The sequence below is a fragment of the Corvus cornix genome, chromosome 8 (assembly GCF_000738735.6).
Source record: "Corvus cornix cornix isolate S_Up_H32 chromosome 8, ASM73873v5, whole genome shotgun sequence".
Classification (NCBI taxonomy): Eukaryota; Metazoa; Chordata; class Aves; order Passeriformes; family Corvidae; genus Corvus; species Corvus cornix.
Window position 1 is genome coordinate 12,192,471 of NC_046338.1, and position 105,083 is coordinate 12,297,553.

At 39.9% G+C, this 105,083-nt stretch overlaps 1 protein-coding gene across 1 annotated transcript; it reads right to left on the reverse strand.

Annotated features, from left to right (window-relative positions):
* Positions 1-29,306: 29,306 nt before the first annotated feature.
* LOC104695292 (vitellogenin-1-like) lies at positions 29,307-73,735 on the reverse strand. Its single transcript, XM_010409008.4, has 36 exons — positions 73,696-73,735; positions 73,369-73,389; positions 72,992-73,143; positions 70,301-70,552; positions 67,984-68,145; positions 67,145-67,296; positions 64,297-64,447; positions 64,041-64,198; positions 63,776-63,941; positions 62,561-62,683; positions 60,786-61,004; positions 58,508-58,725; positions 58,330-58,427; positions 53,874-53,998; positions 53,686-53,787; positions 53,484-53,603; positions 53,043-53,232; positions 52,861-52,954; positions 52,563-52,748; positions 46,182-46,326; positions 44,431-44,650; positions 43,367-43,536; positions 42,301-42,724; positions 41,837-42,096; positions 41,698-41,754; positions 40,662-40,862; positions 39,436-39,642; positions 38,127-38,269; positions 37,467-37,605; positions 36,146-36,281; positions 35,255-35,441; positions 34,755-34,852; positions 34,081-34,175; positions 33,816-33,975; positions 32,468-32,629; positions 29,307-29,498 (listed from the first exon to the last, which is right to left on the reverse strand). The coding sequence occupies exons 1-36, from the start codon at positions 73,733-73,735 to the stop codon at positions 29,380-29,382; spliced, it is 5,652 nt and encodes a 1,883-aa protein (XP_010407310.3). The 3' UTR covers positions 29,307-29,379.
* Between the last annotated feature and the right edge of the window lie 31,348 nt (positions 73,736-105,083).

Sequence of the window (105,083 nt, forward strand, 5' to 3'; positions counted from 1 at the left end):
CAGTAGTTACGCTGTGGGCTGTGTGCCCATGTGGAGGTTGAAGTGGGGAGTGACAGCGTGTGCTCGTGACTGTGCTGGGGCCAGGATGTTGGGACAGCACAGCCACAAACTTGGCCTGACTGGCCCCAGAGCGTGTGAATTAATCTGACAGATTCAGGAATTTTGCTTTTTCTTCTGCTAACAGAAGGTAGCAGGGAGAAATAGACTATACATATATATAAATGAAGTGAAACTAGAATATTGCAAGCTATGCATGATGAATAAGACAAGCATATTGTGTACCACGGCACAGACAATATACCATGAGGGCCATCTTGTGGTCAGAGACAGTTTATTCTCTGTGAGCACAGCAAAAAAAAAAAAATTCCCAGAAATTTTTTTATGTACCTGAAGATACTGTCAGCTACATTGTAATTCTTAGAACCTCAGAATGGTTTGGGTTGGAAGGGACCTTAAAGGTCACATAGCTCCGACCTCCCTGCCATGGAAAGGGACACCTTCTACTAGACCAGGTTACTCAAAACCCCATCCAACCTGGCCTTGAACTCTTCCAGGGATAGGGCATCAAAGTTTCTCTGGGTAAACAATTCCAGTGCCTCAACACCCTCACAGTAACAAATTCCTTTCTAATCTCTAAACCTACTATTTCAGTTTAAAGCCATTCCCCTTTGTTCCATCACTACAGGCCCTCGTGAAAAGTCTCTTTTCAGCTCTCTTGTAGCCTCCTTTATGAACTGGAAACTGATATTAAGGTCTCTTCAGTGCTTTTTTATTTTCTCCAGGCTGAACAACCACAACTCTCTCCTGTTTTCTTAGGAGAGGTACTTTGGGGACTCCTCTGGACTCACTCCAGCAAGCCCCTGTGCTTATGCTGGGGCCCCAGAGCTGGGGCTCCAGGTGGGGTCTCACAAGGGCAGGGTAGAGAGGTAGAATCCGCTCCCTCAGCCTGCTGCCCGCGCTGCCTTTGATGCAGCTCAGGACACAGTTGGCTTTCTGGGCTGCAAATGCACATTGATGGATCATGTTGAGCTTCTCATCCACCAACAACCCCAAGTTCCTCTCCCAAGGCTGCACTTGATCCATTGTCTGCCCCACCTGTGTTTGGGCTTGGGATTGCCCTGACCCAGATGCATCACCTTGCACTTGGCCTTGCTCAGCTTCTTTGAAGGTTACACAGACCCACCTCTCCAGCTTGTCAAGGTCACTCTGGATGGCATCCCTTTCCTCCAGAGGGTCAAAATTAGAAATTGATTGTGATATGCTGTAACAGATAGAGCTACTCTGCTGCTGGTCATTAATTGGATCATTAATACTCAAGTGACAGCACGATTAGCTGTGATCCCATGCCAGTAAACAAAATAAGATGTTCCACGTGCTGGGAAGGCTGTTGTAGATTAGTAACTAGATTCAGAGTTTTCCCTTGATGAATATTTTATAACTATTTGCTTTGGAAATTTCTTTCATCCTCTAAATTGTATAAAAGCTTTTTGAAATCCACGGATTAAATACCATCACAGTGCTAGAGTTAAGAATGCTATTATTTGTTGTCAAATAACAGTTCAAACCGAGAACCAACATCCTTTGCATGGTTGTCACAATGAACCCAGTCTGTGTGAGATGGAGTTCTCAGCTGCACACCTCTTTATTTCTGTATCCCTGTGTTCTTGATGAAAGACTAAAAATGATGAATTAAAAGGAAGACTGTCCATTCAAATTAAATGTATTATCCAACACAGACACGGGCAGTTGAATACGATCTTCTCTGTATCACCTGATCTATTCAGAATGACTCCATTTCCTTTTTTTGTGTGCTTCCCAGTAAATCCAGATGTCTCCCAAAGAACCCAGGAACTTTACTGCTTTCCTAATGGGAACCGTCTGCCAATGGTGCTGGACAGGCACAGCTTTGCTTATTTTATGTGGGACTATGATCCATGGTCAATTAACCAGGCTTTTTTGGTTCTAGAAGAGGTGTGTTTACAAAATACCAGCCCCACCATCTGGTACCATTGGCTGCAGGTCTGCTGTAGATCACTTACAGTGAACAAATATTTTTCTCATTTGTCAGTCAGCCTTTGTCCACACACAACTGACTTTTCTAATAACATTAAGTGTTCCTTATTGTACTGTTTAACTGCTGCTTATGGATTATTTAATTCTTTTAATGGCTCTGCAATGGTTCATTTGCTTCCTAAAATTATTCTTTAAAGTACTTGTGCAGATGGGGAAAGACAAGGTTGATTCCTCCTGCAAGGAGCTGCTGATAGATTCAGAGATGCTGGCTGCTGAGCACTGCTGTAAATATTCACTATCTCAGCTCTGCAGGCTTAGCCTCTTTGTAGAGTGTTTGGGAATATCTGATAGTGCAGAGTATAAAAGCAGAACAGGGGAGAGCTGCCTTCAACTTCCAAATGAAAATGACTGATTATAAAATCTGTATTTTAATGGCATTGTCTCTCCCACGAACATTTGGAAGTTAAGTCAGCAAAGTCCCAAACAGATTTTATGGACCAGGCACATCCATGGGTTGTACAGGCACGTGTCACTCACTGGTAGTGTGGGTACCAGCTCCCAGAGTCACAGTTTTATAGCTCTCTGCCCACCTTCTCAGGTGAGCTGCCTGCTCTGGAGAGAGGCTGTCTGCACTAGGCATGAACCAGACCAGGAGAGACCTCACCTGGGATAAGCTTTCAGCAAAGCAGCCTTTCAGTCAATGCTCAGCTGGCCTTGTATCATGGTGTGATAACACAGCCTGGCTCCTGGACACCTGCTCAGAGGAATGACCATCACCTTTCCTGGAGGGGAAATGAGAGCAGCATCGGTTAGAATGGTACACGTGTCCCCTGGAGGGGATGTCCCTTCTCCCTTTCCAGCTCTTTCTGTGCAGCGCTGCAGCTCTGGTGCTTTCACAGTGCCCTCTGCTGCAGGCTCTTGATTCGAATCACAGCAGAGCCCTCGGTCTGCTCTGCATCAGCTGGGAAAGTAGGTACTGCTCAGGGAGCCAGACCACAGCACTGAAGTGTGTCCATGTGCAAAGAAATCCCTGACACAGTAGAGGGATTGTGAGCTGAGTGAGTTGTGGCATTAAAATGTATTTAAGAATTTGTATTTTTTAAGAAGCCAGAAGGATTTCTTGCATCTACCTGTCAGAGTACAGAATTACACAAGTATAGAATACTTAATAGAGATATTGTGATTTTTCTTGTAATGCTGAATCACTGAGGCCCTCAGAGATGGAGTACAGAGCCGTGTAGAAAGTGCACTGGATATATGTATATAATTTGTGTACACAGCACACTTTCTTATGTTTTTGAATGGTCTGGTAAGGAATTAAAATAAAGAAAAGGAACCCTTAAGAAATTCAGATTAGAACTGTTTCAAATAAATAAAAATTTTCTTCAGATGAAAGAGCAAATATTTAGATAGATATGCATATATGCAAAGTTGATCGATTTCTTTCTTTACCCCTGTAACAATCAAGATCCTTCAACTGCAAGACACCTGGGTCCAAACTCGCTTGGGACTCTGTCAGCACAGGTGTATGTGAGGACTTGAGGGGGCATTTTGACACATTTCTGCAGCTTTTGGAAGGGAAAAGGTACTTGACTCTGAGGTAAATTTGTGCAGCTTGGCTTCATGACTTTTTTTAAGCTAGTTGAAGTTTTCCCCAGAAGATGGAGAAACCCGATTTCAGTTTTCTCAGGGAAATTGTGCAGAGGAATGAGGAATCAATGACCCTGCTTAGGGCAGCAGCCACCTCTGAAACCCTTTGGGTATGGGGGGAGCTTGTTGTGAATGGACTGTGCTGCTGGGTTTTGTGTCTTGGCCAGGAGAGAGTCAAGGCAAGAGTCTGAGTCCCCTTTCTCACCATACCAACAGGATTGTTTACTCCCTTCTGCTTTTTCATTGCACTGGAAGGATGGCAGAATGTAAGTACTTCATTTCATTTCCATTCCTGAGAGCATTTGTAGTAAGTGGTGAGCACACAAAATTATAGCTCTGTAGTGGGTGAGAAAGCTCCTTGCTGCAATCAAAGTGAGACAGACTCTTGACAGCAGACTTTGGTGCTGTGAAGAACAGAATAAATGAGACATGTCAGGAATTATTCTGATGACATATCTAAAGCTTTAGGACAATCTTGCCAGACCTCAGAGCAGATGTTTACCCTCCCATCTTCTTATGATATTGCCACTTGTTAATAAAATGTCCCCACTTAAAGAAAATATGGGGTTTTTCCCATCTGGGACTGTGCTAAATGCTGTGTCCTGTGCTGAGACGTTTCAGAGTGTTTGGTCTGTTCTTTGGGGGCATTGTAGTTGCATTGCCTGCCTCCTTCTAGGGAATAATTGCCCTTTTGCAAAAAAATACAGTCAAACATCTATGTACTATTATATACTACGCTCTCTAACAAAAGTCTCAGTATATTTTCATATCAATAGCAAAGACAATGAGCACTGACATGTTCCTTAGTATTAAAATGTTAGCAAAGATAGGAAAAATTAACACAGTCCAATTCATGAATGAGGCCTCATCAAATTAATTGCTGAAATCTGGTTAATACTCATTGATATTTTTGACTGTGCCACAGCTGTCTCTTATTTTACATAAGGATATTGCTCAGAAGGTGTTAATGCAATTAATTAATTATTAATAGTTACTTTTACAAAAGCAGACCATAATGTTATTTATTACAAAATAACATACGGGCAAGCAAATCAGTGTTAGCAGTGTATATCTGTAGCTAGTGTTTTATATTGATTTACTTTTAGCTCTCCGGAACTCAAGAATATTCATGTGTAAAACACACTCTTGATATTTTAATTAATTAGTTTATCTAAACCAGTGATAGAAAGTGGAACCCATGGCATTGGTGCTGTCTAGTTTATTATTATCCTGCTACCTTTTTGGCAAGCAATACACAAATTTCACGCTGCAATAACTCCCCTTAGATTAGCTAAGGAGAAGGAGGAAGGGAAAAGAGAAAGGATATAGAATGAGTGCTATTTTTGCAACTTGTGTTCACTTTTTTGTCCCCTGTGACAGTATAGGTTTGATGTAACATTTAAATACAAGCAAAGCAAAGTCACTGATACAATTTCTTTCTTGTGCCATGATCTATTTAGGCTGAATTCTGTTGACAGCTGAGTAACACTGTTACCTGCCAGTATGATTACAGCAGTGTCCGCCTTCATTTTCAAATCCAATTCGCATTTAATAAAATGAAAGATGAAAGCAACCTGGCTGAAAGTGCATCATCAGCACCAGCTTGCTGAATAATGGATTTGAAAGACTGGAAAGAAGTCACCAAACTAGGTACAACATTGGAGTGAATCTAGGTCAGAGAAACTTCAGCATGACTTATTGCAAGCCCATGACATAAATCATGCAGGAGAGGCCAGAGAAGATCAGATACTGAGCTTATTTATTGTAGAAGAGATTGGCATTAATGAGCTGGAGGAGCAGAATGCATCCATCTGGGATCAAAATACCAGCATGTCCTTCAAGGGGATGGTGACTATCCAGAAAACACTATGGCCAACATGTCCAGAAAGATCCTGTGCTCCAAACTGTAGGAGCTGGGGTGGCTTGGACGGTCGGTGACGAGAGATCTCTATAGTCAGATCTTGGAACATGCGGTTTATTGCAAAGGGCGTGGGTATAGGGGCACTGCTTAGAGCTGCAGCTGGCAGCTCTGAGCAGGCCCAAGAGAGCAAGAGAGTAAGCGGGTAAGTAAAGAGAGAGAGAGAGCGAGAGGAATGAGAGTGAAGAAGTGAGAGAGAGTGTAGTAAGAGTGGAATGGTGAAGTCTTGGTTACAATACAATAAATCATCTTCTGTACTGAATATTCTAATTGTCACTAACCAATCTAATACAAGATACAAATCCTATAGCATTTACATACAGCCTATAAGAGTTCTTATATTACCATAGAGTGTTACATCTTAACTTCTAGAAACTACTCTTTGGACCCCTTCTGCTGAGCTAGTAAGGTCTGCTCTGACCCTTGGACCTGCCTGCAAGCAGAGGGTATTGTTCAATCAAGAGGGGATTACCTTCAGTCGGCCATACCATTGTTTTCCAGTTGTTCAGTAACTAAGATTTGGTATTTCAAAAGTGGCTTTCATTTCGATGTCGCCTGTAGTTTTCATATTCCCAAAATCTTTTGTCAGGCAATCATATTTATAAGGCTTTCCTGTTTCATCTTCCCCAACACAAACCATGGGAGAGTTTCCTGCTGTCTGCAGTGTCATCCCAAGGTACCCATTGCTCCTCCTGTGCAGCACCAGGGAGCACACATGGGAGCTGGAGGTGGTCAGGCTGTGACCGCAGGGGCTCAGCCGCTGCCCTGGCAAGGTCAGCAAGCCTGGCTGGGGGCTGAATGCTGCAGCTGCTGCTGGTTTTATGGCTTGGCTTTTCTGGGTTCAGCTGGCATTACCCGCTCTATCCTGGCTCTGACAGAATTTCTGTGGTGCTGCAGTGGCTGTGAGGGTGGTGGGGGGAAGCCTGTGGTAGTGTTACAGATTATGGTGAACCAAAAATCAACCCTTTGTGAAAAGTCCTGGGTATCTCATACTGTGATTCTTCTTTTTGGGCACAGGCAGGGACAACGTTTCAGCTTTGGTTCATGTGGGTTGAATTATTGCTGTTTGCTGCCTTTCAGCAGAGAGGATTGAAAGTTTGTGGGTTTTGGACTAGCTTTGATTAAGGCCTTTTTTCTCCTCTGGGGGATAAATATTTAGTGCTCAGTTGGATAGGGACGTTTTCCAGTGCAGTTTTGTTTTCAGCATGATTTCTGTTTTCCCTTCCATTTCTAAATCACAAAATTTTGCAACAATGATTCTGGATGCAAAAGAATGGAAGTAATTGGTTTGTGGGGGATTGGATATCATGACAATGTGCATATGTTATTTTCTTTCCTTTATCTGCTTTACTTGTAAGGCCTGTTACCTAACTGTCATTTTCCTGGCTGGATTTCCTGTTTTGTGTTCTTGTGCCAGAGTATTTATTTCTCTTTTGTCTGCACCCAGTACTTGTAAGTGTCTTAATTGTGTTTTTTCTTGACATGCTCCTGTGATGCTTTATTTCATAAAAGAGTACACCTGGCAGGGAAGCCTTGTTTAGCCCATCAGTTCTCAAAAGTGTTTATAGAATAAAAAAAACTTCCTGATGTTTCTGAAGGCGTAAATATGTTCAGCCACACCTAATATTCACAATTGTAAGTTATTTTAGTGGTATTTTTTTTCAGAAAATGATAATTATACAACAGTAATTTCTTTCAAGTTTTACTATCACATGTATTGCAAGGCATGGGGGAAACATTGGTTTCAAAAATTTATATATCTTAAAAGGGCTATGACTTTGGGTATTACTGCTAGCACAGTCTCTTATAATGCTTGTCATTTTAATAGACTTTTAAAAGTTAAGCTGTATAAAACATGCTTCTGAAGCGAGGAAAGAGGAATATACCTAACCAGTGAAGATGGGCAGAAAATCTGCATAAATCTTACTGGGGGAGGTGATGTAACTGGAACCAGGATGTCAAAACTTTCAAGGGCCTGACAGCTATCAGCAGGACCTTAAGTGAGGGGAAGCTTTTGTTCAGTAGAGCCGATGAACAGCTCACTGATGTTAATAGGACACTTTTCATGTAGTTTGGATTTTTGGACTTTGAATCAGGTCTAACATTCTCATTGAAAGTGTGATATTGCAATCCTTCTGTTGTCATAAGAATGACACCTTCTTCAGAGGAGATTATTTTCTTTTGGAAAGGGAGGGATCCATGAAGGAAATAATTGATAGTCTTAAATCCTGTACTTTGGAAATTCAGGTTGTCTTTGTAATCCTCACAGAATGAGAAAAATTACTAGCAACTTCACAATACTTAGAGCAGACCTGATAAAGGAGTAATTATTTTACAGAAGAGCACATTCTTTATTGCAAAGATGAGCATTTAATTCTATCTATACACAGCTTTGCAATAAAGGTAATAATTTCCACCAGAACATGTATGATTAACTGAGCAACTTGGTATAGAGTTGTCAATCTTGAATGTTCTGGTAGCAAGGAAAGAACAAGGACACCTTGTCTGTGATTATTGTTATTGGGGTGGGGGTGGACAGAAAGATCTCACAAATACTGTCTCAACTCACCTTAGGTGTATCATTTAGATCCACAAAAGAGAATGGGGGATAAGGGGAATAAAGACGCTAAAATGACTGCCTGCTTGCTGCTGAACAAAGCATTCCCTAGGAAAAATCAGACTTGAAGTAGAAGCATAAGATGGAGGAAATGCATGATCTGTGCCCGAGGAGAATAATATGGAAGTAGAGAGAGAAGAATTAGTACAACTTAAAGTTCAGGAGAATAACATTATCTAAAATTACAGTGCCTTGAAGGCAATAAAGATATTTTAATATCTTTATATTCCCCATTTTTAATCTGTGGGATTTTTTTTTAATTAGTAAGAATTGAAGAAGTGAAGTTCTAATTAATTTTTTTAAATATGCAGGAAATTATATTGTTCTTTCTAATAGTACATATGGTGGATTAGTAACTTAAAAAAAAGATTTTATTTTTTGCTTAAAATGATAATTGCATCAGTGGTTCATAGTCTATTAATAGCAATGTAACTTTTATGTGCTTAGGTTAAAAGACATGCTCCAAACCAGAAAAAAAGCGTTAGAGATGTGAGGTACAATGTTGCTGGCAAAATACTTAAATGGAGCACGGTGGAAGTGAAAACAAAGTTTGAGGAACAAACATTTGAACTTTACAATTTGTATCAATGATTTGTCTCTGGAGAGCTGTGGGTCACAGGAACTTCTGTACCTGTTCAAACCACAGACCTGGGAACATCGGGAGGTGACCACTGCAGTGCTTCAGGGCAAGCAGCATTTGTGTGCCCAGCACTGCACCCACCACCACACTACAGAAGAGAAAGGAACCTCATTTTCTCATCCCTTAGATTTTGCAGGAGTTCTGATGAGCTTTTGCCTGTATGTTGTGTAAGCAGTGGAACTATCTGCAGTATCTCAGTTTGTTGATATCCTGTGGCATTGAATTCCCTGAATTCCATAGAATACATTTGCATGAATTTTTGGCTTCTAACTTTCCTGTTATTTCTCACTTTGAACATTAGTTTGGGAAGACAAAGGACTGTGATCTCTGTTTTCTGAGCCCTGTTGCAGCAAGAGTTGTTTTCTGGGAACAAGGCACCTGCAGAGGACAGGGACAAGAATGTATTTGTTGTTGAGCACACAACTGTAGCAAAACACGGTTTTGCTGCGAGCACTTTGAATTTGCCCATTTGTTGATCTGCTATGCTGTCCCCTTTGCTGGGAGAGATGGATGGGGCTCTCCATCCTCCTGAGGGTCTCTAGACTTTTGAGGTGTTAGTACTTTGCTACCTATGCTTACATAGCTACTTACTTGTAAGTGAGGTGTTGATGAACATGTAAAGGGACTTTCTGTGTTCTATATATATCGAGGAAGAAGATGTTTCTTAGTGTCAGGTGTTCTTATGTAAGGTTTTCTTATACAACCTGAGAACATTTGCTGTGGTGCATGTTTTATTACAAAATGACTTTACAGATAATACTGATCTCTATTTAAATAGCATTGTGCCAGCAAAAGAGTCAGTACAAATGTTGTCACCCTCTTCTGTTTCTAAAGCCTACATATACTGTGAAGGGAGATCCTCATTAGGTTTGAGCTACTGGAACAAAATATTGCCTGCCTGGACCGGGCTGTATGTAAACACATTGTCACCCAGCTACCAAACTGAGGAACCAGGTTAACGAATCTTCTTTCTTTGCAGCTGGTAACAGTGAAAGCTATCTCATTTTGGCATCCTGCTATTCATTCTGTTGTTTTCTGCCCCTTCAAGCTGCTGGTGTTTTCATTTCTGTGTTGAAACTTACAGACCATGGGGATGTCCAGGACAGAGCCCAACCCTCACTGACTCACTCCTGCTCACTGAAAGACGTAGATAAATGCTATAGAGCTGTGGATTTGAGGTTTAAGGAAATCCAAGCCTCCACAGTGAAAAAAGTACCCTGTAACAAAAAATATTAACCGCAAATTGCTTCAGAGTCCAAAGCTGCAGACCAGACTGAGAGTATTCATTCTTAGCTGCGTACATTTTTTTCAACACAGAGATGAAAGAAACCAAGTGGCATCCAGAGGAACTTCACAATCCTCTTTATAAAGGGGACTGCAAGGTATGTGTGAGAGGAAAGGCAAGGGAGTCTCAGCAAACCTGATGTCTTTAAAAATGAAATGGATGAGCCATGTCTACATAGATATTATATAGATGTGGAAAGAGTTGCATTTAAATTTCATACTGGTTAAATGCTGTTATAAATACAAAAGAATGGGCTATGAACCCTTGACTTCCATTGGTTCAGAATCTATTTATGTGTTTTAGTGTATATATATACATAGAATTGGTGACTGGGGCCTTAATATTACTGCTAGACATTTTCAGCCATCTCAGGGAGGGCTTTTCTGCATCCCATTCTCTGATCAGCTAAAATCTTAGTGGAAATCCCATCCTTTCTCCAGTGATAGTTTTAAGAAGGCATGCGACATAACGAAACTGGTATCTCACGGTTTGTGCAGAGTGGAAGAAGACACCTCTTTAGAAGCAAATACTGCATGAAGAAATATAATTTTCCAAAGAAATAGCCCCTATAAGGAACATTTTCAAGAAACACACAGTGAGGTCTATCACTGAATAGCTGAACCCAACGCTTGTATTTATGAAATCATGCTTTATCTGTGAGAACCAGAGTGATGTGTTTCAGACAGAGAGCAGCCACAAATCTCCGTGGGGAACACTAGTGAGTGTGTAACCCCAGCCCTTTCTCTCTGTCTGCAGGCTAGGGGACACACTTTCAAGCAACAGTACCACAAGAAATTAAAACATTCCCTTGACATCAGAGACAATAATTCAGTCTTTGTTTCCAGATGAAAGCACAGACACTTGCTCGCCACTGTGACAGAAGTAATTTCAAAACAACAAGTGTTAGGGAGCACTCCGTGGGCTACGATGAACTACAGGTTTATTACCTTTTATATCTTTTGTATCATTTTTATTCTGCCTGGATTTAGGTTACTCAGGGAATCTTGGAAAGATTATTTTAAATTATCTGGGTCTGAGAGGAGATAACGTTGTACGTATTTGAGACAAAACATCCTGCCACATGAAGATTTATTTTTTAGCATCTTTATCAAAATTTTGGTTTACTTAGAGGTAGATGACTCAAAGACAACTTTTGATAACACAGAATAATAGATATGAAAACAGCCTGAACCACTGATCAGGACTTAGCAGTCTGGGCTATTCATACCTGGGCAAAAAAGGACAATAACCTTGTTTGCTGGCTGTTTCCTCATCTGGCTGAACAGCGAAGATTTATTTGGCAAAGCTGTCAGTATGGAGAAGGGCAAAGGGCAAAAGCAGGGTGTGATAGAAAAATAATTCAAACAAGAAAACTTACAGCTGGTTTGAGCTGGGTCAACCCATATTCTAGTTTTTGACACCCATGCACAAAGAGGAAAATGCAAGTTGGCTAGAAAAATGCACAGATAAAATTGATGTGCTCCCTAGGGGCTGCAGCTTGCTGAAATTCCAGATCTCAAGAGCTTTTTGTAGACCATAAAAATGTCAGCACAACAGTCTGCTGCATGATCAGTCTTTATAGAAACTGTTATTTAAAATATGTCTATAAAAAGTTTATAAGTAATGCAAAATATTAGCGAGGACATGGATATGATTTTACTTGTTCAGGACTGACTAGTCTAGCACTTTTTGATGCCTTTGTTATACTTAATAGATACAGAAAAAGTCATTCCAAAGATGACAAAGTCCTTGAGACTAGATAAAGATTTGTCTTCTTGTGTTTCTTTTCCTTTATCTTAAAAATGGAGATAAAACAGTTTCCTTTACTCTTGTGTGCCTTGTTTATTCCAACCCTGGGCCTTGAATTTCAAGGACCATAATTTCTGTTCAGGCATCTCTCTGACCTCAGTAGCCCTGACCTCAGGCTGGTGTTTCGAAGCACTGCAGTTAAAACTATAACAATATTAATATTATCAGTAATAGGCAAGGCATCTGAAATGGGAAATATATCTGGAAATACTTTTTTTCACTTTCCCTTTCAAGAGAAAAGAAGTATTTCTAAATTACTGGAATGTAATTTTTTATCTCTTCTTAATAAGAGCAGTGTCCATGGTTACCTCGCTGCTGTCAGTCATGCCAAGTGTTGTTATCAAGGTACAGGCATGCATAATAAAAGTGATGGTGTTTATAGTTGTTTTATTGGTAAAAATTATATTCCAGCTGAAAGGTTTGCTGAAGATGAAATGGAGTTTCACTTTGCATTAAACAGGAAAGAGTGCAAAGGAAAAATAGCCTATTAAAGACAATGCACTGTATGCAGGATTATAAATTTGACCCTCATTTTGGAAATGAATCTCTAATCTTGCTGTGCAAGCAACACATGCTGCGCAATAATAGCACAGCCATAACATCAGGTTTAAAAAACTGCACATTCAGTGTGACAGACTTCTTTGGAAATGACCTAAATCTGGTGGAATGTGAGTCAAAGGCAGGCTAACTTAAAAAACTCTGGTGATCCACTTTGAATGTTTCACTGCTCTGTCTCCTGACAAGTGTCTGACATGGACACAAATTGCATGGCAGATAGTCCTTGCAGCAGCTACTCTTGACTGTGGCTGGGAAAGTGGCTTCTCTTGGGAACTAACTAAAGTACATTCATGTTCTCCTAGGAGGTCGTTTAGTTGTCTTTGATACTTGAATTTTAGTTGCTTGTCCATTCCTATGAAATCCAAGTGCCTTGAAGGCTGAGTGCCTCTATGCCCAAACTGCTTCAGTTAGATGGGATATTGCAGAGTGAAACTGGGGGCTAATTCTCTAAGGACATACAAGAGTTCTTATGCTTGCAGTCGAGACATGTAACTCTTGATTGTCCTGATACCCCACAGGATCAGTAGGGCTTAAGGGTGGAATTCTTGGAAGCTGGTGTACTCAGAGCCACTTCAGTAGGCCAGGAGGAAATCTCCTTTCCCCCACATAGGCACTTTGAGTGAGAGGCGGAAATCTTTGTACACCACAACCTCCACCCAGGGAGGAGGACGAATGAAGCAGTGCCTCATGCTCCCTGATCTTGGGATGCTGACCTGGAAATGCAGCTGTCCAGAAAATCTCATCCCCATTTTAGGGAGGGTAAGATGTGTTAGCAAAGATAAGGGCAGGTGAGTTATAACATATTATTCCTTGTCAAATCATTTTTACTCTAAAATACTCAAGGATATTTATTCTAAAATCCTTTAGGTTATTCATTCCTGGATAGGGGATTATCAATTTTGCTTTCCTTTTACTGCAACCTAATTAAATATTACTTGAAATGGGGGGTATGATGCCCCAATTAAATGGATGACTGCTGTAACAATAGAACATTTTTTAAATTTAATGGCAAGGATTCCTGTTCCAGGTGCTGGCAGTACCATGGATACCAAGGATATGTACTGTCCCCAAAAGGAATGCCTAACGATAGTGAGGCTGCAGTAGTTACATTAATGTTACTATTACACATAACTTCTCTCTGACCCAGGAAATATAATAGCTTGTACCAAACTACTTCAGTGGAAGAGAAGAAAATACATCTGCACTGTGCCATGGAGGGGCAATGCAGAGACATTCAAGCTGCTGCAGAACTGAAATAATATAATTGCACTAGCACGTTGCAAATAAGGTCTGCCAAGAGGATTGGCATCATTATCTAACCTAGTGATTATGGAACTTGGCCAAGAGTGAGGTATTCCTGGTCCCAGTCTCTATGTCCTTGATTATTTCTGGCTTGTATCTGTTTTTTAATCCAGATGCCATCTAATGTTAGATATTTGAACATCCGAGGGAGCAGAAACTGGGTCCCAGGTCTCTTATACTCAAATCCAGGTTTGTCCTTCTTTGCAGGCTCTGCATTTTCCCCCAGGAAGTAGAAGCAGTAGTTTCAGCTCTCCTCAGCAGGGAAAAGCCTGGAATTCAGGTCTACCACTTCCTGAGCAAACACTCTATTCGGGTATTATGTAAAAGGCCATGTCTGTGAATAAAAACTTGGTATACATTAAGATTGCTCAAAGCATACCAAATAAATCAGGCTCTTCAGGAGGGACAGCTAGTTTGTAAATCCCAAGCAGCCTTTGTTGACAGAGAAGTGCTTAGATTGTCAGCTCAGCTTGGATTTTTCAGAAATCTAGTGCAAAATCCCTTTGTGTCTTCAGTTTTCATTACCCCGTGAGCTGTGAGGCGGAGTATTCGTGTTTGGCATTCAGGATGAGGTTCTTTGCCTGTCCTGTGCACCTATAGCAGCTGCACCCAGGGCCCCTTTCCTGTAAAAGGATTTGTGGCCAAAGAGCAGCAGTGCAGTGAGAGCAGGAGCAGTGCTAGACTGTTAGAGGGCACAAGCCTGGCAGAGGACAGCACCCAGTGAATCAAAATTCAGAACAGGAGACTGGTGAATGTATCAAGACGGAAAGCACAAACAGATTCCCAGTCTGCTGACATGTTCAAAAGCTGCTTCTAAAAAAAAAAAAAAAAGGAGAAAAAAGGTTATAGCTAGAACAAAGAGGTTAATTTTGAAAGAACTGTATAAGCCCAAATTTTAATTCAGTTGTGAAAGGAAACAGCCTTTTAATACACACTTGGGCAGTTAACGTCTCACCCTTGTTAGTTTCCTGAAAAGTGATGCTTATTGCTTACACACTAAGAGTGACTGTCCAGAGGCTGTGGCCCATACCTAAACAGCCAGATAATAACAAGCAACAGCAAGTTCTTTTATGCAGCTATGCTGCACTTGGCTAACTGCTCCCGATGTCCTGGGAAATGATGTCTAATGCCAACAACATTTGTGTCTTGGTTCTTGTCTCAGACATGTGGAATTAGAAAGCCTGATATGTCTGTCCTGGGTACTCAGAAACTTCTTACTACTCTGGCATCTTTTTCCAGACAGTATTAATTCTGCAACTGAGTTACACAATGGTTTACACATACTAAATCTATTAATGTGTTCATAGCATGAGGATTGCCAGGCCTTATTTACATATGTGGTTTATAAAACCTGAACATGATTTCCTGAATGCGTGCCAATGCCCTGTATCGTCTCCTGATATGCTCTGAAAACCAACCTCCTAATGACTTTTAGCCTATTCCTGAGGCTGCTTACGTTATTGTAAAGTTGTTGAGTTACCTCTAACAGAGCCAGCAGCTCACTACTGAGATTTCATTCCCTTGTGAGATGGTAAAGCAACTCTTTTTCTCAGCTGCATTAGTTGTCTCACTGCAGATAACTCAGCCCAGATTTGCATAGGTGTTGGATGTCACAGCTGCATGTCCCAGTGGCAGCAAAAGGCACCCAGGAGTGCTCAGTGCTTGCTGAAAAATGACACTATTCGGATTTCAAATTTACCACTGCAAATTAGAGGAGTGGAAAGTATGAGGCAATGAAGGATAGGATTTATATGCATTCTCCTGATTCCAGTATACTGGTGTGACTACTAAATATATTTTGAGATCCCCTGAGTCTTAGTGAGAATGTAATATTTTTTTTGTTTTAACAAGGAAAGGAAGAAAATGATGGATGAAATTGGATGTCACAAATTTTATTTAAACACGCTGTCATTGATTTGCATTTTATTTCTTGGTCCAACTGCAGTAGGAAAAGGCTGCTTTTTCAGCTCTCCAAGTTCTATGATTACAAGAGAACCCCCTAAAGAGCTGATAAAACAAATGTGACAACTCAAGATAAATAATTGCTCCTGGCTAATTGTTTCCAAACTACAGATGCAGTCATATAGTCAAAAATCATCATTTCATGGAACATGGCCAGTTCATGGAACATCTGTTTCATATAGAAATGCTGTGATTCATTTTGTATTCCTGTCCATTATGTGCTCTTGGTGAATTTAGTGCAATTACGTGTAGAAAAAGGTTATTGCTTTTTTTGAGGAAGGCACTGTAAGCTGCCATTTTTCAGTGCTGTATTTCTGTGCTGTATTATTCCTCCCTACAAAAAGCAGACAGAAAGGTGTGTCAGAAAGACATTATCTTCAAAAACACATGAAAGGTGTCAGTCTGATTTCAACACAGTTTTGCGCAATTTATGATTGTTTTCTGTCACATTAACTGTTAACTCTCCTGTTTGGTAAAGACACATGTTGATAGTTAAAAACTTCAAACAAGAAATGGCAGGATTTTCTGAAAAAAATTGCTTGTGAGAAATTTTGCTGGGCTGTTCCTTCTAGTGCAACAAATAAACTGCCGTACCAATAGAAGAGATTCTGCCCAAATTTGGCTCTCCACCCACAGGAATGGATGTGGAACTGAAGCCGCAGTGATCCTGTCTGTTAATTTTTCTGGGTGTTTGCTCTGCTATCTCACTTCCTTTCCTATAAAATGGGATATTAATCCTTCTTTCGTTCAGAGAATTAGTTGGGTTTTTGCAGTCCTTTAGTACTATTAATGTAGGATTTCCTATGCAGTTTAACTCATCTCTCCCTCTTTGCACAGACACTCCTCACTACACCAGGAACCTTTCTTTACAGAGTCAGATTTGCTGTTTTTCATTAGGAGCTGATGAATGTAAAGCTGAGATTTTCCCTGAGAATCTGGAAGCGAAGCTGAAATCACTTCAGTGAGAAGTTAGCTGGCATGGTGAGTTTTATATCCCTAAATTAGCACTGGAGAGAAGGGGAAAACTTAAGAAGTAATTTCACAGTAAAGCTTCAGTGTGCTGGTGAGTAGGAAAATAAAGTATTCTTCATCCATGAATCATGCTCACTCCTGGGGAGGAGAGATAGATACTTATTGCTCTTGCCATTTACCCTCTAGCCAGCTGTCTGAAGAAGAGTCATGCACCTATAGCCACATGTTGAAAATATCTTCTCTGCTCTCTCAAGTTGTTATAATGGTTAGAACAGAGAGGAATTGTGAAGGACTTTCATTATTCTCCCCATTTAATTTTGCAGGATGCCCTTTGGTGCTTTGGCTCTGTGGTACAGCAGAGTCATTCTGATTGATGTATACATCTGGTGGACACCAAAATAAGGCTACCATTACTAAGAAATACTGACTTTGATGTCATGAATTACAAAAAGAAGAAAGAAAGCAGTAAGACCATTTTGAAAACATGAAGTAGCAATGCTTACTAATTTAGCAGATATAGCTCAGAAGAAGAACACCTAAAAGCAAATAACCCCCCTCTAAAGTATGGGACTGTAGTGCTAGCAAGCACCAGTTCAGTCTTATCTCCTATGGATACAGTTGCATGCAACAGCAGGAGTGTTATTTTCTCCCTGCATGATACAAGTCACTTCCACAGGAGACAATATGCAATCCTAAGAGCTAAGTGCTAGGTGTTTCATATTTGCTGAATCTCTTGCTTTGAGTCATTGATTTCTTCACATCGAATCTCATCTCTGGCCCAGTTAGTGAGCCATTAAGTGAGGAGTCTACTGTGTTGATGAAATAATAATTCTGTTTACAGAGCGCCTTCTCACCAAGGCACTGTAGGTGCAGCACAGTGGCTGCTTAATTCACACTCTTTTAATAATTAAAGCTTTTCTAACTAATGCCTTTGTGAAAAACTGAATTCTTGTGTGATCTTCAACCAGAAGCAATTGCTGAGAGGCTTCCTGGGGAGCAGTTCCTAGAAGGTTGCCCATTTGTTTGGTGCCAGAGCATGCTTTCCTTTAGAATGAGGAAAACATTTCCTTCTTTTGATGAAGGTGCTCAGACCACATACTCAAGCACATCAGCTGAGAAGGACAATGCAGTTGTACTCTATTTCTGCCATACTTTTGTCTCATTAGTGATCATCACCATACTCTGAATACATAAGTCATGTGACAATTCAAAGTCTTTTCTCACCTTCTAAAAAATTAAGATATGCTGAAATGATGCATATTCCTTAAAGAATAAATTGTCTTCTGGTAGCAGAGAAAAAGACAAGCTTAGGAAAAGTAAAGGCTAGCATGTCTTGCTGCATCCAGCCCAATCAAGAATGGCAGGAATTTACCCATCCAGCTGAGGATTTCCCTAGAATGAACAAAATCTTGTTAATATGTTTTTGGACAATCACATTCTAAAAAACTCCCTCTACTTTTTTCTTTTTTTTTTTTTTTTTTTTTTTAATTCTCATGTATAATTAAGGAAAGAAGGAAAAAGGGAGTGAGGTGTGCTGGCTCTTAGATGATGTACTGTCTCATTGCCTAACATCTGCACACTGCTGGCTTAAATATGAGCATTCCCTCATGTTCCACTTAAGATTCATTAGGGGTCCTTGCAAAACGTGTCTAGAGCTTTTCTTTCTTGGGCCACCAAAACACATTTTGTATGCTGGGTGAATCTAATCCAGGAGAGTGTTAGTTACCAAGGCAAAGATTTTGCTTGAACCTGAAGGGCTTGTGTCTTCTCTTTTTCCCTTCTGTGTACATTCATGAAGTTTTTGTAAAAAGACACATTAGGGCTCGGTACATACCTTGTGTGGGTGTAAAAATGACACACAAAAAGAAGGATGTAAATGATCACTTGTCATAATCCTAAAGTGCCCTCATTAGTGCTTTGCATCTCTAGACCTGCTCTTGGGCTAATACTGGGTGATTAATTAGTTGTAGTGGCTGGATACAGCTCTGGAGTGACGGTCTACAGGGGGATAGCTGAGAAACCAGCTGTGAAACATGGTGTCTCTCACATCTGGCTGCCATGACTGTCCTTGTAGCACAGTTTAGACTTCAGGTCACATTACTGCTTGCTTTTGAACAGGAAGAAAACCTAGCAGGGAGCAGATGATAGTCCATGTTGGCAGGAATGAATCAATTTGCTTCTTACACTTGTGTGAACACTGGCTTCAGGAAGCAGTGTCTGTTCCCACTGCTGTGGCATGTCCTTGGTGGCCATGTCAGGGGACCACTGACATACTCAACAGGTTACGCTCATCAAGCTGAAATACTTTGAAAGTGCCCAGCTTTTATTTTTAATACTCTCGCATTTCTGTGCCTATGTTTGGAGGGAGGGCTAAGGGACGGTGCAGAGAGAATAATTTCAATTCTCATTGCATTATCCCAAACAATTTCTCTGAAGGTTATTGGCTGCTGTAGTAGGTGAATAGTTCTGGTGGCATTAACCCACCTGAGAGCAGCCTGTTTCCTGAAAGCTGCCATGTGTCCTGGTGTCTGGGTGCTGACAAAGGGCTGGAGCTTACGTGGGTAGGGTCTCCAGACCCCCAGGAAAGGGGTGGCGGTTGAGAGCAAATGTCATCAGCCAAACTGCATCCAAGTGGCACCATTGCTGGTGTGAAGGCAAGGGAGCAGCTAACACAGTCTCCTCAAACAGTGCCTTTGAAAATATTTTCCTAAGATTTTTACTTTGCTTTTGCCACAAAAAGAACAGCTAGAAGATAGTTTGAGAGCTCTTTAAGATAAGTCCTTTTGTGCCTTTCCTGCAGATGCAGGTAATTGCAGAGAGATTTGGGATCTGTCTAAGTCAGATCCTGCCCATTAAAAAATATATCTCAGTGTTGGATTTGACATACAGTGTTGACATCCTTCTTTCTATAGTAAGTCAGATGATATGTTTAGCAGACAGCTACTTTGACAACTTTCCTTCTGAGAAGCTGGAGGAAAATGCTGAAAATTTCTGTTGCTTTTGACATTTTATGTGCTTCCAGGGCTAATCTTTGTAAAATTCTGATGTTGGTGGGTCACTTACTGGTACCAGAGGCAAATGCAACTCCAGAGCTTGAATCTCATTGTAGTTAGGGAGCTGGACCTCCTGTTAACAAAAAATATTGCCTTGCTTGCATTAAAGGGAAAACAGAGTCACCAGCTTCTGAACTTTGATACCAATTCTGCAGGATCTTTCTAAACCTATAATTTCTTTCCATTAGAAAAATCACCTGCACAAATCTTTCAAGAAATTATCAAACAAATACTGCTTCCTCTTCATAGTTTAAATTACATCTTGAATGATTCCCTACACAGTGTTCTTTACTTTCTTCCTTTCACTTTGCTGCACCAGAAACTACCCTCTGTATCTCTAATAGTTGAATAGCTAAATGCCCATATTATGTGATAATGAATAACTCCACATACAGACCCTGAAGCCATTATGAAGAGTTATTGAACAAGACTTGAGCTGCCTATGTGCTCATTCAGAATGAGATAAAAGCCAGACAAGTGCCTTGTAGAGTGAGTCAGTCTGGATGTCTCATTGTATCACCCCTTACATTAATAGGAAACACTTAGAATGGGATCTCAACAATTTTCTGGAAGGTTTCTGACTAGTTACTGTGACTATATTTTTTCAGAATAATTATCTTCCATAGGATGTACAATATCTAGTTTGTTTTCATTTGCATTGGTTTGAAGAACATTAATACATATACCACATTTTTACTTGAGTATTTGAGGAGAGTGTTTTGCTTGCTTGCAGTTATAAAATTTTTTAGGGACACATGTAATGAAGTGTCAATGTGTTTTGGGAGAGTTCCAACCATGAATATTTTTAGCGTGTCTTACATCAGCATCTCTGGTAGAAGATACCATCACTGTATCTTTTCTGAAGGTACAGGTAGGCAAAATTAGCCATAATGAAAACTGATTATATATTAATGTACAGGGATTAATTTTGTTAAATGCTTGGTTTGCCCTCTAGTGGCAGTGAGTTTGCAGCTGATGGACCCCCAGGAAGCAGCCAAGAGGAGCTCAGAATATCACTAATGGATTTTATTTAACTCTGTTGTTTGTTTTATGGTTCTGTCTATTTATCAGCCTCTACTGTGAGCATATAACTGTATAGAGAAGGCTTCCTCTCACCTAGAGGTCAGGGTGAAGTGTGAGTAAACCTATTTCCTGCTGCTCCATTCCCTCAAGGGTAAAACCGTAGAGGAGATCACCGAATCGCTTATCTAGAAGGTAAATGCAGCAGCAGCTGGTAGGAGCAGAGGGGGCTGCTGTTTGGTTTCCTGAGGGTTTGCTGTAGGAATCGGTTCAGCTTGTTGAGACGCACTTGATTTTGTAGTGCTTTCCTGACAACCCTACTTAAAAACTAACAAGGGAAAAACAAACCCTGCAAATAGCATAATGCAGAATTCGGGCAAAGAGAAGAACTTAAAGTGGGAAAGGTCTTTTCATATGAATGAAATCTTCTGGGGAGGGAAGAGGGTGATGAAACCTAGTAGCTGTGAAATTGCTGTGTTGATCACCAAGCAAGAAAACCACTTGGTTTGTCATTCAGAAAAATTATTGCAGTTTTCAGTCTTGAGACATTAGTATAGTAAGGCAGACTATGCCACACATTTTATTCCTCACATACTGCTTTAAAATATCTAGCAACATTTTTGCAGCAGAAGAAACTTTTTCTCCTTTTTTCCTTGAGTGCATATTGATGTGGAGGTAAACAGCAAGGCTCATGTTTTCAGTGTTAGTGCAACTGTAGAGGAAATGGTTGACATTTAAGGATGATGTAATGAGGAAATTACCAGGTATCTTCCTGAGGGGGCTGACTCTGGGTGATCCCACTCCATCTGTATTCCAGACACCCATGACTCAGGGCCATTGGTTCTTAAAAAGCACTATTTATTACTGCCTTGATTGCCTTAGGATGAAGTGCTTGTAGAGCAGTGGAAGTGTAATGAGAGCCTTATTGGATGAGAGACTTCCCAAGCTAAAATATGAGTTTTGGCAGCTTGGCTAAACAAATACGTTTCCAGCTAGCAGTTGTGAAAATCTCACACTGTCTACAGCCCAGAGGTTATGCAAATGTAAGCTGTTGTGGCACTGCTTGCTTCTTCTGCTCCATATGGAGCTGCAGTTAAAAGGGGACTTGATGACTGGAACAATGGTGAAGGGATGGCACAATTACAGGAAATATTTCTATTGCTCTTATGGGGCCATTCAGGCATAGAGTCCCGATCATCTAATCTCAAAAAAAATCAGGTGCATATATAAATAATTAAAAAACTTATTTTAAAATGAAACTTTTAAGGAGGAACAAGCTCAGGAGGAGCAAAACTTACACATTTCAACTACTCTTCAGCACCACGCTGAAAACATGAGGCAGGTGAGTGAAGGTGACATTCAAATGTTTGTACCATAAAGGATTTACCCTTAGAATTGATAATAGAAGCTGTGAAAGCAATGAGAAATCCTCCTTAATTATTTTTATATTTATATTGACATGATATAGAGCCGTACTCTAGTCTGAGCTATGATTCTGCTCGGCCAGGACAGGGTTCTCTCTGTAGATGCTTGTTCATGTAAAGCTGCAGATTTGGTAGAACACAGAGCACAGAGCTTTGCCTGTGCCTATAACCTAAACCATGACCTTTAATTCAGCCAGTCTGTGCCTACTCATTAAGAGAAAGCTGAATTGCCAAACATTGTGCAAAAATTTAGTGCTTTGAGTGCTTCAGATCCTTTGAGAAATGTAAATGAAATAACTTCATCTCAGCACCCTTGAAAAGTTCCTCTGTCCCCTGCCTGAGTGAAGAAGGTGAGGCAGAGAGCAGCCTGCAGGTGCTGCAGAAAGAATCCTCTTCCCAGGGCAGTTTGGGGCTGTCACATTGCGCCTCGCTCTGTGCAGGAGGGGGACATCGGCATCCCAGCATTTCTCATGAGTGGAGCAATCCATTTTGTCGATCTACCAGCTGGCCAAAGGATGGGGGCAGTGCCAGGTTCCCTGTCTGCCTGGTGCTAACCAGCTGGCCCTGGGCATGCTTAGGAGCCTGCAGAGCCAAGCTGAAGGCAGGAGGCAGCGCGGGGGAGTTGGCTGGTAGCTGGACTTGGAGTTGGCAAGCTTACCCGGCCCAGGGAGCAGTGTAATCCGTATGGCTGCAGCTGGGGATCTGAGGACTTGGCAAAGGGGGCAACCTGCCTGCCAGATTTATTTTGGTCTGTCAGGCAAGGTCACCAATTAATTCCTCTGGAGCATTTCATTTTGGTTGCATTAGGATTTTCCAATGTGAAGCTGTAGTGTTGTAGAGATTGATGCCTAGCTTCACAGAGGAAAGAAAAAGACTTAGGTCCGATGCAGGTGCTTATACTCAAGACTGAAATCCTTAATACTCCCTTCTATACCTTTAAATAGCAAATTCTTTTAGTGCCTAACTTTCACAAGCTGTAGAGCTCTCCAGCACCCTAAAAAGGAGCCTTGCCTCTGCTCAGAAATGGTGGAAAATCTGCAGGGCTCAGCCCCTTCTCACATGTAAGACATGAAAAGGACCACACAACTTGCTCTTCTCTCTGTACCCCTTAATTTCTACCAGTAAACCCCTCTAAAGCAGAGCACCTGTGATTATGCTTATTCAGTGTTCCTGCCTATTTTCATTCAATGATTTAACAGGTTGAACAATCATCCGAGATGTGAGCCTCCTTCCCTGGCCCACCATCCCCCGGCTCTGTTTCAGAATGGGCAATGTAGGTGCCAAAACCTGGAAGGTGATGTCAGGTATGGAAACCTGTTCCCAGGGAGCCCAGGACCCTGTGAAATGGGATGTGTATGACAACACCTTCAGCATTTCCTACTGAAGTCTTGGTAGGTGTCAGGCTGGAGGGGAAGGTACCTTGGATCCCACCTTAAGTGCTTAACTGTCCTTAATAACAGAATTCAGTACATTGCTCTGGGGACAACCCTGAGCTCTGGCTTCAGACACATGAAAATCGGGTCTCGTAATACAGTGACTCCCAGTGCCAGAGACAGTGGTGACTCATGGTGTAGATCAAAAGGAAGTGGTGGTATTTCTCAAAGGTGAAACGACGTTCAGAGGTACTGATGTATCTGCATTGAGTCTGCAGTAATGTAGGCAGGTCAATGTCATGGTGAGACAAGCATTTGTCTGCCAGTTCTAGCCCCAGCCTGAGCCTCTGTTAATCTCTCATGCCCATAGTGAATCTAATCTGTATATCATCCCTCAAATCATGAACAGATCTTGAATATTAATAGTTTTGTTTTGACCACAGAAGCAGGAATCTGAGTAGAATTCTAGCATGTTAGCTTATTCAGCTCAAATTCTTGGCTCTGTTTCTTTTGCTGTAATTATCTTTTTTATCAGCTGGCAAAAACAAAGCATCAAAGCAGCTCTAATTAGAGTAAATTCTCAACCATATAAGAGGCAGATATGACCATGGTTACACAAGGCATTTAAAGATTGTTTCATATAATGTGTATAAGGAATGTTGAGTTGCTTCTACTTGTGAAAGTTAAAAAGATACATGGAGGAAATAATGCAAAAAAAAAAAAATGGAGATAAGTTTGAGAGGAGCTAGTTACAACATTTAATGTGTTTCTCACCATTTACTCTGTTTTGAAATTAATTTCATTCCCAAGAAGATTATAAGAGTCATGCAAATGTCCTGACACTTTAGTATGAAAAGATCATTTTTCCAAGTGAAACAAAACAGACGTGGCAAAAGCCTGAGGATTATTATTTCAGCACCCTAGTTTAGCACTATGGCTGTTATAGTGACCCTTGCAGAGTTTATGAAGGACTTGGGGTTTGATGGTGCAAGTATCCAATTAGTATTTTTCTCCAAAGCACTCTCAAAAAGACCAAATACATCAAAGATGGTGGAGAATATGGCTTTTCAGTAAGAGGACCCAAATATACTTGGGTTAGCTGCTACTGTAAAGATTTTGAGTTAATTTTGCCTATGGTATGCAGATGGCAATTGGTGTCATCCACAGTAATCCACAGAAATTTTGGATGTTCAAACTTGGGTGTTCTGGGGCCTGAACTCCAACCTTGCATTACATCAACATCACCTTTACAACAACTACTGTGTCACAAGTGCCCTTGACTCAGCCTGTTTGTGATCACAGATCAGTGGAAGACACTGCAGAAAGAAAGTCCAGAGAGGAGAGGGAGCAAGTCTGTAAAGCTCCAAAATCTTCAGCTCATTGATATTTTAACCTGGGGTACATTGTGAATTCTGAAGATGCCTGAACAGATGGGGCACTGTGCACAGCTGTAGCACTGCCTGCTCTCCCAGGAGCAGGGTGAGGGTGTGTTGAGGTGCCTGCTTTTGTCCTGACCAGACCAGTGGACACATAAATAGGGAAGGAAAACTGGGATGGCAGGAAGAAACAGGCTACAGATAATGAAGGGAAAGCTCTGTGTCAGATCTGTTGATATAGATAATTAATTCCTGCTGCCCAAACCCCATCTGAAAGGCAACTTAATAATGTTAGTACAGAAGCGTTTGCTGTGAATTACAGCTAGAGTGAGCTGCAAGCAAAAAAGAGTGATAACCAGATTTTTTTGTACATTAAGCATTTTCAGGTACCAAAATAACAACTTTCTCATATTGATTCAGGATGAACTGTAAGTACTATTTTTGAAAAGCTCTGGATTTTCTTAGTAAACTGTTCTTCCAGTACTGCTTGCAGTATAATTATCGCCTAGCCAGCAATAACAGAAATAAGAATGTCTTCTGCAATGTCTTTTTCCTCTGGGGACAATGTGAAATGGTATTCAGAATGGTACCAAACTGTTATGTACTTGCAGGAAAAAAAACACATAGCAATCAAGTGTGGAGATTAGAAGGAAAAACACCCCACCCCAAAGCTTGATTGGACTTTATGTAAAACTACCTGGAATGTATCAAACCTATAAATAAACCTAAAGGAAAAAGGTTTAAACCATTGTAACTAAATAAAAGCGCCAGTAGATGGCATGAGAGACCTTGAGATTCGACATAAAGCTCAGCTGGCCACTAATAGCTACTCACTTCTGCAACCTTCTGAGCTATCTCTGGTTTTAGCCCTAACTATCGTATTTGCTAGATTCCTGAGGTTTCTTATTCATCAGCTGCACTTAGATCCACACAGTACATTTATTTTTAGGGACAACTAAAGTTCATTTAATAACTCCTTCAAACATGCTGAGTAAAAGCCTAGCTCTGTTGAGTTTAACCATTGGCTTCAGTGGGGTTAGAATTGTAGATGCTATTTTTTTTTAATGCTCACACTGCGGAGCTGGTATTTCATTTCCAGGAGGGGTCTGGTATTAGTGGTTTTGTCCTTTCCTATCACACTGCAGCTCCTTTCTCTGGAGCAGAATGATCATGCTTTCCTGAGAGTCACTGTGTCTTTTAAAATTAGTGAATCAAAAGAGCCAGGTCTGATGGACAAAAGGTTTGTTTTCTTTGTCTAGGATACAAAAGGCTGTCTCTCCAATAGCCTTTTGCCTATCTCTCTGTAATAGCACCATCCAATTCTAGGCTTTTATGAATAATCCACTAAGGTTTAACCAAAGCTGACCGTGAACAAATTAAGAATATTGTTTTGATTTTTTCCAAATGTATATTTATTTTACAGTTGGATGAATCTGAAAATGAAAACCTTCAACTTAGCAATAAAATATACTCATGTGGTTAGGAGATCTAGTGGAAAAATTTACTTTTCATTTCTAGAATCACTGAAGAACTTGCAAAAGACATATGGGACTATAAATTCATAAGCATTTCTGACTCCATCAAGTAGGTAAGTAGTCATATCTTTCTGATGTAGAAAATGAGACACAGAAGTCCCCAGGCTCATGCAAAACCACATTACAGAGCTGCAAGGGCAGGATTAGGACACAAGCCTGGCTTGTGCTTAGGTCTGCATCTTTTTTCTGACACTTTTATTTAAACAATACTAGAGTACCATAATTGCAAGATTATATTACTTGGTCACTGCAGTGAAGTCCAGAATTCATTAATACATATCATTGAGAAGCACTAGGAATGAAAAGCAGAATGCATAAAAGCTCAGTCCATGTAGTACACATTTTAATACTCAGTTGGGTACATAGCTTTGGTTTGCTTTATAAGATAGGACAGGCATGATTTCCAAATGAGATTTAAGTCTGGACTGCAGATATTCTCCCAGATGGATTGGAAATGTCTGTGTGGTGCATTAGAAATTCCAGAAGGGCTTTTTCACACTTGTACTGCTAATGTTCTTAATTCCTTTGGCAAAATGAGCTGGTTCTAAGTCTTTTGCTTTGCTGTGCTCACTGCCAACCTCAGGCTTTACCAACGTTCATTACGTTGTGATTTTACAGCTGCAGTGAAGCCTTTCAGTCAGTCAAAGGCATTCAGCTGTCTCAGCAAGAGGGCACTAACGAACAGGAGCTGGAGAGAAAGGAAAGCTACCCCTACAAAATGGAAATAACGAGAGCTGTGTCCCACCTGTGCCCTGTGCAGACCAGAGAAAGGTCTGTGCCTGTGACTGCTCTCCTCCTGGCTGAGCCTGCACGGCAGCTCAGGCTGCAGTGCTGGTGGGGTGATGGTGGGGGAATTCCCTGCCCTGTGAGCAGAATTTCTTCTCTTAAAGATGGCTCTTTGCTGTTACTAAATTCCTGTTCTAGTAGTTGAGCATGAAACTTCATTTTTCTTCTCTCCCTACTACCTTTGTCTTATCTGAAGTGGTTGACTGGCAAAAGTTTCTCTTTTGTAAACAAACGGATTAAAGAGAAAGGTGTTGGATTAAAGATGACAGTCTGATCCTATGAAAGTCAATGTCAAATCTCCCATAAGCCACAGTGAAAACAATACCAGGAAGAAAAGACTAGTATGAGTTTAAAGGAAAGCGGAATGCAATATTCTTCATCTCCCCTTGTGTTTGAGGCTATCTGTTTTGCAGTCTGGCACTTCTGATGAGCTAGTAAAACACAGCTTTTGTACAGGGAATTTGTGAATGCTTTATAACAAATAAAAGCACAGGGCAAGAATTCATGTTACTGGACTTAGTTTAAAGATACATGCATGAAAAAAGCTATTGAATACAGTGCTGGCTATTTGCATATATTTTCAAATACAATATATAGACTAAATTAAGGCTGGGGCAAGAGAAAGAGGCAGGTAACCACCTTTTGCCTTTTGTAGGTTATCCTCAGGAGAAAGGTTTGGGGCAGAGGCAAATGCGCTTGCCCCAGGGTGTGCACCAGCCATCTGGTTTGAACAAACTTGTAATAGCTTACTTCTGGAAGTAATGATATTGTGGCTGTACATGGAGAAAAACCGGGCCTTTTCTGACTTGAAGTTGGTGGCAAGCTGCAACTCGAGAGAGAGTAAAAGGAGTACCACCATACATTACTCATGTTTCTGCTCTTAAAAGAACAGCACTGTGAAATGTTATGCTGTAATTGTTCAACTATTTAGTCTTCAATCATCTTTCTGATAGATCAGTTTTTAGTTAGAAAGAAATTTATTTTCTTTAATGACAGTTTCCTGCCAGGGTTTGGGTTCAGCTGTACCTTGCCCATGCTAAGGCTTCTCTTGGAAGAGTGTGCTGGCTGCTATTGCCTGTTATGGAAAACATACCATGGTTTGGTGCAAGGCTGATTTGCGACACAGGGTGAAGAGATATTGTGCCATTGCTCGGGGTTTGAAGGTGCCACCTATTCCTAGTCCCCTGGGGTGGGAGGGAATTACCTTTCTGCACAGTGAAAGCTAGCAGATTGACTCTTTACAGGTTAAACACAGTCTGACTGTCCTGCTTGTATTTTATTTTAGCTTTATGATGCTATTGATCTTACATATCTTTCTATATATTGCTTTTTGGAGTATTTGGAATGCTACTTGATGCATTATTGTTCCCTGAAGTTTTTGAAGCCATCATTTTCATAAATATACAATAGGAGATGGTAAAGCAAAAAAAAAGTTCCTATTCACACTTTCAGTTAGTTCATGAAGCAACAGCACATCCATTGAAATTTAAATGAAAATGGGGACTGTGTCACACACTATAGCTCTCTGGAAAGCTACAGTGGGAGTCTAGCAGTCCAATTCATTCCTTTGTAGAATGTACTAAGGCTAATGGTCTTGCTGGGAGTAAAATATACTTTTTTGCAGAACGGTGCCAGGAACAGACGTTGCTCTTTACCAGAAAACATAAAAGAAAACAAATGCTTACTGTGTCTTTAGTATGCTAAATATGAAATTCTTTGCACAATGGAATGTTAGCAGTAGCCATAATCATGTTTTCCTTTCATCACCTAGTGAATGTAATTTTAAGAGAGGACTGCTGTAATTATATCACAGATAAAAGGGAGCAGAATTTCTGTATAATATTAGAGTTGGCCTGATTGTTTTGTTGATAGGGAAAAATAAAGAGAGACCACATGAATACTTATTTAATGAACATATTTATTAAGCAGTGCAGACTGTACATAATGCATTTGACTTTGCAATAGGCTTATTCTCTTCAAGCACCTTTCTTAATATTTTACTACAGCTATTATGTTCCCTTCTTATCTGTCCAGCTATTCAATTATTTGTGTGGTATGTCTATAGCACAACGCCAAAGAGTTTAGCTTAACTACAGCCGCCAGTGCAGGTACAATCAATGTCAGCATCCACAGACTCCACAACATCCTCAAATGCAGATTTCTTATCGCTGCTTTTCTGCCATTCCAACAGGCTTACAGCAGTTTCTGTCAGAGGAGTGAAGCCATTGTTAACTAACATCAAGCAAATTAACACATTTCAAAAAATACAGTTTTGATGGCTGTCAACTCCCTCATCAAGTAAAGAATGAAATCCTGCCCTCACAACTGACATCTAACTGACTCATTGACTTGGAACAAGATTTTCATCCATGATATAATTACTGTAATACTTCCCTAAAACCAAAATGAATTACATTTCATGAAGCACAAAGACAACAGGAGGCTGTGAAAGTGCTGGAGGTAGCCCCTGTCAATGTAAGACCACCACGTACCAATCCACATCAGCAATCGCTTTTTATGTTATTGCTGCATATCACCAGGTATTTCAGCTGACTATTTGTCGAAGTTCACTTCTGAAGGGTAAGCCCTTTGGAGAATTTTCAGAGGTTCATAAGCTTCTAATTAAAGTTTTCCATATACTGTGAAATCTGGCAGAGCATTGTCAGTTGCAGTATTAACCTTACCACACTGCTTTATCAACAGCAGCTTGAACAAGCCATATCCCTTAATGCTCAAATAATCTAAATGGAATAATGATATTCATCCTCCCAATAAATATTCCTAGCTAGTTGGAGGTTTATCATTGCATCTGAAAGAATATTAGGACATCCATTTAGATTAAGTTTGTATAATGAGAGTGCATAAGCTTTCATAATTTTACTTCCATTTGTTTTATTCCTTAGTTGGACAGTACATTTATAACATGCCATCTCTCATCACAGGGAAATATGGAGACTGCTGTATGAGTTCAGGTTGTATCAGTCACTTATCTTCTGAAAGGTTAACACTCTCCTTGGCTAAATTACTGTCCAACATTAAGCACGGGTTTTGAATAATAAAATGGATAATAAATATTTCCCAGAAAGATGCTGGAGATGCTTTTAAAATATATATATTATATTTTCAGCCTGTGAGATGAGAAATGCTATAAAATGTCTGAATTCTGTTTTTGATATACATTATGTCTCTTTCTCTTGGGCACACTGTGGGTCTCAGCACATTCATATCCATGTAGAAACAGTTTCCTCACAAACTGGATCATGGCTAAGTAGCTGTGATCCCCATGGATAGGCCTTGTGGCATGTTTGAAATATAAACCAATATGTGGACTTAAACTTGGAGTGATGCCTGCCTCAGTCAAGTTCCTAAGGCTACAGTCTTGCTGATTTGAGTACAACAGGAGAAATTCTGCATCCTTGTAGCTCATTTTATCCTTTCTCTGCTGGTGGCAGTGATGGGGTGCTTCTATTTTGAAACATCAAACTATCATGTCTGAGTTCTCATATAAAGAGCAGAGAAAAATTCTTTGTCCAGTGTATGTATGTTCCTAGAGTGAGAAAGATGAGGACTTCTACTGCTTCTACTGCTTCTCCAAATCATCAGGCAAAGACAGAACAGTTTTTAAGTGCTGGCCTTGTATTTCTATTGATCCTTAGCCTAAGAAAAAGCAATCGATTTACCAAGCTAAAGAACAATAAATGGCATCCTTCTTCTTCCTTCTTTCCCTTCTCCTCTTTTTCTATCTCCTCCTCAGGATAAAGAGACAAATAAATAAATAAATAAGCCCTTGATTAGAAGTGTTGATAGCAGACTTCCCAGTCTCTGCTTTGGTAAATGAACCAGAGAAGCCTGCAGTTCCTCTAAAAGCAGCACTGGCTGCAACAACTAACATCTTTTTTTCTGATTTTCCTCTTTTCTCAAACAGTTTTGTGAGAGAATGAGACAGCTTTATTATAGCCTAATATTCTGAGGCAGTGAGTGGTCTAGGGTTATGACACTTCAGAGATACAGACTGGGATACACAATAGAAATCTGTGAAACATGGATATAACAAGATTTTGGAAGGGTTTTTTTTGTTGAGGGTGGGTTTTTCTATTCATGAAAGAATGCATCTATTCTCATTTCAGGGAGCCATCAGAAAACTATTAACACTATCACTGTGCTACTTGTTGAATAGGCTGTTGCAGATGACTATTATAGAGAGATTCTCTCTGCTTTTATGGCTGCTGATTCAGCACATTGCAGGTATTAATAACACAAGCAAAGTGCAAAGTTCTACACAGATGTTTAAATTCAGACATAAAATACCCTGTCCTCTCCAGTACTACTCAACAGAGGGGTGCATTGGCTCCAGCGAAACTACACTGGATTATCCCAACTAACAATGGATTTCGCCAACAATGGTTAACAGAGAAGAAACCACTTTGCTAGATACTTCCTAATGGCAGGTTTTCTCTAAGCTATATAGGTATTTAATTGAAAGATTTGGAAAGAATGCACCAGAAATATCTGTAGGTTCCAGGCTGGATTCTCCTTCCATGATTATATAACTTCAGTGTGAACCTGTGTTAGACAGTGCCTCATATCCTGATATAAATGAAAGGAGAAAAAGGCCTGTGGTGTTTTTTTTTTTTTTTTAAAGGTATGAGAATGTGTGTATAAAGTACCTTAAAATACAAACCATTTTTTAGAACAAGCTAGAGAAACTTCCAGCAATGTGTTTTTGCTGATGTATTGCACAGTGGCATAGCATGGCAGTCCAATCACAGCAGTCATGTCACACTACTTGACTGACTTTGGATTGCTTTGCTTGCCCTGGTCTACACAAAATTGCAGGCTGTAATGTGCATAAAAGGACTCAGTGTTGCTTATCTCAACTTTATGGAGGTCCTGAAGACATGACAAATTTTATTTTGTGATTTTATTGATCGCTGCTGCCCCTTCTACCAGCTCAAGTGTTTTTCTCAGATGATGCTACCTGCCATCACCTAACCCAGCTTTTAGCTGGCCAGCACTGTCAGCAGTTATAGCAAATACTAATGGGATTAAAAACAGCAGCTTGGAGAGGAGCTGGAGCAATACAGGTCTGTGCATGGCTGTGCTGTGTTTTGTTCTTTTGAGTGCTCTGACAGCTCCTGCAGTACGTGACATGCAGAGGGAGAAAAATACCATACCTTTTGGGAAGCAGTGGAAGCCAACCTTTACTGAAGCTTTTTCGATTGGAGTACAGTCTTTTATACATTTCAGTACTGGGTCAACAGAGTAGCACGTGGATTCCTCACCATCAATAGTGGGATTTCGATTCAGCTTCACATAGCTGCGCTGCAGCTTGCACCCTAAGAGGAAAAGGAAAGGTAGTTAAAATTGTAGAAATAAATCCCAATCGATCCTTGCAATAATAAAGGTCCATATTTTCTCCTCAGCTTTTATTAAAACACAGGTATCTGACAAACCATTTTCACAGTAGTGAGGTTATCAAGATAGGACAATAATAAGTTGAGGAAAGAGTCTGAAAGGGGAGCTATTTTTAAAATCTAATTGCACAATATAACCCAAATGGAATCATGTATACTCAGTTTTTTAGAACTACATAATACACAGAAAATAACCTCTCATGTCTGAAAGCTATTAAGAATAGATACTGCAAGCACAATGGCTACTTCATTGCATTAGGAAAAATGTCAACCGTAGTGAATGGATTAAAAAAAATGCAGCATTTATATAATAACATCAAGAATAATTTTTGTATTGGATGATTTTTATAATGCTGCAATTATCTCACTAGAAAGGTATAATGTAACTTAACAGGATTCAGCTATGACTGTTTCCTGACACACAGATAAGTACAATTCTGCTGCCACTGAAGTCAAGGAGAAAGCAACCATTAACTTCAATAAAATTATTTCAGGTCCAAGGTAAATGGAGACCTACCAAACAAAACTGTATTGATCTCATGGGAGTCTAACATTGTTTTTCCATCTACATTTGAGATGAAGCTCTTTACTGAAGGAGTAGTTCTAAATATTTTCCTGAGATTTTGTTCTGCACCACATTTCCTCATGTGGTGCAGAACAAAAGTGAAAATTTTTGTGCTTTGGAAATTTACAGTAATGTATGATCTGACATTGCATTCATAGTTTGCAACTTGTGTGGTTAAATTAAGTCTGCAGGCAACAGCTGAAACAGTTTTGATAAAGTGGTGAAAATTGTACTTTTTTTCAGTGGGAGCAGGATTAGGGTTGATTTTGCCTCTCAAGAAAAAAGCTACTCAGTGTAAGAAATAAAAATAAAGTATTTAACATTGAATTGCACAAGAGACAAAGACTTTTGCTGGAGTATATATTCACAAGCTGTGTTTTAAACAGTCAGTGGTTAATAAAGCTAAAATGGATACATATTGCTATTGAAATTTCTAAGTAAAAGATATCTGCTCCTTAAAAAAACCCCTATTTTCTAGCTTTCAGCAGAGGAAAAGTGAAATTATAATCTATCCAAGCATGAAGTTTTTCCAGATACACTCACCACCAGAACAGGTTTCTTCTAGCAGTACCCACGAATGAACAAATGCAGAACAGCTGTGTGCCAGCCTATGGTTTGGCATGAGGAGTTCATTGGCCTTTTCCCTGTCATTATTACCACAAACTCCGCAGGTCTTTCCTCTCATCCATGAAGCAACAGTAACCTGCAAAATAGCACATCTTTTTCATGAATGCTGTAGTGCTGGCCTATCACACTGGCAAGGTACTAGGCAGAAAGAAAGTGGTAACCTTGAAAGTGAGTGCAGTACCTTAAGATTTACACCATCAAAAGTCACCTTCTTCAGTCCCAGTGCTGGAACTTCCACAGTAACGGTTGCTCCATTTTTATAAATTTTAACATTGTCTGTAAAAAGATGGTGAAACATACAGTGATCATCTTAAATTAATGGAGAACTGTGTAGCACAAAAGTCACCACAAAGTGTTTTCCTTCACAATGATCATTTTGCTGCTACAGTTAAATATATATATATATAAATGGAGAGGAAAACCAAAAATAGAAGAAATAACATATTTTCAAATATATTCTACTGCTGTTACCTATAGTTGGAACTGACTTCTGTATCCAGTGTGCTAAATTTTGAAATGATGATGACAATGGTGGTGCTCCAGCTAAATGTCTGAACCAAAGCATCTCTCTGTGACTAAACATGAACATTTTTTCTGAACAATCACCAGCCGGGGTATATGATAAGAAAGGGCTTTATTTATTCACCTGTCACTTATGCTGGAGGAAGGTAAGAGTGTATATACCACAGGAAACATGAACGTAAGTCAATACAAATCTTAAGAATGTAGTCTTTAGTTTTTCTTCGAATTAATTCCAATTGTGTTTTCTTTACACTGAGATTTTTCTGTGAAATTTATAAAAACTTGATATTTAGTTCCCAGGTCAGTCCTGGAAAACTGGGTATCACAGCTTACCTTTTTCATACTCAGAACCTCCACTGTATGATAGAACTCGTTCTTCATTGCATGCCACAAGGAGAGATGAATTTGAGGCAGGACAAATTGTGATGTTCCTTCAGAAAAAGCAAAAATCAAAGAGGTTAAATTAGTGGTTAATTTAAAATGTGAAAAGTACAGATATTTGTGACTATCTGAATTTTGAATGGAAGAACAAGCAGTTTTCTTTCCGAAGTGCAAAATTCATTGGTACTTTGGGCTTTAATATTCAACCTTTTAAAAAAAGACAGCAGGGGGACTTAGTGAGCAAGTTATCAGATATTGGTGGCTGTGGAATTCAAGACAAGAGCAACTACACCAAAGAGCCTCAGATGAGGATCCCTTCTGGAAATTCTGTCTTTCCCCAGATGTCTCATTGAAAATCAGCTTCACCTTGGAACTAGAAATCTCCCACTCCCAGACTAACTCCCTGAAACTTTATACCTCATTTCTGAGCCCTCAGTATAAACCACACTTACGCTGATGTTGTATTTATGTGAACCTCTCTTGAGAAAGACTGAGGATCAACCTTTCTTGTAGTAATGATGAATTTTGGGTGTTCAGTACAGTCTTGAACCACCACCAGGTTACAGCTTTTATTGAAAGAATATGAATGGCTCACATGATCAAATGTTTTGAAATCTCTCTCCCTGATTTCACAAGTAGCTGCAAAACAAAACCAGAAAAGAAATGGCAGATATGGCCACTGTTTATGCTGCTGTGAACTATTGAAAGACATCCCTATGAGGCTGAACTAGCCAGCAAACAGGAAGGAAACTTCCTCACCTTCTTGGCAGAAGCCAGAGTCTGCAAGGACGTGAGACCACTACAAAATAACTACCTGCCATAGGCTATACTAGTATTGATTTTGATTATGTGCCAAATGCAAAACTCCATCTAACAGGGACTAAAATGTACGAAATTCTTGAGAAACTGGAAGCCATAGCAAACTGTGATAAAAACTCCCCATTTCCCACAGGAGTGTAGGCACCAACCAGGTAAGACTCACACGGCTGCCTCCTTTTCGAATAAAATCAACTGGGCAGAAAACTACAGGGACTCTCCTGTACCCATCATCTCATGCCTCTCAATGCAGAGTTGGCACCTTCTCAGGAGGGGCAAAAAACAACCTATAGTCCTTGAAGACAGGAGTGACTTCCAAACTCTGAATGTTTACGGCAGTTTGAAGTCTCTTCATTCACCTGCCAGAAAACCTGCTTCTCCATGAGGGAATGCACTGCTGAAAGCAGGGCTAGAGATGCTATGCTTCCCTAAAAGACCATCACAAGAAAAGGCAAGGCCCAGCCATGGCAGAGTATGGATCTACACACATTGCTTATTCATGAGACAAACATATAAGTAACATTTACATTGATCTTCTTGTGCTATTTGTGAAGCTATTTCAGGAAATAAATTCCAGGCAGTGATATCTCGAGCCTCGTAAGCTGAAGATGGGCCTAAGGGCAGAGTGAATGGCAATCGGAATCCCTGACAATAAAGTGTTACCTGAAAAAGCAGAAATGAAAATACATTAAGATAAATTGAACCATATGCTCAAGATATGACTGCAAAAAAGCAGTCTTTTTTTCTTTTCTTGAAAAAAAAAAAAAAATTCTTGAAGATGTATTTCTATGATTGCAGTTGTGTTAGTCTCTGCAGAATGCAACCAAACCTTCACCTTTTGTGAGGAATCATTATCATCTCTTCTAGTCATACTTCCTGACTTTTTGAGAAATTGTTAAGAACATTGAAGAGTAACTGATGGAGATGAGTTTAAGTGATATTTGAGTGACTTAAAAAATAAGGTAATAAGTTGAATAACTGAGATGATGGATGTGTTTGGAAAAATGAATATCATCGATTAAGGGCTGAAAACCAGCATGTTCAGCACTGGGGTAAGATCCTTCACTGTAGCTACAAATTATATTTGCCAAGAGAATCAAATGAATGCCTAATGTGCCTACCTCTTCATTATCACACATTAAAGATCCTGCAATACTGAAGCACCATGGAGGGTTAAAGACACACTAATTTCTGTGTGTGAATAGCTAGCTGTTATTAATTTACCAGAGATCCATAGGGGAAATTTTTCAAAGAAGTGCAGAGGGATTTGGTGGAGAAAGACCAATTAATCAGTGGGAGTCTTCAGACCCCGCCTGTGCAAGCTGCTCTGAGAGGGTGGGTAAATACTCCAGTTTGGTTAGGGCAGATTTGTATTTGTGGCTTTCTCAGACCAGTCACATCAGGCATGGTTACTGCAAATGTGGGACTGGAGTGCCAACACACACAGATGCTGTTTGTGGGTGCAGCAGAGTGTAAAGTGTTCTCAAGGCCCCCACCATCTGCTCTGAGACCCTCATTCAAGAACTAGTCACGCTGGGTAAAATGCATACAGGTGTGAATACAGAGCAGTCATACTTGAGACAATTTGGGCCTCACTGCTGTTCTCAGAACGCAAATAAAGTATTTGACTACAGAGTCTGATTTTCAGCTCACTACTACACTGGACCAAAGCAGCACAAAATCAAGAGAACTGTTGTATGTATTTCAACACCCACCTAATGTATTCAGGTATATAGCAGCTTCTCTAAAAGGGAGTATTTTGCTTTTTGTTTCTTTACATTAAGTGTCAAAACATTCTAAGTTGAAAATCATTCAAGGTAAGAATAGGAAAATATAAATTTAAGGTACCTCAGGAGCTTTAATTACTGTATCAATTGTTCGTGGAGATGTTGCAGCTGCTCTTACTACAAATTCATGAGATGGATTTCTCTGATGTATTTCTGAGAAGCCCAACACGAGTGCTGCACCAGGAACGTATTGCATGAATCTAGAGATAAACAAGATGTGACAAACTCAAGTACATGAACAAAAGCACACATGGGATGGTAAGAACTACTGACAGATCTGAAAAATCAGGAAAAAATGGAAGAACTGAAAAGTCAAGGAAATAATACTTTGGGTCAAATTAAGTGGTTGATTTTATCCAGAAGAAATACATTGGTTTTATTTTGCCTGTTTAAAATGGTTATTTTTTGAGATTGAATAGAAGAACTTTTTAAAACAAAAAGGCATTTTGAACTGAAATATGAAATGATTAAATAAGGAAAATGAAATCAAGCATACTAAGCTTTTAAATATTTGGAGGCTATCATTTAATATAACATGTGGACAAAGTAGAACACATTCATAAAAGACTTGTGTGCCACTGAACTTGTGGTTTCCATCCAAACACTGCCTGGACAAGTACGTTTGGGTTAAGAAATTTCATCCCATTCTTTCAGTGTTTTTTCAAATGCCAAATACAGTAAAAAAGTAAAATAAACACTTATGAAAGAATGAATTACATACACTGAGCTTGTCTTTTTTATCCAGGATGGAAGCTTTTCCCATTGCACCTTCAGCTGTGCAGCTGGCTTCCTTGCCAGTTGTCCTGTAGTAGCCACGGCTGCTATCCTGTAATCCCGGCACTCCTTGCCCCACCTCAGTCTGGCCTTTATAAACAGGGAAACAGTCAGCCAAATTTCAGAAAAGAATCCCAGAACAAACATTGACCATTTCAAACCACAAAATTTTCTTCCACCAATTTGTGCATTGATGCTTAATATTTCCAATCTTTCTTTTGCTCAAAACAGGCTGACAGAGAAATTTTGACTTCTTCATGCAAAATCTGAGGCATAGTAGGAAAAAGGTTTTGTGGTCTGTGCAGAAGTACATGTACATGTTCCTGTCTCAAAACAGCCACTGAAACATGCTGAGATTTCCTTAGATGTGGTAACTTCTTAATCAATATGTACTTTTTCCTAGAAGAGGGCTGCACTAAAATTTCTCTTCACCTTCCCCAAGACCTCCTGAATTGAGCCCACCGCACTTTCTTCAATACTGAATATCATGCTGAATTTGTTAATTACAGCTGCAAAGAGCAAAGGTTTGTAAATTTCTGCACAAAGATCTCTTACTCTAAAAGGGTCATGGGAAACACAGGGATATGCAAAAAAAGGAAAGACCTGTTCCTTCATTTGTGATGCTCTCTCAGGCATCAACCCACTATCCAGCTTTGCTTTTTCCATCTTTTCATAGAAATCCTAAGAAATACAACACTGTAAATGCATTTGCATTATGAGTCTTTTGAAATCACAGTATAGTCTGACTTGGAAGGGACTGAGAAGGATCATAAAACTCCATCCAGAAGGAGTTAAACTACTAAGTGAACGGCCCATACAGGGATCAAATCCAGGGTCCTTGTTATTAATACCATGCTCTAACCAACTGAGCTAATCCAGGGGTCAATAAATTATATACAGAAAAACAGGCAGATTCCTGGACAAGAAAACTCATAGTAGAGCAAATAATAAATAGTGGTGAAGAAGTCAATTTTTCAAATATTTTTATGCTTCTACTGGTTATATTTTGATTTATCTTGAAAATCAATATTTTTTGCCAGATTTTAAAGTGTCTGAGTAAATTTTTTTTACTCTTAATCTATTTCTAATTCAAAAGAATGGTGAAAGCGAGGAACATTTTCTGAAACTTCACCAACTTTGTGAAACATTTAAAAATAAGTATGCCTTTCCTGTTTAATACTCCTAATCAGCAGGTTCTCTGTGCTTACTCTGGGCTTTGTAGATGTCTTTCTGTGCAAAGCTGCCTGTGCACTTACCTGTGCTTTCAGAGGCAGTATCACAGCATCAGCACACGCTTTCCAATTGGTTTCAGCCAGCTGAACCACAACTAGTTGCACATCAACTTTGGCAGCATCAGAACGAACATATGCTGTAGCTTGATAACCTTGATTTCTGTTGTCACTCCTTACTGCCTGTGCCACAATCGTAATGCCGGGTGGAATTACATCTCCCAGGAAGCTGCGCTGAAAAACAGCCCCCAACCATCTGTGCTTAAGTATTTCTGTGTATTCACTGGAGAGCCTGCAGTCCAGTTAATGTGTGCTGATCGCAGGCAGCAGCCCTTGTCCTTCATCAGTTTAGTTTGCAGCACATATTTCCATATCCCCAACAGTTAAGGATAAATATGGTTGGAAACTTAATTATTTAAAGATATGATTATTTTGATGAGGGATTCAAGACTCTTCTAAGCTATCTTTATGCATAGTAAGATTTTGTTCATTATTCTAATGTTTCAAATAGCTGCCTACAGTGTCTACTAGAGACATTCAGAGCAGTATACACATTCACAGCTTATTTTACTATACTACAGTTTCTTCAAGCCAATCAAATATTTTGAAATCCTTCTTAGTACCAGAATTCCCCTAGACATTGCCTGCATTTGCAGAGCTATTTGTTCTATTATTGTGTAGATACCTTTATGCAGTACAATTATAGAATACTAAGTGCATAATTGTCTTGGGGTGACAAAAGGTAAAGATGATCTGTGCATAATGGGCCTTCACATTTACCAACCAGTAATGTCCATGGAAAATCTGATTTTAGTTATACTCTGCATGCACTCATGACCCCCAATCTACATTTAGAAATAATTAGGCAGACTTATTTATTTCCTCCTCCTTTTTACCTAAAGTAACTGATTTTGCATTCTGGGCTTTCATGGGAAAAAGAACATTCTTTTCCCTCACAGCTACATTCCCTTCAACTTTTATAATTTCCAAATCCAGGCTTTCACATACTGCAAACACCTTCAGAAATGAAGGAAAAGAAACCAGCAAACAAAAACCTGAACACAAGGGAACTTGAAAATTTTTTTGGGGGGAGAGGAAATATCTCAATGAACTTCGACTTTCAATTTACAGACTTGACTTAGGCTCCCTCCTGAGCCTAACCCCCTCAGCTGGTTAGTGCCAGCACATCTACAGCTCCCGCTCAGCAGCCAGCTAAGCCTGGCTACTCTTGGCTACCACACACAGAGCTGTACCTCGTGTGTCAGGCTGGAGCCATGTCTGTGGTGGTGGATGCTGACTCTTTTGCTCCTCCTCGAGTTGTGGGCAGAATTTTCTCCATGATGGTAGCTGCTGCTGCTACTGCTGCTGCTACTGCTACTGCTGCTGTTTCTCTGGCTGCTTCCTGACTCAGAGGAAGATGATGATGAACTGCTTGATCCTTTATGATCTGGATGCTATGAAATAAAAATAGGTTAAAAATGTATGAGATGGCCTCTAGTTTTACAGTGTAACTATCAAAATCAGAGATGTCAGCCTCCCTTTATAGGTGACAGACATATCTAGAGTGTTACTTTTATTTTCATATATAGACATGAAATATGTTGGCTTGGAATGTGCCTCGGATCCACCTCGACATTTCTGCTGAAAGAAAGACTGCATAGACACTGATTGCAGACGGCAACATCACACTGTTCAGGTCTAATGCTAGGGACAATGAAAAGTGGCATTCAATAAGTGGTCAAATATATCCATACCCAGAAAAAAAAGAGACTACAATTTATGAAAAACACTATAAATCATCATCTTCCTCTTTCACAAGCAGGATATGTAATAGATGTAACAGGTAACACCTACAAAAGCCACTCCATTATCACCCTTCTAATATATGCTGAAAATAACTTGTGCCATAATGCATACTGAACCTGGTTTCTGAAAAAAATCCATGTAATGATTTTGCCATGGTTGCCTAAGAACTGTGGACATAACTGTTTGCATTGGAAGGTCCAGCTGTTTTATCATTTCCCCATCGTCTTTGTTAACCTAGCTTTGGCTGCATTGAACTTTTGTGTGTCCTGACCCAAAGTTGAGGATTGCAAGTGCTGCAACACCAAAAAAATGTAGTGTAATAGCATTTTAGTAATAAATCTGCTTTTTTTGTTCATCATCAATATTGTTATTGGTCATTATGGAGTGGTCAAGGGAAATGGCCCAAACAAAGCCCTTCAGCAACAGGCTTGATCACATCAACTGTAGCTACCATGGCAATGTGCACTTGAATTAGGCACCTACCCAATGGATGTGAGCAGACCTGAAGCGGAGACTGTAGACTTTTGGAAGGTGAATGTCCTGCAAAATTCCAAAGGAAGTTATTACCTACAGCTCAGTCAAGATCACCTCCTAGTAGAAGTCAAAGTATTAGACATTTTACCCATTCTGTAGAAATGTCCTGACCGCTGCCACTGTTCACTTGGGACTTGATGTGTTTTGTCTCAGCTCGTTTGTCAGATTTGCTGTGACGATGGGAAGCACCAGAGCTTTCGCTGCTGCTGCTCCTGCTGCTACTCTGTGTTTTAGGCTTCTGCTCACGGACACTTCTCTCTCCTTCAGCAGCACTGGTAAGTGGAAATGATGTGGTCTTGGACTGCTTCTTAGCTTTATGCTTTATACCAGATGCTTTGCTGCTGCTACCTGCACTGCCTCTAGTACTGCCTTTGCTGCTGCTATTACTGCTGCTGCTGCTGCCCTGGCTGCTGTCACTCCTGCTTCTGCTGCTCCTACTGCTGCTATGCTTGCTGCTGCTATTCTTACTACTACTGCTTTTGCTACTGCTACTACTACTGCTTTTGCTACTGCTACTACTACTGCTCTTACTGCTACTACTGCTGCTCTTACTGCTACTACTGCTGCTCTTACTACTACTGCTGCTGCTCTTACTGTTACTACTACTGCTCTTACTACTACTACTGCTGCTCTTGCTGCTACTACTGCTGCCCTTGCTGCTACTACTGCTGCCCTTGCTGCTACTACTACCACTACTACTGCCACTGCTACTACTACTACTATCACTACTACTGCCACTGCTACTGCTTTTGCTGCTGCTACTGCTGCTACTACCACTACTGCTGCTACTGCCACTGTCCCCAAAAGGGTAGAACTTCTTTTCTTTGGCTTTGGACTGCCCTGTTTTCAGATTTATCTGGGTGCCTCCCTGTGATGCTCTGTCATCAGAGTCGCTGCTGGAGGGGCTGCTCTTTGTACTCTCGGCACTTCCACTAGCGCTGCTGGCACTGGACGAGCTTCTGTATTTTCTTGTCCTCTAGTCAAGGGTAACATTGGAAAAACAAAATTATTTTCTTGTGTTCCTGCAGAACGGCATAAGTAAAATCAGATGCAGACACCTCTGAATCTCTGCTGCCTTAGAAGACAAGGTGTATGCTTGATAATCTTCTTGCAACACATCACAATCACTCAAAGGCAATTTCATAATAATGTGTTAAACCCACACATAAGCAGACCAATACCCCAAACACTTTTGTGCAAAGAAGCACATGCAGCAGTTGTTGACTGCACAAGTACATGTAACTGGTATCAGTAATGACAATGTTGTAGCTGTCACTGTCTCAGGGCAGGTTGTATAGCTGGTGTCAGAGCATTTTGCTGCAGCTGCAGTAGCTGGAAATAACAGACTACTTTTTGGCCACACAACAGCTATTTAATCTCTTACAAGAGATTTTCAGAAAAGCATGCAAAACCAACCTGCTCTTTCTAATGTCTTTCACTTGCAGAAAGGATGAGTGCAAACAAAAGACCTGCAGAAAGACTTGTGTGCCCAAAACCCTGTCTTTATTTTCCATTTTGGCATAATACCTAAACAAAGGAAGCTACTTAGTAAAAGAAATATAAATAAACTTTGTGTAATGTCTCCCACAAATCCAGAAGTGGAATTTTGCAGCAGTACCTGATCATCAGTGTCACCAAGGATTTTCTTCACTTTTTTAATTGCTTCTTTTCTGGAAGATGCTTGTGTCTCTGGATCTTCAAATGTTACTAGACGTACCATTTTTGTAGGAGCTTGGTCTCCTGCTTGAATTGTGACTTGTATTTTTTCAACAGGTGCCTCTGTGTAAACTGAAATTGCATGACAATTAATATTACTGTTACTATTAGCAACTGAATGAGAGAATAAGCCAATTTTACCAGCATTTATTTAGCCATTTTTTCCTCAAATATAAGTGTTCAATGATTATTATTGGTATTGAGCAACTTTGTTATAAAATTTTCTCTAATAGCTAAAGCACATACTGACAACCAAATTTTAAAATATTACCATGATACTGGATTCTTTTCAAATCAATAAACAGAATAATCTTGCAGATTTAAGTTGACCGAATTGGATTGCTTAAAGAGATAAACCATGGGTTAGAGAAGTAAACGTCAGAGAGGAATTGAGGCTCAACACTTGAGCTCTAAAGAATGGCCCAATGGTTAGGCCGTTAGTTTGATACTTAGGAGACCCAGATTCAGTGGCCTGCTGTGCTTTTATTTCTTATGATCTTGGATTAAGACATTAAGGACTAGATCCTGGCAGGGTTAATCCATAATTCCCTTTTAGAGTCTGGGTTTTAGAATGTAGCTACAGGACACTGCATCAGATCTGTTGCCCATGTCCAATTGCTTCATGCTTGCATCCCAAATCCGATGATTCAGGATGCATCAGACACACTCTGCAGGCACAGATCAGCTCTGCTTGACGCTGGCCATGCTGAGCGACATTGCTGGGAGAGCTGGGAAATTGCTGCTCAGGCAAGTGGGGGAGAAATGGATTTCTGCTGTGAACATAGTCTGTTGGCCAATACTGGCAGGCCTGGTACTTCCAATGGTAGATTTAGTGGTACTTAAGATGCAAAAAAATACATATGTATATATACATCTATATCTATCTATCTATATATATCTGTGTGTATATACACATGCTTCTACCACCCACACATTATTTTCTTTTTTGTGCCCAGTTGTATTTACCTGGCTTGAAGCTCACTTTCAGGGCATGCTCTCCAACTAGGTAATAAAGAGGCACATTTTTGATAAATGCTGCGTGTACACTTTTCTTCTCAATGCACACTTGAATTCCAAATGTACTTGCATTGAAGCACACGGACTGAACAAATGGCTCTTTTCGGGAAGAAGAGTGTCCAGAAGAAAAAAGATTTCCTGATGACACATCTGCTGCAGACTGTCTGTCCTGTTAGGTAGCACATATGTCAAGTTAACTCAGACAACAGTGAGAGGAATACCTGGATGTTATGCATCATATTTTGGTAATCATTATATGTATTCTGCAGGGGGAATTAACCAGTTTATTGGAGATAGCAAGGCCATGACATAGGACAATTTGGTTTTAAATTGGACAAAATTATCATCTGAATGGGTCGATTAGACTACCTACTGTAAAAAGAGCTTCAGGCTATAAGAATGGAAAATTATATCACAAATTAATTCTAAATATTTAATTTTGTTTTCCTGGAATACTAGACAGTGTTAACATGTTCTTGAAAAAACTGAGTGTGCTTTAGACTGACTGAAGTCTTTCTTTTGATTTTTAATGTGTCAGACAACTTTCGACTACATCCACAAAAATTCTGACTCAGATGAGGTCTGACATGAATGTGATACTGTATCAATTAAACGGTCAAAACATATCATATATTAAAACTTTCCTCTAAAAACTATGTAATTTACATGTACTAAGCAATGCTTGCAGAAGAACAAATTGAAATTAATTAAAATCGGAATCAAATCCCTGAAATGAAAACTATGATTTCCTGAAGCAATGAAGCAAATACCTAAAGACACATAATCATAAGCTTTCATTTCACATGTAATTCAGGTTTGCAATTAATTTTTTATGCAGTTTATAATGTCTCACAAGATTCCAGCCTTGCATGAGCCCTACCAAAACCCCTGTAATTTCTAGTGATATTGGGAATTCTCCACTCAGTGCCATTTTTCAGTTGCTGTTCATTTAAGAATAACTGCGGAGTGCCGAGTTTTCAGGAAGGGCAGCACAGAGACACAAAGCAGGAGAAAGCTTGTTCCAGGATATTGGAAACTGCTATCACTGATAGCACATTTGTCTATTGACTTCTTCATAGGAAAGTGCTGCTCTTGTCCTCTGTGCATCTCTTATTTTATCTGAAAACCCTTCAGAGTTGCAGGACGACAACAAAACCAGAACAAGACAGTGTATTCCTCGCTTCTGTCAGTCTTTCACTGAACGAATGGTCACACGACGCCTTCACAACGCTGCCCATCTTAGAAAGCCTATCCTAGCTTTTATGGAAACCTCGCTCAGGAAGTTGTGACACAAACTGCAATCTGTCCTTGAATCAGGATACTTATAAGCATTAAATTCAGCTGTACAAGTTGAGCAGTGGAGCATCTTGTGGAACATTTGTGACTGTTGCAGGAATGTGATACTTGCATAATGGTTGCAAAGTCCTTTAAAGATTGTGAGCCTGTAGATGGCAGTGCAAAATTAATTACCAAAGAAAATACTTTTGCTCTAGAAAAAGTGTTGCAAGTCTGATGTATTACACTCCAGATTTTAAAATAATGTCACTATAGGGCTATTTGTGTTATTAGATTGAACTTGACTTATTTTGAGTGAAGCAGCATTGGTCAGAGATGAATTGTGCCCTTTCCCAAAGAGAAAAGAAATGGTTCCCTCCTGTTTAAAAGCCCAAAAAAGAGTAGTCAAACACTACATCAGTTACCCTGATGTTATCAGTCTCGTCTGATGCAGAATCTGAATTGAAGGACGTCTTCATTATGTCGGGCACTGCTTCAGGTAAAAGAACTGCAGTCATCTTACTAGCAGTCAAATCCCCAATATTTCGTGTAACAGCAAATGTCTTAGACCTGCAGAATAAACATTAGAGGAAACGTGTTGATAAAGCACTGCTGAGGAAAAGACCTGAATAATGCCTTGTAGCCTGCACTCAGCACAAAGTATCATACCTTGCAAATTGCATTACAGATATTTACAGCATCCTTCCTGTTAGCTGTGGTTTCAAGGACTGCTAAGAGTAAATAAAGACCCAGACCAATCTCAGGGGCAGATAGCTCAGTTAGGCTTTTAGAACCATGCGTACAGGTTAAAAACATTGCAGTTGGTCAGATCTTCATACCCTAATTCCATGAAAAGCAGCACACTTAGAAGCCTGGCTATGGATTACATTATTAAATTTTTGAGTCTCCTATTTTGATCTCCTGGACTTTTAAATTTTTAAACTCATCTTCTGTGTGTTCGCTGCACTAGCCTTAGTTCTAATTTAACATTATATTTGGAAAAATACTACTGTAACTTCAAAAACAGTCTGGGGACTGGTGGCTACTCAAAGCTGTTTCCTGTACAATTTTTATTGAAGAAAGGAGCATGAAATCATTAAGTGTCTCCAGCTTGATTTAAATTCACTGGTACTCATGGCTTGGCCATGACTTGGCAAGACATCATGGAGAGTTGTGCAGGAAGGTTAAAGAGCCTATTTTATGTAAATACATTCAGTACATTGTTTCCAGTGTTGTAAACTCCAATTGTATTAGTCAGGATCCAGGATAAGTGATAAAAAGTGCAGCATGAGACTGAAGCTCTCACAGCAAAATATCCTGAGCCCCTGGCTTCATACCCACATTCTTCATGGAACTTGTTCCAGTGCTGTGAACTATGAGTTTTGTTTTGGGACAGAGAAACATCTCGAATGCTGTGTGCTTTTGAGAGACGAAAGCCTATTTCTCTCAGCTATTAACACTGTGCTAGCTCTATCTTATTAGCCATTTATCAGTTAACATCCATCTCGAAATTCCCCATGTGCTCTTTCTCAAGGATGAAGCTGATCTCTTTGCCCTGGGGCTTTTGTGGTCTGCCAATGGAGGTGGCTGCTGTGACAGTGAATGGAAAGATGGTCTCAAAATGGTCTCTATTTTAATACGGTCCACACTGTACTAGCCTGAGCAATTCCGATCTAACCTATTTGAAAGATGAATTTGTATTCATTTGATAGCCCTCTCTTCCTCTTGAAGGCTCCTACCGTGCTGTGTGCAGTGTAAAGCACACAATTGCTCTTCATGTGGAACACCTCAATAAAACGTGTGTCACCTGTGGGCTTTGTTTTCTTTTCCATCTCTCTCTTTTTTTAGATAAGGACATGACAGCAACGCTCCATGCTGGGTGATAGGAGAACCTTGAAGAATGGAATCTGAAATAAAATATTCTCCCTAACAAGCTGAGGGATAAAAGAAAATACAAATCAACTTGCATTTCAGGTGGTTCATCTGGGTAAAGAGACAAAAAGGGAAATGGTTTTATTTTAATACCATTCAATAATTCAAATGACCACTGAACTGTGGGCTGGATCCCCAAGCAGAAAGCCCTGGGGTTTCTCTTCCAATTTTTTTTAGTATTTTTATGCCAATAGTCTACTCCTGCCACCTAATGAAAGTGGAGGATCGATTCCTCCCTGTTGAGCACAGAGAGCCGACAAATGTAGCTGCATCACAGGTGACACATGTCAGAATCACACGGAACAGTAAAAATAGGCTACAAGTGCCTGCTCTGGTGCTTTAACAAGAAAAAACAGTCACAAAGAAGGCCTAAAGCTATGGTATGAAAGAATCTGTTCTCTCTGATCCCGCACAAGGGAGAAAAAATAAAAAGAAGATTTTCCAATATGTATTAGTGCATTTTTTGGATGAGAGAAGAAGCTGTGCTATAATATAAGCCAAACTCACTGCAGGGGTAAGGGACAAGCAACTCAGCTACGTTGGACCCACTGATGTTTCAGAGAGTGTGGCCTTACATGCATCCCTAACATGGGGACAGAAGAGTTCAAATGTCTGTTTAATACAAAAAAAAATCAACAAAAAACTATTTTCCCAGGTTTTAAAACACAGCATGACATCACATCTAAATAAGTGAGATGCAAGAGAAAATCAGCCAGCCAGATCTTTAGCTCTCTTTCTGCTGTGGTGAAACAAAACCTTCTGCCTTTCCTACGCATCTTCCTTCCAACTTTAGTGCAAAGGTGTTACAAAAACAGAGACTTGGAGGCCCAGGTGTTTCCCTTTTCTGCCCCCCAAACACACCTTGCTGCCTCACAAGATCACAATGTACACTGCCTCTTCTGCATTTTCTGCTACACGTGGTGTAAACATGTTGGACAAAGAATTTTCTAATTTCCTGGTTCATCTTATTTATAAGATGCCTATGTGAAGCAATTTCTGGTTATCCTACAGTTAAAACAAGCAAAAAACCTTATGATACAAGCTCTATTCAAGATTATGTATATACTTCCATAGTCTGTCATTATGAATATGTGCATATGTCATTATGAATACTAGCAAAGTGCATTCTTTCTCCATATTTATACTTTAATCACAAAGCTCTAATTTCCCCTGAAATTTATTTGATTTTTACTTTTTGTAAATTTTGTTTAAAAGTATGTTGAAGTAACCATCTGTAATATACTAAATAATTATGTTAAAAGAGTCTTAAAAATAACCATTATTTTTAATTAAATTTAACTTTGATAGGATTGAATTGAAACACATGCTATATATTCTCTCCATAGTACGATTAATTACTTTGCTCTGATTTTTCTACAGAGAGAGTTGAGCCCATAATGTGCTGATTTGTCTTGGGAATGCAATCTCTCTATCACCAAAGTTTTCTTTTTTTTTCCTTTTGAGTCTGTGATTACTTACCTGAATTTCTCTTTGGCTCTTGAAAATTTATATAAATCCCACTGCTGTGACAGGTTATAACCTGTATGGTTTGTAGGATATAAATGAACTTAATGCTATTGAAAACTGTTTGCTTCCTGTGTCTGAATGTGAGAGATGATGGGGAAAATAATATCATATCCTACCTAGCTTTAATGACATGGGACTGTAGAAGGTAACCCGCTGACCATCAAGACAGTGCCCAATACTAAAGTATTGTGAACAGAGCTCACAAACACATGAAAGATCAATAGCTTTCTAGAACTATTTCTTTAAATAGTGAATTTAAAGCTAACAAGGGAAAGTGTCACAATATCTCTAAAACATTGACTTCAATTGGATCTTTATTATTTGTTAGATCTACGCAAAAGGAAGAAAAAGACTATGTTACACTAAAATTTTTAACCCACTCTATACAGCATATCCCTCTCTCTCTCTCTATATCTCCTTTCTCTCTACCGTGCCTTCACACCTTTAAGATTTTACTTTGCTTGGTCTTTGACCTCCTCAGTGATGTGCTTTGATGTTACATTCTCTAGTTATTGCTTTGCCTTCACTTGCACTCATTGCTGTTTCATTGCTCTGTGTGGTTTCCACTGGCCATTTGTTTTGTAACAGTGAATGGGAATGCTTTTTGGAGAGAAATTGATGGTGCTAGAAGTCATCTAGGGAGTATTAGCTTTCTCATATACTTGGCATTATGGAGCTATTTCCAAGTGACTACTTCACTTTATAAATGGTAATGCTGCAGGGTCTAGAGCAGGGCTTGTGCTGGAACTCATGGGCTTTTCTGCTGTAATAGCTTGTTTCTGATACTGACTTGCTTTCTGCTTTATGGCAATGCATTTAACCCTTTTTTGTGTCTCATTTGATCTCCCCTTAAGTCAAAGGAGGAAAATATTTTTTATTTGTTTGCAGGGAAGATCCTCCTTCGAATATTTCTAGCTCTGCTTGAGGCTCTAAACTCCCTATCAGTATTCAATATTCTCATTTCAGTTCAGTGTCCTTATTGAGTTCATTAATATCTGCCTCACCCTCTCTAACAGTGAGAACTAGTGAGAGTTGGTGCCTGCTGTCCCTGATGACCTTAGAAGCAGACTGTCCTGGCCTCCATAAGAAACTGAACCAAAAAACCCATGCAGCTAACTTTTGATCTCTGAAATGCTGAGACACTCCCTACTCTGCACGGAGAGGACCTGATTACAATCACACTTGACAGAGTGGAGGAATTGTCTAGGGAGGAGGATGAGATGTCAAATGCACGTCAAATGGTCTGTGACTATCAAAGGGCAAGGGAAAATAATGATTAGCCTAACTGGTGGCTAAATTGAGGAGACCTGCAGAGCATCTCTGGGCCAGCAGCCATGAATGCTAATTGCAGATGGATCAAGCAACTGAGCTCTTTTGTTACAGCTGTATTCCTAGAGTAGAAACTTGTTAACATTTCAGTGGTTTGTATAATCGCCGATTTCTGTTGTCAGTGAAGCTTTTTCCTTGGTGATGAATTTTCAGCTTCTCTTTCTCAGGTTTTTTTTCATGTGTGGGCATGTAAAGGTTTTCTAAGTTTGGTCTACTGCTTTGATTCCTTGGACTTTCTGTTTCCTCCCACTCTTTGCACTTGTATTTCCATCTGTTTTCATTTGTTTGGCATCTGGCTACAACAGTTTTCCAGAGTGTATTGTAATTGCATGCACTGATAATAAATCAAGGAGACCTAACAGATAAGAAAACCAAATGGCAGCCACAGGGGAACAAGGTAAAACCATAAGAAACACCAAACCCTCTATGCTTCAAGGCATTGTCATAGGTTAGCAGGCATAGTCCCTCCCGGCTTGTAAAGGGGTGCTTACAGCTTCCTCTATGACCTGACAGAACCTATCAGCTGGCCAGTTTGAATATGGACAATTCTTTGAGCCACTTAAAATTGTGACTGCCTCTGTGATCCACACTTAAGAATAGAAACCCCGAGGCAGAGGGTCTGTCTTGTTTTTCTGGTGCTGGGACAGGTGGCTGGGGGCCCCGTGTGGGGGCCAGTGGGCCCAACCCAGGCTCTGTTTGGGCCAGGCCGGGCCGGGCCATGGCCATCCTGGAGCCGATGGGCCCTGTTCCACCCACGGAACCCCCCACAGCTCTGCTGTGGGCAGCCGGAGCAGCTCGGCTCTCCCCATCCCCACTGCAATAAGCCACATTCCAGCTGCAAGGCCTAGGTGAGATTAACCCTTTTAGTGCTGTGAAGAGCTGAAAACCTGAGGGAAGAGAAAGAGGAGATGCTTAAAGCTGAAATTCTGTTGTGAAGCTATGATATGTCAGAGTACCCGTTGTAATTTCATGAAGGCATGGGGGCGGGGGAGGTTCAACTCGTGCTTGTGAGCAAAAGCACCTGTGCTGAGATAGGCAGATGCTGAAGCAGCTGTAATTTCATGAGAAGTTTGGATGGGGAGAGATGGAAGTGATGAGGACTTTTGCTCCAAATGGGAAAGGAGAAAACCTCAGTTCCTAGAGATGCTCCCAGAGATAGTCCTAAAGATGAAGATGAGGAAGACCCTTTGCTCCCAGGGAAGGAGAAAGGCTTCTGTTCTTAGAGATGAAATGCTCCCAGAGATGGGTGAAGAGAACTTTTGTTTCTGAACAGCTCAACCTTAAAATTGTACCCCAAAAACCTTCAAGAGTGGACCCTCGAAAGCAGTTGTGGGAAAAGCTGCAAGTTGGGTGAAGGGACTCACATGCGAGCAGAGAGACTCCTCTTCCTAAATGGACTGAACAAGGTTATTATGGAAGTGGTAAACAGACTGAACATCTCAAGGGTTGTCTTTTTACATTGTCAGTGGGAGAAGGGAGAAAGGTAGGGGGAGGAGAAGAGTTTTGAAGGTGTGGTATAATTTTTTTTCTTCTTTATAAATTTCTTTATATTCTTTCAAGTTTGGTGCCTGCTTTGTGTTTCTCCTAATTCTTATGTCACAGAAGATAAACAGTAAAGAGTATTTTGGACTAAACCACTACACGCATCAAATGCAAATATAGACGGGTTAACTGTTCTAACTGATAGGATTCAGCTGGCTTATATCTTACCTAGTGTTTCCAGTTCAAATAATTGTATCAAGATAGAAATTTTATGTCATTTGTGTTTCAGATAGCTTATGGGTCTCCACAACTGAGATATAGCCCAAAGGAGGATTTTCAGGTGAAGACCACAGAAATTAACACATATTTCAAGCAAAGCTTTAGTGCATGTCACTTCATTTAAAAGAAACATAAACTATACCAATCAACACCACTTATCCAAGCTGTAAGTCAAAGACAAGATTCCTAAATATATTTCAGTTTTCTTAGAAGACTCTGCTTTGCTACATAGAAAGATACTAAGTGCTATGTCTTACCTTATGCTAATTATGTTTGTCTCATCTTTACATGGTGGTATTTCAATTTTGACATTTTTTTCCCTCATCTGGATAGTGGCAACAACATTCACAGGTACACGACCATTCATTTTGGTGTGTGCTTCCAGCCCTGCCTGGACTGTGCGTGTGTTGATTCCCATTACAAAGGTCATCTCCTTGGCCATGCTGAAAAGGTAGAGTGAGGGTATAATTATGTTCACGCAGCGAACAGCTGTTGAATTTTTATGGCCTCTGTCACTTGAAAATATTATTCTTTTATTTTATACTAAATACTTACCTTAGACTCAGTTTTGATCTCAGCCTAATGTTGGCGTTTAGTAACTCAGTTAATCTGAAATCAGACTTTGGAGAAGGTGTAATCTGTGCCTGAACTATTACAAAGAAAGCAAAGAAAGCATTAAAAATGCCCTCTGGTCCTAGAAAGTACGTTTGTATTGCTCAAGCAATGAGATATGTTACCATTTCCTGCCACTTTTGTGATAGAAGAGTAATAGAAGCTGGTCTCTGTTGGGAAGCCGGTGCAGGTGGGCACAATGCGACGGATCTCAGAGGACAGGAGAGCTTTGGTCCACTGCCTCCCTACACCACTTTGGAGGCTACTGATTATTCTCCTTAGTGAAGGGATTTTTTCATCAGATCCATACCATGCCTGCAATTACAGAGTTCAACATGTCTAAATAAGCAGAACTTGAATATCATGATCCGTGTCATTAACTATGCCTCAGGGGAAATTCTGCCAGCAATGATTGTAAATAACCCTGATCAAAGCTTGACCTTATTTGCCTTGATTAATACTAGAGACAAAAACTCAACCATGAATTTAAAAAAGGAGAGAATGTATGAAAGTAACAGTATTTTAGAGCTTTTGATGCTTGGGTAGTGGTGCTTTAAAAATGATACCTGCAGTGCATTTTGGATGGCGTTTTTATCAAGTCCACCAAAAAACATCTCTTGGCCAAACATCTTCAAGTAACCTGATGCAAAAGGTTTGTCACTGGAGAATGCCTTCCAGTCAGAGAGCTGTGTGAAAAGATGAAAAAAGCCTGATTCTTCATAGCATTTGAGAAAGCAATATGAGATTTTATTTTCCCTCAGAATTTACCGTTTTCAGGATTTTCTTGAAGTCATAGTCTGTCTCCCAGTCCCTCTCAGGAGAGTAACCTTTAGCAAATATCTCCTGCAGTCCTTCAACTGTTATTCCCACCTGTGGGAAGAAGTAAAGTACAAATACCAGTTGGATGATGGCTGTAAAAAGGGATTAGAGGGCAAACTGTGGGTAGGCTGAATTACCTCCCAAGGATCAGCCACTCTTCCAAGGAAATGCGTCCTCAGCTGAGACATTGCCACAGTTGGAATTAAGGTACCCGCATTATTCAATACCAAATATTTAGCTGCCAGCCCACTCATAAGGAAATCTGCAGATAAATAGGCAGTAATACACAGCACAGTTAGTTTCTAGGTCAGAGTGTGCAGATCATATCTGTTTACTAATTTAATAATCAGCATCATATGAGCAAGGCCAGAAAACCCAGCTATAAAACTGATGTTATATAACAGTTATAAACAGAATATTCTGCATTTTTTAACTAATAATGGGCAAAGCTATAATCTCACTGATTGTATGGTGGTTATGCCATTTTTCAGTTGCTTCTACTATATCATAGAATCTTATTACGGTTTGGGTTGAAAGGGACCTCAAGGATAATCTAGTTCCAACCCCCTGCCATGGGCATGGGCTCCCTCCAGTAAACCAATTTGCTCAAAGCTGAATCCAACCTGGTCTTGAACAGTTCCAGAACTGGGGTGTCCACAACTTCTCTGGGCAACCTCTGCCAGTGTCTCATAACCCTCACAGTAAAGAATTTTTTCCTAATATCTAATATAAACCTACTCCCTTTGAGTTTGAATCCATTCCCCCTTATCCTGTCACTCCATGCCTCTGTGTAAAGCCTCTCTCCAGGTCTCTTGCATGCTCCCTTCAGGTGCTGGAAGGCCACAGTTAGGTCAGTTGGGTCACCCCAAAGCTGCCTCTTCTCCAGACTGAACAATCCCAGTTCTCTTAGCCTTTCTCATAGGAGAGGTGTTCAATCCATCTGATCATCTTGCTGGTCCTCCTTAAGACTTGCTCCAACAGGTTTATGTCCTTGCTGTGCTGGGGACCCCAGAGCTGGATGCAGCACTGCAGGTGGGGTCTCACAAGAACGGAGGAGAAGCGCGGAATCTCCTCCCTTGTCAGGCTTCTTTTGCTGAAACCCAGGACATGATTGCCGTTCTGGGCTGCAAGTGCACATGCTGGCTCAGGTCCAGACTCTCCCTCTCCAGCACCTTGAGTCCTTCTTGGCAAGGCTCTTTTGATCTGTTCATTCTCAGCCTGGATTTATGTGGAGGGCTGCCCTGACCCACGTGCAGCATCTTGCACTTGGTCTTGTTAAACCTCCAGAGATTCCTATGGGCCCACCTCTTGAGCTTATCCAAGTACAGAAAATATGCCTGTCCATATCATTTACATCCCGTCACACTCTGTAAAATCAGCTTATGAAATGCTTTTATGAGACATCATTTAGGGCACCTTGACAAAGGAGACGAGAAATGAAAACAGATTTGCCATCCTTTGCTAATAGTTTAGGGAAAGTGATACAGATGTCCTGTAAGGACAGATGGTGAGCTATAGATTTGTCTCTCAAATGACTCAGAAGCAATTTAATACATCTAGTTCCAAATGCTGTAACCCTCACATGAAATGCACCAATTGTTAAATTATTGTTAACTATTGAGTGAACTTCGAGCAAACAATTTGTTTCTCTTTATATCTTTACTTAGATTTATCATCTATAATGTTCTTAGGTACCGATAATCAGTGCAGAGCACAGTCAGGAATTCTTCTGGGTCTTGGCACAGTTATATCCTGTCCTGTTTTATGAGTTAAAGTAATCCTACAGCTTTTCTAAGATTCCTTAGGTTTCAAGAGGAACAAGGCTGACAGGAAATGTAGGCACCCTTGCTGTGCTTCCTTCTAGCCCTCCTCCCCTGTTCCTACACCATTTGGAGGATAAGGAAGTATGTATGAACTGTAATTTTACTACAGTGCCTTCACTGTTTTGCTGTAGGAATCTGCTGGTCTATCCAAAACGCTGGGCACTATCTACCTACAACATGTGAGGTTCAGAAACAGCTCACGCAATCAAGACACAGGTATTTATGCCACCCCACTTTGGACAGAGGAATAAGTGGAGAACATTCAGTAGATAGTAATGGTGATCCTATAAAAAATAAAAAAGAAAAATGATGCCACACTGGGACATTACTAGTGAGTTGACAGGAAACTTGTCAATGTGAAGACTAGTTTTTCTCTGAATGAGCTTAGCCAGAGCAATCGTAGATGCTTCATGGACAGGACACTAAAACTAAGGCACAATACTTTTACTGAAGTTGTTAAAGCTATCTTTTATGTTCTAACCACAAAAACTGTTAGTTAAAAACTCCGTGGTACTTCCTGATACTTAATAAGAAGTACTGCTTATAAATGATTAAATGATTGTATAGAATTCATTGACTTGAAGACAGCAGCAATATTTTCCATACCTCAGGCATTACACAGTGCTAATGATCTAAGAATATATTTGCTGCATCACTGTGAGAGTTTGATGACACCTGCATATATCTGATTAAGTGTCTTGCCCCAAAGATGAGGGAAAGAAAACTTAGTGAGCAAAGAAAGCAGTCTTTTGTAAATATAAGCATTAGTCCACATTTAAATATATGAATCTGTGCATACTGAGAGTCAGATTCTCTCAGTCCTCACACTGAGAAGAACCTGGGTCACCCCTTTGATTTCAGTAGCAATGTGTAGAGCATGAAGCACTATTTGTGGTGGTCGTGTGTGACAAATTCCAGATTAGAGGTAGATTCAGCTGACATTATTGCCTGTCATTAAAAATTCAGCATCTAGTACCACAAAGATCTGTGATGCTGAGGGCAGATTTTTGTTTTTATCAAGGAGGTAGGTACTGCATTACAGCCGTCACTATGGTAACTCCTCCAGAATGGACTCACTGAAACACATTTTACCTGTGGCTAGTGGAAACAAATCAAATCAGAAAGCTGGAGGATGGGTCCTCTTCCCATACCAGTGTAGTAGGAGATTGACTTAATTTAGCTGAGTTATCCAAGTCTAAGTTTAGCATGTGTGAGAAAAAGATCTTGTTTTTTTTCTTCAGGATGAGGACCTACGTAGGTGTGGTAGCCAAATTTCTGACAATGGGCTTCACCAGGAAGTAACAGCAATTCCCTGATGTACTGCATTTCCAGGCTACAGCCAGAATAAAGTATTCCATTTCACATAGCCCCCTGCCGGCATCCCTCATGCATATTGCACCCTTCTTTCTCACTGTGTGAAAATTTAGATGGCTTAATTTTAAAAGCAAAAATAAGAAGACAAAATGAGTACCTAAACCAAGAAACAAGTATCTTCATATTAATGGAAAATGTATCTATCCCTGAATGTATTCTAAGTAGTACAAAATTCACATGGTGTATATTAGTGACTGTATTTCTTTGGGCACTTGCTGTCTCCATCACTGAGGCAGCAAGCATGTGTATAGCATTTTACTGTGCTACTTGCAGTATGTATTATATTTATTTCTATTATAGAGCACATTAAATTGTCAAGTAAAACCCACAAAACTGGGGCAGGACAATAATAAGATTTACAAAAGTCCTTCAAATCACACCCCTGCCTCTAAAAAGAAGGCAGAAGTACTTGTACACTCAAGCCCTGTGGATTTCAGATGTTTCAGAGTCTCTTAATATCGATTACTTTGAAAAGAATCTTAACACATACCAGTGAATAACAAAAGTGCTAAAAAAATCCAAGTCCTGATAGATAAACAGCATGTGTAAGGAAACTGTGTTTGGAGATTTAATCTCCCTAGCCTGCCAGATACATATGCCAAATCTCTGAGGCTGTCATGGTCACTTACATAAGGGAGTTGCTTAAAAAATCTACTGAGAAAAATAACACACACGGAAAATAGCAAAAACTACAATGTGGCCCAGCAAGAATCTGTCTTCTAATCTGGTCCTTCCCTGCTTTCACTACATTTTTATGTGCAACTCCCTCTGATGTAGCTGGCCAGTCTCCAGATATCACGCATGGATCTGCTCATTCTAGTAAAGAATCTTGGTAGGAAGATGCAAGAAAAATCTTTAGACAGTAAGCCTGACGTAGCTGCTCATGGGTGCAATGAATTGTCACATCTGAATGTTTTCAGAGTTGTCTGTTTCACTGGGCACAGTTGTTAGGGTGAAGAGTATTTAGCATCACATTTGAATGCAACAGAAGTTGTAGGTGTTCAACACCGGCAGAAATTAATCCACTTCAGCAGTAATTTAGGTCCCTTCTGTTTGTTTGGTGCTGAACAATAGTATGAAATTGTTAAGCACCACTGAGACTATGGTGTTTGATACAGGAGCATGTGCCTCCCCGACTAATGAAAACAGAGGGTTAGAGCCCCACAACCCCTCTGGTAATTTCATGCTGGCAGTGTACAATGCAAAACACACAGGGACCTAAACACTCTTCAAATGGAGAGCCTGAGATTATAGTTTTTTCACTGAAGATAGGTAAATATGGAGGAACAGCATGCAGCCTAACAGCTGGATAGGAGAACTGGGCTCTCATACTATACAGTTTTTTTTTCCCACATTCACCAGTATATATTTCTCTACAAAATCTTCTGGATCTTACCTTTAAAGATACTGAAGCGGAAAACCTTGCTGAACTGATACCCAGATCTGTCAAATTTGGGACTTAGTGCTCTGATAGCCATTCTGCAGGCAGAAGCCCTGAAAAAGTTTAGTGAGCACATTAACGTTTCAATTAGTTTGCAACAAGGTTTTTCTTCTAGGAAAGGAATTTTCCTTACATCACTTGAAGATCTGGAGCTGTGCTTCTACCCAGGGCCCTCAAGTGAGAGTAGATGAAACTTGCCACTTGCATGCTAGGCTCCTTCAGCACAGCATCAGCTAATGTCATCACTATTGGAAGACCTGGCTTGGTTTCAAGCAAAACCACTGCAGCTAACATTCGGATTCGAGGATGAATTTTGTGATTCAGGAAAATCTCAAGGGTAATAGCCTGGACCTGAAAACAATAGATATATTCAGTTTTACTGTATGTTTGAACATTTTGCTGATAACCACCCAACACCAATGAATGATCTGTTTCATCACTAGTGCAGTAAAAATTTGGATTATTTAATTATTATGGCAACACTGTTCCTGGTTTCATAGTCTGAGGGCTGGAAGAGACATTATGGTAATGTAGTCTGACTTCCTACACAATCAAAGCTGAGGAACTTCACTGGATAACTTCTACATCAAGTCTTTTACACCTCTTTGAGCTATCTGACTCTAGGTAAAAGATTTCATGAATCCATTCCGTACCTGAGAAGTGATTTCAGTGATCACTTATCCCTACTCATAAAGGTATAACTTATTTCTAATAATTTGATCTTCTGGGGAATCTTCTGCTAAATAATAGAATTAGAATGAAACAAACAAAACCTGATTTATTACCAGAAATCTCTATGCCATATCAGCAGCTTAAACCAAAATTTAATGCAATAAATATAAGTTCCTCAGTACTACTTGTGGTTGATGTGTTTGACCTCAGCAATATTCACTACCAAGACTAATTTTGAACTGGAATATTTGCAGTTTCCAGGGCGGGGACTGAGGCCTTTGGTCCTAAGCTTTAAAATGGGTGTGGATGATGCGTCACTGTTCTGGCAAACCATCTGCACAGCCCTATCCTGCCAGGGAGAGTGCAGGTCCATGAGCTGTAATAAAGAATGATCCAGAAAACTTCAGCAAACTTTGGAAAAACCCTGATTGGTTTTATAAATTTGAATATGGTGATCAAATACCAATGTATAAGAAGTGACAAAGATGCAGTAGGCCTCTTCCTAAACGAGGCTTTTCAAAATAAACAGTAAAAAAGGCCATGAATTAAGTATGCTTAATCCAAATACTGGTGTGTACCTAGCTACAAACCAGGTATTAGACTGCTTTTTGAACAATGAAAAAAGTGGTCACAATCATTAACTTGCTGCAGATCAATTTTCTCCAAAGAAAATGCATAGAAAATGAAACTGAGTGGTCTGGGGCACATGTGGAAAGCCGGGCCAAAGAGCAATCAGAGATGCAGTGTTGTCCTCAAACACCAAATTGGTTTTTTTTTTCTTCCCCAGCAAATACCTTAACTCCTACCCTTGCAATTCTCTCCCTTCCTCCCCTGCATTTCCCCATCCAGCTCCTGCACTCTACTAAATTGTTTCTTTATTCTTTTTGTTAAAAGCATATCCTGGCGCACTATTGTCTGTGGATCAATATGTGCACTCAAACTGGGAGTCACATGCAAAAAATGAGTGTAATGGAAACCCTGATACTGATTAGTGGGTGAATAGTTAATGAAAGCTTTTATTTTACTTTTTATATTAAGATTTTACTTATATAAAACAAAAAATTTCAACATCAGGACCAAAATCTTGGAAACCTTGAAAAGGTTTCCTTTTAAAAGCAGACTGCTTTAAAGTGAAAATGATTGTAAAGTGATGTCTGTGGTAGATGAGAGTATGCTGGTGTAGCCATTGTATGTGGGATCTAATAATTATCCCAGTGAGGGACACAAGTCACATTTAGTAAATGCTCTGTTTATGACTTAAACCCGCACAATGTCTGTAAATTTGTAATTAGGATGCAAGCCCTTGGTGTCTATTTACAATAAAATCTGGTCTTGAATTACGATTAGATGTGGCACTCAGCATTCAATGTCAATTCCCTGAAAACCTTGTTTTGTGGTTCTCTCACATACCAAAGGTGAAGTAGTACTAAACACATTTGGATCAATAATTTAGTTTTCTGTCTAATGTCCTTGGAAACGAAATGTTTGCAATGGAAATGCTGATTTGTCTTCATCAACAATGAATGTATCCTTTTAATGGGATTTTTTTGTTGCAGTCTGAAATATTGGAGGTTAATGTCAAAAGAAACAAGGCATGCCAAACAAGGAATGGCTAAGTATTTTTTTTTGAAAAATAATGCAATATTTGAAAAAAAGACCTGTTTTTCCTTCATCACCCATTATTAGCAGCCTTGTGAGTGCAAGTCACAAGGGCAAAGGAGGAAGCTTTGTTTTCTTACCATTTTGGGGTCTTTTAGGCCTATGTTTTTCAGGGCCATCACAGCAGTCGCATGGACCCTGAGTGGCAAATCCGAGGCACCAGTTGCATATCCTGGCAAAAACTTCTTGATGTGCTTGATGCTGGCTGGGTGTCCTACATTCCCAAGGGCTTTCAAAGCCAGGGAAATTTCTTCTGTGCTAGACTTGCTCAACGCCTCTCCTGCAAAGCCATGAAGAAGCTGAAAAATGAAAACAAATATGTTGAGTTCAATTCCAGCTCTTATCTATATTCCATCCACCAGCCTATTCAGGGGTTTGACTTCCATAATTTCAGTTTGTTCAATTCATTTATTTTAAGTATTTTCAAAGTCTTTTTTTCCCTCATGAATAGAACATTTTATTCATAGAACAAGTATAGCCAAGACAGCTGCAATGAACAGCTTCTTCATCACTCTACCTTAAAGTTATCAGGTAAGATTTTTAAAGGAAAAAATAATGGCTAGGACCTAGTTCCCACTGCCTCTCAGGGTTAATTGGGAACCCTGAAACAATGATGCTTGAGCATCTCTGTCTCATGGTTGAAGACAGGTGCAAAAATACAGATACAATTAAACCTTCAGACCCTTAAAAAAGATCCCTGAATATATGGCTAGTGGTGGTGCCCTTAACCAGCTATGACAGCCTCTTTTCAGTGTGGATTAATAGCTGGAAAATGAGATCATTGCCAAAAAATCTTTTTACAGCCTTCATTGTAAGCAACTGGATCACACTTCCATTAGCGTGGCAAGATTAGAAGTAGTTGTCTGAAAGCTGAATAAGAGAAAAGAACTAAATCCTGATAGATAACAGTTTAAAATGATAACAAATGGCTCTAAAAAAGAAACTGAGATATTAGAGAATAATTTAAATACAGATTCTGTACTTTAAAAGAACACATTTGAGATCCCTTGATGGTGCAGAAACAGTCTACTTGATATAGCTAATCAAATGAAGGGACATTTGAATTCATTGAATAGGCTATACAATCACTTGCTCCGGGAAAGGATTTTCATTCTCTGACATAGGACTTCTCAGATTTAATTAGCTCAAGAGCACTGGTGGCAGTTGTAACACAGGCAACGTGTAGGAAGGTTGCCCATGCCTATGTACTACAGGAAAAAAAATCATGTCAGGCACACAGTGTTTCTGGAACACCCTGCTCTCACTGGGGATGGTGGATTGATGGGTGCCAAAGACTGAACACACATTTCTCTTTCCTTTCTTGTTACTGGCTGAGTGGTTGGCCTCTGTGAACCACGACATGCGTTTTTAGAACTGGGAAATGCTATTTAATGACTACGCAAATTGTTTTGAGGCCTGCTGATTAAAAGCAGTGCAGAACAGGGAGGGTATTACTGTTGTAACAACCTTATAGTCTGTGTTGATGACTGGGCTCTGCTTCTGGCTGGGATACATTAATTCTGACAAAAACCTAGACTTTTGTGTCACTTAGTTAATTTAGAAATATGCATAATACCTGTATTTAAAGTATTTTTGAGCAATGTCATGGGACTTCATTAATAATTGGCAATAAAGCACTCAGAGATACTCAGATAAAAAGTGTTATGAATTGTTTGCTTCTTCCTCTCACTCTCTTTTGTGTGCTAATCTAAAGATAAAAATGTTGTATTTAACCAACTGGGGTTCCTTTCCCCAAAGGAAACACTGCAGTGAAGTGAAATACAGCTTTCTGAATAATGAAGAAAGAACTCAAGGCTTAACTTTTCTTTTAAATGATAAATAACAATGTGATTACCTGGAGACACTCGGAGCAGGAGTCAGATGAGGAGCACTGTTTGTGGCACAGTGAGGCGTAGCTGAGATGGCAAACCTTCCCAAGCACAGAGGTCGAGCGCGGGCAATGCTTTTTTACAATGAGCTGGGGAGAAGGCAGTTGTTCATTACCCCCATTAATGAAGAGAAACATTATTGAAAAATATGTTTCTGCCCAATGAAAGACAAAACCAGGCTTTTGATATTTTTTTTGTTGATGGATTTTCTGTTAATCAGTGGATAGTACTGTATTTGATAGTGTAATTGTAAAGCAATTCCAAGTAACATCTGGAAGGCAGATCTGTTGCCTTTATAGTGTTTCAGATTTAAATTTGGCATAGGCTATAATCCAAAGGGAGGAAATCACCCCGTTATGGAACAGAAAAATGCACATTATTGAAGAAACATTCATCATGTTTTATGATTGCCTCAGCTGTAGATACAATGAATTTGAGATTTGTTGTGAATGGACCTCAGTGGGTCCATTTGGGCAGACAGGAATACTTTGTATAAATGTAGGAGCTGACAGGAGGCATCAGCCCGCTGCTTTCTCGTGTGGGAAGCTGAGCAACACCACACAGTAACAACCAGGCTGTCATGGCTTTCGCTGAGGGTAAAACCCTGGTCTGAGGTTCCTTGTCTCTACCTAGGGTAGGCAAAGATAAATTCTTGCATCTGAGACTGGGATGAAACCCTGCATATAGGGTTTCATATAGAAAAAATTGCAAAAATAATTACACTTTCTCCTACGTGGCCTTCACATTGACATAATTCCCTTGGTTTTGACAGATCTTCTCAAATTCATACCCATCCTTCTAGGTCAATTAGGACAAACACACGGATATAACAAATATGTATTTCTTGCTCCCTTGTCTTTGTAGACAGTCAGAGAACTAATTTGATGTAACTATAAAGCACATTTGGAAAAAGAGCAACTAGAATCCACTGTATGCAGCAATACCCCTCAGAGACAGGGGTTATTTGGCTCTTTATTTCCTGTTTCATTCTGGAGTAATTTTTGCCCTTTTGATTTGCATTCTCCTCCCCTTAAGACAGCCAGGAAACAAAGCCCTTTCAACCTCACTAGAGGATATAAAACCTTTATACTTTCAAAGCCTTTACTATCTTGTCAAAGGAATAAATACAACAGATGTTAGAATCAGCAAAGAGTGGATAGAGAGTGTTTACAGAATCCTACCGTTGCTTCGTCCATCACATCCTGAGTTGGAGTGCTGGAGTGCAGAGCCACAAGCACTGCTTGAGTCACTTCCCAGTTGGTGAGCTCTTGCCTCTCCATTTTATGCCGCAGGAACCTGAGTGCACGGTGACTGGCCACTGCAGGAATTATATCCAAAATGTGGCGCCTGTAATGGGAAAGACAAGCAGCATTTTCCAGATCTGCCTCTGGAGACAGGCTTTCCAGAGGTTCTCCAGCAGAAAAGCACCACCTTTGTTGCCTGTACCTGTATGCTGGCCGACTGGAGAATTGCTTCCACACCGACTCGTAATTCTCCTCATTTGCTGCACGGAAGAGGTGCAGAAGCTTGAGGGCTTTTGCGGGTGCATCACTGGGAAGCTGGTCAGAGGTCACGTCTACTAATTCTTGCAGGCTTTCCTCTATCTGCAGAAAGATGAAAATGCAGGAAGCTCACATGCATTGTATCCCACATGCACAGATTTTAACCTCCAACAAAGAATCTGTCCAGTGGCTGAGTTTACCTGGCTTTCCACATCTTTTATTTTGAATAAGTGGACAGGAAGCTGAAGCAGTTCACTGCCAAACTGGTACTGAAGGGACCCACGATTCTGGTACTCTTTTGGTGGGACCTCTGCCCTCTGCTTCTGCACATCAGTCAAAGCAAGTCTCTGCCTGGAATGGAGAACCCCAGAAAGAAAACATCACAAGTTGCAGGGTACAAACTAAAAAAAACCCCAGTAATTGTACTTCCCCACAACTGCAAAAGGTTTTGTTATTGTCAGGGCAAAGATATTTACAAAGAGATGCATTTGGATGCGATGCTCAGAACCATACTCTGAGGAGGTATGCACTTGCACAGCGGGGCTCCGATCAGAGCCAGCCTTTGCCTTCCTTTGGGAATAACCTGGCTTGAGAGTTTATGGAAGAAGAGGGAGGTGAGAAGCTGTGGCCTGAAGAATATCACAGGAAGGATGTGTTGTGTCTTAAGGAGTAAATTATGGACTGTAGAAAAACACAGATGGGAAACTTGCTCAGAAATTATAATTTAATTTAAACATTTTAAGAAGTTCATAAAAGCTGTTATGTGTCTGTGTCTCCTGGAAGCTTCAAATGGAAAGTTTTTAGATACAATAAGAAATGCTACAATAGTTTTACTTGCACTATTACAATTCCCTCCCCATTTTGTTTGGTAAGCTGAATATCCTCGGGACTACAAAAGAAGGTTCTCCTGAAGCTTTAAATTGGATTTACCAAACAAAAAGGGCCACATACATTCAGGATTAGTCTTTCGAAAAGTGCTCAACCTTCTGAAAACTTTTTAAGAAGCAACAAACCTTCATCATTTGTTATTAAGGATAATTTCATTGAGAGACTGTCTCTACAAATATTTGCTATCTTTTTACATTTTCAGCTAAAGATATGCAACCTATCCTACCAATTATGTTTAAAATGGGTCATTTAGGACACTATAATAAAGTCAGGCATTTGTACTGAACAACTGAAAACATTCCAAAAGCAATATTGCTGTACTACAGAGTATCTCAAAATCTCTGCAGAAAATTGGTGTGTTTATTTTGGAATCTCTATGATCTTCTGTATCATTTCTATTTGCTCCTTCCATATGGATTGCAGAGAACGGCTGCAGAAAAATAGCATATAGCTGCTTTACAGACAAGCAGCTTTCAAGAATTCAAGAATTTGAATAGAAATCACTACAGAATCAGCAGAGATTTTTTATCTCTTGACAGTTTGTACAATATTATTGAGAGGGCATTTGGGTCAGAAAGTATAACATCAGGTACACTTGTACAGATTTAACTTCCCCTTCAAATCATGATGCATCTATTATGTCTTCATTTTCATTGTTTTGGGAAGTGATATAGCTGCCTAGAATAGATGGGAAAATGTTATATTCTGAAGAGAAGAGAAAGTGAGTGCTAAAGATAGGATTAAAGTGGTGAAACAATAGCAAAACCTCTCTTGGCCTTGAAATGTGCTACAAGAGTCTTATACTGAACAGGCCTGAAAACTCAGATCCAGGTGTTTTAAGGCCTTGACAGGTTTTTTTTTTTTTTAAACAGAGAATGCATTGTGGAAATAACTCCTGAAGACTTGAGTGAGATATTCACATCTTCCCAACTATCTTATATTTGTCCCCTTCAGCTGGGTAATGATAAAAATGCAGAGAAAATGGGAAAAGTAAAGGTACTACCCTTCTGAGAGCTGAGAAAGAACTTAAGGAAGACATTCTCTACAGGCTGCAGAAGGGGAGTGTAAAACGTCATAAATCCATTGTCTCCAGACTGTAGGTGACACACAACAACCTATAATTCAGTAAGAGCACTGCAGTTGTGTCTATCTACACCTTGATTGCAAAAGATAAAAAAGCCACTTTCACTGTTCTGTTTGTTTTTTTCTTTGCTTGGTTAGCCAAATTGAACATGATCATTATATAAATGAAGTTATTCAGGGAGTTATTGACATGAACTTTCTGATGTTGCTGTTTCCAAAACCATATGTTATACCAACAGATCCTTGCAGAAGATAATGGAGCAATGAAGATTACAGCAGCTGTAGGGTAGGATTGAAGAATACCTTCTTCACAGTGACATTTATGCAAAAACCTCTCCCTTCAGTAGGGCACTCCTATTTACAGAGCTCACAATTAAATGGGTAGCTGAAATTTTTTTCAGTAGATGAATTTTATAGATGAAAAAATTTTCAAATACTAAGTGTTTGAGTGCTTGAGCTAGGAGCACAATTTCATAGACAACCATATTCTTGTTTTGCCCCAAATTTCTTTATGAAATATGCAAAATTTGCTGTAAAAAAGCAAATGCATTTAACATGCTTTGTGCCCAGTTGTTTTGCAATAAAACCCAATTTCCTATCAAGAAACCATTTTGATGGCAGATTTGCAAGCAGCCCATGGTATTTAGGAATCCAAAGTCCTATCTAGGTTTCTTGTGAACTAGTCTCCAAGGACCTCTTACCTCATTATTGTTTTCCAGGGAATTCTCTTTCTTGAGTAACTGTCTTTCAAAGTATTTTACTTCAAATATATTAGTTCACAATTTCTCAGATGGAATTACATTTGTTTTGGCTTTTACGGCATAAATCAAATTTCCCTGAGAAATAAAATAGTCAAGTCCTGCCAAGTTTAGCTAACAAACTTTGGATAGTGATGTGCATGTTTCAGGTTTATAACTAACAGTGAAGGTTGTTTTTATGAGCTGTTTGGGATTTTATGTAATTAAATACTGGCAAACAATAGGCTGTGGAAGTAAAGGATTTATTTCACTTATGGAGTTTTACTCAGATTACTGGGTTGCTGAATTAGTTGCTGAATTAAAGGAATATGTATGGTACCTTGCTTCTACAATAGCATTCCCTCCTGTTATCTCATTGAAGGGTGCAAACTGGTGGATTTCTTCGACATCAGCTTGTATAATTACAGCTTCGCTACGTGCATATTTAATTTTGTAATTGTAAGTAGCAGTTGCCTGGGAATTCTTGTTCCTCTTTACAATATAAAAAAAGGAAAGAAACAAAGAAAATAAAAAGTTATTGAACTTCGAAATTCTGTGACTAGAGGATGTTACCTCACCCACTTCAACCCATTTATTATCCAGGGCTGTTTTGTTCATTGGCCATAAGAGCAATCAATGTGAATTCTGCACACTCACTTCCATGGGAGAGGTCAGGCATGCTGCCTTTCTCCATTACTTCTACTGCTAAGAAGTGTTAGCTGCTTTTTCCTTTTCCCAAATATAAGTAATTGGTCATTCCCTTGAGAAGGAGACACATTTTCTAAGGAGGAGAGCAGCTGCATAAACCACACATTTTTTTATTTCAAAGACAGGATTATAGTAAAATGCAGCAGTACCTGTCTTGAATAGCAGAAAGTGGACATTGTATTTTTTTCACTCAACAGAATAGGTGAATTAACTCATGCTGATAATTAACAGTTTCCAAGCCAGCTAGTTTGAGCTAGCTCAAATGTGCTTGCAGTACATGACAGTGTGCAGCAGAGACCTCTGCTTCTCTGTGGGATCATGTTCATACAGAAAGAAAATATTGACAACTGGATACAGCAGATCTGATTCTTCCCTCATTTTTAGTATTTCAAATGAAGAGATTATGTGGATATCAAATGGTGTTCTGCCTAAGAATATAAAATACATGTACATAATACCACTCTGATTTACCTCCTGGCAGGTCTTGCATGGATGAGTGTATGCTGAACCTGTGACAACTTGAACTTTCTTTTCACAGCTGTTCAGGTCCTTGGATTTGGTCACATAGACTAGGTTTGCTCTCTTGTTTTCCTGAATTGCATATGTTGTATTACAAATACCTCCAATCCCAGCCTGGCAAAAATGAGAACAGGATCAGAGAAGTTATGCAAAGCTTCACTTCACCACATGAAATTTCCTGTTTAATTCTGCATTTTCAAAATCACCAGTAGAAATGAATACCTTTTTTTTCATTATACTCTCCAGAAGCAAAATCATGATGATCATTACTTTCATCTTTTTTTTTACATGTACAGGTTTTCAGTAAGCCAAATCAGAGTCCCACTGAGAGAACTAAATCTCCCCAAAGTTTCACTTGGAGCCTCAGGAAAGGGGAGTAACAGTTTTCAGTTAGAGCTGTTGATTATGAAATATGATTTGAGGAATATTAATAAAAAAGTGCCAAAATAATTTGACCAGTCAGAATGAAATCTTAACAGCAAAGTATTTCAAGGTTGGAGATGACATTCTGCCCTCCAAACTTGCTTTCATAGACAGCTTACAAATGCCTATGGAACAGGCCTTGCAATATCAGGTGATCTGTCACAATATGACCAGCAATAATTAAAAAGAATTTCAGGATAATAGCGTTTTGATTGTGGGTTTTCTTGAGTTCACAGTTTCAGCTGAGCTCTTCGATAATATTTTTAGAATATACATTTATAAGAGCTTTTAAGTTTCTACAGTCAGTGAGATTTTTGTAGAGAAAAAATGCTTGATTGCATTTTAGGAGGAAGAGTTATTTTCCTGATTTTTTTTTATTGTTATGGATAGCATAGCTAGTGCAGAGACCAGCTCTGGGCTATGTGAGAGCAGTGAAATGGTCACGTGGTGTTTAGGAGGCAAGACATACCCACTTCATCTTCAGCTTAACAGAATTCCCTGAGACACTGTGTCTTTAGTAAAGGCTAGAAATAGGAATTGCCCAAGCTTTCTGAAAGACTTGTACTCTGCAAATACAAGTGTGGGGCTCTGCACACTGCAGGGTGTGGTAGAGACATCCAGACTTCAAATGGGAATGTCCAGCCCAGAGAATTTAGTGGGATGAAGCACACTCCTGCCTAAGTGAACTTCCTGGCTGCAGTTTATGGCTGGCTCAGATAGGCTAACCCTGAACCCACAGAATGGGATGTACACTTTCCCAGCTTTGTCCTTTAAACCTTTCTGTAGCTCAGATTTTTGGGACTTCTAATGTTGATCTTCCTTTGCAGAGTGACTCGAGATTGTCAAGCAAGGCTGCCAAAACTCATTAATCAGTTGTCTGAGAAAAGCAAAGAAAACTTGGAAATTATTCTAGGAGGTGAAGTCACATCTATTGCCTAGCCGTGAGAGTAGTATATACTGCCAACTGAATTAGAAAGAATTAAGATGCGAAACTAGATATGAGAAAATAGTGCCACAGAATATCCAACAACACCACACAGATTTTTATGTGTGGCAAACAGTGTGAAAAAAATTAAATCATACATTTAGTTTCCCAGAAGCAACTCTACTTACATAAAAATAAATTAAAAAAATTTAGGGTTACTCTGGTCTACAGTTTCAATAAACGTAACATAAAAGTATAATAATTTCAAGGTTTTTGCTGATCTCTGAATTGAATGTAGTCTAATCAATGTAAATATGGTTTCACAGAAACTAAACACATTGCAATTTCTGTGGTGAATAGTAATATCAGATGATTAACCTTGACTAATATATTAAAACTTGAAAAACAGTGGAAATTCCAACAGAGCATCAACTGCAACTGTCAAAGCTGTTACAGTAATGTTATGACATATATACTATTTTCTTCCTAAAAGAGGAGCTAGAAGAGATTAAAGTATATATGATTGGTAGAAAAAGTCAAATTACTGTTATTTTAAAGTTAATATTAAACTGTATTGTTAAGCTTGTTTTATACAGTGTTCACATTTTATGTAGGCTTCATCTTTCACATTTTACTTTCTCTGAAATTAGAAGTCAGATTTTCTAAGGGTTTAATTCTGCACATGCATTTTCTGAAATACTTTCATCAACCAGTTTAAAAATCTGCTGTTCTGTTGTCCTGTTTAATCACATCTCTATCAAATGTTGTCCCATATGAAAATTAATCATGATTTCCCACACTTAGGTCTTTCTTATAATTGAGGTTCACATCAAGGATGAATTCAGAAAATGCGGTAGAAGACTCTGAAGTGAAATTTTATGTATTTACAGATCCGCCACCATGGCCAAACCCCAATCTCACCTCCTGTAAACTGTATGAATTCTGCATCTTCTTTATGCTCAACTCCAGCACGTTCATAATCCCTCTGTAGATGTTCAGCCCATCATCCGAGACAGAATCAGGAGCCATAATGTTTCCCACGTGGCCATTGCTGTACTCAAACTTGACGGGGATACTGAGCAGCCCAGTCAGGGCCTGGGTCAGTTTGAGTGATCGAGAGAATGAGCTCGTGGGCCAGACACCATTGTACTCTGCAGCTTCGATTGAGTGAATCTAGAACAAAGGGGAAATACAATTCCTCTTTCATTTCTTTTCCCCAGTTAACTTTTTTTCATTATAAATAAGCATCTAGAGCTTTAATCACATCAAAAATACATGTTTATAGAACACAAAAACTCTTCAAAGGGGAAACTTAGAAGTTGTCATTTAGCATAACTAGTGTTAATACACGTATTTCCATATATGAAAGGAAGTATTTCTACAGGCTGTATTTCTACAGCCACTGCACTCTATTCTGTTTCATAGACAATCCGTATTGCCAAAGGTTGACTTGTACAAAGAAATGAGCCAGAGAAGGACCACATGAAGCAGGCTGCTACCCAAAAGTGGTGTGGAAGGTCTGCAGGAAATTGCAGGAGAAAGTTAATGTTGCATAATGCATCATTAACTCCTGTTGTGAACTCTGCCATTTCCCTCACTGAGGTCACAGAGCACAGGCAGCAACCTGAAACTAATAAACACGTGGTCTCTAGACCAGCCAGACACACGGAATTAGTTTGAGCAGCGGACAGCAGGCTACAGAAATTGTACTTCCCTACACATTTTGCTGTGGAACCAGAGGCTGAGGCACTGTCTCCAACCCCACTCTGCACTTCATGCTCCAGCCTCAAACTGGGGCACATCCAAATAAGTAGAAAGTTGTGCTAAACTATGCATAACTTGAATAATTCCTACCCCATGGGAACAGGCATGTTTAGCTTAGTTTCTCAGAGGACCCTTCCCTTCTATACATTTTGACAATTTAAAGAGACTTTTCTCTGACACCTCAGGCTGGCAATGTGGTGCAAGATGCGGATTAGTTTCTCAAAAAGCCACACAAACTAAATTCTCATACAGCAAATCACTGGAGACGGCACTTTCATATTTATTTTTGTTATTGTTGGTGGAGATCACTGCCAACCCCAGTAACTGAAGCTTACAGGGAAGGCTGTTACAGAGCAAATCCCTCATGCTGCCTCTTGGACATGCTTCTGGCATATTGCATACAGGCAGGTTTGGGACTGCTCTGCAGGGTCAGGGCGAGGTAGTTTTCCCCAGCCCTCGGGGCCCAGGCAGGACTTAGGCTGTCTGCTTGGTTTTGAACACAGCTGGCAATTCTTACTTGTAGGTTTGTGATAAAAAAATTGTCAGCTGGAAACTGCCCAGGGAACAGAGCTTTTTGTTTGGGCTGAATGTGAACTAGTAGGCTGCAGATGAAAGTTTAATTCCCTGAACCATCCCTCCAAACTGTCTAATTTAAATATAACAGCAGCAAAATAAACTTTTCCCAGAGAAGAAGGGAATAAATGTACTATTACCTTTAGCTTAGAACTTGCCCCGAAAGTTGTTGTGTTTTTTTGTCTTTTCTCTTTTTCTTGCCCGAAATTATTTCTGAAATGGAATCTTTTCACAAATGCAGTAGGGCCAGTAAAATCATGTTAGCAGGTTTTAGAGAACAGGAGTCAATTTTTGGTGAAGACTCACCCTGGCACACCAAGAGCTGTTTAAGCAGGAATGAAGGAGGATCTGGGGTAAGAACAAGACTGCTTCTTCCTCTTTTCTGATGGGGAAGCTTTCTAGTCACCACTTCATATGTGTGACTCTTATTTCCTTGTTTTTTATGTTTTGAAATCCATCCCCTTACAAATGTCATGGAAAAACTGTTTCCCATCTAGGTCTATTATAATTTGAGCTTACAAAAATACCTAGTAACAGCAGGCTAATTCAGGCTGGAAGGCTACAACATTTACAAGCATTTATGAGACAGTCACTGCACTTTTTAATCTAAAGTTTTCAATTTGCCAAATTAAAGCTTTTAGAATGATCATTTTTCTTCCCTGTATACAGAAGACTAAGTGGAGTTTGTGTAAAGCAGTTGAGGTGTGCATTTCTATACACTCATTATAAGTGGGGATAGGCTCCTATTAAAGGCAAAAGTAAATTTCACATAATCAAAACCCTTAGTAACTACTCTGCATGCAGTAAAAATATACAACTGAGGATGAAAAGAATGTCACTCAGGACCCTTCAGAAAAAGAAGCTACCAGATGACATTAATTATGCTAAATATTGAATCACATGCAACTACTGTGGCATGTTTTATTGACTTTTGTCTGCTGGTTATGAAATCAGTTGATTAAATAATCCTAGGTTGTATAGTTCGGAACAATTTGATTGATCCAGTAATAAATTATTGTGCATTTCAAATTACATTCCATTGTCTCCCTGACCACAAAGCAGAAGAAATCCTTCAAGCCCAAGGCTGGCTTGAGCTGAGAATTACCTGGCAAAGTGCAAATAGAATTTAGGGCACTGTATAAAAAATAACAGTGTTAGTTACATTATCCCTTAGTAAGCATAACACACGATGAAACCTAATTACTTCACAAAAGCTTAAAAAAGAAGCTAAGTATGATGAGAATTTTACCTTTCAAATTGAATACATTTTCTTACCCTAATAAGACAAAGTTTTGGCTCAATACCACTAATTTCCACTTTACTTTTTATTCTTATTCCAGCTCTTGCAAGTCCTTTCTCTGGAAGTCCACTGAGAAGCATGGTTTCATAATTAAATGTATAAACCTTGTTTTCACTGAAATCGGGTTCTGCAAAGAAATGGTTCCCATAAAATATTATACAGAAGGTACAGAACATATTAAACTACCTGTATTAGAATGTATGGAACAAAAAAAGATGAATTTGTTCATTTTTGCATTGCACCTGAACAAAATTAGCTGTTGTAAAGCTATATTAAACATTGATATACTTTTCAGATTCTATTTTTAATTTCACTCATTATAATTATATTAGTTGATAGGAAAATTACTTACGGTAATTAAGATGCTGGCTCCCTGAAAGAGAAAAAAAATAGAGGCATGAAATGACAAAACAAACCCAAACCAACTCCAAAATGTTAACATATTGTGGTATAAAAGGCTAGATCTCATCTTGCACATATAGCATAACCCTTTCTAATTAACTTCTATTTCAGCACTAGCTAAATGCCTTTTGTTCCCTAAACAACAAAAGAATTAATAAAGTGTTTTTCCTACAACATTTTAAAGTTCATGTCTGCAAGTGAACTGTATTCAGATTCTGAAACCTTTTCCTGAATATACAATTTTAAATTCATCAAAGCAGATAAGTTGCATACTTACCCACCAGGGTTAAAACCAGGGCTAATATCAAGCCCCTCATGATGGGGATAAAGTAAAGGTGAACGTGATGGGTTTTTCTTTTATAAAGGCATGTGATATCACATGTTTCTTTTGGCACATTAGTTTGACAAATAAGTGTATTCTAGAATGCATATTGATCAATCAAAAAATAAACATTTCTGAGGTCACGAATGCTGACAACTTCAAATCACCTCATGATTTCAGCTACCTTACTTTCTGTGTAGTTCACCATGTTTACAAGCCCCGTGAAATTCAGCAGCATACCTTGGCAGGTATGTGCTGAAAACAGGTTTTATTTTCAAAATATCCTGCTTCCTACTTTTCCCCATTTCTCTACATTTTATTTACACAGTAAAAATCCCCTAAAATTTAAATTATGCAAATATAGTTCCTCCATCATAACTGAAATAATTTAGCTTTTTTTCCAGTCATGTCTTCAATCTCCTGATATTTTACTCTTCATGAGGGTCACTGCTTTGGAGACAAACCTTGCTCATATTGAAACTCTACTTTTAGAGGAGAATTTCCGGTTGATTTATAGATGTAGGCTTGAGACCCCTTAGAGCTCATAGCCATGCAACGAGAAACTGCCTTTCCATGGTATCTACCATGTCTGTCTTTGCAAGCATATCTTATTACCCACACCTGGAAAGACAAAGCTTGTCAGTACAACCATCACATTAGCCTGTGGCTAATAGTGGAAGCTTATACTATGAAAACAGGAGGGAAATTAATCTCTTTGTTTTTAAGGAGAATCTAATAAAAAGTGAGTTACGTTTCCAGCAGGACCTCAGTGAGCTGGGAGCATTGGAAGCTTCTCAGTAGGTTCTCATGGGGTTTTTGCCGCTGTCACTCTTGGGGAGATATATCCAGAATTTCCCACTTGCAGCAATAACATTTAGATCAATCCTTAGCAAAATTATGTCAGGAGGGAGTTTGCTCCCTAACTTCAGTTATACGTAATTTTTGCAAGTGTTTAACATTTACTTTGAATTTAAGCTTGTCTTTTGGTCAAATGATAAATTAAATATCATGTAAAAAACCACCTGCTTACAAAGGTTACGGAGGGGACAGGAAGGAGAGCTCAGGAATGTATACCTGGTATTTCCTTGAGGCTGTGGAAGGTGCAACACAGCAAATACTGCATTAAGTCAGGCAACCAGACTTTATCTTCCAGGAGGAGAACAAGGATTTCTCTGCTAGTATTGTTCTTCAGGGAGGAGAAGGGTGAAACCTAAACTCAGGTACTAAGGTCTTCACCTTTAGGCCTGAAGGTACATTTACTGCAGGCCCCATCAAACAGTCCTTTACATGATTTCTTCATTTACTTGGAGTGGTGCCACCTGACTGAGGAATAATGAAGTTCATTATTGTGGTACCAGGGCATCTGAGCTGGAGCGAGGGATGGAGCTGCATGGTCCCTCTACTCCATCATTGCTCCACCAGGAGTCAAGTGAGGGCTCCCTTTCTTAGGCTCCTTCACTACCAAAACCTCTTGAAATCCTGAGGATTTTAATATCACAGGTTTCCTTCATGAAGGGAATGATACAGAACTGGATGGGTAGTCAGACCTTCCCTGAAATTAAATTTCTCCAGTAAAATATTAAAATATATGGTAGACATATGAACCAATTCAAGATATTAATAATTGTGTTGTTGGTTCAATGTGAGCTCAGGTGGTGAAAATTAAGTGCACACAGATTTGCCTCGATGTTTTCTCCTAGGGTGCTGAGTTCTGTGAGCTGTGACAAGACACACCATGTTAGTGAGCCCTGTGAAATCCAGCAGCACACCTTGGTGCTGTCAGATGTAGTCAGAAATTCCTTACAAACAGTTACATTTTTTGCAGCCAGAATGGAAGTAAATGCACAGCAGCAAAGTAATACTGTAAGTGGTAACATGCAAAACTCCTGCTTCGATCACCCTGCTTTTATGACACTGCTCATCAATGCCACAGCTTGACCTCTGCAGTAATATTGTGCTATCATACTGAGCTCAACTAGCTCAATTCCACAGGACAGAATATATAAGTTTTTATTTTATACAGAACTGTATGAGAGAGAATATTTACTTAAGCATTGTTATTAATAGCACGTTGAAATACTGTGTGAGGGACACATACATATTAAAACAGAACTACAGCATTTTTCAAGTCTAATAAAAGGTTTTATAATTAAGGTGTAACATGAATAGATTTGTTCCAAATGGGTAGTGAAAATACTGCATTTCTTTTTTCTAATGAAGCACACTGAGTCCAAGCTTACAATCAGCATGTGGATACCCGATTGCTAAAATAACAACTACAATAATTAAGATGGTGCAGGCTGCCATTTTCTCTTCATCTGCAGGATGTACTCTCTCTTTTAAATAACTCCTCTCTACCCAGGCTTTTTTTCTTGGGGGAGAAGAGAAAGTGATCTCAGAACTGTTTTACCCATTATTACTTTAAAGGAACTACCTAATAAATTCAGTAAGTATAGAGGAGACACAGCTAGAGTTTGACGGTCACAGCACTGGGCTCTAATCCTTTCTTCAAAGTGGACACCTCATTCCAGCTAGTTCTGAGGGAATAAACAGGAGATTTATCACTTTAAGGAAATGGACAAAAGGAGGAAAGGTAAGAGCCATACATTTTAAAAGAAATACAATTTTTCTTACACATTCAACAGTTCATGTTAATGAACAAGAAAATATGCGAAAAATAAATAAACCACAATTAAACAGACCCTCCACAAACGACTTCCAAGTGCCTGATTTGGTTGCGGAGGAAGGCAATTTAATGTGGGCATAGGCTTTGTACATAACCAGTGTCTTTTCCTTTTTTCTTCTTTTAGGCATAAACAATGTAGAAAAGGAATTGTTAAAAAGCAATGGGGAATATCTTCGGATTTTTTTCTTTTTAAGAAGAAAATATATGGTGTTGAGTGTTATGGAGAATGTGATGGCTGTATAAGGAGTGCAGTAAGAGGAGGTAGACTGCTTTGAATTTACAGGGCACTTGCACCATAGATGAAACATGAATACAGCCTAATTAACCTGATTAGAGCTATTGCTTTTACACAGCAATTGTCTTTACATAACACATTCTGCTTGAGTAACAGAGTCTTATTACCTGCTGCTGTACTGCCACAGATAGCTCTGCACTCTCCTTGTTCTGTATTCACATTGCTGAATTATGGTGCAGTGATGCCATTTCCATCCTGCTAATGGATAGCCTAACTACAAAGCAGAGATTAGCCAAACAGCTCCCAAGCAACCGTAGCAGGATAAAATAGATATAATCAGTTGGCTAAGCAAAGTGATTTTTAGCCTTCAGTTTTCCTCATTTCAAAAGATTTTTAAAAGAAAGCTTCACACCTATTTCATATTTAACATTCACTCCTTGAATGTTTTGCTCAAAACATTCAGCATCTGTAAGTGTGGCATAGCCTCCAAGATAATGTTTGATATTCTCTCCAGAGACATTGTCTAATGAATAAGAATGTGTTCTAGGTTGGGCTAAATTGCCGTATGCTTATTCTAGTACATTCACAAAGGGATTTTTTAAACATTAGATTGTTTTAAAAGGTACTTTTTGGTTTTTTTTGAATGTTATCCCAGTTTGATGTTGGCACACCACCAATGGAGTGATAACTGTGGGAATTGGATACAAGGTTTGAAACCTAAAACAGGTAGGAATGCTATTTATATATTGTCTAGCTTTTGGTGTATGCATGTTTTGAAAGATACTGTTGGTCTAGATTTATAGAATAGCTGTATATAAATTTTATTTTTGCTATTATATGCTGTTAATATAAAGCCACATCTTTGTGCATTTTGTGAAGTAGTTGGTGGGACTCTTCCTAATGTGTCGTGTGCATTGCCTGTCATTTCCAGATAAAAGAATGAAATTAAGAAGAGGAGTGTGGAATCTGACATTCTCAATCTGAAAACAGATTGTTTTGACACAACTTAGTTTTACTAAGAAGCTCAAAGGGTTTTATTTGTATTCAGATATGGAAAACACATTCTGAAGCCTTACAGTCCACCACTGCAGCTATAATCATTGGCTCATCAGCCAGCATACTGTTTTCAGCGGCTTCAGGATTTCCCCTTCCCTTTGAGGACATACTATTTCCCAAGTCATTCAGTAGGGTTAAATGTTAGACAACTTGCATCTGAGATTTGAGTCACTTCATATTTGAGGACTGGTGTTTACTATGTAATTCCATTGCACTAGAAGATAACTAATAAGTTTATCTTAACCCTTAGACTTCACGGTCACAGAGTGATTAGCTCCTGTGGCGTTGGTGCTGACAGGAAAGCAGGTAGCCCTGAAATTTAGCTGTGTCATGACTCCAGCTCAGTCAGTTTGGGGATGAAATGGTGACACCACAGATAGGACATGGAGAGCTCTGTGCCCTGCACTGATTAGGCCTTGTTCTGTAGGCTGAGGTACTGCTGGTGATTGCATGCTTGGCTACAGCTGTCATGGCTGCTAACTTATCTGAAGGGGAGAATACTTGTCTAATGTTTATTTTGATGAACTATGACTGTATAAAGTGTGGGCACTGCTGCAGGGAGGTGAGGAGAACCCAGACCACCCCATGTGCCTCAGGATTGAAAGCAGGAAGAGGGAACACACCTGGTTTAGCGGACTCAGCATCCCAACCCTTTTTCAGGAAGCACTGTGAACACACAAAACAGCTGCTACTTCAGAAAACGACCCATGATCCTCTGTCATATTGCATCAGGATGCCTTTCTATCCCTGGAGGAACAATGACCAAGTCAGTGGTGGAAGAATTTTAAAAAGAAGAAAATTCCCAAGGCTTTTTTCTTTACAACAGTCCAAGTGTATTACATTGCAAAACTTCAGATTCTCCCAAAAAAGGAATTGGGCTTATTGTTTTTTTTTCAAAGTGTGGAGTTATAAAAATATATAATGATTTCTCAGCATTGCTACTTATATTATGTATAATGATGATTATTTGTTTGTTTCATGGACCTTCATCTATGTAATTTATTCTGTTACATCACAGAACCACTGCAAGAACAGGACAGGTCTGGATCATCCCTTTCTAGAGTCAGAATAACAGATAGATTTATGGTGTCAGGAGGAAGCTCAGTATGAACTTACCCTCAGTACAGAATATATGAGGTGTGTGATACCTTAGTTTCAGAGCACTGGGTCACTGTGACATTAGGTCATGGGTCAGATAAGATAAGCAGTGTGTTATTCCTGAGGAAGGAGCAGATAATACCCAGCCAGTTCAAACAACAGGCATTGACTTTACCCTCACAACAAAAGGTAAAAAAGGCAAAATCATCTACCAGTATTTAATGAATGACTATGGCTTCTAAAGTATAAAAGGCCTATTCATATACAAATAGGACCACATTTTGTTTTTAAGTTAGTGTGAAAGCTAGTTCAGTAATAAATTGAGCATCATGTTTCATCACTTTAAAAGAAAGTTGTTACATGGTTATTCCCACAACAATATGTATTAATCATCGTAATATTTTCTGTATATGACAGTTAGAGTTTAAAATATTAAATGGAGCACTGATATTCATATCTGCTTATCAAGGACTGCAGCACTATGGTTCAACATTGCCCATAAAAATCAGAGGACAAACTAACTCTTGAACACACCTTTGGCTAAAACCATGAAGATTTAATTTAATCCCCCTAGTATAAAGAATGAAGGCTGAACAAATTTGTATATCCAGGGGAAGTGGGATCTGAGTGCAGATCCAGGCTTGCTGTCTTACACACACAACTGCATTTTCTCCCATCATGCAGAAAGTCTCTTAACCATTTGATGGGGAACAATTCTAACACTTATAATAAAGACTGTCTTTTCCCCCAAGAAGAACATACATCACTAAAACGCTCTTCTCCAGTGTGGAATGTGCAGCCCTGATGTGTAACTACTCAAATTCTATTTTCAAGACTTTTAAATATGAATATAGGAAAAAGTTAAAGGCAGGCCCCTGCTCTCTACTCTCTCTACCCTGCACTGAAGTTAATGGTATCTGTTCATGGAGTTTAACTGGAGCTATATCTAGTGTATGCTGACACTAATTTGCTCTTTGAGAATTCACTGTAACTTCAGTGCAAACAGTCAAGGAATAAAATAGTTCTCAGTATGAATAGGGCTTGAAAGTCTGCTCTAGCATAGGTATGTCTCAGAACATTAAAAATGTTCCATGAGACTTTATTTCAGAAACCATCCAATTTTAAAACTGTTCAATTATTTTTTTTATAATAATACCTAAATTAATTTTGTTATGCTCATCTTTGGAGAAAACACTAGGAACATTGTTGTTTTCTTGGTTTTCAAAGACAAATGACTGAGAAAGAAACTTTTGAATTAAATTTTCAAGAACTGCACTGATCAACAAACAATATCTCTCAAAACTTAAATTGGACATAATTATCCATTTTTTAATTCTTCAGAGAAGGCAATAGAATGAAGCCAGAGAGATCCCATGGATATTTTCTGCGGTTTTGTCTTGTTGGCTTTCCTTTCCCCTCTGAAAATTTATTCGTTCATTCACTGGCTGAATTTCTTCTGGAATAAATTGATGTAGCTCCAATTAAATGGAATTGGGTCAGTTTACTCCAGCTGTGTATTTAGTATTTTACAGTTTTCAACACAGGAAAATGTTGGTTGATACTACTTGTTTTTCTAGAGACTTTCTAAGAGGCAACTAAGTTCCCTGAAACTGATTATTAGTGCATAAACCCTCTAATTGAGGATTTATACTGCAAAATACAAAGAACCATAAGTACTATCTAGTAAATGATTCAAGCATTCCTATTCATTTTCCCAGAATTTCTGGACACTGTGACACAAGTGAATGGAAATTTGTCTTCCTCTTGATTTAAAGATTGATTTAAGATCTTTCCTACAGCAAATAAAACTATTTGGATTCATATGTCTGTGAGTTTTCAGAAGTGAATGTTTATTTTCCACTCCATTCTGTACTTGTGCACTTCTAAATATATGCAGCATATACCACTATCAGGTGTAATAAATATGTGCATTTAAGCACATATATTTTTTTAACTCCAGATTAGTTTTACAAACATTGTATACCACTTGTGTTCTTGGTCCAGCCACCACAGGCTTTTACTCTTCAGTGCAGGTGCCAGTGGCTGCCACCTCACACAGAGTCACGGCAGAACTGCCTATTAGCACAGCCAAGACACTTAACACAAGATTTTCGTGTTTATAAAGCTCAACTATCTTTCTTAGTGTAACTATTACTTATAAGCATTACAGATTTTTTCAAATCTGCCCATGTTTAGCCTCTCTAGACGGCTCCTGGGCTTTCTCTAGCAACAGAGTGCTTCAGAAGATGATGGCAACGCCGCTGTTGAACTTGGAGTTAAAGATGCTATCATTTTAGGTAGAAGTGGTGATACTAAATAATTCAGTGTCTTTCTGGATGGTAGCAACCCTATAACCTTTCAGCTCTCCTCACCAACCAATCTACGAAGAAATGTTGCTAGGAGAAACTATGGAGGAGTGTGGGAACGGCTTGTCTTCCAGGCATAAAAGTAACTGCTGGTATCAACAAAGGAAAATTAAAATATGAGACATACATCTGTAAAAGAAAATACTCTCTCCATGAAAGCACATCAGCAGCTCCCTCCCTAAATTTCCACTCACTCAACATGCTGGGAAATGTATAGAAAAAGATAAAAGGGAGTGACAACAGTGCATGTACCCAGACTTAGGCAATGTCTGAAGAGAGGGTAACAAATGTTCTGTCTTAATGAAGCAAAGAATAGAAACAAATCTCACAGTACACTTTGAAAAGCCAGGCCAGTCACCTGGCAAACAAGAAAAAAAAGCAAACCAAGAAAGTAGGCTATCAGTCTAAGCCTCACAAAGCATTCACAAAATAAAAGTACCATAGACTTGTAAGTTAGTGGTTAATAGGCTCTAAAATTATAGAACTCTCTATAGCACACATGGAACCACAGATATGTGAGCCAACCTTATCATTGAAGATTATTGGAGCAGGAGGTTCAAAGCACATTGAAATGAAGACCATTATAGGCATTTCTAGATACAGTTCTCTGACTCCAAGGAGCAGTTTAGCAATGGGTTTGAAACTGTCTGCCTTTCCATCCTGAAGTTACAGCAAATAAGAGTTCATTGCCATTTAATGGGAGAATTTTCTCTTGTAAGAACAGTTAGACCTGTGGACAGATCCTTTAAAATGGACCTGGACTGAGCTGATGAACCTCCAGCTATGAGAAATAAGGTGCAAGGACCACAGCCAAAGCCAAAAGGAGGCAATGTGCTTCTTCAGAAGCAGCGGGAAGAATAATTCTGAAATAGGCTTGAGCTGCCTGCCATGAAAGGTGGCGAAAGGTGGAAAAAGGTGTGAGGAGAAGATTTGTGACAACTCTATGGAAGTGCAGCTTCAGAGAAGCAGCCAGTTTTTTCATGAGGGCATTCCCTGACCCCAAGATATAAGAGGAGTGTATGGTGCTAAAAAGCATGAGACACACAAGATGCTGACAGCAGCTTCAGATTGATCTGGAGAGCGGGAAGGGACGATGGACTTCTCAGGGAAGGAGTTGTTCGATTTCTCATCAGAGCACTTCACCCTCACTGTCACTCATTTTGCTCTGGAGCCTTATAAGATCTTTAACCCAAAGCAGGTAGTTTTGTCTCACTAATGATACTTAATTGGAAACCTATTGTTTTTGCAGAGAGACTCTTAGGTCTCCTCAATAGGTGGATCAAAATAGCATGAGGTAAAAAGGGATTTAAACTGAAAGACACAGGTGACATTTTGTCCATGTTATTACCTCAGTATTAAGTAGTTTATTTTTGTCTCTCTGTCTTGGGGAAAAACGATTTGGATTTGCCCTTGAATATGAAAGACAATAGAGAGGCTTTAAACAGTTTAGATAAATACACAGTAAAAATTACTCTGGAAGCAAATGAGAAAAATTTGAAGCTACACAATAAAAAAGATAGAGATATATAGAAAATTCTACTTTTCCATTTTGAAGTCCATTTAATATACTTCAGATTAGAAGGCTGGGAAAAGATGTCTACTTCAGTCTCTTATCTGAAGCCAGGAGCAAGTGTACAATGCAGAAAAAAAGGAACCAGAAAACTCCCTTTATTTTTCTCTTTGACCCCTTCACAGATCCTTCAGAACAATATAAGAGAGCGTCAGATATTTTCTTTTTCTTAGTCTTGCACTTCTGGAAGACCCCTGAATTTTATATATTCTGTTTTTTCCAGTTAGCTTTTCTTTCTTATCTAGAAAATGTATTTTAACATCTGCCACCATTTTTAGCTTGTCTCTTGCTTTGTCGCACTCTATACACAGTGACTCTGTCTCAAACTCAAAGTCAAATGAGACCAACAGTATTCCTCAGACAGCTTTTTTCTCTCTTAAGCAGCCCATTCTGCAGTTCTCTAAACCTCTCACTAATATACATTGCTTCATGGGGGCTTCAAGGAAAACTGAATAAAACTAGAGAGAGATAGGTGCTCCTGTTGGATATCCAGAGAGTGGAAGGGGAGTTCCATTTAAGTCATCCTTTAGGTGTTGCTGCCTCCTTTTGTGGTGCTCTGACTGTTTTGTTGTTACAGAGTTGGACACTGACCTTGCCACTTCCCTTCCCTCCTTTTTGAGCTCACACAAGATGTGGGAACTCTGTCTTCCCAGCCTGCTCACAAATGACTTGTGCTCACCATAGGCATCGCTAACAAATGAATAAGCAAAAAAAACCCCAAACCCCCTCAAAACCAGACCCAAAAACCCAACCAAAGAACCCCAGAAAGGCCAAAGCAGAGTTGCCTTCCTTGTGTGTGTGCTGTGTTGATTACCATGGATGTTAATAGCTGCCACAGGGATGCCAAAAGGCAAAAAACCCCAACTTCACCTCAGCATTATAGCTCAAGGGGTAAACAGAAAGTGAGAAATAGCAAATATATAAGAAGAGAGTCCAAAGACCTGATTCATTTGCTTGTGGTAATTCATGTGTTGCAGTGGGAGGAAGATGCTCTTTGCAGGGGTGTAAGGACAGAGAGTAGAATTCTGACTTATGAGCTCCACTCCTCCAAATACATTACTGTTTGCTTGTAAAGTACCAGAGACAACACTACTTGAGGTGTATCTGCTTGAAGGAGGTTAACAGGAATGCCATCTCCCCTCACATTTCTGTTTCTCATTCTATTTCATTAGGTAAGATCTCTCCAGCAACAATTTATCATAACCTCATTAGCAATCTCTGACAACTGCTTTCTCTCCAGCTTTGCTTTCCCTCAATTCTTATGATGAAGAAAGACACATTTCACAGTCTTCTTCTCCCTGATTTTCTTCATTTTTTTTCGGTTGGTGTTTTTTTTTTTTTTTTTTTTTATGAAAGTCTGCAGTATGTAATGAATGGCTGCTGCCAGGAGCACACTGCAAAGTGTCTATGTGATGATTATGTGAGTGGTTCACAGACTTTCACGTTCCATAGTATAGAAGTGAGCCTTCGGGGCAACTCAAAAAGTTTTAAAACACTTGATTTCATTCAGGGAAGAATCAAAGAGTTTCACTAGAAGAAATTGTCTTTACACACATAAAAAATGAAGGTTTCTAAAGGCATCTTTTGGTTAGATGACAGAAAACCTGCATTTTGTAATACCGCAGGGGTTCTTTTAATAAGTCACTGAAAAGTTCCATTTGACAAGCCAAACCTTGAATTTTTTTTTCATACTTATTATAGCCAAGGAGGTGCTAACCTAATACAATGGGCAAAGGAGTGTCATCACAATACAATAGACCAGACAGAGTTAGTACAATGCTGGGCAATAAGGGATCTCACTATAATGAGTGAGAGAAGCAGCGTCTGCAGCATAAGAAGCATGTTTCAGAAAAGTGAAAAGAAATGTGTTTGGTTTGTTACTGGTCATTTTATACCTGCAATTGTAACCCAATGCAATGACCTCTAGATGTTTAAGAGTCTTTAAAAAGCAAAATGATCGTTTCCAAGGTTCACAGGCCAAAAGAAACCATTATGGCACCTAACTGGGGGCCTCAGCAACACAGGCTTTTTTAGATTTCTGCACAATGTTTCCTCTATCTAACTTGATAATTCAGAGTTACATCAGTGGTGTTAGGCTGAGTTTCAGTTTGGCCCTCTATACTGCTCACATGGATGCACTGTGAGAGCTACAGAAGTATTAGAGGATGAGATGAGAGTTTTCTCTTCCATTTAATTATATTTGACAAAAATTTGCATAAATTAAGTCAGAAATCTCTTTTTTGCTGTAGGTTTTTTGTATTTGTTTCCAAAATCTTTATTATATTCTTGGCCCTCAAATCACTTTATGCCATTTATACTCACTTTCCAGCTCATGTTCAAATTTCAAGGCACACTAGCTCTGGCATCAGGACAATCCTATAGAAAGTATGAAGGGTGTTTGGCTAGAAGAACATTCCCATCCACCACATCATTCTAAAGCACAACACGGACAAAGGATGCTCAGAACAAATCCATACAATATGCTATATGTAAATCTCCACAGGTTTTCAGCAAACTACACTCTGAAAATTTATGCGACCTACTTTTTCAGATTGCTTAGTGCATAATAGCATCCTTGCTGTCAATCACATGGAACTGCAAGTATAATATATGCCCTTGATGTGGAAAGAAGAGAACGAGGCATAACTTGAATAAAACTTGGGCAAGATGTAGAAGAAAATGATGAAGGTATGAGTTCAGATTTACAGCACAACAATACAAATGCTTGGTTGGGGAAAAAGAGCTGTTCATTTGCTTGAGGCCAGAATGAAATATATGGGGTAGAATGGAGTAATTGTAGTATACAGAGGATCAGTTTGGATCACTTAGATATGCATATGACAGGTATCTGAAGGTCCAAGCAGCACCTTTCCTGATTACCCAGAAGCTCTAATGCAAAGCTTCATGCAAAAGAGTGACATCACAGAATCACTGAATAAGCTGTGTTGGAAGGTACCCTCAAGGATCATAGAGTCCCACTCCTGGCCCTGCACAGCACCATCCCCAAGAGTAACCCCATGTTCCCGAGACCATTGTCCAAAAGTTTCTTGAACTGTCAGGCTGGTGTTGGGACCACTGCCATGGGGAGCTGTTCCAGTGCCTGACCACCCTCTAGGTGAACTTTTTCCTGATATGCAGCCTAAAATTTTCTGATGCAGATTTGAAGAGAAGGCAAACAAAATATATTGGAGTTACTTGGTGCAGCACAGTTTAAGGAGGAGTGCATTTCTGGACCTAATTTTTTAAACATTTTTAATAGTTTTGTATTGATGAAAAATGGCATTCTTATTTAGCACAGAAAAGTTATAGTGGTATATAAGCTTTGATTCAAACATGGCAAAACACCGCCAAGCTACAAACATCGCTAGAATGAAACAACACTTTTGACTTCAGCGAGACCCAGTTTACAGCTACTAAGAAAAAGAAACTGTGAAATATTTCTGAGTTCCAATTGCTAAATGGCCTGCAGGAGTCAGAAAACTTGGTTTTGTGGTTGAGGCAGTAGATAAAGCCTGAGAAGAACTGGTTTCAATTTATGGATCCATGTCGGTCTTGGAGCAAATCACAGTTAATACGAAATGTGGGTAGTATGTCATGCCTGTTGGACTATAAACATTTTAAGGCAGGGAAAATCTCTCACTAGGTGAAGATTCAGCATCTACCTCAAAGAAATATCTATCTTTGACTGAGAGGCTGAGGTATTCCTATATTAGAAATACTGATCAATAACAAAACCAAGTATTTCTGTCTCTTCCCAACCTCCCCTAGTTGCTGGAGCTTATCTCAGATGTGAGATTGGGTACACAGATTTTCTTCTGCACTTAGCTGTGTTGGGGGCAGACAGCTCCTGCTTGCTGATAAAGATCAAAGAAGAAAATGAACCAGAGATGTGAGGGAAAACAGAAAGGAGGAGGAGCTGATGGAAGAAAATGAACTGGTGGAGATATTCTGGTCTGCAGATGGTGAAGGGCTTATCCCAAGTGCTTTCCACTTTACCATCTGGCACTAGCTAGAACAGAAAGTTCTCAGGGAATTAGAAAATGTTGCTTTCACCTCAAAAATAACCCAAATATAGGGCTAATTATTAAGGGAAAAAAACCAACTTGGTATGTACAGAAGTATCCAGAGTTCAGGAAGCGTGGAGAGAGCATAAGCAATCAAGGATGAGAGCTCTAAGCCTCTCTTTTATCTAGCCAACATTCAGGGCAAAAACTAACCCTTGCTTTGAATTCCCATCACCTTGTTCCTGTGCTTGATGCTTCATGCAGACCTCGCCATCTTACTTCTCTCATCCTTTCCTTTCAAAAATCCCTCCATCTGCAGTATCACTGTGAATTGCTTCTAGGACATAACCTGGCACATGGGATGAGGACTAATGGTTTCAGAAGATATGTATGCTTTTTGTTCTGAAGAGAGATGGCATAAATTAGAAAATGAACTGCCCCCTCTCTATCAGTGTTACATTCTTGCTTCTCTAAGGGACATTTGGGGTATAATGTGGTGGGAAGACATGTTACAGATGGTTAAAACACAGTGAGAAGCTGGTTTTATCTGCCTCAAATTAGACATGGAGACAGAAAGGACAGCAGTTTCTGGACATTAGGAGGAAAGTTTGTTTGGCAGGGTTTTTGAAACTCAGTCACATATTTTTGTTTAACAGCTTACAAGATAGTGTATTATAAGATTGAGTGAGTGTTTATAATCTGTGTTGGAAAAGGACTATGGGATGTAAGTTGCTGGTGAATGGTTTCAGCTTATGTCTGAAATGCTGGCAACGATGAAGGAGGCACTGTTTAGGGCTCTGAACCCTGGAGAAATGGATGCTGACCACCCTACATCTGCTCCATGGCTCCCCTGGGGAGGAGCAGTAGTTGCTACCACTCCTTGGGGGGATTTCAGCACACAGTGATTACTTCACTCTAGTGTTTTTGGAGGATGACAGAAACTTCCTTTAGTTTATACCTGCACTTGTATTTATTGCTAAGGGAATCTAGCTTCCCATTAAGTGCCTCTCAACTCAAATAGCTCCAATTGTTCTGCCTTTTTTTTTTGGTGAAAGCATGTAGGAAAAGACTTATACTACCAAAGACAACTCTTCTCGCTTCTTATTCTTTAAAGGTTTTGCAAAATGTTCTTATTTAATAACAGTTATCTTTATGTAGTAGCTGTATCTTTTCATAAGCTAATAGTTGTAAAGCACTGTCTACTTTGCTTAATGATGCTACTTTCCCAATATAAAACAGGTCTAATGGGTGTCAAATGTGAAAGCAATATTCCTGCAATTTATCACTTAAGCCTTCTTTCACTCTTTTGGGGTGAATTGTTGTATTTTTAAAGGGAAATTGATTGCCTTGAGTGAATTCTTTTATTCTTCTACATTAACAATTCATGAATGAAGCCAATAGCTGCAACACAATCTTCAGTTCCTTGTCCCACCAATAACCTCAGCTGTATCCTGGAGGGTAAACTCACACTGCATCAATCAGCTGTCTCTGTGGTCTATAGCACAGCCATGTGAACTGTGGCTTACACTATGTTCTTGTTTGCTCCCTTGACTTTTGGCAGTAGGGAACTCCACAGAAATGAATTAACTGCTGCAAAGTTTTCTGGCGTGCTGTACTTTACATGATTGGAAAGTTATGTTACCAGAAAGAATATAGACATTTACTCTGAAGTTCAGAACCAAATGCCAATGGTCTAATGATCCTGTGCACCTTTCTTCTCTGCACTCCTCTTTTCTCTATCACTGTTAAGCATTGGGCCAGTCCAGTTAAAAAGATTCTGGGAGATTAAAGAGATTTCTGTTAGGAAACATTTTGGACTATTTTTGTTAAATAACCCAACCAAAAAAAAACCAACCCCAGTCCAGCCCTATAAAAATGAACTGGGAAAGGCAAAGAGGCCAGCACTTTAAGAATACATTAAGTTTGCACCTGCAAATGAGTTCATTCACTTCTTTCCATGAGCAAACCCTGTGCTTCTATTCCCACATGAGAAATAAGCACACAGCACTGGTCAGGCAGACATCCAAATGCCCAGACTCAGGGTAACTGTGTGCCCACAAGATTCATAGGGAGAAAATGAAAGCTGTGAATGTGGACTTCAGCCTAACTTGTGAAGCCAGAGCTGTTGTGGAGGAAAACTCATCAAACTCTGTTGTCCTGGCTGGCCCTCAATCACTAATGAAACTTCTCACTGGCATGTCCTTCTCCTCACTGCTGCTGACTCCTCTCTTGAAAGCCACCTGTCCTTAAGGACATTCTCCTTCTTTACCAGCTTTTATTTTGTCTCCGACTCTCCACATAAGCATGGATATGCATGTGCCTTTTGCTGTTTTGGTTCCTCTCCAGCCAATTTTCTTGTCTCTGTATGCAGCAACCTGTACCCACACACAGCTCTGCACACCCCAGGTTGGACAAGAGCAGGCTTCACCCAGGAATGGCTTGGGTGAACCCCCTGGGCTCTCTGGACACACTTATTTCTATCTCAGTTTCATCATGGTACTCAGTGTGTCTGTTATAACACTTTGTACAACAACAACAAAAATATTGCTGGCTTATGAAAAACTCACCAACCAACCAACCAACAAAATCTGAATGTCTTTCATTAAAAAAAGCCATTTTTTGTGACCAAAACCCAGTGAAACTTAACAAACGGTTTCTTTATTTCCTCAGGAAAACAATAAATGAAAAGGCAAATAGTTAGATCCCCCTTTGCCATTGAAACTATATTTAAGAGAATCTGCTGTGGCCTCGTTTCTTTAACATTTGACCTCAGTGGGATAGAGGAGATACAAAAGACTATTTGCTTGCAGATTGTAAGATAACAAGCAATACATATGAAAATGCAAACCTGAGATGACTCTTCTCACAAATGATCCTGGAGAAGATGAAGAAGTACAAAAAAAGAAAAAAAAAGGAAAGAGGCAGAGAAATGAATGACAGACCTGTAGGTTGTATGAATAAAGATCTAAGAAAAGAGTTGTGAAAAGAACTCATTTTTCTGATTCACCAATGAAATTTCTTAAAAGTCCCCAACAAGTTGGATGTTCACCTGAACCTAATTTTTTTTCCCTAGAATTATCCACAATTGAAACAAATATTGCCTGGGATTAAATAAAAATGTTTGTTTTATCTGAATTATTTTTTAAGCTTTGATTTGAGGTATTCTCTGAGATCTTAGAAAATAAAATAAGTGCTTGAAAATAAAGGGATTGACTGATAGGCATTTAAGCAGCACTACTAAAATAGAAGAAAGAGAAGAACAAATAATGTTGGCACCTTTCACAAAATGGAGCAGGAAAAAAATCTGGGTTGTGGGAAACCACGGCTTAGATTTCCCCTCTACCAAAGCTGCAGTTCAGACATGAATCTACCTTTCCTTTCCTGTCCTCATGCAATTTATTCAGACAAACATTCAATAAGAGTTTATTTACACATTCATTATTCAACATGATATAAAATTATATCTATAGACCCAAGTTACAATCAGGGTCCCACGCACACCAGGAAGAATTAATGAGGTGACCTTACATGGTGGAGAGAGAAGATCTGCATCCTGTTCTTAAGATGTGGAAAGACACAGAAAAGCTAAAGTTTTCTTGTTTGTCCAAAGCAATCCCTGGAAAATGGGATCAGAAATCCCAAGTCCTGCTACAGTGGCTTTTCTGAAAAATATTCCACCAGACACACTATAAAGACTCTCTCTAATGTCCCTCCACCCCTTTGCTCCTTGAACTGGTTGTGCTGAGACTCCTGGAAAGCTCTGACCAGATAACCTTGATCGACAAAACATTTTACAAAGACAAGGGCAAGGTAAACTTCCCTGGACTAGTCTGCAGTGTCATAAATGTTTGCAGAATTGACTGTTCCCTCCAGAGGCAGCCCCATGCTTCACTGTCCCTGCTGAATACAAATGAAGTCACTGCACAGCACAACCAAGTGCATATGCTGTGGTGTGACCTCCTGTTTGGTGACATCCATCAGTGAATTGCTCTGTGGTAGTGGCTGTCTGAAAATCAGCTGGTACATGAGTTTCTACTCTGATTTCACTAAACCCCAATCAATAAGGGCATATAGCTTTAGTGTTCTCATATACCTGCTCTGTGAATAAAGAAAATGAAATAGTTTCACAGACTTTTGTGATCCTTTTTAAAGGGCCCAACCAGAAATTGGAACATGTCAGGAGCTCTAAGGAGGGGACTACAGACAAGCAGCATTGTATGCATAGGAGCTGCAAAGTCCTCTCTTCTAAGGGGAGGAAAAGGAAAATCAACCTAAATATCAATGAACACTTATAAAAAATCTTGAAAGATTAATTTGGCATAAGTTAGTATTGCACTCTCTGATGCTGGACCCTTGTGAGCAGGTAATTCTGATTAAACTAAAGAAGCATTATAGACAACTGCTCAAATATAAGCATATATCCCAGCTCTATCTATACTGGCATAGAAAATTGTGAAAAAAAGTTCTCTTGGCATTCTAATTGTAAGGATATTATGGGGGAATTTTGTTTTTCCAGTAAAAAATGAAACCATTAACCAACCTGACTATTTTGTAATTATGGACAGATTAGGTACCAATCGGAAACAATGGCTCACTTTGTATTCTAGTAAGAAAACTGGGGCAAATCAAACAAAAGTGCAAACAGCAGTTTCAAAACAAAAGGAGATTCCTCTGTACTGAGTGTATCACTAAGCACAACATGGAAAAATTTCCATGAATAATTGGAAATCTTCTGAAACAAATTGCTACTAAGGCTAATACAGAGCTATTCCCACTTGGACCAAAAAAGACCCAATGCCCCCGGTGACAACACTGACAAAATATAAATACCTGCTATTTTCTGAAGTTCATTCTAAGGTATTGTATTCTAGTTACAGACAGTATGTGTGGCTTTGTGAGTAAGAACAGCAGTGTCAACGTGAGATAGGGGAGTTATTATTCCTAAATGTTTTGTTATTGTTCTTAAAACATCTGCTAAGAAACAGTGCAACAAGATAAAAACAATGATATTATATGCAGGAGAAAAAACAATGGCTTTAGAAAAAACCAACTCTGGGAAATGGAGAGGAGGCTTTGCAAAGGAGCTCTTGTTTTGCTTTGCAAGGGTTTACATGGGGCTGAACACACATAATGGCTAAGAGCAGAGACCAGAGCATTTAAATGAGCTTTTCAGAAGTTTACTTAATAGATACGTGTTTTACATCAAGGACAGATGATAGTAACTTTCCTTGCTCTAAGTTTTTTGATTCTGATAAAGGTGTGGGTAAAAGATAAACATATCTGCTCATGTTTATTACTATTCTAGTGAGAGAAAGATATTTGATTAAAACTGTCATTCGCTTTTCAGCTACGGAAGTTGTATGTTGGTCTTTGGTGTTCAGTAAGAGTTTTGTTATGTCATCTCAAGCATTAAAATTGGCTGGTGCCCTGTCTTAAAATCCTTCACCTTCTTGCCAGTCCTCTTAATTTTTGTCCCTATCTTATTCCCTAACTCCTTTTCCAGCTGTCCACAATTATAAAAGTAAATGATTTCAATATGATGCAAAAGAGTAAACAAACCCTTACCCTGCAGTTGTTCTAGGCACTGTGAAAGAACAAATAATCATTTTGACAGGTAGACAGCAGACAGGTCAAAGTGATCTGCTGAATGTCTGCCTTCAAGAAAGGGCAGCAATGCAAAGCTTCTTTCCCTTTCTTTTCTTCTACCTTTGTTTTCTTTCCTTCCCATCACTCTCCTAAATTTCAGGGTGACCCATCAGCATTCATAGATATTGAGCTAAAATAGTCAGTGACTTTGTTCATAGCAAACCATTTCTAAGGCAGATCTGCAGAAATATATGATTTTTCTGCATTTTTAAAGTAGTAGTATGAGATCCCCTTGCTTTTGCATAATGATATAAAGATCCATGGCCATTTTCTTAATATATTGCAATAAAATACACTCTGAACATCAACTACTTAGAGATATGGTAGTAAGAAACTTTCTTTCAAGAGGAAAAGTTTGGACACTGGAATGGGAAGAGTGTAGCTCACCAACTTTTTTTTTCTACTTCTCACCATTGGAAAAAGACATCCCATCCTGTTAAAACTAGGTGTGTTTGAAATAATGACTTGGAACCCTAAATTATGGACATTAAAAAAATCATTCAAATTCTGCAAAATATTTATAGAGACATCTATATATATTACACATATATCTTTATATGAATAATACATTTTAAAATTCTTTCTAAGGACCTGCTTTGTCTTTTTCTGAAAATTCATTCACATTCTCAAGCTCTGACCCTCCCCCAGCCTATGGAGATTAGACTTTTTTCCCCTCTAATGGCAGCTGGCACCAATCATCACATTTCAGCAGCTACCCTGCTAGTATGCGGACAACCTTATCCTGATCTGGAGGCAAAGGGCAGTTGGTACGCCTGTTCTGGCACTCATGGCCTTGTGTGATTCACAGGGGATTGCAGTGGAAGCTGGGGCAGGGAGGAGGTGGGTCCTGGCCACAGTGTCCTGGAAGCAGGGTGGTGGCAGGAGGTCCTGATGTCCCTGTGACCAGGGCTGCCACGTGGGGGTGGAGGTGCCAGGGTGCGCTGGTGGCCGGCACTGGTCACAGACCTGAACTGTTTCTGCAAGTGTAGGGAGATGGGCTCCAGGAGGCACCACCAACCCACATTAGAGACCTTTGTATTCTGGTAGCTCTCAGCTACACATTTGCTTGTGTTATTACTTCTCAGGCTGGCAGGCTTAAACTACCAAGGGTAATCCTGGGGCAAGCTACAATTACAACTTCTTTCTGTTGTGGAGACATGACCTTTGACCGTTTGATTGCAACTGGCTTTGGATCAGGGCCTGTGGCCAAAGCTGTGTTGCTAGCATAACATGCAACACTCTCTGCAGAGCCTCTAAGTATAAGCCATCACTTCTCTGATCTAAAATACACATAATTGCAATGAGCTGTGAGATCTTCCAGCATTTCATAGCATATAGAAGAGATTTATTAACAAAGATTTTCTGTTTGCAGATAGAGAATTATACAGAAAGCCAAATTTTTAGCTTTCATGAAGAAGTGAAGCCTAGTGTATGAAGAAGGGGTGAATTCTGGGGCGGGGTGTGTCTGCACATGGGGACACATCTTTTCCATGTACCACTTGGTAGTTCTATGAGAACAGATCTTCAAAGGTGCCAGAAAAACCTGACAAAATGGTTGTAGCTTTACAGTTCTGTTTAGGTTAAAGCACAACTATTAAAAAAGGCGATATGGGCATTCCACATTCTGTTGCCAGATAAATTTGGGTCATGCCTTTTACATACGGAGTTATGGTAAATTCTTATTAGTAATGCATACACACAGCAGAATTATATTTCTGAGTTCATGAAAGAGCTGTGGCTAAGACTAGTTCAGCAATCAGAGTGCTACAAAGGTTATGTCATCATCTCAGCTTTACGCACAACGCAGGGCTGTCTGGATCAGTGAGACTCTGCCTTCAGCTCTTCCATGCTGTGCAAGCTGGGACCAGCCTGCTCTGACAGCAAAGTGGGCCTGTGAGAGGAGCACTGCAGCTACCAGTGCACTGAATATCACTGAAGCTTTCAACATCAAAAAACAACCCCAAAAACTCTCTCAAAAGCAACTTCCCCGTCAACCTCTGCATAATCCAGTTTATCTGTCACGCATGCTTTGTAAGGGCATCAGCCTATTAAATTCAACAGAGTCAACTTCAAACTTACTAAAAAGGGAACAGAACACAATGAATATATTTTGGTCAGGCACGGTACAATATTTATGGCCTTTCTTCCCCACCACAGTTATGCTACAGATTCATTTTATGTGAGTAGATCTCGTTAGACAAGCAGGCATTTGCAAAACATTACAAATGCAACAGAGTGTAATGAGTACACTTCCAGAGAGGATATTCTGGGATGCTCCAGGCCTTGATTGGGCAGCTTGTTTAAACATCAGGTTAAATCCTTTTTAAGTGAAGTGCCTTGTAGAGGTTTTGCAGCAGTGCTCTTAATGACTGCAAAAAAAAATTGTCAGGAAACAGAATAAGGTCAGCTCTCATTTTCTTTCAGCTAACTACACCAAAAAAACCTATTCCCAGTTTCTTTCCACACGCATGAACTCTGCCTGGAATTAGAGGGAATTCTTCTTCCTCTCCCACCAAGCATCCTCCCGATGCTACCCCTCTTCCATTGCTCCAGCCCCATTACGGCCCTCGGTCTCGGGCTGGGTTTTCCGCCGGGCCCCCGCGCCCAGCTGTGCCAGCGGTTTCCAGCTGCGGCGGTCCCCGGCAGGTGGCACTCGGGCTCCGCGCCTCGGGGCGCAGGGACGGGGCGCGGGCGGACGCGCTCTGCAGCGCCGGGACGGGGCGGAGCGGCGCCTTCTGGGCTTAAATCGCCGACAGCAGCATCTGTCGGGAGTGTCCCGCGGGCGAGCCGGCCGTGTTGGGGGGGAGGTCACGCCACGCTGCCGGGGACAGCCCGAGGCGGGTGCGCCCTTCCCGGAGGGAGCGGAGGCTCACGGCTGAGCATATGCGGCATCACTGCAAACCCTCACGGAAGGGGAATTTAAAGCACGGTTATTATCCCCAGGAGGAAATGCCTGCATCGAGAGGGGAATATATATATGCATACTGTAACTCCTACTCGTGTTAATGGGAATTATGTGTGTAAATCCCCAAATTCCAGCATACAAAGATGAGAGCGTCCCCGTAAGGGTCTGAATTATGCATTTGAATTAAATCTGACTGTTGGGAAACTCATAGTGCTGTGGCTCTTACTATAAATTTATACTTAGTAGGACTGAGTTTCACCTGAAACAACAGAGCCTGAAGTGTTATTTGTTCCAGCACATTATTTTGTTAGATGTGATAATCAGCTCACAGCAGGACTGTGAGAGGCTACTCAGCTTGTTGACGATTCTGGGTGCCATCCAGCTTCAAGCAGCTTCTGAAGGCTTCAGAGGGGGATCCCAAACCTGGCTATTCAGGAAGATGTGGCCAGGGCATTGCTGACTGTCCACAGTCACTTCCCAGGACATCCCTTTTCCTGGGGGCAGAGTTATCTGTTCTGTTTGGGGTGCACTCCCACCCCAAAGCAAAGACTACAGGCGAGACTCGTCAGAGGTGCTGCTGTTCCCAGCCCCCTGAATGTTGCCAGGTGGATGAAATTTTTTTCTTATGAGTTAAGTGCCTAAAAAAGCAGTCTGAGGTGGAGGAGAAGCTTCAAATCAGTTCTCCTTGACTTACTGGGCTACTTTGTAGATTATTTCAGGAATTATGTGACCTAAGGGTATGACTTCCATTAGCATTACCTTCGAATTAGGAAGGTGCCTTTCACAGGAGCTTTTGTCCCACATTTATCATCTCGACCTCAGATCTGTTTTAATCCCAAGGTATCCCTTCTCTCAAGGCTGCACATTTTCCGTCAGGTCTGAAAGGAAGGAAATCCTGTCCTGACCCTCATGTGTCAGCAGCTGTATGTGGTGAGTAGCCATGGTGCCATAGGAGGGATGCCATGGAGTTGGGGGAGATCCTAACGGGGAAACATGTCTAAAGAAGCCATGTCCATGGCTTCAGCCTGCCCTATCTTACCTTCACCACCTTATTATATGACCCAGCACCTACAGGGAGGAGAACAGAGAAACACAGAGGACAGCTGTGGAGGGCCTGAGGCAGCAGTGCATGCATGGCAGGGAAGGGTCCCCTTTCCAGGGGTGTCCAGCTTACACACCTCAGGGATGCGATGGTGCTGGGTGACAGCATGAGCTCCAGGGCCACTGTGTACAGGCATGGCCACAACCGTGGTGTGAAACAACTGCCAAACAGCCCCTCAGCCCCTCTCATTCAGTCACATTTTCTCCTCTTTCCTTTCTCATTTTGTTCAGTGCTCAGACACTTCATTCCTCTCAGCTACCCCATGCGAGAGCAGCCATGCGTGCCCTCTAATCCTGTGCAGTCCCAAGGTTAGGCTGAAGCAGACCAGCACTTAATGCCATCCCAGATTTAAATACCAATCATAGAGACAGGGAATTGCTTTATTGTGAACGAATCCTTAATCTATCAAGTTATTTGGAACAGCAGAGTTAATTATTTTTAAACCTCATGCTCATACCTTAAGCCTGGGTGTGTCTCCAACAAATTCACTTTCAAATCTTGTAATGAAATAGAAGTATTGCCAGTCCTCATTAAAAACACCACAAAAGCCACAGCAGCAGTACTGTGTTCCTTGTAATGATTTGTTTTACTGATAGATCAAACAGCCTGTTGACAATGGTTGACTGCAACTGACAGCCTCTTCGAAAAAGATAAAGAAGTTGTACATTTTATTGATTATAAAGCAAATTGGGTTTTTGTCCCTTTAAATTTTTTATTGACTAAAATTGGAGAACTTAGGCCTTTGAAACTGCATCTTGCCATGACATTACAATGAATTATAATCCTATCCTATTCATGCTTCCTCAAAGGCCTGACCCGTTTGCCTGCCTTGCAAGCATGTTGTAAAATGCCCTGCATTTACATACATATTTTCAGGAGCTTTTTATTCAAGAACTGCGGCAGACTGGAGAAAGAGAAAGAGGCTGAACGGGCAAGAGTTCTTGAGATCCTGGAATTTTAAGAGTCTTGCAATATCTTGTCACAAGCTGCAAGCTCGAGGCAGACATTTTTGGATAAGGTTCTTACTTTTTCATTACACAGGAGTTGAAATTTTTAATCCTTTCTGGCTCTGAAGATCTATGTTCCTGAACATCCTGGGGATGGAGCCCATATTGCTGAAATAAATCTGACACTTTCTAGATCAATTTTTAGGATCAGATCTTACAGAAGCTTTAGGCAAATCAAGATTTTTAAAGACCAACTGCCAATATGGGCAGTAAGACCACCAAATCTGCTCTCAACATTCTTCTTGCAACCCCAGGTATCTCCCTGCCTGAATCCAAGCTGTGCAGGCATGCATTTGCACAGAGAGGAGCAGGTAGATGGGGATGTGTGACTGAGTGACACTCAAGTCCCCTGCCTGGCACTGTTTGAGGGGGCAGGCCAGTGAACACCTCTGACCATGAGCACAGAGTGCCTCAAAAACATCATAGTGTCAACTTTACCCTTCTAGCAGAAAGAGAAAGGGAAGCAGAAGAATTGCTTGTCCCTTCCCTGACACATCTTTGTGGGTAAGAAAGCCAGAGCACCTTACTGTCAGTAAAGCTGCACAGATGAGAAAGCAGCAAGAAGGAGCCCTGACTCCTGGTCTCCAGTCTCAGGGCTATTTTTGTTCAGTTGCTCTTCCTGCTCTTTTCCTGCTCACTCGTAGCAGTGATAAATGAGGAGGTGGGGGTGGGGTGGGGGAAGTTTTGGAAGGAGCTGTCAGAGCACTGGCTTCCACCTACTGTCTCAGGCACTTCCAAAGGGAGAGACATTCGGGCCCCTCTTGGGCCCACGATTTCTTGCTTCAGCAGCTGACATTTGTCAGGAAAACATACCCCTACTGTGCTGAGTAGCAGCTCATGGGCAGGTTTCTGGCAAACACTCCCAAAAAGTCAGAGATGTAGATTTGAACCCTAACAGGAGCTGGAGCATATACTACCCGGACCCACTGCTCCCAGTTGCTAGGCACTTCAGGATAAGTGGATCAGTGTCACCATTGCAGCTGGCTATGAATATAAAAACAACCCTTTCTCTGTTATTATGCAACTGGATGTAGGTTACATCTCCCAGAAATGCTGGATCTAGCACACAATGCCAGCAATTGCCTTCCTGGTATTCACATTTGTGTTAAAAAGACAGACTAACCCTGTGCTCCTCTTTTTCTAAACTAGTTGGTATATATGAGAAAAAAATACAATGTATCAGATACCACACCACCCTGAAAAACATCACTCTGGTCTGAGCATTTTATCCACATGACCCTTTCCATGTTCTCAGCCTCAACGTCTTTCAGTAAGGAGGAAAGAAAACACCCACACACAGAGTCCACAGCAAGTGACAAGGGGAAAGGGAAACTCAGTTTCTGGTTGCTTTAGGGTGGGCAACTTGTGAGCTGCTGCCCTCAAAGGGATGAGGCACCTCAAACCAATGCTAGAGGTCTGCAACCACCGTGGGACTTTGGCCTCTGATGGACATCTGCTCCTGTGTGAGGACCAGCTCCTAGATCTGCACGTCTGGTCTGTCAGCCTGGAAACCGGACCTGAAACCCAGCTTTCAAACTGACAGTATTTCCACCAATGGTGACCTGCTAATTACACCCACAGTTTGGTGCTTATGTACCTTATTTTACTTAAAAATTATTATCTGAAGTGGTTTAGTAGCTCCACCACAGATTTCAGTGGGGTGCTTGAGCTTAGGAGACTGGTTTGAAAATTTTGACCCAAATATATGGGTTATTACCAGGTAACATCCATTCACTCACAAAGAGGATCGGTTAAAAGCAGCTTGCAGTGCAACAGTTCATGCTATCTCTGTCCTACAGGGATGGAAAGTCCTTTGGTTTCCTGTTTGTTGATCGGGTGCTTTCTCCAGTGCTCAAGTCAGTCAAAGGAAGAAAAAAAAAATTAACAGAGCTTCATAGGAATATTGCATTCTTTCCCAGAGTGGAGGCAAAACAAACAGGAGTTTAAAGTAAACAATCTCTAGCAGCAGATCTTTTCCCCTTTTATTGCATGAATTACAATGCCCTTCAGCCAGCAGAAGGCAGAGAAAGTTCTGCCAGGAAAAAGAGTTATTTGAAAAAGTTTACTTTAAGCTTTTGTTTGCTTTGCTGCACACACACACACACACACACACAAAAAAAAAAAAAGGAAAAAAGAAGAGAGAACCTTTCTTTCTTCTCTCACTTTAGTGCTAGGTAGAAAGAAAATGGATTTCTCTTTATCGACTGGTATGTGATTGGCAGAAGTAAAGGCAAGTTTCCTCGTGGTCATGCCTCTGTGCTCAACCATGACCTGGAAGAACATTGTGAGAGATAAAGCAGGACTGTCCTGTTCACCAAGGACATGCAGAGCAGTGGAAAAAACAAAATATGAGTGTCTCTGATCATTGCACTGATATAAACAAGCACAAAGCTACCAAAGCCAAACAGCACAATTTTATTTTAATATAACTGCTCAATGAATCTTTTTCTTCTAAATCTCTGTTCCTTTTGTAATGAGGACTAAAATTGCAGTCTGTTTTCATTCTCACTCTTGTAAATCTGGAGTAACTGGAAAAGAGATAAAAAAGCTCTTTGTTGGCTAGGACAAAAATTCTGACTAAAAAGTAAAGTGTTCTCAAAACAAAAACCATCATATTTTGTGAAAAATGTTCCCATTTCTGATCAGTTCTAATGTTTTCGTTTGAAACAGACTTTTTGATCAGAAGTTAATAAAAGTGTGTTGTGAAATACTCAGAGCATTTTGTAAAATGTATAAGAAAAATAGGTGGTTTTGTTAAGACTTTATAATAGAATAAGAAAAAGAGGCAAAGATAAAAAGAGATTTCTAGCAATGTATAAGCAGAGGGGGATAAAGCTGAATAGCAGTCGGATTAGTGCAGCATGAGTTTGTTTTTAAAGTACATCCCTTTTCTACACTTCCACCCTCTCCTGTTTGCCCCACAACCCTGACCTTGTTCCTCCCCATTTCAAAAGAGCCGTCCCTTCTTATTTCCCTTCTGACCTGCATTCCTCACTGCTGGCTGTAATGTGGCGATAAAGCACCAGTAAACCCAGCCAGCTTGCCTAAGATCAGAAGATATGGAGGGTGATGTTAGCAAATTAACTGATTGGTATAAAACAAAGGCAGAAAAAAAAGCTGTCAGGAAGCTGAGAACTTTTGAACCCGTTTAAACAAATACGTGGCTGAGTAGCAGGCTTGTCTGTTACAGGAATAGCGTCTGCAAGAGTCCAGCCAGAACTTGGAAACTACAATCAGTTGCACCCTCAGAGAGCATCCCCTGGTAGGGGAACAAAGCTGTTTAAGAAAGGGGAGTTCCTGCCTGGCAAAAGACAGGACACAATGGGATGCTCCTTGCTGCCGTTTCTGGCCCTGGCAGACCTGTGCTCCAGACCCTCCACTCTGCAGCAGCTGCAAAGAGACAGCGAAGCCTCTTTGTGCACTCTCCTTGTGACTGTGTGTTCAAGGGCCCTGGGCTGGTAAAGAAAGCATGCTGTACTGAAAATAATTGCAGTTAAGACTTTGAGACACACAGAGACTCATTTATTTAGTACCATTACCTGGCTTTCCTGCTTCTCCACCAGCACTAAGAGGGTTAATACCTTCCTCCTGGGCTGGCCTCCAGAGATACTGCTCTCTGTGGCTCCAGCTGGCTTTCAGAAATCTCCAAAGTTTTGGTGTCCTCATTAGTGACAGATGTGGGAGTTACAATTTGAAATGTAGGGTCCCTGAAGTAAAGAATTGTGAAATCCTAGGAACCCACAGAAGCACTCTTAACCGTGCCAGGGTACAGATCACAGAAAACACGCCCTCATGTAATGCTGAACACGAGGCTTTATTACCAACACTACTTTCCTTTCCCCCCTCTACTTTGTCACAGAGTTCCAGCGCAGCTTTTCCTGGGAGCCTCCCTCTTGGCTTTTGCAGCTCCCCCAGAGCCCCACAGCATGGTGCCTCACTGCTCGCTGGGAACAGGCCTGGCAGCACTGTCCCCTGAGCTGCATCCCACAGCTTCCCTCTGTCCTGATGGCACAGCCCCAGCCAGAGCCAGGCACTGATTCTTTCCTGGAATCAGCCCTCCTATTCCAGTACAATTATTACAACAGGCATCTAAAGTAACCTGAACAAGAACACATCTTAGCCACTGCTTTTGTCTTGAAAGTGGACAGAATTTTTCATCCTCTCCATGCAGCACACTTGAGAACCACCTCTGAAGCATGCCTTTGTTACAAACTCCCTTCTTTTTCTGATATAGAAAGGGGAGACCTGAAACGTGGCTGCACTCCTGGATAGGACATTTGCTTTGTCAACCAGCCCATACCACTTGTATGCAGAACCTGACAGGTAAAGCCTCTGAGGTCAGCCTGCACTGGCACTATACAGGGCTTGGAGAAGAGATTATTGCTTCATTGTCATCACACACAGCTCTTCACCAGCATCTTTTGTGCATAGAAGAGACTTGTCACTTGTACCATCCTCCATTAGTATTGTGGCTACTTCAGGCCTCCTCTCAGACCAAAACCAATGCAAAACATAGGAATGTTTGTGAATAGGCTTGAAGTAGAGGGTATATAGTAAAGAGAATCTAACTTTTTGGTCATTCAAGTAGTTAAGATAACACTGACCACTTGAAAGGATAGCTTACTTTAAAACATGGTTTTATGTAACTATTGTACCCTGTGCATGACCAGAGAGCATGTTTCTGTCCATCCTTTCTGCACAGACATACAACGATCCAACGATGGATGCAGCCTAAGGTTGCCAGATCCAGAGGGATGCTACTCATTTGTAGCTCACAGAACATGTATTCCATGCACACAATGTCTTTCTGAAGAAAACAGTAGTTTTAAAGGAGAAAAAACAACTAAACAAGACCATTCACGCCGTGCAACAGTATAAGCAGATCTCACAGGCTCACATGGTCTCATGAAAGCCATGCAGAACCACAGGGTCTTTCCCTTTTTCTCTCTTACTGTAAACGTCTTCGTGATGTTCCTGCAAGATTATGCTGTCTGATTCAGTAATGTGTAATATTTTTAGTCTAGAAATGTTGCACACAAGTCATTCATTAAAAAGATTACATATAGGATATAGTTCAAAGTTTCTCCAAGAATCAGTTTTTTTTTTCACATTTTTAGCTTCAGAGAAGACATCCTTGCAAAATTACTATTTGATACTACTCTCATTTTCCCAATAATACACAACCTGTGTTGCCCCCAGACCCTGAGCCTCCTTTGAGTGCTAACACCTCCTCTCCCCCAGCACTATTCCCCTTTCCTTTTGGCAAACACAATTATTCATGGAGGGAACCGTGATGTTCTCTAAATGATAGCTCTCAACTATCAATTTTGCCCCAGAAATTATTCTTTCATCTTTTTTTCCTGGCTTTGAAAACCTTATATATTAGGGTTAGGATGCATTCATGCCTTTGTTTTGCTACTCACCAAATATCACTGTTTTTACCCTTGTTTTCCTATTGCAGCACTGATATCCCTTGCTCACTCCAAAACCAAATATCACACTCCAGCCTTCTCAGCTGTGCTGGTAGCTTAGACTGGAAGGCAACTGAAGGTCAGCTGTGGGTGCTGGGTGCATTCCAGAGGGAAGGTCTCTGGGTAGGCGTGTCCTCATCAGTACCTGCCAGGGGAGGATGGACACCTGGTCCTGCCCCATTCATTTGGACAGAGAGTGTATGCACCACTGCTTCTGAGAACAAGGCATCAAACCCCAGAGTCTTTAGGAGTTGTATTATAGGTATTAAGTGTCAATTGTGATGAAGACAAAGCAGAGCTGAGCATCAGAAGAGAGATTATCCTTCAGTAGGACAGGCCTTGTAATTTCAGTGAGGATATACTTGTCTTTTTTCTGCTTCAATGCGACCCACCTGCCAGAGAGGAGTACAAGCTGCCTCTCCCTTAGCTGGCATCTATATTAAATGTGTTACAGCTGCTACTCAACTCATTTAGGGCCTAACCCCTTGACAACAGAAGCCATGACTTGTGCACAGGATTTTGATGAGTCCTACCTGGGCATTTGCAATTGGTATTTCTGCAGCTCTCTTACACAGTGAGGAGCATATTTTCAGCTTAAGGAATGTGACCCAATCTTTCATCTTGAGCATAAATGAGCTCATACTAACACACCTAAGGTGGGTATTTGTAAGTGGAGGGAAAAAGCCCACATATATTAAGTGACAGACAAAATTAAAAATGGCTGAGGAGTGGTAAGAAAAACAACTTGAAGTTCACTAAAAAAAAAAAAAAGAAAAGGCTCATAAACATCATGGAATGAAAAACAGCTAAATAAATTCCACTACTGATAATGAGCAGGAAGCCCACTGCTTGGGATCGTGAGTTTATGCAAATCTGTTATTACTGCAAATTGGCATCCTAAGACCCTGATCATACAACACTTGCACATATGCTTAACTTTATGCACATGAGCAGCCTCATTAACGCCAAAGACTTAGTCGTGCATAAAACTGAGCAAATACATGAGTGTTTGTAAGACTGGGATTTAAACACAAGGGAGAGAAAACAAATTTACTGTATCATCAACAATTATTTCTGAAACCCAACAGAAGCCAAGGTGATGCCAGAAGTCTGCATAGTGCAGAAACATTCAAAGAGAGAGAGGAAAGGGATTTTGAAGATTGTTGCCTTTAACTCAATCCATTAGACTAAATAATGGTGGGCCAGGCATAGGAGGAAAATGTCCCTGCCCAGATTAAAATAGAACTGATTTTAACAAAGTAAACTGGATTGTCTCTTAAAAACATGGTTTTCAAACTTAGTTATTATAAAGAAGAACAGTTTATAATCAACTTGGATTCAGCAAAATTATTCAGCAGTGTCTCACAAAAGTCTTACAAAATTAATTTAAATGGCATTAGGTTTATGGGGATTCAGAGCTGACTGCAGCATTTATATAAATAGTTACAATAAATACAAAGGCTTACATTGGAGGGAGGTGCCTATTGCACTGCACTGAAGAATGATGGTCAGTCTTGGAGCTAGTTTTAATTAGAATATTTGGCAATGCTTCGGGAAACAGAGGAGCTCCCCTATGTTATGAAATTTGATGAAAATACAATTTTTCCTTGGGAATCCAGAAGAGTAAATACAATAAAATTTAAGTACTTACCAGCAAGACAAGAAAAAACCAAAAAGCTGTAAAACAACATCTGTAGAAGTAAAGCTTCTTCCAATTTTAAAGGGATAGTTCTGGAAAAGGAATTCTGGGAAAAGTGCAACCCTGCATTGGGAAGATGTAAAATAAGGCCTCTACAAAACGTAATTGTTATCATAAATAGAATCAGTCATAATTTATGTTTATGTTTCATCTTAATTTCAGTGTGCTTTTTAAGCATTTTTTTTTTGTTCCACTTGGAAAAAAAGAGTTCATTCTCAACAGTCAGTTTTACTGTTACTTTTTGTTGGGTATGGATTTTTTTTCATACTTTCTGTTCTTCTGACCCCGTAGGATTGCTGCTGTCAATACTGCTGTGTAGCAGTAAAGCTGATGGAATTATTGTACTTCATATGAGTCACATCTTGCAGCTTGTTTTGAAACAGCAGTTCCAGGGCCTCCAGGTTCCATGTGTGGCCATAGATCTGACTTCTGGCAACGTCTGGATATGTCAAGGGCTCTTGCCTCTCCTTAAGGTTGTTCAGGCAGGTTGTCATGGAA

Excerpts from the sequence above, each read along its gene's own strand:
- LOC104695292 (XM_010409008.4), bottom strand. The coding sequence starts at position 73,735 with ATGAGGGGCTTGATATTAGCCCTGGTTTTAACCCTGGTGG. Across the intron at positions 52,749-52,860 it reads AGATCAAAACTGAGTCTAAG|CATGGCCAAGGAGATGACCT; the intron begins GTAAGTATTTAG and ends CTACCTTTTCAG. Across the intron at positions 36,282-37,466 it reads CAGTAATTAAAGCTCCTGAG|GTAACACTTTATTGTCAGGG; the intron begins GTACCTTAAATT and ends CTGCTTTTTCAG.